The sequence below is a fragment of the Hippocampus zosterae genome, chromosome 15 (assembly GCF_025434085.1).
Source record: "Hippocampus zosterae strain Florida chromosome 15, ASM2543408v3, whole genome shotgun sequence".
Classification (NCBI taxonomy): domain Eukaryota; kingdom Metazoa; phylum Chordata; class Actinopteri; order Syngnathiformes; family Syngnathidae; genus Hippocampus; species Hippocampus zosterae.
In genome coordinates, this window is record NC_067465.1 from 15,704,100 (window position 1) to 15,835,636 (window position 131,537).

Genomic DNA, 131,537 nt, shown 5'->3' on the forward strand with positions numbered 1-131,537 from the left:
CAGCCTCTCAAAGGGTGCATCTTGTAACTCTGAATTACAGAGACAGAATGCAGAGCCCCTGTTTCGAGCAATCTCTTGATTAGGAATTGAAATTTTAACATCAGAATTCGTGACTTATTTGCTGAGGAAAAACAGTAAAAAAGGGGAAAAAATTAAATATTTGCAATGTTGGTCAAAACTGATATAACAGCTGTCACGGTAACCTGCCAACATGTAATAAATTGGCTCTGAGGAACGTTTGCAGTAGACTACAGGGAATGCCATGAAAGATTGATCAATTTTACAGTACGATTAGTATTAGGGAAAACATGGCATCACAGTACAGAAGGCTCAGGTAAAGACCAATCATGACTCGAACCCAGAAAACAGCTGAGCCGTTTTGCTTTCATTTTCACTAGAAAGCAAATGGCAAAATGGCTGCCCTCTGAGTTGGACAAATGCGTCTGGATTTTACTCCTTAACTCATATTCCACATATGTTATATTAACTAGAATTCCGTGTTTAGACTCGTGGAGGCATATAGAACATTCTTGTCAAGAAATATTTGACTTGACTTGCACTTTTGGCACATTGTTGTGAGACAAAAATTGAAAGCAGCTACAGTTTGACACTGAGAATTAAAAAGGAACAAAAGTTCCTTTTTTTTCCTTTTTTTTTTTACAAGGCAAGCCCAACCCGCATGAAATCCTTTTCAATGTTGGTTTCAGACTTGGAACATTTAGCAGACCCATTCAATATTTCTGTTGGAATTTTGTCGTGAATCAGTTGTAATTTTCAATGAATCATATCATGAAGTAGTTGAGGCAAACCGGAGTGCAATACTTGACTGCATCGAGCACAGACGCTGTTTAGCCAGTCCCCTCCATTGTCGTTGAAAGAAATATGGTGTCAGCCCATGGGAAGTAGGGCGACATTCACAGACAGTCGCCATCGCGTTTAAAAAAATGAAAAAAAGAATCATGCAATGATATAGTAATTCCAGATTCAAGTGCAATTTATTCAAACATTTAGGTTTGCAATTGCTACATCTATTTGTTTTACCAGCTAAACCACTTGATTCAGCAGGTTTGACCATGAACCAGTCAAAAATGAGAAATAAACTCTTTTTTTTTTTCATTCATTCATCTTCCGAACCGCTTGATCCTCACTAGGGTAGCGGGGGGTGCTGGAGCCTATCCCAGCTGTCTCCGGGGAGTAGGCGGGGGACACCCTGAATCGGTTGCCAGCCAATCGCAGGGCACACAGAGACGAACAACCATCCATGCTCACACTCACGCCTAGGGACAATTTAGAGTGTTCATTCAGCCTGCCACGCATGTTTTTGGAATGTTGGAGGAAACCGGAGTACCCGGAGAAAACCCACGCAGGCCCGGGGAGAACATGCAAACTCCACACAGGGAGGCCGGAGCTGGAATTGAACCCGGCACCTCTGCGCTGCGAAGCCGACGTGCTAACCACTGGGCTACCGGGCCGCCGAAATAAACTCATTTCAAATACTAATCTTGTGAGCAATGCAAAATAAATTTGCCTCCAGTGTATAGTATTATAATATTGATGATCCAAATGTAGAAATATGGATGGACCCTGTAAAATTGATTTTTGTGATTAAATAGTGATATGATTATGTGTTATGTAATGCATGGCTGAACTGGAATGAAAAATAAAATTGGCCTGTGGCATTTTTGGCTTGGACCAGTTCCCTCATCATTAGCGAAGCACAACTGACTGACTAATGCTTGGAGAAGTTCCATCTCATTTAATTGGGTTTTATTAATTCAGCTCTGCTTACTACATAAGTTTACATATTTATTTGTTGATGCGAATCAGAAAAGGAACATAGTCATGCATAAAAACAACCATAAAGAAAGGGCTGGAGTTGGCTTCAAGCATGATTATGACAAAATGCATAATAACAGCATTTCATGTCAAATAACCATTGTAGAAAGCAAATAAGTGAATTAAATCGACGCGCGGAGCACGCAAAGCTCTGGTGGAGTCCATGCGTAGGATTGACATATGCAAAGTACATTTAAGGAACACTCTCTCTGCCACAAGAGACTCGGATTTTTTTGCATCCTTAATTCGCAGTTGAACATGATTTGGGGATGGCGTATTGCTGTTTTGATATTAGAGGCAACAGTTTGTGACAGTGATACAAACTGGCCCTAACCACGAGTCAAGAGATGAGTTAAGACAGCCGCCATTATTCAAATTAAAGATAATAATAGGGGGCGGGGGGGAGCAATCCAAGGAATTGATGTCCATGTATTTTTGGTATGCAAAGGTTTATTTTGAAGTTCGCCTTCTCTCTGTCATGGTTCTGTTTGCGACCACTGTGGGGCTCCGCCTGCAGCTGCACACATGTTGGTCATTGTGTCATTAGTTGTTTATAATAATAATAATAATATATTTTATTTATAAGCGCCTTTCACAAGACACCCAAGGACACTATACAATAACACAAAACAATACAATACGGGTTGAGCAGTGGCAGCCAAAATGCGCCAGCGTTCACTCAACCCGGAAGTCAGAAAGAAACCACAAGGGAGGGAGAGGGGGAGAAAAAAAACCACGCTTGAACTACCCTCATTTTGAGGATAATTTGAGTTAGTCAAAAAACTCCTGCACAAGCATATGACAGTTACAACAGGTCACAAGACATAAACAATGAAGTCGGTGAAACAAGGGAATGTATGAAGCAGGGGGTGATGGTGGGGGACTAGCTTCCGTGCATACTTTCATCAGGGGAAGGTTGAGATAGCAGATGTTTGAAAGGACTCCCTGCACGACCACCTAGTGCCGGGTCATTGTTTCTGTCAATGTTAGTTTTTTGTTTCAGCCATGGTTTTTGTTTGTTACTTTGGATTCTTTCTGTTTCCATGACTTTGTTTGGATTTATTTTCCTCAGTATTTTGTTCATACAATTTGTCAACTTCACCCTGGTCATCCTTCCTGCCTGATTTTTGGTGTCCTCCACCACCACGCATCGTGACACTCTCAGCGTGTTACCGTCATGCATCGTCCTCCCGACCGCTCCCAACCACTGGTGTCTTTGCTGTTTTCCCATCGAGAATGGCTTTACTGTTCAGAATGGAGCCCCTCTAGTGGCTAGGGGCCCCCAATGCAGTTTAGTCTGCTCATAGGCTGGGCCGGCTCTGCTGGTGTTGATCTTGACAACCTTTCCACTTTCTCAAGAGAAAATTCACTGCCCAAAATGTCTGTACTTGGACTGCCTTGTGTCAAGTTTTCAAATCTTGTTGCACTTCACTCATGTAGATTGTGGTAAATGTGGAGCGAAAGTTGAGTCGCCGCTAGGAATTGAAGCGGATTTACATGGGACAGGAGATGTGAGCCAATCTTTTTTCGCCAATGGACGCTGCAGCTTCTTATTTAGTTTCAAATTTAGCTTGTAGCAGAGGTGCACATTTTCAGCATGACATCACTGATTCATTGGTGAAAGGACATTTTGATTCTCTCCTCTTTCATCTATAACTGCTTCAAACACGAAAGTGTATGCAGAAATAGTGCTTAACATTGCATGACTGTCTGTGTCTTATGCGTTGTGTAATATTATTTTGTTATTTTATGTTCACTGTTCTGTTGATGGCGGCGCGGGTACATGCAGCGGCTCCTCTCTCTCCTGTGGTTGCACTGTGGTTGAGAGAAAAGAAATTTCATCTGTGCTGTATGGTGCACATAGAGCATATTGGACAATAAAGTTGCCTTGACTTGATAATACTTTGCACTTACTGTGAAGCTTGCAAGCTAAAACTTTGCAACAGATAAATGTAAGTACTCAAACACAGAGTGCAATAACCCTTTGAAACCAGCAGCAGTTGGACAAAAGTGAAGTCGCATTTTGCCGGCATGAACCTTCAAAGCTCCACTTTGAACTAATCCACGCATTAGTAACCAAGAGCAAACTGGATTTGATCACATTCAAAACATTGCTAGTCAGCCCATTTCTCTCTCTCTCTTTCACGGAACAACAGAGGGTGCTGTGCTAATGCATACTTTTATATCTGCCATAATAATTACTTCAAGTCATCTTTCTGATCTTCCTTAAATCATGCAGAATTCATCAGCTCGTCTGTTGACAAGGCCTGGAAAGGCAAGAGTACATTAAACCAATTTTACAGGTTGTGCATCAGCACTCTGTGTGTTTCAGGATTGATTTGTAAAGATCTAAGGCATTCATCTAGAAAACCCTTTTTGGTCCTGGCTTATCTGCTTTTATCATATCAACACTAGGGGACCCTAAGGTGCTTCAGGACCAAACAGAAACAAACAAACAACAAAATAACACAGCGAGGTCAAGTCTATGAACCTTGCCTGAAGAGCAGCCTCACTAAGGAGCTCAGAGCCATAGAAGCCCTTGAAAGGAGGCTCAAGTCCCACCTTTTCATTTTAGCTTTTAAATGATTACGACTTATGTTGATATTCTCATTTATATATTTATTTTCACACAATATACATGACACGTGAAAACCCATTTTGCTGTATGTATTCTTTTATTAACTTTAGTCCCACCCTGCCTTCTTATCCATTAGTTTTTCCATACTTTGCTTTTCCTTTTCATTCCTTTTTTTAAACACATGTTCCAATGTATCGTCACTGGCTGGACGTCGGCAGAGGTAGCTGTGATCGGCTCTGACCACGGAGGTCGCAGCTATGGACATGGTCCAGTTTCTGGCGAACAGGGGACTCTTGAGCTCAGTCTTCTGTTTGTGGTCCAGACTCCTCTAGATGCCAAAACATAACATTATCCATTTTATGTATTTGACTCATCGTTCTGCAACTGCTTTCATACAGCGGTGATAAATTGCGATGCAAGGGAGATGGGGGTCGGGGGGGGGGGGGGGCAGAGTAATTTCATAGGAATGTGTTCATTAACATGTAAACACTTGCAAAGATTCATATAAATCAAGTGCTGCTGACAATATTTATCAGTTTCCTGTCATGATAAATCATTGATCAATTTTTGTGAGAAATCATGATCAGGTTCTTCACAGAGATGATCACCATTAAGTATTCACAATGACGTATAATTCAAGACGATTTAACCCTTTCCTGCGCCCTGTAACCTGATAACTGAACAGCTGTGCACTGTAGTAACCGCTGCCCCTTAAAGGGTTAAGCACAATTGTTTCCTAAATGTGTATCAAACTGGGAGCCATTGACTTTCGCGAGTACCAGAGAGCCCAGTTTCTGATTAGAAGGATATGGTAAAAGGAAGAACCTTTTTTCCAATCTTTTGTAAAAAATCTGTAACTCTTCTTTCTCTTTAATGGTAGATAGATAGCTAGAGAGATGATTGCAACGACAAAGTACAACAAAGGTCACTGGTAACTAAGAACCAGGATAAAATGTGTTGAACACAAAACGCTTCCAAACAGTCTGGAGAATAACCAACGCAAAATCGCTTGTCATAAAAACACAAGGTAATCCAATTACGAGAAAACAAAATGAGCAAGATAAACAAAGTAAAATAAATAATACTTGCATCAGTAAAGTCATTATGGGAACAGGAGCACGAGCAAGAATGTCTTGCTATCAAACACTTGGTACGAGAATTGTGAGTAAGGATGAATAATCCAACAAATGGTTGTCGAAGAAGTCCTTCTGGAGTCCATTCATTGTCAGGCATGGCAGGTGCGACGCTGGAGGGACCGCCCTCCACTCCAGCAGGAAACTAAAATCGAAAACAGAACAAAATCAAAACCGTGACACGAATAGGTTTCATTGAATTTTCATAGGTCTGTGTTTTTTCGGGTGGCTGTTCCAGAGATGCATATGAATAAAACAACATGATCGACATTGACGATCCCTCAACCGCTTGCACGTGAGTAGAGCATGCGGCAACGTGCTCTCAGTCAATAAATCAAAGCAGTTACTGGGAGAATGTTATTGCCCATTTAGCTCATTTGCTACAGCAGGCAAGCATGTCATCAGTGCCAGCTGCTTAAATGTTGCATTAGGATGTCACATCCACCGACCATGCCGTATGCAACATGAAGAAATATGACACCTTTAATGGAGGTGCCTTTTTGCCGAATGACTACTAAAGTACGGCGGCTACATACGGATGGTAAAGTGCCATGCTGCGAGATAATGAATAATATCGCAAGCCTTGTCCGCAGTGTGTGTCATCCCGGACCGAAAACCTATTTTGAAGTAGCCTTTACTTGCAAATGTGAAATCCCATAATGTGATAACTATAACGTTTCACACACGTTTTACATGCTTTGGGGTGATCTTGATTCCAGGGGTGGTCCCAGCTTACCCAAGACCCTCATGGGGATATGATATTGAAAATGGATAGATAGCTGTAATACATTTAACTCTTCATTTCAAGGTAGCGAAGCATGGCCAACTCGTATTTATTCGAAGAGGAATTAAAATAGTGACAAAGGGTAAATCAGTCATTCAGTGTCAGCTGCCATTTGAACGACATTCACCAATGAGAGATGCAAAACGATTGATGTGTCTGATGAGCAATCTGACCATTTTCTTTGCCGCTACTCTCATCAATGCCTCCTTGTGGCAGCAACGTCTTGGAAAACCACAGCCCAGCCTCCACATTCCCATTATGGAAAGGTTATTCCTGGGGTGAGGAGACAGGGGAAGAGTATGATAGCTGTCATAAACACAAAGCCAGCGCAGTGACACGAGACCATCCATTCTCTTGTTGATTTTCCACACAGAAGATTGTCCACCCCCCCCTGACAGACCCCCCGCAGCATTTCCACGGGTAACTCAGAATGTAGCAGATTATCACGGTGCATCAAAAGCGTACAAAAAAAACAAAATCTATCGCGATTTATTCAATGGTGAACTTGGCCCCTGGCTTTCAAGTTCTTGCCAAAGTGCACAAAGTTATCAAACGGGACTAAATTCACTCATTATTATTGACAAAACCTCCAAACTCAATCATAGTACAATGCCGAAGAGGAAAGCGCCCGCGTTTTATGACACATCTCAGATTTTCAGTGAAGCATTGAAACCCACTTATAGGTTTGTTCTGGAGCAATTTTTGACACGTGAAATGAATTCATATTGTGTAAAAAGAACAGACGAACAGGGAGTAGGCCTTTCGCTCCTGCAAAATCCATCATTGTCTGCCATCTGTCAGTGAGCAGTTTAATTGAGCGCTGTGGTCGCAGGCAACTCTTGCCTGGCACTATTGAGTCATCACTTCCGGTCTGTAGCTGATAATGATTTCGTAGAATATGGTACCCCACTTATGTTGATTCATTATTTTGTGAAATTATTTTTTCATGAATGCAATATTACCGTATTTTCAGGACTATAAGTTGCATTTTTTTTCATAGTTTGGCCGTGGGTGTCATTTATACTCTGGAGTGATTTATGTGTAAAATTATTCAGACATTATGATTTCATTTCACGTTATTTTGACATTAAACCGCCAGATGGCGCTCTAGACCTGCGATGAGAAGTCAGGGATGAGTCTGACATAACAGGCGTCGACGAGGAAGCACCACATTTTCTTCCTCGGGAGTTGGCGGAGATGTTTAAAACTGACACCGACAATGTAGATTTTATTGGGCTGAGTGATTTGGGAGTGACAGCGATGGTTTGGTAAACTTGTTCTCATGTTCTTTATGATATAGTTATCTGAATAACTCTTAATATGTTGCGTGACTATACCAGGTACGTTCTCAATTCGTTTTTATGTGCCATGTAACGTGAGCATATTGGGCCGGGTCGCAGGTGCCGCAGCTTTAGCAGGGCAGCTGGGTGACATAGTCTCTCCAGAGTGTCCTGGGTCGTCCGCCGGGTCTCCTACCAGCGGGACATGCCTGGAATACCTCACCAGGGAGGCATCCAGGAGGCATCCGAATCAGATGCCCGAGCCATCTCATCTGGCTCCTCTCGATGTGGAGGAGAAGCGGCTCTACTCTGAGCCCGTCCCAGATGACCGAACTACTCACCGTATCTCTAAGGGAGACACCCAGCGGAGAAAATTCATTTCGGCTGCTTGTATCCGGGATCTCGTTCTTTCGGTCACGACCCATAGCTTGTGACCATAGATGACGGTTGGGACGTAGATCAACCGGTAAATTGAGAGCTTCGCCCTTTCGCTCAGCTCCTTCTTTATCACGATAGACCGATACAACGTCTGCATTACAGCAGACGCTGCACCGATCCGCCTGTCGATCTCTCGCTCCCTTCTGCCGTCACTCGTGAACAAGACCCCAAGACACTTAAACTCCTCCACTTGGGGCAAGATCTCCTCCGCGACTCGGAGAGGGCACTCCACCCTTTTCTGACTGAGGACCATGGTTTCAGATTTGGAGGTGCTGGTCTTCATCCCAACCGCTCCACACTCGGCTGTGAAATGCTCCAGTGAGAGTTGGAGAGCCCTGCTTGAAGGAGCCAACAGTACCATATCATCCGCAAAAAGCAGAGATGCAATACTGAGGCCACCAAAACGGACACCCTCAACGTTTCGGCTGCGCCGAGAAATTAGGTAAAGGCTATGAAAAGAATCGGTGACAAAGGGCAGCCTTAGCGGGGTCCTACCCTCACTGGAAACGATTCCGACTTACTGCCGGCAATGCGAACCAAACTCTGACATCGCTGGTATAGTGACCGACCCGAATCAGGGGGTTCGGTACACCATAGCCACGAAGAACCCCCCACAGAACTCCCCGAGGGACGCGGTCAAACGCCTTCTCCAAGTCCACAAAACACATGTAGACTGATTGGACGAATTCCCACATACCCTCGAGGACCCTGCTAAGAGTGTAGAGCTAGTCCACTGTTCCACGGCCGGGCCGAAAACTATACTCAATCTGAGGCTCGACCTCCTGACGGACCCTCCTCTCCAGCACCCCTGAATAGACCTTACCAGGGAGGCTGAGGAGTGTGATCCTTCTGGAGTTGGAACACACCCTACAGTCCCCCTTTTTAGAAAGAGGGACCACCACCCCGGTCTGCCAACCAGAGGAAATCCGGATCTCATCCACACCTGGGGCCTTGCCACCCAGGAGCTTTTTAACCACATCGGTGACTTCATTTCTCTCGTGTGAAGCTTTCCCACATTTGAAAGTAAAGAACAGAGCGAAACACGGTGGCAGTGCGTGTGTAGAAATTGGCGACGTGAAGAGGGGGCTGGACGAAACGCTAGCTGGTTAGCACGGAAGCTAACCGCGGACGTTAGCGCGGAAGCTAACTGCGAAAAGTCGCTACGCAGCTGGAACCCACGACCAGAGACCAACCAACCAAACGCCAGCGAGCGTGAGGAAGCCGGTAAACCCACTTGCCTCGTTAGAAACACCCAGCAGCAAGCCTACTGGACACGTCACAAACTAGCATACAACCGGCTAGCAACGAGACCCGACAAAATGCCACCCAAACAGAAGCAAGACACAAAGCAGGAAGAGGATTCCCTGACCCTCACTCAAGTAAATGAATTACTCCAGCAACAAAAAGAACTTTTTACGGCGCTCTTGCAACAACAACAGGAAAATTTCAAAGGATTTGTCAAGATGATAATAGACTCAACAAACTCACGACTTGACACTTTTACCAGGGAAGTCCAAGAAATAAAAACCAGCATCAACTTTACCCAAAAAGAGGTAGACGACATTAAAAAAAATCTAATCTGTCAAACTGGCCATTCCAAAGACATGCAAACGGAATTCTACAAAGTATGTGACGGCATGCTTGTATTAACGGACAAGGTGGACTACTTGGAAGGACAGTCAAGAAGAAACAACTTAGTAATTGATGGAATTGAGGAAAAACCGGGAGAAACGTGGACTGAAACAGAGGAAAAAGTTCAAAAAATCCTTAAGGAGAAACTGCTGATACAGGGGCAAATTGAGGTGGAGAGAGCTCACCGCACAGGAAGACAAGACCCTGGAAGACCTCGACCAAGGCCAGTTGTGGTGAAATTTCTAAGATACAAGGACAGATCAAGGATCCTACAAAATGCAAAATATTTAAAAGGTTCCAACATCTACATTAACGAAGACTTTACAGATGCCGTACGACAAAAAAGAAAAGAGCTCCTCCCAAAATTAAAAGCTGCACGTGACAGAGGGGAAACTGCCTACTTAAGACATAACAAACTTATTGTCCACCCCCGCACCAGTACTCCAACACAACAGGCTCGAGTTCAACACCATCAAGCAGCATACTGAGAATTTTTCACCACCCGACAATAAAAACTCTGACCCTACTGAAGCAGGAAATTCACATACCAAAAAACATGGACTTCGAATCCTTTGATGACCCTTCCAACCCTTTGATGACCTCCAACCCTACTGACCACAAGACGTTTGACCCTGAGAACAACTTGGACCCGGACAATAACTTTTTCAAGACCGACCGACCGCGAGGCAGCCAGCGACGACCGACCGTGAGGGAGCCAGTGATGACCGCGAGGAAGCCAGCGACGATTGCAGGGAAGCCAGCGACCGTGAGGAAGCCTGGAGACAACCAGCCTGCGACCACCGTGAGAGAGCCAACGACGACCGCAAGGGAGCGAGAGACGACCGAGAGGAAACCAGCGACGACTGCAGGGGAGCCAGTGACCGCGAGGGAGCCGGGAGACGGCGAGCCTGAGGCAGCCGGGAGACAACCAGCCAGCGCGCGTGAGAGAGCCGGGAGGCAGCCTGCCGGCGAGCGTGAGGGAGTCGGCGACGACCGCGAGGGAGCCAGTGACCACGAGGGACCCAGTGATGACGGTGAGAGAGCGAGCGACGACAGCGAGGGAACCAACGACGGCCGTGAGGGAGCCATCGACGACCGTGTGGGAGCGGGAAATTCACATCCCAAAAACATGAACTTCCAACCCTTTGAAGATATTGACTATAAGCCATTCGATCCCGAGAACAATTTGGACCCAGACAATAACTTCTTCAACAACAAACAAAGGGTAACAAACTCTGACTATTACCTGGATGAACAATTCAACACTAATATAAAATTGGAAAATGCACTTTCGGTAATACACTTAAACAGTAGAAGTCTCTATAAAAACTTCACAAAAATTAAAGAATACCTGACTAAATTCAATAAATTTAAAATAATTGCCATATCAGAAACTTGGCTTGATGAAGATAAAACAACTGAAATGGAAATAGAAGGTTATGAAATGTTTGCAACTAATAGAGAAAACAAAAAAGGAGGGGGGGTTGCAATATATGTAGACAAAGCACTTAAATGCAGTAAAATCGAGAGATTGACAAACACAATAGAAAACCTAATGGAATGTCTAACCATTGAAATACACAATAAAAAGGCATCAAATATCATCATAAGTTGCATCTATAGGACACCAGGAACATGTATTGACACATTCAATAAAAAACTAACAGATATGCTCAGTTACTACAACGATAAGAAAACACGAATAATATGTGGTGACTTTAACATTGACTTATTAAACCCAAATAGACACAAAAAAACAACTGACTTCATAAATACTATGTACAGCAACAGCTTTTTCCCAGTAATCCTGAAACCTAGCAGAATAACAGTTGACACGGCCACATTAATAGATAACATATTTATAAATAAGATTGATCATAAAATGGAAAGTGGACTTCTCATTAATGACATAAGTGACCACCTGCCTGTTTTTGCAGTTTTTCATAATTATTTCGATAGAAAAGCTAAATCAACAACTTGTATAACAGAAATAAGACTAAGAACCCAACGTTCCATCGATGCCTTTAAGCAAGACCTAGAAAAACAAAACTGGACCGAGGTCTACTCAAACGAAGACCCAAATACAGCGTTTGAAGTATTTCAGTCTACCATAATCTTCTTATATGATAAACATTTTCCATTAACTAAAGTTTCCAAAAAGTATAAAGACCCAAGTAAGCCATGGATAACGAAAGGCATAGAAAACGCATGTAAAAAGAAAAACAATTTATATAAATTGTTTTTAAAATTCAGAACTGAAGAAGCAGAAAAAAATATAAGACCTATAAAAATAAATTAGTAAATATTATAAGAACCAGTAAAAGAGATCATTATCATGCACTATTAGAGCAGAATAAAGGTAACACACAAGAAATATGGAAAATACTTAACCAAGTAATCAGAAATAGTCCTAAAAAAATGGATTATCCAGAGTATTTTATCAAAGGCAAAAATACTATTTTGGAAAAAACTGCAGAAATAGCAACTGAATTTAATGAGTATTTTGTCAACATCGGCAGTAACCTAGCAAAACAAATTCCTGATCCAACAGACCTGTTTGAAGTGGATAGATACGTAGAAAAAAACTCCTCCACGATGTTCCTTACTGCAGTAAAACAAGAAGAAGTATCAAATATTATAAAAACTTTTAAAAATAAAAAGTCAACTGATTGCTTTAATATTGATATGACAATAATCAAGCAGATTATAGAATATGTAGTGCGACCTTTCACACACATATGCAACCTGTCATTCAAAGCTGGTATCTTTCCATCAAAAATGAAAATTGCTAAAGTTATTCCAATCTATAAAAGTGGAGAAAAACATCTGTTTACAAATTATAGACCAATATCACTACTACCACAATTTTCAAAAATATTAGAAAAACTATTTTCTCGCAGACTTGATAGTTTTATACAAAAGCATGCGCTGTTAAGTGAGAATCAATATGGCTTCAGGGAAAAACGGACCACCTCAATGGCAGTTATGGAGTTTGTGGAAGCAATAGCCACTAATATAGACAACAAAGAATTTACTGTTGGGGTTTTCCTAGATCTAAAAAAAGCTTTTGACACAATAGATCACAGTATATTATTGAAAAAACTAGAAAGATATGGCATTAGAGGTGTAGCTTATAAATGGATAAAAAGTTATTTAGAAAACAGATCTCAGTACGTGCAACTCAACAATAAAAAAATGAATCAACTGAAAATCACTCACGGAGTACCTCAGGGGTCAGTGCTTGGTCCAAAACTATTCATCTTATATATAAATGATATCTGCAAGGTCTCAAAACTATTTAAATGTGTCCTATTTGCTGATGATACAACTTTCTACTGTTCTGGAATAAATCTGAAACAGCTCCTGACAACCGTAGAAAACGAATTAAACAAATTAAAAAAACTGGTTCGACAGAAATAAATTGTCACTTAACCTGAAAAAATCGAAGTCAATTGTTTTTGGCACAAGACCAATCAAACACCAAGCTAAAATTATGGTAAACTCAATTGAAATAGAAAGAGCGTATGAAACCAAGTTTCTCGGATTAGTAATAGACTCAAAACTATGTTGGAAACCACATATCGATAACGTAAAAAGAAAAATAGCCAAGACCGTAGGGATCCTCTGCAAAACCAAGGAAGTGCTAAATAAGAGATCCTTGTACACATTATACACTTCATTATTATTACCATACATGACCTACTGTGTGGAAATATGGGGAAATGCCTGCAAAACAAACACACTCCCTATTCTCAAACTACAAAAAAAAGCAATTCGAATTATGAATAGATCAAAATATACGGAACCCACAAATTCACTATTTATTAAATTAAATACGATGAAATTTTATGACCTGGTTGACTTTAAAATCGCCCAATTAATGTACAAAGCACACAATAACCTGCTCTGCCAAAACATTCAGAAGTTTTTTGAAATTCGAGAAAGCAACTATGAATTAAGAGGTACCAACTTATTCAAAAAACTCAAAACAAGAACAAACATCAAGCAAAGAAGTGTATCTAGCAAAGGTGTTAATCTGTGGAACAATCTCGAAACGAACCTAAAAATGAGTAAATCGCTTGCTGAGTTCAAAAACAAATTCAAAAAAATAGTACAAACAACCTACACCAATCAGAGTTAAAATGATAAATACTAAACATTAAATATAATGATAAATCAGAACTAAGTTGATAAATAGAGAAAGGTATTGCAATATCCATTATGAATACAAGAGAAAATTGACACAAGAGTGCCAGGGTGAGGATGTATATAATCTCGATACAAACCAAAAGTTGTGAAAATATCACGGTTAAGGGTAAAGTATGAGCCTTAATGGAGACTTCTTATTACTTTTTCTTTTCTGATTGATATAAAAATGATTTAGTAGATATAAACACATAACGGGGTAGGACTAGATAAGTTTTTTTACTTCATCCTACTCCCTTGAACATAATAACTGTGTTGAATGAAGACTGATTTCTTTCTTTTACTTTTTTATCTACCTTATTTTCTGTCAAATTATTACTGTATATGTTTTATGTTCAATAAACAAACCAAACCAAAAAAAACCAAACCAAACTTCGACCACAGAGATGGGAGGGCCCACCTCAGATTCCCAGACTGCTTCCCCCAAGTAAGGCGTGCTGGTGGAGTTGAGGAGGTCTTCGAAGTACTCTACCCACCGGCTCACAACGTCACGAGTCGAGGTCAACAGCACCCCATCCCCACAGTATTAGTGGTGCACTGTTTCCCCCTCCTGAGATGTCGGAAGTCAGCTTCTATGGCTTCACCGAACTCTTCCCACGCCGGAGATTTTGCCTCGGCGACCATCGAAGCTGCATTCCGCTTGGACAGTCGATTCCCATCATCTGCCTCTGGGGTCCCACAGGCTGCGTTGGTGTGGCTGGATGGGTGGCTGTTGAAGTTGAGGATGAGGAGAGAGGAGCATTGGCGCAGATGTCTCTGATCCACTGGTTAAAGGACACCCATATTCTCTCCTCTTTCATGTCAAACTGCTTCAAACAACAAAGCATGTGACGGAAAAGTGGTTATGACTGCACGACTGTCCGTGTCTTATGTTATGTGTTGTGTTTATTTATTTTACTTTATGTTAACTGTTTTGTTAAGCGCTTTGTTACAGCTGCCGCTGTTGTGAAAGCGCTATATAAATCAGCATGTATTGTATTGTATTGTATTGTATTGTATTGTATTGTATTGTATTGTATTGTATTGTATTGTATTGTATTGTATTGTATCAGGCATCCCTTACTGCTGGTGTCCGCCAGCGAGTATGGGGGTTGTCGCCACGACAGGCACCAACCACCTTACGGCCACAACTCAGATTGGCCACTTCAACAATAGAGGCACGGAACATGGTCCACTCAGACTCATTGTCCCCCGCCTCCACATGGAAATGGAAAAAGTTCTGTCTGAGGTGGGAGTTGAAACTCCTTCTGACAGCGGATTCCGCCAGACGCTTCCAACAAACCCTCAGAATACGTTTGGGTCTGCCAGGTTGAACCGGCATCTTCCCCCACCATCGCAGCTTACTCACCAACAGATGGTGATCAGTTGACAGCTCCGCCCTTCTCTTCACCCGAATGTCCAAAACATGCGGCCACAAATCCGATGATACAACCACAAAGTCAATCATCGAACTGCGGCCAAGGATGTCCTGGTGCCAAGTGCACATATGGACACCCTTATGTTTTAACAAGGTGTTCATTATGGACAATCCATGACAAGCACAGAGGTCCAATAATGAAACATCACTCGAGTTCTGATCAGGGGGCCCGTTCCTTCCAATCACGCCCCCCCAGGTCTCACTGTCGTTGCCCATGTGAGCATTGTAGTCCCCCAGCAGAACAAGGGAGTCCCCAGCAAGAGTACTCTCCAGCACACCCTCCAATGACTCCAAAACGGGTGGGTAAGCTGAACTGCTGTTGGGTGCGTACGCACAAACAACAGTCAGGATCTGTCCCCCCACCCAAATGCGGAGGGAGGCAACCCTCTCGTCTACCGGTCTGAACCCCAATGTACAGGCACTGAGCCGGGGGGCAATGAGTATGCCCACACCTACTGTGCGCTTCTCACCGTGGGCAACTCCAGAGTGGAAGAGAGTCCAACGACTCTCGAGAGAACTGGTACCAGAACCCAGGCTGTGTGTGGAGGTAAGTCTGACTACATAGGGTGTGAACTTTTCTACCTCGCACACCAGCTCGGGCTTCTTCCCTGCGAGAGAGGTGACATTCAATGTCCCTAGAGCTAGCTTCTGCAGCCGAGGATCAGACCGCCAGGAGCCCCGCCTTTGGCTGCCGCCCAGCTCACACTGCACCCGACCTCTTTGGCCCCTCCCATGAGTGGTGAGCCCATGAGAAGGGAGACCCACGTTGCCTCTTCGGGCGGAGCCCGGCCGGGCCCCATTGGTTTAAGCCTGGCCACCAGGCGCTCGCCAACGAGCCCTTCCCCCAGGCCAGGCTGCAGAGGGGCACCCCGGTGTCCCACGTCCGGGCAAGGGAAACTGGGTTCCATTTATTTTGTTCGTCATAAGGGGTTTGTGAGCCGTGCTTTGTCTGGTCCCTCACCTAGGACCTGTTTGCCATGGGTGACTCTACCATGGCCATAAAGCCCCAGGCAACTTAGCTCCTAGGATCATTGGGACACACAAACCCCTCCACCACGGTAATGGTGACGGCTCATGGAGGGGTGTTTAGTTATTCAATTCTTTTCTATCGTGGGAAGTATTTGCAAGTGATTGTTCTTGTTGTTGAATTTTATTAAATACCGTAAATCTCCCCCAAAAATGTGATTTATATTCCAGTGCAATTTATATACAGTATGTGTTTTTCTTCTCTGTTATGCATTCTATATGGCTGGTGCAACCTATCCTCCGAAGCTAATTACAATCCAGAAAATACAGTAATCTCAATCCAGAATACCTTAAAAAAAATGTAGTAGGGCGTTGGAATTTTTTTCCCCCTTTCCAATTCACTTCCATGTAGATTTTCGCTATTCGTGGGCCCCAGACCCCTGCACCGTGTTTTGACTCGTGCTGCCTGGCACCTTACAATTTATTCTTGCTTTAGTGTTCCAAAATACTTTCCTTCAGTCCTGTCATTTCAAAGTGTTACAGTGGTACGTCTACTTACGAACGTCTCTTCATATGAAAGTTCAAGTTACGAAATGCCTCAACAGGAAAATATTGTCTTTTGTTACGAAAAAGATTTCAAAATACGAAAGGTAAAAAAAACAGTATGGACTGCTACTCGAAGCTCCGAGTTTCCTGAATGCAACATACTTAGAGTTCTGCCATTGTAACATGTATGTGTTACATATTCTGATGCATTTTCATGCTATAGGAAATATTTATGTCTGAATTTCGGGGGAGGATGGGGCTTGGAGCGAATTAAGGCATTTAAATGGAAAATGCGTCTCTACTTACAAATTTTCCAGTTACGAAATTTCTTTCAGAACCAATTAATTTCGTAAGTAGAAGTACCATTGTAAGTTGATATGACTAAGCTCTCACTGAATGCGAAGAAAAAGAAAGGCCATAAACCCAAAAGCAACTGAAACCTATCCACCGTTTGCCATCACCACTTGGCAATTAGAGTGCTTGCATCGCAGTGAGGGTGCCACTGATTGATCAAAGCCCACAAATCAAACCTTACATTACTACTGACGTTTAAAAAAAAGTGTGGATGATGAACACCACAGTATATCTTTTACTGAGTCTCCTTGGTGTGGCTGGCTGGAAGTGGTCAATGAAGCTGCTGCTATTGGAGAGGTCTTCTGTCGGGTGAACAAAGTAACAGTGTTGTTTCCTCAAGACCAAAGGAGGGCAGTGTGGCTCAGGTGATGGCTCAGACAAAGACCCCCTTCAATTGCGCAACCAATTAAATTACACCATCTAGCTACAGTGGCTTTTCGCAGCTAAGGAGCCTGCTGCTGCTGGGGATAACTCTTAGGACAAATCACATTTTCACATAAATTATCCATTCATTCATTCATCTTCCGTACCGCTTGATCCTCACTAAGGTCGCGGGGGGTGCTGGAGCCCATCCCAGCCGTCTCCGGGCAGTAGGCAGAGGACACCCTGAATCGGTTGCCAGCCAATCGCAGGGCACACATAGACGAACAACCATCCACGCTCACACTCACACCTAGGGACAATTTAGAGTGTTCAATCAGCCTGCCATGCATATTTTTGGAATGTGGGAGGAAACCGGAGCACCCGGAGAAAACCCACGCAGGCCCGGGGAGAACATGCAAACTCCACACAGGGAGGCCTGAGCTGGAATCGAACCCGGTACCTCTGCACTGTGAAGCCGACGTGCTAACCACTGGACTACCGGGCCGCCTTCACATAAATTAGATATTCTAAAATCCGCCAAAAATCAAAGAAATAATTTGATTTTGTCAAAACCAAAAGAACTTCCTGTTCAGTTTTTAACATGGCTCCTTGAGACTTTCTCATCCAATTTATTATGTCCACCTCTTTTTGTTTAAGGGCTCCTGTTTAGGAACCAAAATATACATACACTAGCATACACAAGCTTGACTTTTGAAACATTTTAAGTTGACAAGAATAATAAATAAAGGCAATGATTCCAAGAAGACCTGGTGCTTGGGACCTAATGGTGTTATTGTGACTTACTGTAATTCATAAATAATTCACGATATGGATTTTCTACAAAAAATAAAGATATCACAGCTTTGCATGAAATTGCACATGGCAAATGGTCATAAGCAATCAGGATAATTTACCATTGAATAATTCAAAGGGGAAAGATGAGTGCATGCTCAAATTGAAAATAAGCAATTTGTCACAAGTGCCTTCTGAATGATTAAAGTCACTTTTAAGTAGCAAACACAACCACAGACAATGCAGATGCATGCTAAGACACACTGCCCTCCATAATTATTGGCACCCCTTGTTAAGATATGTTCTTTGGCTTCTAATACATTTGTTGTTTTAGTCTAAATTATCCCCACCTTTAACTCTTTCATGCACCCTGTCACCTGATAACATGATAAGCTTTCCACTGTAGTAGCCGCTGTCCCTGAAAGGGTGAATTCAAGCGCAATTGTTCGGGAAGAAAAAAAGGCCACAATACGAAATAATTGTTTGACATCAAATGATGTGCTCCACAATTATGACCCCCCCCAACCCCCACGTCCTACTTTTGCCAACAAAACAGCAGTTCATCTTCTTCCATGATGTTTCACAAGATGCATAATCTCTCCAAATGAAGGGCCGCCAACCTTTTTGAAGCCGAGTGCTGCTTCCTTGGGCCTGATTGATTGTGAAGGGCTACTAGTTGCATACACACCTCTGAATCCAAACTTACATTCATTTATGATACAAAAACAGGACGTACATTTAAAATTGTCAGTGCAGAAAATGCACAAATTTGTACAGTACCGTGAAACTCTTCTACAACTAAATCATGTTTGCAGCAAGAAAATCTTCAAAACGGGACTTTTCACCGTAGCAAATTTTATCTCAGATGTAAACACGAACACAGAAAAAAAACATGTACTTTTTATTTTTATTACAATAGTGCATGACCATACACTTATTTGACAATTCATATAGCCAGCGTAGAAAGAAACAAGGTGAAAGAAATTGTGAAATTTACGCTCAGCATTTATTTTCCCTTACATCAATTTCTTGCATAATGTCTTATTTTGCTTCTTCCATCTTTCATTTTTATTACCTTTATCCTGTCTTCAAGCATTAAAGCTTTTCTATTCTTAACTCCTTGGTAAGCAGAGGTGCGTTTTGTCGCCATTTTAGCAATGCAACGTTCATGCTGCATCTGAAACAAATACTTCCTGTACTACTGCGCATGTGTAAACCAGTGTGGTGGTTGCTGTTTCCGTTTCCGAACGAAGCAGTAGAGGTCGCTGTGGCATGCTGAGGTTGGATTTTCTTTTGCGGAAGGCTTGTTTTCATTGTAGTGAATCTAGGTGCAGGCTGCAGGCTGCAAAGTACAAGCCGCAGGTGATCACATTTTGTACCGTATTTTCACGACCATTCGCCACACCATATGGTTGGGCGCAGTCTCATTAATGGGTGCTATTTCTGTATTTTACACATAGACAAAACGCACTGTTTTATTGGCCGTAAAAGTGGTAAAACATAGGCCAGCATAACCCATGGGTACTTCAAATGAAAAAAACGCTAAGTTACGCATTTTACAATTTCTGTGATGATGTATTTTGTGTTGTACAAACATTCTTTTTTTTTTCAAACACTCAAAATGTTCAGAGGCATCTGTGCTATCCATACATATATAGTTTTTATTAGTTCGTTGGGATTTTTTATTCTTTATTTTTTGCAAAAGGAAAAAAAAATTGTGTCTCGGTCCCAACGAAGCCCTACTAACAATCCCGACCGGACGTGTTCATGTAAAATGCATTGGTTTGAAGCCTCCTGCAAAAAGGCAAATTCATTTGCGATCCTCTGGCGCCACCTAAAAGTTGCACAATTGGAATGACCTCAACCCAACAATGTGCAACAATGTACGTCTGTCCAAGCGAAAACAAAGCGATTGACGTAAAAATCGCGTGAAATGCATGTTTACACATTAGGTTTACGATGCATTCAAAAATATGAATTATAATGGGTCTCTACGGTGCAAAATATGTAAATTGTGAAGATTACGGAATCAAAACCTTTTTATTATTGCTGCAATGCCTGAGAATTATCAGCCGGTGACGTCATGAAATTTAGGCCATTTTAGAACTCACCCATACGTTTCAGCTCTCTCGTATTTTTCCGAATGCCTTTGCCTTTGATTCAAAGACATAATTTTACATTTATCGCAAGCGGTGGACTACGAGGGTTAAACATACGGCATGCATCCGCGCACGCTAAAAACACGTTAGCTTGAAGCATACGGTGACATGCCAAGACATACAGATACAAGCTAAAAACACGTTTTTAAAAAGGCAACGGAAGCAAAACTGAGTTCCGTTGTATTTTATTTAGCCATCGTACAATGTACTCACGTTTTTCGATCAATCATCACCCAGATATTCCAAAGTCCTCATCCTCTGTATAAGAATCGAACAATCGTGCAAGTACCAGTAATCCATCAAAAACGCCGTGTTCCCTCTCATTGTCAGAGTCACTCTCATTGCCATGTGGCTCCACAGAAATGTGCCGGCTTTGCCAAAAATTCGAACAACAGTACAAGCAGACACGTTCGTCCAAGCAGCCACAATCCATTCGCAAATTGTGGAGTAACTCGCCCAGCGCTGCCTCTCACTCTTTGTAAAGTTGTGTTTGCCATCGATTATCCATTGTTCCCATGCCATTCGCAACTTTACTTTGAACGCCCGGTTGATGCCGATGTCCAGCGAGCGGTTGGAGTTCTTTAGTCAAGCCTCCGGAAATAACAACAAGCTCAGAGTTCATTTGTTGACTTGGTTTTTCACCGCTGCTGTGAGATGGGCACGCATGCCAAAAGCATAACCGATGGCTTGAAGTTTGAACTGAGCTTCGTAGGCGTGTCTCTTTGTCGAATTTATTTTCGGGGGTTCTTAGAAACCAAAACCCACTCCATGGATGACGGATGGTCCGATCACAGGCTGGTACCCTCAAGACTTAGGCTAAAGATCGCGCCTGCGAAAAGAAGGAAGAATATCCCCAAGAGGATACGTTTCAATGTTGGGCTGCTGAGGAATCCCGAAGTCCTCGAACAGTACCAGACGTCCCTCGCGGACAAACTGGACACTCAACCTCTGACCCTTCCTGCCACTGTCCACTCAGACTGGGAGCACTTGAAAACTGCTCTCACCAAATCCGCGGAAGAGGTCCTCGGTATCCAGAAGAGGAGAAATCCCGATTGGTTTGCCGAAAACCTGGATGAAATTGAGCCACTGATTTCAAGAAAGAGAGAGGCTCGCATTTCATGGCAGAACTGTGTTTCGTCCAAGAGACTTGAAGAAGTCTACCGGACGGCCAAGAGTGAAGCACAGAGAGAGATCCGGAGGATCCAAAATCAATGGTTGGTCAACATGCGCAGCAGACGGCTTCCTCGATCCTGTCCCCCAGCTCCCTGTGCAACACTGGATGACGGAGCTGCCGACTCTCCGGGAGATCTCCGGAGCCCTGAGGAGGATGAAGAAGAACAAAGCTGCTGGAGTTGACGACATCCCCGTAGAACTTTTACAAGCTTGGGGTGCACCTCTCCTCACCCGCCTCCACACCTTCATCCTTCAATGCTGGGTCGAGGAGACGGTGCCTGGAGAACTGAAGGACTCCGTCATCGTCACGATATTCAAGAAGGGCGACAAAGTTGACTGTGGAAACTATCGTGGAATTTCCCGGCTGTCAACTGCTGGAAAACTCATCTGTCGTATACTGGCCGACCGACTCACCTGTCTCGCTGAGCGGGTTCTTCCGGAGTCCCAGGCGGGCTTCCGTCCAGGCAGGGGAACCGCGGACATGGTGTTCTGCGCCAGGCAGCTCCTGGAGAAGTGCCGGGATCAGCGGAGGGAGTTCCACGCCATCTTTTATGATCTGGCCAAAGCGTTTGATTCTGTGCCCCGTACAGCACTCAGGAAAGTGCTGGAACCTCAAGGCTGCCCCCCCAAATTCATATCCCTCATCCGGATGTTTCACGACGGCATGAAGGGTTGCGTCCTGACTCAGGGCGAAATGACTCCCCCATTCCCGGTTCGGACCGGTGTCAAACAGGGCTGCACGGTAGCGCAGACGTTGTTCTGCCTCTACATCGCCGCGCTCATCCACCACGTCACCCCTGTCCAGGAGCACGGAATCACTCTATGCTACCAAACTGAAGGGTCACTCTTCAACCTCAGCCGCTTGAGGAGCAAGCGGGGGACCATGGTCACGACCGTCAGCGAACTCCAGTACGCTGATGACAATGCTGCGGTCTCAAACTCCTCCGGGGGCCTCCAGCTCATCGCGGACGGCTTCGCCGCGGCGTACAGGACCTTTGGCCTCTCCGTCAACACCAAATAGACAAAGACCCTCCATCTGAACCATCATCCACCCCAAATCACCATAGACGACGAACCCATCGAGCAGGTCTCGGCGTTCCCTTACCTGGGTAGCATTATCCAGCAGGACGCCGGCCTCACGGAGGACCTCACTCACCGTATCCAGGCAGCCCACGCAGCCTTTGGACGCCTTGGTCGTCGGGTCTTCAGGAATCACGCCATTTCCACCAACACGAAGATCATGGTGTATAAGTCTGTCGTCCTCCCGACCCTTCTCTATGGCGCCAAATGTTGGACCCTCTATCGGAGCAGCATCAAGAGGCTCGAGAGGTTCCACCAAGGACGACTCCGATCTCTCCTCAACGTTTCCTGGGAGGAGAGATTGACTAATAATGAGATCCTCACCCGGGCTGGCCTCACGAGTATCGAGGCCATGATCACCTTGGCCCAACTGCGGTGGGCCGGCCACGTGCAGCGGATGAGCGACAATCGTCTCCCGAAGCAGCTCCTCTACGCGGAGTTGCTGGAGGGCACCCGTCCCCGCGGAGCCCCGAAAAGACGATTCAAAGACCAGCTAAAGGGTCATCTTCAGCGGTGCCGGATTCCCCCGCCACAGTGGGCTGACCTGGCCGCGGATCGGATGGCCTGGTGTGGGGCTGTGCGGGGCGGGGTCCGGGTCTTCGAGACTTGACGCGTCGCTGCGGAGGAGGACCGGCGAGCGCGGAGGAAGGAGAGGGCCCTGCAACCGCCCGGCCCCCCAACCCACTTCTGTCAATCCTGCGGGCGGGGTTTTCGGGGAAGACTGGGCCTCCACAGTCATCGGAGACACAAGCACAAGGAGCCGTCGCCCTGTCCTGGGGGCCGCATTCCTCGATAACGAGGGCCTTCACCGACCGAGAAACCAAAACCGAAGTTGTTTTGCAACAATGCACATTGCCACACTCTATACAGGTGTTGGTACCTGCTTGGGGAGACCCTTTAGCGTCCACTTACACGCCCACCCTTCACCCATTGGCGGACTGTTCCTCCGCATGCCTTTCCTCTCTCACATCTGCCTTCTCTCTCTCTCTCTCTCTCTCTCTCTCACTCTCTCTCTCTCTCTCTCTCTCTCTCTCTCTTTCTATCCATATATGTATATATACACAACCACCCTTCCCTGATTGGCCGAGTTCTTTGCTGCATGCCTGTCCACAGTCACTTCCGCCTTTTCTCTATATAAACAGCGTGTCGGCTGTCAGTCAGATTTTGGAACTCAGCGCATACACAAGACGCTCCGCATCATAAGGCGTCTGTCCATTTTGGAGAAAATTTAAGACTTTTAATGGCGCCTTATAGTCGTGAAAATACTGTAATAATAATAATAATACATATTATTTATAAGCGCCTTTCAAGACACCCAAGGACACTTTACAATTTTCCACGGATGCAGTTTTCAAACTAATGATCCCAAAACATTTTTTGTTGTGTGTGGCCCTGTACCTATGAACAAATTGTGTCTTATCAGCGTGACATGTAAGACTTTGAGTGGCACATTTCAAAAGGTGCTCAGGGAATTGCATAACAGCGACTACAGAGGACGCAGCTGCTTCCAAGGTCGCACAAACAATCGCCTTTGTTGCTGCCCAGAGGAGGCTTTCCACACGACGTGCCAGTCGCACAACGGTGCCCGCTCCAGAATAGCAGTGTCTTGGATGTTCTGAAAGCTTGAAGGGATGCAGTCGCTCATGTGGCCAACTGCCGGTGTGTCCATGACAAGCACCTGGTGGTCAGCGCAGGATGCTTGCACTGTGGCATATGTTGTCTACAAGTTGACTTGTAGACAACATATGCACAGTGCCAGCGTGACGTCCACACTCTCAGTAGCTATTTGAAAATAATGTTGAACCACAAAAGCTACTCAGGACAGGAGCGGCCTCCGCCAAGGCATCATTTTCATCCGGACCAAAGTATAAACGCACATCTCCACCATATAAAGTTTTTTTGTTTGTTTTTTTAATGAACTAATATATCGAGTGAATTCTCAATCGAAAACTCAAACATGATTATTTTTACAGTTTTGGTCATTATGAGCAAACATTGATTGACCAGGACAAATTATTTATTATATTTCATTTAGATTGTATTTATTTAGTTATTTATTTCGTTTAATTTAATTTATTTATTTCATCCATCCATCCATTTTCTGATCTGCTTTATCCTTGCAAGGGTCGCAGGGCTGGAGACGATCCCAGCTGTCTTTGGGCAGTAGGCGGGGGACACCGTGAACTGATTGCCAGCCAAGGTAGACATAGACAAAACAACCATTCGTGCTCACACTCACACCAAAGGACAATTTGGAATGGTCAATCAGCCTGCCATGCATGTTTTTTTGGAATGTTGGAGGAAACCCGAGTACCTGGAGAAAACCCACGCAGGCACTGGGAGAACATGCAAACTCCACACAGGAAGGCTGGAGCTGGAATCGAATCCGGTACCTCTGCACTGTGAGGTCGACGCGCTTACCAGTCGACCACCGGGTGCATATTTATTTATGTATTATTTATTCAATTGGGGTAGTGCACATTCATCAACAAAAGAATAAACAGTGCAAATGCGCCGGATTTAGCATGGATGCTAGTTTTCAGACATAATTCCAAGGCAGGTTTCTAAAATAGCACAGTGAGACACATATACTTTAAGACAGGGGTGCCCATTAGGTAGATCCTGATCTACCGGTAGATCTAAGACAGGTCCCAAGTAGATCCGAGGAGTGTCGAGGAGAAAAAAAACAAACAACCATTTGTGTGTCTTTGTACATGTTAGTAATATATTTTTTGTGTTAATATACACTGCACAAAAATCATCTTGTCAGTCTCATTTTCACAAAAAAACATTTAAAAAATAAAATAAAGCAGGTAAATCTTAAATTTGTGTGGGTGTGTGCGTGCGCGCGCCGGTAAGGGTAGATCCCGTGAGGTTAGTTGATTGAAAAGTAGATCTTCGATCCAAAAAGTTTGGGCACCCCTGCTAAGACCACAATGACAGTCGTGATCATGTTCTGTTAGCGCCCAGCAGGTGGCAGAAGCGTTCCCAGTTTTCTTGCTGCGCACCTGCCTGGCTTCACAATTGTTGAAACTATTTAAGGACCTCATGGACCACGTCAAGCTGTCGGATAATTTCGCCTTGCTCAAGTCATTGTTCATGTGCATTTCATCGAGACGCTAGACCAGGGGTGTCCAAAGTCGGTCCTCAAGGGCCGCTGTCTTGCCTGTTTTCCAGCTCTCCCAGAAGTAACGCACCTGATTCAAATAATCTGGATTGTTCTAGTGCTGTCTCAGAGCTGGCTGATGATCTGATCATTTGAATCAGGTGTGTTGCAGAAGGCAGAGATGGAAAACAGGCAGGACGGTGGCCCTCCAGGCCTGGAGCTGGACATGCCCGCTCTAGACTTAGAGAGCATCTAGACCAGGGGTCTAGATGCAACAAACATATCTGGAGCCACAAAAAAATACAATTCTTCCATCTCAGAAATGTTTATGTTATTCATTCATTTGTTGTGTGTTCACAAACGCCCCCGTAGAATTGATTGAATAATTTCCTTGCTTGATTTTTTTTTTTTGTGCTGGTGTATTATTTTCACTTTTCTTAGTGTCAGTGAAGTGATCATTAATTTCCGTTTTTCTGAGGCTGTATTTGAACGCCTCTCGAGTCGAACGAGAAGAGAGATGTCACGGAGCCTGACGCAGACATGTCTGTTTGTCGAAACTGTTAAAATCGTCAATAAAGTGTACGTTTTAAAAACCAACACCACAGCTCTCCTTTTTCGGAGCTGCAACATGTATCTATATTGATTTGAGCTATATTAGCCTACTATCAAAATCTTTTTCCACGTTCAAACACTTTTTATAAAGCTCCAGGACGCCTCATTATTTGTAATTCACTGGCTTTGCACCTATTTTTGTAAATAAATGTTGTTGTTAGATCAAGTGTCCTGAGTCTGTTTGTAGAATCTGATTCCGTCCGGAACTTTCCGGACGCCCGACAATTTATTTACTCAACTGACCAGGACTTATCCTCAGCTCAATGTGAGGAAATTGTATCATCACCTCTTATGTTACTAAAATAGGTTCCTTATTTTCTGAAGGGGTTCCAAAGAGAAGATTGTTTATATATAATGAAGAAAAAATGTTCGTGTTAGAGTTCATTATTTTATTTTTTAAAGAAATATTTTAAAATGTTTTTTTAGGTATTCATTTTATCCGTATATTCATGCCATATAACATTTTGTGTATTTTCATGTATATACTATTCATTTTTGTGAAGATTTTAGTTTATTGATATGTTTTTTAGAATGGCTAGGATATTTCTTTTAATTGTATTTGATTTTGTATTTTGTCCACTCATCTGTTTGCGATTTTCTCAAAGGATGTGGCACAAAAAAAGTCTGCATGTTGGACTTATAGGTAATACTTTGAGGTATTTTGTAATGCCATTTCTGAATTTATATATATATTAGCTCAAACAAATTACCTGATACTGGGTTTTGGTGGGACATCTCTTGGGTTACCATGTAGGGTTCGTTTCCTTCTATTTAATATTTTGGGGTGGGGTATTTTTTAATTGGTTATGATTTGGTGTCACTGGCCACTCAAAACTTGTCCTAAATAGAATCTCAAAGCCATGTCCTTTTATAGAGCTCCCACTGTTGTTGGCAGCATCATCAGGCATGTAAGGGGTGGAGATAGCACCTGGGTCCAGCAGTTAAAGAGGCCTAACAGGCCATCGAGAGTCACTTGTAGCTGGAACGAGCCGCCTCATCACGTCTTGATAGCCTCCCGCCATGGCCCCAAAGAAGAAAGACGAGCCCGCACCTGTGGCTGCCCCCAAACCGCCACCAGAACCAGAGCGTCCCAAGACCCCCGTGTTCAACCCCTCATCTATTACGGTAAAAAAAAATCAAAACAAAACAAACATATAAGAGATTAATCTTTAGGATGTGTTACAATTGTGGGCATACAAGCACTTTTGTATGCATTGAAATGCATGAGAAGGTGAGCTTGCTGACGGATGCAGCCCTTTAATGCCACAACGCTCGTCTGGAAACTCACAAACGTGTCTCATTGAAGAGTGGCAAATGCGGCAAGGAAATGAACCAATTATAACAACATGGGTGTGGATGCGGAGCAATGATTTCACCGGGCCCAAAATAGCAATTAAAAAAAAATAAAAAATCAACGGAGGGCAATAAATGGTAGTCGGTACATTACAGCTTATTGTGGTAAAAACACAAGTCAATCAAACACGCCTTACTCAGCGATACCGCCAGTATAGGACTGAAATTTCAACTCAATTTCATCTGTTACTTCAGATTGACAGATAGAGTATGCGTTTTCACTTTTAAAAGCATCATATCATGTCATAGCATGCATTATTTAAGGTTAAGGAAAGTTGTCGACGCAAAGTATTGCTATGTGAAGTTGAAAGCAATTTCGGAGAAATAAACATATCCAAAATGCAACATGCCTGTGGATAGGTAAAATAGTGGAGGCCAAGCTCAACTGTAACATTTTTGACATTGGTGTCTCTAACTTTGAGCTCTTTGGACCTTGGGTGTTCAAACTGCTAAGCAAACTCGCTTCAAGTATCCATTAATCAATGGCCTGGAAAATGCCTGTGCAACACAAATCTGAAATTCAAGAAGAGAAATGCTACAAATCACCTCATGGTCTGGCTCACTTTAAAAATGGCAATGATAAGCACTGCAGATTACAGAAAGGGTTCTCTTCAAAACATTTCAACACAATTGCCACGGTTCTGTAGGGTGTAGATAGAACCTACACTAACTACATTAACATGAGACTAATATTACAAAAGTACAAATAGTGCCACGTGGACTCAAAACTCATCTTCTGCTATACTTCCAGTGTCAGCTTATCAGGTGCATATGACTGTCACTTATGCTATTTATTTCCTCGTCATTTTTGTTGACAGCAGTTTCTGATGACTTTTGTTAAGCGTCGAGCAGCTGGTGGGCTAAAGTTCTGCAAAGTTAGTTTTTCTTCAGTACAGATATAGTTTTTGAGTGGCTTAATAGTTGGAGCAGATGTGTGTTCGATAGAACACTAGCTTGGTTGTGTTGATGAAGCTAAACCTGGATGCCGGTTAGTCTACTTATAAAAGTACAAACACTCAAATGTGTCTGGACGGTATGGCTTATTGTACTCCCCCCCCCCCCGCCCCCCCAAAAAAAGCACTTGAATAATTGCATTTAAGTCAATTTAGCTTGTGGCAAATTGTATAATTCAACAAACGTACCCCAAGCAAGATTGAAAATGAAAAAAAAAAGTAATAATAACTGGAAGCTGGACCAGTCGTGTCAGGTATAGCATAGCATGAGATTGAAATGTATTCAACAGAATGTCCCTGCCAACTTTATTTCATGTGTATGAAATAAAGCAACAATAATAATAACTAGTAGACGTATTTTGAGGGCATCTTGGGACTGGGACATCTTATTGCAACATCACCATTGCTCGACCCTTCTTGATCTTTAGCTGCTACTTATTTGGTTGCCAAGCACTTGTGAAATGCGGGGAGGAATGATGACGACGAATAACAACCATGGGGAAACAAAAGATACGTAAGCATCTATCCAATTTGACTTTTGGAAAGAGCAATAGAGACACCTTGCGATGGTGCCGAGACGGTGCAAGCTTCGTGGCACGTTGACATTGGCCGTCACATGCAATACCCATTACAGGTACTCAGGATTGATGCGAGCGATGTCTGAGAACAGCAGACCAGCCACACAATATTCACCATATTTTGCGTCAAAGAGCTGCTTTTCGAGGCAAAAAAAAGCCACAACCTAAGCTGACTGGAGAATATGAACAAGATTAAGCAAGCCTTTATTCGTTTCACAATGGAGACGTTCCCAATTATCAGCTTCGAGGTTATGAAAGGAAGAAGTAGGGAACAAAAAGTATCCGAGCGGCTGTAAAGAGGTGAATTGTTCCCCCTTCATATTTCCATTTTAGTTAATTTAAGATGAAATACCACTTAATTTGTGCCGTATGTTGCACATAGAGAACATTTGACAATAAAGTTGAACTTGAACTTGAACTTGACCAAAGACCTGTTTTGGATCAAGGAAGCACAGTGACATCTCGACTGAGAGACAAGCTTTATCCAAGTTAATGAGGAGCATAGTTGAACGTGGGTTGTGAGTGGAAGATTATTTTCTTTTTTTTCATGTTTTATAAAACTACAGTATTTATGATCATTTAGATTTGAGCAGGAGGCGGAGTACATTCTGAATTGGTTGCCAGCCAATCGCAGGGCACAGAGACAAACAACCATTTCCACGCAGGCATGGGGAAAAGATGCAAGCACCACACAAAAAGGCCGCGGCCCGAAAGCGAACCATGGACCTCTGAACTACGGAGCGGTCCTGCTAACTAGTCCCGCACTGTGTCGCCCTCTACACTAATATACTAATATAAAAAAGAAAAGATGTAAAAGATAAAAATAGTTTTTGTCAATTTTGGTGATGCCCTGCGATGTTTTGATTTCAAGTCAAGTCAGCTTTTATTTTCAAATATGCTCTGTGCTGTACGTATGTATGTACATACAGCACAGATCTTTTGATACTGTGTCCTTGGCGCTTTTGGAGGATGTAGTTTGCCAGACGAAGCCATCTGGCTCCCCTTGCGACTCTCTTCCCCCACGCTTCTTTCAGGAGGTTCTCCCGAGTGTTGGTGCATCGGTCTTGGATATCATCAACAGCAGCCTTTCTTCTGGTGTAGTTCCCCAACAGTTTAAACATGCTGTGGTCCAACCCTTGATCAAGAAACCTGGTCTTGATCCAGATGAGCTGTCAAGTTACAGACCCATTTCCAAACTGCCTTTCATTTCCAAAATTCTGGAAAAAGTGGTGCACATGCAGTTGAAACTTTTCTTGGATGAACATAACATCTTGGAGGTCTTCCAGTCAGGTTTCAAGACGATGCATAGCACGGAGTCAGCCCTGTTACGCGTTTCTAATGACATCCTCCTGGCAAATGACTCTGGAGACCACGTGTGTCTGGTTTTATTGGACTTAACTGCAGCATTTGATACAGTGGATCACAGTATTCTGCTGACTCGTTTGCAGCACTTGGTGGGCATTGGCGGGAGTGTTCTTGATTGGTTTAGGTCCTATCTAGCTGACAGGACCTTTTGTGTCAGCCTTGGCTGCTCTGAATCACGCACTGCTCCCCTGTCATGTGGTGTTCCACAGGGCTCAATTCTGGGGCCTCTGCTGTTCTCGCTGTATCTGCTCCCATTGGGTTCCATCTTAAGGAAACATGGTATTCCTTTCCACTGCTATGCAGATGACTGCCAGATCTATGTCCCACTGAGCAAGAAAGACACCTTCTCATTAAGGCCACTCCTATCCTGTCTGGAAGAAATCAAAACCTGGATGGCACAAAATTTCTTGAAGTTCAACGAAAAGAAGACAGAGGTGATATTGTTTGGCCCCAGTGGACCTTGTACATTCCATCCTGTAGACTTGGGCCCCCTATCTCCTTATCTGAAATCAACGGTCTCAAACTTGGGACTTAAACTGGACAGTGATTTCAAACTCGATCGGCAAATTGGTGCCGTTGTTAAATCCAGCTTCTTTCACCTTAGACAGCTGGCCAAAATAAAACCTTTCCTCTCACATGAACACTTTGAGACAGTAATTCATGCCTTTGTCACATCCCGGCTCGATTACTGCAACGCCCTGTACTTTGGAGTCAGCCAGTCCTCCATCAAGCGCCTTCAGCTGGTACAGAATGCCGCTGCTCGCCTCTTGACTGGTACTCGTAAGAGGGAGCATATAACTCCTACTTTGGCATCCCTTCACTGGCTCCCCATTCATTTTAGAATTATTTTTAAGATCCTCCTCTTTGTTTTCAAATCTCTGAATAATCTCGCGCCACCTTACCTCTCTGAGCTCATACGCCCCTACACCCCTGCCCGGCGCCTCAGGTCTGTGGACCAGTCTTTGCTAGACGTACCAAGAACTAAACTGAGGCTCAGAGGGGATCGAGCCTTTTCTGTTGCTGGTCCATCTCTCTGGAATGACCTCCCACTGAACATTCGGCAAGCCTCCTCGCTGCCCATCTTTAAATCCCTCCTCAAAACTCACTTGTATTCTTTGGCGTTTGACTCAGCATGACTTAGATTTGCTATTGTTTTTACTGCTTGGTGCTTTCTACCGCCTTATTACTTATTACTTATTACTGATTCGTCTTACTGTTTATTGTATATGTTAAATCGCTCCATGTACAGCACTTTGTATGCAGCGATGGCTGTTTGAAAGTGCTCTATAAATACTGTTGACTTGACTTGACAGATGAAATGACTTTCCTCTCTCAACCACAGTGCAAACATGTAGTGCATTGAACCCACACAGCTAAAATTTACATACATTTACATAAGTCATAAATACATAAGTATGTTAAATACAAATAAAATAATAAAAAACAAGAAAGATGCAATGATGCATTAAATATCATAGCAGCACGCATGAGCTCATGGTCCTCATGGGAACCTGCATGGCCTAAAATTAAATAGACAGTAGCTGACAGAGGAGCCAAGGTCAGCGACAATGTACAGCAATGACGCGAGACTGCAACTCGATCTGATAGGAGCACTGTTGTTGTATCTTGTCTTTCAACCTTTTTAATCTGATACACGTGGCCTTTTTTTTTTGTCTCTCCAGCTGGAATTCACCCCTGAGCAAATCGAAGGTATGCTTTTAAGGCCTTCATCTTGCATGCTATTTGTAGGAGGGCCAAGCCATGAATTGACTGATCTCATTACTAATGTGTGGAAAAACATTGAGACAACAGCTGATCATCACTGCTGGAATTCAACATGCCAATGAAGTGAATGGAGGAAGATCTTTATATAATGAGATATGGATCGAATCGCCTTTTAGTGAAGAGATGCGCACCCCTACTAGTCAGCTATTTTTACACCCTGAAAATGCATCTTCCCTTTGGATCACATGTGTCAAAGTCAAGGCCCGGGAGCCAGATCTGGCCTGCCACATCATTTTATGTGCCCCCTGAAAGCAAATCATCTTCATGATCAACTTTCATGATCCTTGCTTAAATCTGTACTGCAATCTCAAATTGTCATGCGTAATAAATACCTGTGACATTTTCCAATAATTTTGTTACCTCATTTATACTCACTTGAGTAATAATTGAACAAATACTTAACTGATTTCAACACTAGCGAGCCATCTTTTTTTGTGTGTGTGTGTACAAGTCATAATACGATGTGATGGTGAAACATGTACCGGTATTCGGTTTCACTCTTAACGATCCGCCAAGTGGCCCAAAGTGGCCTGCGACCAAAATGAGTTTGACACCCCTGTAGTAGTAGTCTGCCAATGTAGTAGCTATAGTGTGCCTCATGGTCGGCTGTGAGTATGTGCACTTCACAGAGAGAAGGATGAAAAGCAACGAGGGTACAAATTATTTTAAAAAGTCATGCTCAACAGCCAGTATGTGGACCAGGGCTCGGCAGTGCCATGGCTACTTTAGAGTGCCTCGTTGTCCAGGGGAAGAATTTTGGCTTTTTTTTTTTTGAATGTCTGACTTGACAGCCAGTGTGTGCAATGTGAGTTCAAACTGGTGTGGCTGTTCCAGATCCGGTGATGTGGTAGATATTTGACACAATTAAAGATTGTTGTTGTTTTTTGCTCTAACAGATTTCAAAGATGCATTCCAGCTGTTTGATAGAACTCCCAACAGTGAAATGAAGATCACCTATGGCCAGTGTGGTGATCTCATCCGAGCCTTGGGACAGAATCCCACAAATGCCGAGATCATGTACGTGCTTGGAAAGCCCAAAGCAGAAGGTGTGTCAAGTTTTTGGCGCAAATTTGGATGGATGTGCTATTGATTGATTTTTTTTATTTTTATTTTTTAAAGATTACTACATGGTCAACATCAAATACAACAAAACGAATTCTAGTTTAAAATGGATTTGAATAATAATTTTTTTTGGTCATTTTCAGAGTGAGTGAGTGAGTGAGTGAGTGAGTGAGTGTGTGTGTGTGTGTGTGTGTGTGTGTGTGTGCGTGTGTTCTTGTACTCACTACATTGTGAGGACCGGCGTGAGTTTTTAACCAACGGAGTGAGGACATTTTGACGAAGTGAGGACATTTTGGCCGGTCCTCACTTTGACACCCTCTAAATCAACTCCAAAGTGTCCAAAACGGGTACCCCGTGCTTTTCCCCAAAGGTCCCCAGAATGGGTCCATGTTGAGAATTTTTCGCCGGGAATTCACACCCTTTTTGCTCTCTACTGCAGCTTCTGTCGAAATTCAGTACTGCACCAACTTCACACTTTTTGCTCTCTACTGCAGCTCGTGTCAAAATTTGGTACTGCAACAATTTCACACTTTTTGCTCTCTACTTCAACTAGTGTCGAAATTTGGTACTGGACCAAAATTATAAATGACAAATCCCCTTGCTGCTCTTTGAAGAGCCACCTTGAGAAATAGTTATTTAAGATAAGATATCCTTTATTCGTCCCACAATGGGGAAATTTACAGCCTCCAGCAGCAAGAATGTATGTAGAAAGAAGAAAGGAGAAAGAAAAAAAAACAAACATCTTTCAATTAAATACAATATGAACACAAATGGATAAAAATTATTATTTTTATCCATTTTATCCACAAATGGATAAAAATTATTATTTTGTGTTCATATTGCATTTAATTGAAAGATGCTTGTTGTTTTTTTCTCTTTCTTCTTTCTACATACATTCTTGCTGCTGGAGGCTGTAAATTTCCCCAGTGTGGGACGAATAAAGGATATCTTATCTTATCTTAAATGGATAAATCGCAGTACTATTTACAATTTTCCTTCACATCATTTAATTATTATTATTATTATTATTATTATGATTGTTATTTTTTATTCATCAGCCTGACAGCAGTCGGTAGGAACGAGCGTCGGTATCTCTCCTTCTTGCAGCGCGGGTGTAACAGTCTCTGGCTGAAGGAGCTACCAAGTGCTGTCAGGGCGGGCTGGAGGGGGTGGGAGGGACTGGCCATCATAGCTTTTTTTGTTTGTTTTTCAAAGACCTTTACAAGTTATGTGAATTCAATTTTTTTGTGAGGAATGTATTTTATTGAATGTGTTTGTTCTGAGTTTGTGTTGGACTCCTATTATTTCCATGTGATTTGGTTAAATGTATCCGATTAAAATTGGAAATGCAATTAATAACAGTACCCAAATTAAGTAAAGCCTCAGTCCTACCCAAAATCCACCATCATTTTTGCAAAACTTTAATTGTATTCAATAGAACGCAATGAAGGGACATAGAATTTTTTTCTTGTCTACATTACATTTTACATTGTCTAGATCCAAAAGTACTGTACTTAAACAAGTAGAAAAATGTATTACATCACAAAAGAGAGGTTCGAGGCTCGTTAAAGCCACTTTTCATCAGTTGTTTTTGTTGAGGCACAAATAAACGTTGCATTTAGCATAATTTTAAACTGTCTGACCATTACAATTGGACAAAGAAAATAGCACTTTAAAACGATCTGACATATCTCTTCAATGTGTACACATACAGTGAACAACTGTGACATCAGCTCAATGAAATGTAGAGTGAAACTGAAATGAACAGATTTAAACACTAACCTCGTGTACATAAATACAACACAAATCATCTGGTACTAAACAAAGACATAAATGCAGCTCGAAGTGTGAAAAACAACGATAAACAAGGCGTTTTCGCGATTCTTTCAAATGCTAATTAGCTCGCTAGCACCGACCTAGCATCGTCGCTATGTTGTTAGCATTCATTTAGCATCATCGCTATGTCGTTAGCAGTACTGTACTCTGAGCTAGCGAGTTTCAATGACAACAATTGAAGAAAAACGATCTCCGAAACACATTTCTAAATAATTCTAAGCACAAGCAGACTTACAGCCATTGCTTTCGAAGGTGAAACGAAAGGAATATAACTCAGGAGGACCAGTTGCAACGACCACAATCGGGCTTTCTGGAACGATTAGTCTGCTACCAGCACGGCGTCTGCTACCCACAATGCACCGCGATAACTAAATGAATATTCTAAACACGATTTCTATTAATGAAATGGCCCGAAACTTTTACTGTGGGCAGAACACTTACATACAGGAGTTTATGAATAAAATGTGTGCGAGAATTGAAAGCCGTTGAGAGACGGCATCGTGTTTGCACATGGTGGCCAACTCCTGCTGAGTGCATCAAGCCGAATTAATCAAATATCTTATCATAAAATAACTTATCATGGGGATTGACAATAGGATGGCACATATTTTTATTTTATTGGATGGATTCTGGAGTTGGTGTGAATTCACAAATACTGCGAGAATTCAGCTTGCAGGCATGGTTTTCCTTAGAAGAGGCTGTGAATCAGTCGCCAAATGTCCGTATGACCAATGTTCCCTCTAAATTGTGCTCGTGAGCAATTTTGCGTAGCTCTCGTGCTCCCAGCCGCACACGGTGATGCTGGCGCGCACAACGCGCAGCTGCAGGCAACATTGAAGGGGTGTTCACACGGCACACATTTGCTCCGGCCCTGCACCGATGTATTTTGTTGCGATATATTTTGCACCACAGCAAAATGTGTGGAGCGTTCACACGAACAAAGCCGCTGAGCATGTCAGCTCCGGCACAGCGTCGTGCAGCCCCACTTGCGTTCAAACGGCAGTTTCTGCAGCGGAGCAAAACGACAGAAAACAAATGAGCTGTCGTGTTGTTGTTTTTTTTAAACGTATACACAACTCAAGGACTACTGGACAGGCACGTCCTTCTCCTTCTCGGTCTCCGTGCCTTCTGCTCGAGAGTGACCGCCCCCGAAAAACGCAAATCAACGATGACTTCAATGACACTCAGAAAAGCAAACACGTAATGCGCCAAACAGAAAATCAGAGAGGAAATCACAAAATAAATTATATGGGGGTGGGGGGTTGTGAGCACACAACAAAGGAACAAACTACACAAACAACTCCGAGACAGTCCAGTCTCCTACAAAAGGAAAGATGTTACCAGCTAAGTCTTGTGTCGTTATTAAACAAACACATGCAGTCCGACAGAGCGTGAAAGCAACGCATTCTCGCCGTACGTAAACTCTTCACAAGCATTTGCTCTGGAGCAAATTTAACCCAGTTGCGTTCACACGTGCAAATTTACATCGGTGCTGCTGCGCAAACGAGCTTTTGCTCCGGAGCAAATTTTTAAACCACCTCCCTGTGGTGGATCAAATTTGGTCCGGTGTAAGCTGTTTTCCGGGGCTACGCCGGAGCTAATTTGCACGCGTGAACGCTCTACTGGGGCAGCCCCGGTGTATCACCGGACCAAATTTTGCCGTGTGAACACCCCTTGAGACCGCTTAATTCACGAAAACCATATGTGGACATAGTTTACGAGCCCCTTAAATGAGCCTCTTTGTTTGTTTAAACCTCTTTCACATTTTTCGGTGGACAGGAGACTAGAAATGTTTGTGTTTAACTAAATGACATGCTTTCCATGATTAATGAGTAGGCAGTGTGGGACCATATTGCTACAGGTTGTATTGAGACTTGATTATTCTTGAAAAGACCCATGCTAAAATAAAAGTAACGAATGAGGGCTGGTATATATGTTACAACTCTCTATTCAGTGGTTTGATTTTTGCTTGTTTTGTAACATATCTGCTTCATGTAACTTGTGATCTCAGGTTTTAGACAGGTGTAACGCTTGTTTGATTTTGCTCACCGTGGTCCAAGTAATACTCAGGCAGTTTGTGTGAATGCTATTACAAATGGAAAATTAGAAGAAATATTGCTCATGACCTTGCTGCATGTCCACACGAATGACTCAAACTTAAATACTGTGGAATATTGCATGTTTCAAGTATGCCGACTCTAATCTGAATTTGAAAATGCTAGCTTAAAGCTCTTCTCATGGTCTCACCACCCGTGGGAGGGGTCAAAGGGGTCGGGTGCAATGCGAGCTGGGCGGCAGCCAAAGGCGGGGACCCTGGCGGTCCGATCCTCGGCTGCAGAAGCTAGCTCTTGGGACATGGAATGTCACCTCTCTGGCAGGGAAGGAGCCCGAACTGGTGTGTGAGGCAGAGAAGTTCCGACTGGATATAGTCGGACTTGCCTCCACACACAGCCTAGGTTCTGGACAGCTGAGCAACGCTATCTTGGGTGGTGATCGAGGGGAGGTCAAGTTCGAGATAGTGAGTGATTGGAAAGAAAAGCCACCAGCTGTTATAGGTCTCATTTTGGAGCAAAGAGCCCTCATTTTGTGACTACTCTTGTTATAATGTATTTTGTTCATATACCTGTACTGTATACTGCCGTTTTTGTGTTATTTGTGTTGTTGGGGCATATATTTTTGCATTTTACTGCATGTGTTCTTACACATGTATTTTGTTAACATACTTGCATGTTCATAAAGGACGTGTACCATAGTCATGTCCCACATAAGGAAATTCTGTTATCAAGACTGATTGAGCAACGCAACCATGATTTCTACTAAAGAATACTTACTGTTGTTACTTATTGGATGCAAATCATAATGATCCAGTTGAAATGTCCAAATCAGAATGAAACAAATTGGATATGCTGGGAACACTTCTGCAATACAGTACCTAACTCATTTTTTCTTGCAAAGTGTTGTGGCTGGCTTCTGCGCAGCTCTGCTAATTGAAATGTAAACAAACTCATGTCTCGGGGGAGGGGTGCTGCAAAAACTTCGTTTTGGAGCAGGTAACAGCCGCTCCTCTTCATGGCCAATGACTAAGTCAATTATCAAAATTGCCACAGCCTTTTTGAACTTTGAGGTCTGCTGTGAAGGCGAGCATGATCAATTTTGAGCAACATCTACATACAGTATTTGAGTAACTAGGCTCACCAATGTCACATACTCCGCGCACACACAGTATATTTAAACTGACTTACAATTTTACAATTGTTTTTAAAGCAACATAATTCCAAACTCTAATATGGAATTTAGATGAAACAATTATTTACTTATTGAATGCAAGTCATATTTTCCAGTTTCAATGTCCAAAGCTGAATGAAATAAATTGGATATGCTGGGGACACTTCTGCAATACAGTACCTAACTCATTTTTTTCTTGCAAAGCGTTGTGGCTGGCTTCTGCGCAGCTCTGCTAATTGAAATGTAAACAAACTCATGTCTGGGGGGAGGGGTGCTGCAAAAACTTCGTTTTGGAGAAGGTAACAGCAGCTCCTCTTCATGGCCAATGACAAAGTCAATTATCAAAATTGCCACAGCCTTTTTGAACTTTGAGGTCTGATGTGAAGGAGAGCATGATCAATTTTGAACATTTACATACAGTATTTGAGTAACGAGGATCACCAATGTCACATACTCCTAAAATAATTACAGCAAATAAAATTATATATATGTTCACAAACACAACCGCACACACAGTATATTTAAACTGACTTAAAAATTTACAATTGTTTTTAAAGCAACATAATTCCAAACTCTAATATGGAATTTAATCGTTTCTTGGTTTCTTGGAATTGGAATTCTTTACTTAGTGAATGCAAGTCATATTTTCCAGTTTCAATGTCCAAAGCACAATAAAATGAATTGGATTTTCTGGGGCCCTCCGTGAGTCGTCACCTTACCGTGGTGGAGGGGTTTGTGTGTCCCAATGATCCTAGAAGCTAAGTTGTCTGGGGCTTTATGCCCCTGGCAGGGTCACCCATGGCAAACAGGTTCTAGGTGAGGGGCCAGACAAAGCACGGCTCAAAGACCCCAATGATGAATACAATAAATGGATCTAGGTTTCCCTTGCCCGGACGCGGGTCACCGGGGCCCCCCTCTGGAGCCAAGCCTGGAGGTGGGGCTCGTTGGCAGGCGCCTGGTGGCCAGGCCTACACCCATGGGGCCCGGCCGGGCACAGCCCGAAGAGGCAACGTGGGTCCCCCTTCCCATGGGCTCACCACCCATGAGAGGGGCCAAAGGGGTCGGGTGCAATGTGAGCTGGGCGGCAGCCAAAGGCGGGGACCCTGGCGGTCCGATCCTCGGCTGCAGAAGCTAGCTCTTGGGACATGGAATGTCACCTCTCTGGCAGGGAAGGAGCCCGAGCTGGTGTGTGAGGCAGAGAATTTCCGACTGGATATAGTCGGACTTGCCTCCACACACAGCCTGGGTTCTGGTACCAGTTCTCTCGAGAGGGGTTGGACTCTCTTTCACTCTGGAGTTGCTCACGGTGAGAGGCGCAGAGCAGGTGTGGGCATGCTCATTGACCCCCGGCTCAGTGCCTGTAAATTGGGGTTCACACCGGTGGACGAGAGGGTTGCATCCCTTCGCCTGCGGGTGGGGGGACGGGTCCTGAATGTTGTTTGTGCATATGCACCAAACAGCAGCTCAGCATACCCACCCTTTTTGGAGTCCTTGGAGGGTGTGCTGGAGAGTACTCCTGCTGGGGACTCCCTTGTTCTACTGGGGGACTTCAATGCTCACGTGGGCAATGACAGTGAGACCTGGAGGGGCGTGATTGGGAGGAACGGCCCCCCCGATCAGAACTCGAGTGGTGTTTTGTTATTGGACTTCTGTGCTCGTCACGGACTGTCCATAACGAACACCTTGTTCAAACATAAGGGTGTCCACATGTGCACTTGGCACCAGGACACCCTAGGCCGTAGTTCCATGATCGACCTTGTGGTCGTGTCATCGGATTTGCGGCCGCATGTTCTGGACACTCGGGCGAAGAGAGGGGCGGAGCTGTCAACTGATCACCACCTGGTGGTGAGTAGGCTCCGATGGTGGGGGAAGATGCCGGTCCGTCCTGGCAGACCCAAACGTATTGTGAGGGTTTGTGAGGAGCGTCTGGCGGAATCCCCTGTCAGAAGGAGTTTCAACTCCCACCTCCGACAGAGCTTTTCCCATGTTCCGGGGGAGACGGGGGATATTGAGTCCGAGTGGACCATGTTCCGTGCCTCTATTGTTGAGGCGGCCAATCTGAGTTGTGGCCGTAAGGTGGTTGGTGCCTGTCGTGGCGGCAACCCTCGTACTCTCTGGTGGACACCAGCAGTAAGGGATGCCGTCAAGCTGAAGAAGGAGTCTTATCGAGCCTTTATGGCCTGTGGGACCCCAGAGGCAGCTGACGGGTACCGACTGGCCAAGCGGAAGGCAGCTTTGGTGGTCGCCGAGGCAAAAACCCGAGCGTGGGAAGAGTTTGGTGAGGCCATGGAAGCCGACTTCCGGACGGCTTCGAGGAAATTCTGGTCCACCATCCGGCGTCTCAGGAGGGGGAAGCAGTGCACCACTAACACTGTGTACAGTGGGGATGGGGTGCTGCTGACTTCGACTCGGGACGTTGTGAACCGGTGGGCAGAGTACTTCGAAGACCTCCTCAACTCCACCAACACGCCTTCCTTGGAGGAAGCAGAGCCTGAGGACTCTGAGGTGGGCTCTCCTATCTCTGTGGTTGAAGTCACCGATGTGGTTAAAAAGCTCCTCAGTGACAAGGCCCGGAGTTCCTCAAGGCTCTGGATGTTGTGGGGCTGTCCTGGTTGACACGCCTCTGCAACATCGCGTGGTCAACAGGGAGAGTGCCTCTGGATTGGCAGACCGGGGTGGTAGTCCCTCTTTTTAAAAAGGGGGACCGGAGGGTGTGTTCCAACTACAGAGGGATCACACTCCTCAGCCTCCCTGGTAAGGTCTATTCAGGGGTGCTGGAGAGGAGGGTCCGTCAGGAAGTCGAGCCTCAGATTGAGGAGGAGCAGTGTGGTTTTCGTCCCGGCCGTGGAACAGAGGCCCAGCTCTACACCCTTAGCAGGGTTCTCGAGGGTATGTGGGAATTCGCCCAACCAGTCTACATGTGTTTTGTGGACTTGGAGAAGGCGTTTGACCATGTCCCTCGGGGAGTTCTGTGGGGGGTGCTTCGTGGGTATGGAGTACCGAACCCCCTGTCTCGGAGTTGTTTGTTCCTTTGTTGTTTGTTCACAACCCCCCGCCCCCCATAGAATTTATTTTGTGATTTCCTCTCTTGATTTTCAGTTTGGCGCATTAGTGTTTGCTTTTATGAGTGTCACTGAAGTCATCGTTCATTTACGTTTTCTTGGGTGGTCACTCTCGAGCAGAAGGCATGGAAACCGAGAAGGAGAAGGACGTGCCGGTCCAGTAGTCGCTTGAGTTGTGTTTAAACAGTACGTTTTAAAAAGAACCAACACGACAGCTCGTTTGTTTTCTGTCGTTTTGCTCCGCTGCAGAAACTGCCGTGTGAAGCGGCTTTTTACGTGTGAACGCTCCACACAATTTGCTGCGGTGCAAAATATATCGCAACAAAATATATCGGTGCAGCGCCGGCGCAAATGTGTGCCGTGGGAACGGCACTTTAGTCAATCAGTTCCTACAACAGCAAATCGCAACCGGCCCCTTGCTAGGTTCTGATAACCTTCAATCTTGGCTCCGACCTCCCTGTATGGAGTTTGCATGTTCTCCTGTGTGGGTTTTCTCCAGGTACTCCGGTTTCCTCCCACACTCCAAAAACATGCATGAAAGAATAATGGAACACTCTAAATTGTCCCTAGGTGTGAGTGTCAGTATGGATGGTTGTTCATCCATGCGTGTCCTTTTAGAACAGCTTTTCACATGGCTACACTGTAAAAATGAACTTTTGGTTTGAAAAAAAAAGATGTCTACATTAGAGATTGTGCAGGACAGCTGCGTCTTTGTCAGTGGCTAAGTACCCACTCGTTGATGAGTACCTAAGAATGCAATGGACAGTATTAGGGTGTGACACATATTTGGTTTCTGGGGGGGGGGGGGGGGTGGAGACTCGCTTCGTTGACGCAAAGTTTCACATCAAGGTGAGGGGCCTGAAATTAGCGTCTTGTAGCCCGCGAGTGTGAGACGCCTGTATTAAATTAAGAAACATTTCACATCTTTTTGGAAAGGCAGGTTGGAAATATAGGTTGTTATTTCAGTATTATTGGATGACTACATTGATAAACTACAACTTGAGCCCTTCTGACAGTTTCGTGGTATATTGGTTTCAATGGCAGCACTGTTAAATGCTGGATGCGGAAGGGAGCCGGTCACCTTGTTGAAGTGAAGTTGTAGTCTTGGAAGTAGGAAAAATGGACAAACATAAATATGGAACAGCTTTGACAATATCCCAAACTGTAATAACCGAAGCAGAGCATTGCATACACAGTGTAGGCGTTTTATTTGTTTTAATTTCTTTGATTGATAAATTAATAACTAAAGTGTTTTGAAATGTTGTTACAATACTTTATGTAGTTTAGTAATTTTTGTGAATTTCTGATTATGTTATATGAAACGTTAAAGTGAGAAGACCATGAAAGGGTTAATCATGTTTAAGTAGAGTTTTCGCTCCGAAGTTGCTGCTCTGCCCATCCCCCCGCTCTCCCCCTCGCATCAATTAAGAAGCGGTTGGCTTCAAAGGCTGGAGGAGCGTTGTCTTCACGCGATACTTTTCGGCGCACTCAAGCCATTTATATTTCTATACCGGGACAACCAACACCATTTGGCTTTTTGACAACATGGAGAAAACACGGAGAAGACTGTTGTTACAATACTTTATGTAGTTTAAGAATTTGTGTGAATTTCTGATTATGTTATATGAAACGTTAAAGTGAGAAGACAATGAAAGGGTTAATCATGTTTAAGTAGAGTTTACGCTCCGAAGTTGCTGCTCTGCCCATCCCCCCGCTCTCCGACCCTCGCATCAATTAAGAAGCGGCTGGCTTCAAAGGCTGGAGGAGCGTTGTCTTCACGCGATACTTTTCGGCGCACTCAAGCCATTTATATTTCTATACCGGGACAACCAACACCATTTGGCTTTTTGACGACATGGAGAAAACACGGAGAAGACTCGCCCCTAACCGGGAGCACCACCGTCAGAATGAGAATGCTCAGGTAAGTAATCACCCTTTCTTTGTCGAGAGACGGGTACCCGCGAATACGAGTGTCGTCGTAACAATCTGCGTACTGAGCACCGAAGGGCTTGTTACTCGCGGCATACTGTAAACTCTAGGCCGATTTTAATTTAAAGCTGCTTTATGTAGTTTTTTTTCTACACGAAGAAACAATGGCAAACTACGAACACAGCAATTTAGGAACAACGCACATGGCTTGCGCTCAGGCGGTTACGGCAAGGCCGCGTCGCGTTGAATTTATGTGGTTTATATTTCGGCAAAAATGAGACAGAAATTGTTAGTTTCTGTACTCATACCGAATTGAAATAAGTAGACAAATGACCCAGTGCTCTGGCTCGCTGTATTATATTAAACTAGACATGTTTAGTCTAGCCAGAAACCATTTTTCTCGAGAAAAATTTATTTTTTAAATTAAATACCGAATGAATGAGGCGGATTGCAGGCCAACGCGAGCTGCTTTACTGTGTTTTTAAATGCCAGTTGCTTAATTTCACAGAGCATCCGAAGCGTGTATCCAACATGAGTTTTATCATCACAGGTTCAAATACTACTCTGTACCATTTTATTTATTACTATCATATTTTGAGTTAATTTACATAATCATATTCATTTTACTCTTTTTTTCTGCCTGTCAACTAAAATGTCCATAGATTTTTGCCCAGTTTTTAATTTAATAAATTATTTGTCTCTTTTCCATGAGACTAGAAAATGCATGCTGATTAACTCATACTTTGTTTTATTAATGGCGGTTTTAGTTCCATCTGGTCTACTTTCCATCCTGTGAAAATGTGTGACGACAAAACATTGTCGTATTTTCATGAATGCAAGTTGGAAGACAAGTGTTGAAAACATTGGCAAAGACAGATAAACTTTGTACAGAATTGCCGAGATCTAGCATAAAACTCTTTTTCACCATCTCAGTTGTCTACAAAATTAACAATTTTCCCTGTTTTTCCCTCTTCTGCCCTGATGTGTAGGCTCAAATGCGTAAAGCCCAACCATCAGGGCAACATACACCTCTTCTCAAAGAGAGGCCTGGTACTGAGACTCATTCCGGAGCCTTCTCCACAAGGTCAACACCATCATCATCATCAGAGGAGTCTGTGTCATCCGCCCAAAGTGGAGATGACCACAAACCAGCATTCAGTGAATGGAGGGGGTCCCGGTCGTCCAACAGCAGTGGATCAGAAAAGGACCACATTGATTTGCATGAAGCTAAGGCCCTCAAGGCAAAATGTAAATCAAAACAAAAAGGTATGAAATCGAAAGGAACAGAGAAGTTAAATGATGGCCAAAAAAGGAACAACCACCAATCTTCGTGGATGTGACTGCCTCAGAAAATGCGCACAAGAGAGCAAGGCCAAAAACCCAGAACTGTTGAGGTCAACAAAATTAAGGAAGCATGTTGCTACCTTATGTCAGCTTCTCGACCTGAATAATCAGGAACTCGAGCAAGTTGCTCGTTTTATGGGACACGACATTGGAGTCCATTGTGAGTTTTATCGGGAGACCGATAAAACTTTCCAAGTGGCCAAGATTGCCAAACTACTGTTTGCGATGGAACGTGGGACAGAGTCGCTGAAGGGAAAGAGTCTGCAAACCCTGGAATCTGTTATCACTGGTATGTAAATTAATATATTTTTAAAGTCATCCCCTTCCATTTATTCTTTTCTCCCTCCGTCTTTGTTTCCACGACAGTGTGCATGTCTTTATCGGCATATTTTCTTTTACCTTCATATTTTAGTGTAAAATTATGTTTTCTGATTTCTGACTGTGAATATTTCAAAAGGAAGAGCACATGCAGCCACCTCAACCAAAGGTCTGAAAAGTGGCAAAAAGACGAGACCAGATCCAGGGAGACGACAGGAAGCTCAAGATGGTATGTAATAAAAATAACATTAGTAGTCATAGCAGGAAGAGGGATGCCAATATATGCTCTAGAGTTCATGCTTGAAATTAATATAGAAACCTTGAATCATTTCAAATTAATCACATTCAAACATTAGACCTAGTGTTGACCAAATGACCTACTTCTAAGTTACAACAATTTTTAGTTAGACACCAATTGATCCCAGTTGCCTCTGCCTCTGGCACCTTTAACCAGAACCTTTTTTTCAATGATAACAATAAGCAGACAAAAGCACACACATATGTATGTCGAGTTATTTGGGGGGATGCTGCAGCAACTTGACAGGCAGCTGCCTCTCACTATCCTCACACGTGTGCTGTTCTGACACACATCTGTCTTGTGGATTAAAAGTAACGAACAATGATCAAAGACAGAACTTTTAATCAAAAAGGGAGTTAGTGATAACATGCGATCGATACCGTTCTAATACCGTTAAACTACAACTGATTAAAGCTGGTTAGCATGTCGACCTCACAGTGCAAAGGTGCAGGGTTCAATTCCGGTCCCAGTCTTCCTATGTGGCGTTTGCTTATTTTTCCCACCACATACCTGCGTGGGCTTACTCCAAGTACTTCGGTTTCCTCCCACATTCCCATAACATGCATGGCCGATTGAACACTCTAAATTGTCCCCAGGTGTGAGTTTGAGATGGTTGTCTGTGTGTGCCCTGCAATTGGCTGGCAACTTGTTCAGGGTGTCCCCCGCTGACCTCCCAAAGACAGCTGGGATAGGCTCCAGCATGCCCTGCGACTCTTGTGAAGATAAAGCGGATTGGAAAATGGATGGATGTTTAGTAATTCCTTTACCTTGACAGCTCTCATTTTCTCTGTGTCCAGACCATTTGCATAAATGAGAAAACCCTTTCATTCTCGGAGCAAGAGTGAATGTCTTCCATCCATATTTACATGGTGTAAATGTCATCTTTCACAGAATGAGAAGTGCCACATTCAGCTGTAGCAATGAGATCTGATGATGAAGATGATGGAGGCGGTAACAGTACCAACTTGGACACTGAAAACACAGGTAATGCTTTCAGTTTGACTTGGACCATCTGTCACTGCACCATTGCTATGTTTCTGAGATGTAAGGAATTTCATTTGAGTACATCATCTTGCTCCAAGGCACCTACAAAAGGCCACCGAAGATGCAGTCAATTAAAGAAAGAAATTATGCTGATGACGCTGATGACGACATGAGTGATGTTTCTGGCAGTGAATATGGCGGTAATGTTTTTTTGTCCGACTTGAATCCTCTTTTGCTGTATTATTGGCATATTTCTGAGATGCATGTGGAAAGAACTTTGATTCTATCAAAACATTATTTTATAGATGGAGGGGTGTGCCATAAGACAGTTAAGAAGACTGTCAAGAAAAAAAAGACAATGTTGGGAAGACATGGATTGGGTGAGTCTCTAACATTAGCACAAGTGACATGTTACAGACCTGGCATTAGTAAGATTTTTTTTCTTACTCTAAGTCAGGGGTGTCAAACTCATTTCACTCTGTCAAACTCAGGCCACATTGGCCTCGGTAGATGTTAAGTGGGCCGAGCCATTAAAATTATACCGTACTCTGCTATAAAGAAGCACAAGAACATTCGGAAATGTAGAAATTTAATGAACGTATCTTTTTACAAAACATTTCATGAAGCACCTTAGATTTCCTTAGACAAATGTGCGATTGACTTTTATCATTCACATATATGCATCGCAACTGATTGTACAAGGGCACTAAACAAGTAATTGGTGTTGAAAAATACAGTGATGCACTTTTAGATTAAAGGAGATTTGTGAAGAAAGGAATTTTTAAGCCTTGTGCATATAAATTATAAATTTAATCCCTGCCTATACCTTACAAACTAAAGAGAGTGCCATTAAATGTGTAAAGGACAATGAATTCAAATGTCCTTGATAGCATCTGCTTTTTTGGGTCCGTCCGTCTCAGTGACAGACTTAGACTGCTGTTGTCTTCTTCTCAAAACAATGTGTCTTTCTACTCTGATCAAAACGGTGTGTCCCCTAGCGGATACTCCATGAATTGCATGTTATTCAAAATTTTCGTTCCATGTCTTTTCTGCATTTTTTTCACTTTTAAATGATCCTGCGGGCCTGATCAAACCTGCTTGCCCGCCGGCCGTATGTTTGACATCCCCGCTCCAAGTCCTGATTGTTTTTTGTACATTCCAATATATCAGGAATTACAAATGTGTATCATCAAAGCATATTCACCCAAAGTATATTATTATTATTATTTACAGTCAATGACGCATCTTTCACACATGGCCAAGAACAACCATCAACATCAGGGAGCGCCACCAAACGAAAGAGGATTGCAACACTTACACATGACGACGATGATGTTGAAGACAGCGGTGAGTCAGTGCATCGTCAACACAACTCAAAGTTTCATTACCATTATACTAACATGCCAACTTTCTTAGATGAAGAGGACAAAAAGACTGGACACAGATCTCTTGGGAAGAAGAAGACAGCAGTTCGAAAAGAACATAGTGAAGTTGGTAAGATGAATTTCTGTTGGATAGATCCGTATAACAATTTAAGAAACTCAAACAGCACAAGTCACTGTGACTTGCAGATGGAAAGACGAGTCGTTGAAGTGGTCTACTCAGTTGTAAAATTGTCTTCAATTTCTATTGTATAGCAATTTCTCTTACAGGGTTATGATATAATTTGGTTACAGTAACACACTGATTGTAATTGAATCCAATTAAAAAAAAAATCTGACCAAAGAGAGATGCAGTCGAACCTCTCGACAACGAAATCATGTTTGCAGCCAGAAATATTCACATTCACACCATCACTGAGCAGGAACTGATCCCACACAAGTCATGCGAGTATACCACTACACCACAGGTGTCAAAGTCAAGGCCCAGGGGCCGGATTTGGCCTGCCACATCATTTTATGTGGCCTGCAAAAGCAAATGAAGCATGTCGAATTCCATGAGGCTTGCTAAAGTCTGAACCAAAATCTCAAAATGTCATATGAAGTCCACAAGAACAATCATTATTTTTTACTTCTGATTTTAAAAGTAGTTATCCATCAATATGTTATGAGTGGTGTATGTAATGTGGAGGTGATTAAATATGTATATGGTCTCCCAAATTCATAATGGCCCTCCATGGGAAACCATAACTACAATGTGGCCCGTGCCAAAAATGAGTTGGTCACTCCTGCAATACACCATCAGCAACCAGAAGTTACATATTTGGTATCTGACATTTGAATGGATTGTAAAATAATGCATTTCACTGCAAACAAGGAAAACTGGTAATGCATACCGTATTAGATAATATTCACCACATATGTTGCTCTGAAATCGGCACAGTGGTTCAGGCTTTGATTGTAGCTTCGAAACATGAATGTCAACAGTGCCGCTGGATTATCATTTATCGCGGCCTCGGTGTGTCATGGATTTTTTCAAACATATTCATAAAAAAAAAAGTGAAAATGCTGCAAAAGGTCCTCAAGAGGCAGTGAAAATAATCAAAACAACAGCGAGTCACATAGAGCAACATACAGGACTGTGTTTACTGTATTTCGTTATTTATACACTAACCTAACTTATACATGTTTAAATATATTAGTATATAGCATTAAGTGCTGTTAATTACTACAAACATGCATGTATACCAGTACATTTGGCCTTATAAATATTTATACTCATACACATGTTCATATACCTATATGGAGGGTGGGGGGGTTTTGCTACTTAGCGGATTTTCGTTTATCGCGGGTGGTTTCGGTCCCCATTAACAACGATAAACGAGGGATCACTGTACATGAAAAGACTGTTTTTTCTGTATGTTCTTCACAATAGAAGGCTTCAGAAATAGAAAACAAAAGTTTGGGGCATGCTGGAGCCTATCCTAGCTGTCATTGGGCTGTAGTCAGAGTACACCCTTTAGTGGCTGCCACCCAATTGGGGGGCCCACATAGATAAACAAGACATTAAAGGCGGAGACTTGGCAAAAAACCCCACATTAATTTTAAGGATATTGAAAAATATTAAATAATGTAAAGAGCATAACACTCATGAATCATGCCTTGAGGGAAATTGCTGCTGAGGTGTTTTTAAGTCAACAAAGTTGCTTTAAACTAGATGCCTAAAACATGTTTTGTATCAATGCATTTTTGATAGTTTTTATTCTGGTCCTGTTATCAGTCAAGGCAGCGTTCAGATTTTAATACAACTTCAAGAATGTCTGTTTATATTCAACTAAACCACTAATAACCCTCTTTTTTTCCCTCCAGAATTGGAAACTAAAAAAAGGAAGAGACCCAGACTCCAAAGGAAAGGGCAGGAATTGATCGACACCTTTCAAAATTTGTAGCATTAAAGAAAGTTCCAAGGAAAGATGACTGCGTTAAGTGTCGTAGTCAAGCATCGCCAGACCTTGAAGACCGCACATGGAGAGATATTCCACAATGAAATTATTAAAAGATATGTAATTGGGGAAAAAAGCTTGAAGATGAAAAATAGAGAGAGGAAGAGACATAGGGGGGAGATAGATGAAGGGAGAGAGGGAATGGGATGAGAGAGAGGGGAGAAAAGGAATAGAGTTTGAAAGCACAGTTATTTGGTAGGGTATATGTGGGTTCATGTGTCAGGTTGTGGCGCAGCAAGTTTTTTTAGTGTGCGTTTTGAAGGTTGAAGTTTTTCAGGTGTTCTTGTAAGTTTTGAATAAGAGTACTTTTGTTTGTCAAAAATAAATCATAAAGTCAAGTCAGCTTTTATTGTCAAATATGCTCTCTGTGTAATGTACAGCACAGATTAAAATACTTTCCTCTCAGCCACAGTGCAAACATGTGGCGTATTGAACACACAAATATCAGAACTAAATAAAACTAAATAAATGACAGTACCCTGTTAATGGTGATAAACTGTTTAAAAAATAATATATCTGATTATAAATTTACATCATTAAATGTTTAGTAAGGTGAACGGCACCTAATCTACTTCAAAATCATTAAGAACGCATGGCCAGTGCCCGGTCCTCACTTATCTAGTTAAAAACTTTTTCTTAACCTTTGGTGTTTTATTTAATCTAAAGGAATGTATTGCCTAAGGGCGCCCTCCTGTGTCTAGAAATGTGTCTTTTTCATTTCTTTTTCAAGCAGAAAGGGTGGTCCTCGCTTTGTAGGCCTTTTTACTCGGTCCTCACTGTGCAGCAAGTGCAGGAATGTGTGCGTGTGCGTGTGTGTGTGTGTGTGTGTGTGTGTGTGTGTTTTAGTGTTAGTATGTACGTGTGCACTGAATAAAATGTCCTCTGTTGCAGACATGCAGTCCAAGATGCTGGACTTTGAACAGTTCCTGCCAATCCACCAACATATCTGCAAGGCGAAAGACCGGGGCACCTTCGAGGACTTTGTGGAGGGCCTGCGGGTATTCGACAAAGAGGGCAACGGCACCGTCATGGGCGCTGAGTTGAGACACGTCCTGGCCACGCTAGGTAATCATCACCATTTCATGTACAGTCATTCCCACTCCATCGTGGGTTGCTGGTGCACGGTCTCACTGTGTAATGGATTTTTTTTTTTGGTACAGTTTATAAAACTATTTTGTTCTGTTGCCCACTTATTTTGGGTGTAATTCAATTTTTGGCTACTAGGTGGTGGCACACTCATTAAATTGACACTGGAAATTTGAAAGAAGAGAGAAACAGGATGTTTTTGCTGAAAATGATTAAATGTGAAATCTTCTTAAATCCTTGTGATTTACACCACTAGAAACCGATGATGGGTTCATTTCATCATTTCCATTTTGTGCATTATTGTTGACCTATGTTGTGAGATGAAAAATTAGTTTAGAAAAAAAAGAGATTTGTGTACTTAAATTAATTAAAATAAAAAGAGGAAATGGTACATTGTCCAATAATTTTGGCATATCCATTACTTTTGTTCCCTCTCAATGTATTTTGTGTTTAAATGTGTTTGTTTTATTTGTAAAATGTTTAAACACCTTGAATAATAAGTGTTGTAAATGCTATAAAAACATGTTGAGTGAGTATTTGTTATGGAAGATAAATTATCTTGTTATAAAGATAAACTGAGAGGTGTGGGGTCTTTTAGGTGAGAAGATGCGTGAGGATGAGGTGGAGCAGCTGATGCAGAACCAAGAGGATGCCAATGGATGCATTAATTACGAAGCTTTTGTCAAGTATCTCATGGCCTCTTGAAGGAGACATGATTTCAAAGTCCACAGTGGTGCTACCTAATTAGGTGTTATGTTGACAATTTGCATTTGTTGGTTTTCCTCCTTCAGGTCATCGGGACAACAAGAAAATATTAAGTGTGACTGTCAATCTGTCTAGTACCATTGGTGATTATTGGCTTGTCTATCGCGTAACGCAAGAAAGAGAAGAAATACAGAACATTTCAAATATATACAATAAGTTTGAGTGTGTATTTGTTTCCTAAATGAGGCTCCTACCGACAATGTGGTTTACTTATTATTTGCAATAAAATACTTAATTTGTAAATCTATACTACAATATTTATATTTCAAAATGTACAATTATTTTAGGAGTGCAATTAAAAATATGCCATTTCATTTTCAAATAATTGCGAATAATGATTTTTTTAAAACTTATGTTCAATAAACCTCTGCGCAACTTAATAGATTTGAAAAAGTATTTATTATTAATAACAATGCTTCTAATTAGGCTTGTAAATTTTGTATTGAATGGCAAGAAGATGAAAAAAAGGAAAAAAATCTAAATCCACATTACCTCAACTGTATTAAGATTATTGTCAGCCAAATAGCATGGTTACTTCACTATATTTAAAACTGAATAACATTTTGAAAATCTTTTTGGAAAAGATGAACAGCACAATAGCATTTTTTTTAACTTGACATATAACAGTATTTATAGAGCACTTTCAAACAGCCATCGTTGCATACAAAGTGTTGTACATGGAGCAATTTAACATGCACAATAAACAGTAAGACACTACTCAAGCAACCCTAGTCAGAGGGGTTACATGCAGAGAATGTGGGCTAAATGGTTACTTCGAAACCCACAGTCACAGTTCACCACGAAACAACTAGTAGCTCAGTGTTCCAACATCCACAAACGGCAACTGCTGTCACAACTTGAGATTGATGAGGTACAACGCAGGTTGAATGGTGAAGGGCCCCAGGTTGCTAGATCAGAGGAGGAGGTCATACCAGAGATTGGGAGGCCAGCCCCAATGAATGAAATGCTGAGTGAGGCAGCAACTGACCTGAAAGCTAAGATCATGGCGAGAATGAAAGCTGGGCAACCTAGAAACCGATTACAACGGCTATGTGAAGTCCATCTGAAAGTCTCATGGAAAGTGTGAATGCAGCACTGAGGGTGATCCCTACCGTAACGATCACGGAAACCAATGAGCTGATATACGCTTCAGCATCAGTGATCCTTGAGATGCTTCACTATAAGACCAACCATGGAAGCCATGAGATACGTTACCCACCATGGAAAAGACAGTTGGAGGCACAGATCAAGGCGGCTCGGAAAGATGTGAGTCAATTGACAGAGGCCAAGAGAAGTGTGATGAAAAGGCCGATACCCGAGAGGTACATCCAGATGACCATACCTGAAGCACTCGAAACTGCCAAACAAAGGCTCCAAGCCTTGTCCAGCCGCCTAAAGCGGTACATGAAAGAGAATGAGGCCAGACGAATAAACAGGCTGTTCGCAACACAACCTGCGAAAGTGTACGCTCAGTGGCAGGGTCCTAATAACAGAGCTGACCCACCAAGACTGGAAACTGAAAGGTACTGGAAAGGCATATGGGAGAAGGAGGTTGCACATAACAGCAGTGCACAATGGCTGGTGACCCTGAGAGAGGAGCACAACAACCTTCCTGAACAGAACGCAGTTACCATAACAGTGGCAGACATACAGAAAAGAGTCTCAGATATGAAGAACTGGACAGCACCAGGCCCGGACATGGTCCACATCTACTGGCTAAAGAAACTCACAGCACTCCATGAGCACCGAGCAGCATAAATGAACCAGCTGCTGAGGGATGGGACTCACCCAGGATGGCTGACAGAAGGGCGAACGATCCTGATCATGAAGGATCCCTCAGGCCAATGGCAAACTCGAACTGGCAACAAGGAAACCGGCTACGGCCAAATACCTCCAGCGAGTGAGGCAAGTCCTAAGAAGCCAGCTCAATGGCAAGAATAAGACCGTGGCAATAAACAGCTATGCCCTGCCAGTGATCAGATACCCTGCAGGAATAATGAGGTGGCCAAAGGAAGAGATTCAGACGACGGACGTTAAGACCCGAAAGCTCCTAACCATGCATGGAGGGTTCCATCCCAAATCCAGCACCCTGAGAATGTACGCAAGCCGAAAGGAAGGAGGCCGGGGACTAGTGAGTGTGAGAGCCACTGTCCAGGATGAAACATCCAAGCTCCATGAATACATCGAGGAGAAGGCTCCAACGGATGACGTACTCAGAGAATGTCTCAGACAATGGGGAACAGTAGATGAGGCGCTGGAAGAGGGACCAACATGGGAGGACAAGCCCCTACACGGGATGTACCACCGGACCATAACTGAAGAGGCTGATCTCAAGAAGTCCTATCAGTGGCTAGAGAGGGCTGGCCTGAAGGACAGCACAGAGGCACTCATCCTGGCTGCTCAGGAGCAGGCCCTAAGCACCAGAGCCATTGAGGCCCAGATATACCACAACAGACAAGACCCAAGGTGTCGGTTGTGCAAAGAGACACCTGAGACGATCCAACACATAACTGCAGGATGTAAGATGCTGGCAGGGAAAGCCTACATGGAACGCCAAAACCAGGTGGCTCGCATAGTCTACCGAAACATCTGTGCGGAGTATGGACTGGAAACCCCAAGGTCAAAATGGGGACCACCTCCAAAGGTGGTGGAAAATGACAGCGCGAAGATCCTGTGGGACTACCAGATCCAGACTGACAAGATGGTAATGGAAAACCAACCAGATATCGTAATCATAGATAAAGGGCAGGGGAAAGCCGTTGTAGTGGATGTAGCGATCCCAAGTGATGGAAACATCAGAAAGAAGGAACACGAGAAACTCAAGAAATAGGAGGAGCTGGTGAGAGCCTGGAAGGTAAAGGTGACAGACGTGCCTGTGGTGGTCGGAGCACTCGGGGCAGTGACCCCCAAACTAGATCAGTGGTTGCAACAGATCCCGGGAACAACATCGGACATCTCAGTCCAGAAATGTGCAGTGCTGGGAACAGCAAGGATACTGCACAGAACCCTCAAGCTTCCGGCCTCTGGTAGAGGACCCAAGCTGAATGAGGGACGGACACCACCCGAGGTGGGGTGAGACGAGGAATTTTATTTATATATACTGTATATATATATAATATACAGTATGTGTGTGTGTGTGTGTGTGTGTGTGTGTGTGTGTGTGTGTGTGTGTAAAAAAACACACACACGCACACACACAGACATATACATATATTTGTTATATTGACTAACAATACCAACCAAATTTGTATAATAATTAAAAAAAGTCAATCATGACCCATGTTTCCCCAATAATATAATCATCATCAAAATCAACATCATCATCATCGTCATCATCAACATCATCATCATTTTGGGGAATGTTGTTGACTGACCTATGAGATTAAAAAAAAAAAAAAAGGGTTTTGATCTTTTAATGATCCCCAAGGGGGAGTTCATTTTACAATTTGTTCTGTACTGTTCTGGTTCTATTTCTGTCACGATTCTGTTCTGTTTAGTTTCCAGCGGGTGGCAGGGGCGTAGCTTCCTTTCAGCTGCGCACCTGTTACCCTGTGATCACGGACTATGAAAGAACTCTCCCTCAAACCATTCGGTGTCGGATAATTAGCTTGTTCAAGGAGCCATTATTCAAGCCCTGTTTTCGAGACGTACCGTGTTTTCAAGCCATAGTTCTCGTGCCTCATTTTGTATCTTCCATTGCCAGCAGTTTCCTTGGTTTTTATTGAATAGATATTGTTGGATTGTATTTGTTGCGAATTCGTCCTTTGTCCTTTTATGACAAGCTGTTTCCTTGCTGTTTGCAAGTGCATTTTATTCTTGTTGTTATCCTGATTATTTATCTGTGTGCTTCTTTGTACTTTGGAGGCCTTTTTCTGTTATTTTATTTTTTTTACATCTATCAAAGTCTGCGTTGATAGAGCCCGATTCTGTCCAGAAACCTTGGCAGAACAAAGCATTATTATTGGCCTTCAGAGGTGTTCAGCTAATTGTTTGGTGAAGGGGTTGTAGTGGTTGAATGCACTGGGTCTTGGGGGTGTTCATGTGAGATCGCTTAGTTTCTGCTCCACGTCACCAGGAAATGTTGGACCTATGTAAAGCAGTCTTACGGAGGAAGTCTACGAGAGGCTACATTTTCAATCTTAAGACTAAAACATTGCATGCTAATCAGTTACTTGGACCTGTAATTTTCATTCTGAAACATCTCGTGTCTCAGCAGATATGCAAAGTTGCTAAAGTCTAGAAAAACTGGTAGAATGCTAACAGTTGGTGTACTAAAATATAGCAAGATGACATGACATAAAAAAAAGAAACGGTGTAAAACCGCAAGGTAGCTCAAGTTACATCATTTGGAGTCTGGCACTGTTTCACGTAACAATTGATACCATACCGACATGCCAGCAATTAGCATGATTGTAATATGTTGAAGTGACACTCAACAAATACTGTACTCATGTAATAATTTTAAATAAATACTGAATGAACACAAAGCAAAATGACAGGCGGAGAACAAAAAGCAGTTCTCTGAAGATTTTTTTATCCTGTAGCTCGGTAGTTTGATGTATGATAATACTAAATGAGAAGTGAAAAAAGAGGCTAACATAACACACGAGGATTGCCATGTTATCATGCAGCAAGACAACATATACAAAGAGTTCTCAGATGGCTCAATATCGATTTGACATCTTAACCTGTACTTGGGTATGCTTTCTTGCCAAAATCGAACAAATACTAACAGTTGGTATGCTAAGTTAAGGCAAGATTCCTTCTTCCTACTCCCTTGAACATAATAACTGTGTTGAATGAAGACTGATTTCTTTCTTTTTACTATTTTATCTACCTTATTTTCCGTCAAATTATTACTGTACATGATTTATGCTCAATAAACAAACCAAATCAAACCAAAATACCACTAGGTAAATCAAAGGCCAGAGCACAAAGGTATTACTGTACAAGTTCTTTTTAATTGAAAGACTAGACAGCATTTGATAAGAAATGTTCAAGTGACTTTCAGTTAACGAACACAAGGATGTCATTTAGACACATCTGTCTCTGTCTCTCTCACCCTCTCTAGAGAGTAAAAATACATACCGTATTTTTCCGCACGATTGGGCACACCAAAAAGTCTTCCATTTTCTTAAAAGCTCACCGAGCTCCTCAAAATCCGGTGCGTCTTTTGTATGGTCATGACGGTAATAAGTCGACTCCAAGATGGCTCCTTCCTGTAGACATGCTTCCAATGTTATAACTTGCTGTTGGTTCAGTGAACTGTGTCACTGCTTTATTAAATAAGTATGTGTTGCAGCTCTGAAAAAAAGGAGAGCTGTGGTGTTAATGTTTTAAAACATGGTTTTCACACTCTCAGCAAGTATAGCTACGGTACTGTACTCTCCGTGCTTTCTTCCGTTCCACTTGAGAGGCCTTCATCGCCGCCTACGAAAAATGTAAATTAATTCTTACTTCAATGCAACCACGAAGAAATCAAGCGAGCAAATCACTAAATACATTTTGTAGGGGGGATATAGAACTTATTTTGTGATTTCCTCGCTTGATTTTCTGTTTTTATGCATTAGTTTCAATTTTCGTAGTTTCATTTAAGCACAGTAATAGTTAATTTACATTTTTCAGAGGCGGTCATGAACGCCTCTCAAGTTGAACGGATGCCTCTCAAGTTGAATGGTAGGCGAGTAGCACCATCTAGTGGATGCATTGTAGATTGCGCCTTTTAGTGCGAAGCGTCTAATATATGTAAACAATTAACAAAATAACCATTCATTGAATCTGCGCCGCATAATCCAGTGCGTCTTTTCGTGCGGAAAATATGGTACATTTCTTTTTTGACTTAGTCGATATTTGCTTTTCGTAAAATGGTGCGTTGTAGTTCTTTGGTGAGTTTGGAACAAATGTCACTCTTTCAAATGTTGTATTGTGCCATTACGGCATGTGTATATATATATATGAGAGAGACTGCCAGAGAGAGATGATATCTGCATATTTATAACAGTTCCCATACAGGAATGGTCTCCAGCGCAATGCCCTGGCAGGAAGTACAGTATCAAACTTATGCAAAACACTAATATGATCAAATGTCCATTTTACAAATGTACATGAAGAGGAATTGTGGAAATGTACACGGGAAAAGTGACACAAACAGTGAACTACTTTGTGATAAATGTAATTCATTTACAGTTGAAATCTGAAAATGTCTAACTCTTTAGCTGCCTTTACTGAAAATGTACATCTATTTTTTTATTTACCAATTAGCGGCTCGGATAGTGGATGGGATGGATGATATTTCAACATTCTTCATCTAATTCAGCGGTGCCCATTACGTCGATCCTGATCTACCGGTAGATCTAAGACAGGTCCCAAGTAAGGATGTGGAAAATAATCGATATTAATCGATACATCGATGCGCACGTGCGCGATGCGAGTGCATCGGCTCATTCACTGGGTACAACGCGATTGACGGGTGAAATCGAGATTCATCACGATGCATTGGTGGGTATCGGTAAAATCCGATTCAAGCGCCGTTTTATTCATGTTAAACGTCACCTATCTGCCCTTTCCTAGGCGCAATGAATGCACCATCATTGTTTTGCGTTTTGTGTTGAATACGGACGGTAGCCGTGCATCTAGCGAAACACTATGGAAGTTCGCGCAAGCAGCAGCGAGGAAACTACTGTATTTAATGCTTCCGCAACATTCAGATCTTATGTTTGGAAATACTACGGCTTTGAAAAGAAAGACGGAAAGATTGATAAAAGCTCCGTAATTTGCAAAGAATGTCGCACTACGAAGCCATACAACAGCAGCACCACAAATATGCAGACCACTTAAAACGATGGCACCACATCCCCGACAAGTTTCCCGCCCCCTCCCCCGCCTCCCCGTCCAGTTCCTCGTTGGACACCGGAGAAACTCTTGGCAACCAGTTGTGTGTCTTTGTACATGTTAGTAATATAGTTTTTTGTGTTAATGTACGCTGCACACTAATCATCCTATCAGTCTCATTTTCACAATTTTTTTTTTTAAATCAAATAAAGCAGGTAAATCTTGAATTTATGATGGCGCGTGATTACGTCACCGGACGTTGTTAGCGCCAGTAATGGTGGATCCCGGGAGGTTAGTTGATCGAAAAGTAGATCTTGGGTCCAAAAAGTGCGGGCACCCCTGATCTGATTCATTTGAATTTGTTGGCACCTTTATGCGTTTATGTTGGCACGTGTATTATCTTTGCTACTTTAGAGATACATGTTATATTTACCACTGTGTGTGTAAATACACGAAATGTAAAATATACATTATTTAACTATATATACAGATATATATATTCATTCATTCATTCATCTCCCTAACCGCTTGATCCTCACTAGGGTCGCGGGGGGTGCTGGAGCCTATCCCAGCTGTCTCCGGGCAGTAGGCGGGGGACACCCTGAATCGGTTGCCAGCCAATCGCAGGGCACACAGAGACGAACAACCATCCACGCTCACACTCACACCTAGGGAGAATTTAGAATGTTCAATCAGCCTGCAACGCATGTTTTAGGAACGTGGGAGGAAACCGCAGCACCCGGAGAAAACCCACGCAGGTCCGGGGAGAACATGCAAACTCCACACAAGGAGGCCGGAGCTGGAATCGAACCCGGTACCTCTGCACTGTGAAGCCGACGTGCTAACCACTGGACTACCTACCGGGCCGCGTATGTGTGTATATATATATATATATATATATATATATATATATATATATATATGTATATATATATATATATGTGTGCCATCAAATATCTTTAAATGTAAAATTTTCAACAATTTTTCAATCAAAAGCCCTTTCACAGTTTTGTTTGGTTTATTTTGTAATTTCTTGGTGTCACATAAGACAAAATTAGTAGCATCAACGTCACCATTCACTTTGACATGTTTCGTTTCATGTTACAGTATGTGCTTGGTGAAACCGACCCATGTTCTACCGCTGAATACTAAAGAACTTAAAAAGCCAGACACAAACTTTTTCTCAACTGAAAGAAGAGAGTCTACTGGTACTCTTTCTTCTGGTGGGTCTGGTTCCTGTATATTATCACAGAACACAGGATCACGCGAGTCATGAAAGATCAGTCAAAATGCTCCAAAATGGCTGGCAACGCGGGGAAGTCTGCTTTGAAAACGGCTGGCAGTAAATGAATTAATGACCACAACTACCACGTGCTTCACACTACGACGTGCTTCACGTCGGCCAAGACCCGGAAACCCTGGTCAGCGGTCCCAGCTCTTCACATAATAACTTTTGGATAGCAGTTTGCCATTACAGCCAATGACCACATGAGTGTGTCAATGTGCGGCTGTTGGTCCCCATCTCGCGCTTTAGCGAGAGTGTGCGCGAACGTGTGTGTGCGAGTGTTCACACAGCGGTGGTCTGCTTAATGCTGTGGAAGCTGACCCGCGTCGGGGACGTGGGGATGGACATGGCCCGCGCCACTCGCACCCGCAGGGCGTGATTGTCTTGCCAGCGGTGCCAGCGTTTCCTCACTGCAGAGCGAACCTGCAGCGACAAAGTAAAAAACAAACAGGTGTTCGTCTATTTAATAGAGTAACTTCAAAGCCAAATGTTGGATGACATCAAATCACTTTTTTTGAACTCCAGTACAGTACTTATAAGCTTCTTGTCCCTTTAAATTATTTTCAGTACAACAGAATTTGATTTTTTTTTGTTAATTGTTGTTGTTAATAGCTCAAAAGAAGTAAAAAAAAATGTAAATGCAAAAATCTGTTTTCAGTACACAGTCGTATATGTCGAGTAAATTGTTTATATAAAAACTCAATTTTTATTGCCTCAATAAAAATGAGTGAAACTAACTTAATATGACAGAGTTCAAAATGATCCAGCAAATGCAGTTTTTTTTCTCATCTCCCAATCAATGCAAATGACATGATTCTCAAGTCCTCAAGTTTCAGAGTACAATTTGAATGTTTTTGAACAAATTCCCCAATGATAACTTACAACATAGAACCATATGAAATGAATGAAAACGTTGAATTTGTATCAATTTAAAACATTTAAAGTAAAAAATAAAAACAACATGATTATTTTATGATCAAAATAGATGCCAGACAACGATGATGCTATATCATGATCCTGTCTTGATCGTGTTTCAGCTGCAGCTGGAGTGAAGGGCCTTTCCCTCCAACAGGAACACCTGTCTCTCATTCCCTAATCAAGCCTTGCCATGTATTTAAGGACTGCCGAGATACCTCGTGATTGTCGGATTATTTAGCCTTGCTCACGACTCTGTATCCAAGCTTCATTTTCTTGACGTTCTTGACATGTTTTCCCTCATAGCCTTGCCTCGTTCATTGTATTCTTGTTCTTGTAAGTATTTTGCCTTATGTATTCTTGGTATATGTCTATGTCTTGGATTCTCTTGCCCTTTGAGTTGAGAAGCAATTGATGTTTTTCTTGCTCCTTGCCTTTTGCAAGCGTTTTTGGTTTGTTCACGCATTTCTCTTGTTCTTTGTTACCACCGTCCTCAGTTGTACTTTGTCGGTCTTGCTTTTCTGGAAATAAATGTTTTGGTTCTAAGCCTCTCGTTTCTGTCTACGCTTGTGGAATCCTTGCTCTGTCAAGTCAAGTCAAGTCAACAGTATTTATAGAGCACTTTCAAACAGCCATCGCTGCATACAAAGTGATGTACATGGAGCGATTTAACATACACAATAAACAGTAAGACGAATCGGTAATAAAGGCGGTAGAAAGCACCAAGCAGTAAAATCAAGAACAAATCTAAGTCATGCTGAGTCGAACGCCAAAGAATACAAGTGAGTTTTGAGGAGGGCTTTAAAGATGTTCAGTGGGAGGTCATTCCAGAGAGAATCCTTCCGGACATGTGACATTATACAAATATATTTTACATATTTTAAGAAGCACTTAGGCGAGATTCATTTTTGTACTTGCAAAAACACCAAATGTAAACACAACAATGGCAGCCAATGTTGGAGGTGTATCAAAACAGGCACACAGGAGTTGATCGTTCAGCTCTCCGCACTGATTAGCGAGCAGTCACAGAGTATTTGATTAACGGCAGCAAGCTTGTAAATGCACCCAGGACAGCACGAGAGGCGAGAAAGACACGCGACTCAATTAGCGTTTGATCGCATGAAACAACCTCATGAAAATGCATCAGGCGATATTAGCACCAATTGTGTTTTTCTTCATGAAAGCCACGTCACTTTGGATAAATAAAGAAATAGAGCAGGGATTTGAGACTGTTAGTAAATATTTGATTTCAGCTGGATCTGTTTTGACAAAAGAATGAATGAATGAATGAATGAATGAATGAATGAATGAATGAATGGATGGATGGATGGATGGATGGATGGATGGATGGATGGATGGATGAATATGCTCTACTCACCTCCCCGTTAAGGAAGCAGTAGAAGACAGACACAAAGAAACCCTGCGGAAGAGCACACATCAGCGCCATACGGTGTAATCACGGCACAATTATATCACACGAACGACATAATGACACATCATTGCTCTCGGAAGAATGAAAGACATTCACATGCAGTAAATGGCGTGAACCCCGTGACACTTGAGTGTTCATTAGGCTTACAGTATAGCTTCCAAGAACTCCACCATTTCTTCACACCTGTGTTCTTCCATTATTCATGTCTAGCTGTTCCTTTGAAATATCTGTGCAGAAATGGCTAACATTTTTGGATCTAAGTTTTATCCTATACCGGTTTTGTTGTGTATACCATTTTTAGTGAGTGTTAATATCACAAGTCGCTGGTGGTGTAGTGGTACACTTCCCTGACTTGTGCGCGGGCAGCGTGGGATCGGTTTCCACTCAGTGGCAGTGTGGATGCGGGAGTGAATGGTCGTTTGTCTCTATATATGCTTTGCGATTGTTCAGAATGTGGTCTGCCTTCCACCCGAAGTCAGCTGTGATAGGCTCCAGCAACTCCACAGTCAGGATAAGTGTGTTGAAAATGTAAGGATGGATGTTTATATTGCACCCATTTGTGTTCACTTCACACCTGTGATTACTTTTAGATATGTTCTATATACTGTACTATTTTTTTGTGTGTGTATAGTTTTAGGTGTGCATTTAAATCACAAATGTGTGGATACCATTTTGGAGTGAGCATTTACATCAGGGGTGCCCATTACATCGATTGTGATCGACCAGTAGGTCGCGGACTGGTCCCAAGTCGATCGCGAGGGGCATAGAGGAGAAAAACAAACAAACAACCATTTGTGTGTCTTTGTGCATGTTAGTAATAAATTTTGTCTTCATGTACACTGCACCCTAATCATCCTATCAGTCTCATTTTCACAAAAATGAGACTGAAAAAATAAAATAAAGCAGGTAAATCTTTAACCTACGGTGGCGCATGACCTGCGTCATCGGAAGTTGTTAGCGCTCCGCAGTCTGCAATTGCAGCTTGTGATCAGCGCTGTTGCGCTATATCTTTTATTGTTATCATTATTTGTTAGAGGAATCTAAATTGTAAAAAAAATGCAAAATTGTATCATGTTTAAAGTGTCATTTAATCTGGGCACATCTAAACGCGTATCCAGCACCCCCAAATGCCTGTGCACAAAGGCACAGGCATTTGTGCACAGGAGAGCTGTTGAAGTCCACAATTAGCACGTCAATACAGGTGGGCGATCACAGGGGAGAGGGTGAAACTCGGTCACAAAAGGGGAATGAATAATTCGGGAACAGCAGTTGAACAACAAAAGATGAGTGAGAACACCCGTCGCAGCCAGGCGACATTGGCCTTCCGCAAAGTCTGCAACATGCTCATTCGATGTAGACCAGACAGAAAAGGCGCCAACGTACTGGTGGCTCAATGTTTAAAAACAGGTAACCAATCACTACCGAGGGGCCAGACCGGGGCTGCGGTATGCAAATATCGGGGGCAGTGTTATCCTTGTATGTTGCAATAAGTCTGAATTGGCGGGAAGGGAGCTCGAGAGTGTGTGATCATCAGAGCAACTAAACCGTCGTTCGCTCTCAGAGATCCGCTCCCGCCGATATTGAAGACAATTTTCCTGTGAGCCGAGTCATTTCCAGAATAAATCCAGAAAATTATGCTTATCAAAAGTAGCATGATTAACAACTACAATAACTTGATTTTTTCTGATTATGTTGATTGGTGTGATTGTGATTCAATAAAAATCATGGGCCGAACAGCCTCCTAGAAAAATTCCAACGATTGTATTCCTAAAATAAGTGCATTATTTGAGGACAGCCGGTGGAGAAATAGCCCCAGGAGAGCAATCATGCCCACACGGCCGACTTATTTGTGACAGCGTGGGGATGTCTACCGTCCTCTCATCTTCCTCCCCCGCCGAAAAGACCGGCCGGAGGAAAAAAGTTTCAACAAGAGATATAAAGGCAGTCGGTGTGAGTCCCGCATTGCCTGCATCGTCCGTGTCATCCGCTTACCTGGAACGACTGCAGGAAGGAGTTGAAATAGACAAAGACGATTTGTGAGATGTCGTCCCCGCCCGGGTTGACGAAGAAGAGCATGTAGGTGATGCCCAGCAGAGGAAGCAAAACCAACGTGGCCTTCACCGCCTTTCTGTAGAGGGAGCAGCAAGGCCAAGAAGAAATATGAAATTTCGATATAGAATACATTAAGCTGTTGAGTCAAACTTTGTAATTTGCGTGGGTGGTCTGGATAAATAAAGGATTACTAGAGACCTGTTTTCGATTTTTGCATTTACTTTGCATGCTCGAGTGTTTTTGGTGTGGGCATGCATGTGCACGTGTAGGTAGTAAGGGTGTGGAAAATAATCGATATTAATCGATACATCGATGCGCACGTGCGCGATCTGAGTGCATCGGCTCATTCACTGGGTACGACGCGATTGACGGGTGAAATCGCGATTCATCACGATGCATTGATGGGTATCGGTAAAATCCGATTCAAGCGCCGTTTTATTCATGTCAAACGTCACCTATCTGCCCTTTCCTAGGCGCAATGAATGCACCATCATTGCTTTGCGTTTTGTGTTGAATACGGACGGTACCCGTGCGTCACATACAGTCCAGTACACAACTAGCGAAACATTATGGAAGTTAGCGCAAGGGGGGGCGAGGAATATTTAATGCAGCCGCAACATTCAAATCTTATGTTTGGAAATACTACGGCTTCGAAAAGAAAGACGGACAGCTTGATAAAACCTCCGTAATTTGCACGGAATGTCGCACTAAGAAGCCATACAACGGCAGCACCACAAATATGCAGACCCACTTAAAACGATGGCATCAGATCACCGACAAGTTTCCCTCCCGCTCCCCCGCTTCCACGCCCAGTTCCTCGTCGGACACCGGAGAAACTCTTGGTATACCAGGTCAGGATCAGAAAAAAAATTGCCTCTTATTTTGGGAGTCCCCTTGCAACTCACTGTGACCGCGCAATGGCTATAACTAAGGCCACTGCTTATTTCATATGCAAAGACCCCCAGCGTTAGCCTGGTGGACAACGAGGGTTTCAGACAGCTCGTGCACGTTTTGGAACCCAGGTATAAAATACCAGACAGGTCTGTGTTCACTTACATATTCCCGATGTGTACAACAAAGTAAGAAGTGAGATTACTGTGTCGCTGAAGAGTGCACAAAGAGTTGCACTTACAGTGGATGGGTGGACATCTTGCGCTAGAGATTCATATATATATATATATATATATATATTATTATTATATTTCATATAAGACACTCAGTGAGAATAGTCTGTTTGTGTTTACACTATAGCAACAGCTGTGAGTCTCAGGTGCCAAATTGTTTACATTTTCTTTGCACAAAACGCTATTGTGAAAGGGCTTAAATAAGTTGTTTTACAAGTTCTACTGTTTATAAGGAATAAAGTGGTATCCTTTTTGTAATACCATACTGAATTCCATCTTTTTAAAAGCTTTTTTTCTTTGCTTAATTGCATCATGTTTAATTGCACAATATCGCAACAAATTGCATTGTATCGTATCGGACCGCATTGATTTGAACTTAATGTGTATCGAATCGTATCACATCGTGACGACGGTGAAACGTATCGCATCGTATCGCCAGAAAATTCCATGTATCGTTTAAGTATCGCATCGCTGGCAGTGGATCGAGATGTGTATCGAATCGTCCTCAGTGCTGAGATTCACATCCCTAGTAGGTAGGTACCTTACATTTGTGTGTAAACCTTTTCAGTGGACTGTATATGCCTGATACTGGATAGGCGAGAGTAGACCAGGGGTGTCAAATTCATTTTTGTCGTGGGCCACATTGTAGTTCCGTTTTCCCTTGGAGGGCAGTTATGAATTTTGGAAAACCATATGAACGTTTAATCCCCAATACATATTACATATACAGCACACAGAAAATTGATGAATAACTAGTTTTAAATTCAGAAGTCAAGAATAATAACTGTTATTGTGGATTACATATGACAATATTAAATGTTGGTTTTGACTTTAGAAAGCATCACAGAACTCGACATTTTTGATTTGCTTTCGTGGGCCACATAAAATGATGCAGCAGGCCAGATCTGGCCCCTGGGCCTCGACTTTGACATCTGGGCTAGAGGGTAAACGTTTCAAAGTAGGGTCACAATTTGTAATTGTTGCCATCTTTATTTTGAAATACAATGCCTTTTTTGGAAAGTGAATCCTGGAAGTTTCGTGTTAACAAATCTCCGTACGCTTTGCGCAGAAACACTTGCGGTCGCGGCATTTCCCCTGCGTGTTGCTTACCTTTTCCTAGTTTTTCCAAAGCCGACTGAATATACAAATTTAATGTAATAAGTTAATTGAAGCATGACATTTTTGACGAGAAGACTTATTTCTGGGAAAAGACTGCCGTTGGTTGAAAATAGGCCAAAGTGGTCAGTACTACTTCGTATTGTCTAACGTGATTAGCGTTGACGCTAAGTAAAGCTATCTTTATTGTAAATGTAATGTTTTGGGAGTTTTTTTATGTTGAATATCTGAACTTTTAGTTCTCCGGCGTGTTATGGTGCAAAAAATATCCGTAAAAGGAACTGGAGTCTTGAATCCAGTCAATGGACGGCATACAATTTTGGACAGAATGATGGATCTGACTTATGATGGATGTAACTTTCAGAATGTGTGACCTCAGGTTTCTAAATAGGGTTTCAAATGAGGGTTAGGGTTTCCAAGAATGGTTTCAAACTAGTGTTAGGGTGTCCAAGTAGGGTTTCAAACCAGTTTTGTGGTTTTCAAAGTAGTGTTTCCAGGGAAGGGTTAGTGTTTCCCAGTGGGGTTTCCAGCTAGGGTTAGGGTTTCCATCTGGGATTAGGGTTTCCAAGCAGTGTTACAAATGATAGGGTTGGGTTTTCCAAGGAGGATTTTGAACTAGGGTGCGGGTTTCAAGTAAGGCTTCAAACTAGGAAGTTGGTTATGAATTAGGGTTACAAAGTGAAGTTGCTGTTTTATATGAGGGTTTTAAATTAGGTTTAGAGTTCTAGAGTAGGGTTTCAAACTTGGAGTATGCTTCGAAATTATGGTTTCAAACTGTTGCTTCAGTTTCTGATTAAGATTTCAAAATAATGTTTGGGTTTCAAAGTTTGCTTTCAAACTAGGGGTAGGGTTTCAAATTGGTGTTTGGGTGTCAAAAGAGGGTCTGGATATGATGAAGTTTTTTAAAAATGTGAAAAAAGTAACAAGAAAAGCACACAGAATTAGAATAATTCTTTCATAATAATAATAATAATAATAATATAATAACCAATTTTAATAAAACCACACAACACATTTACATAAATACATGTAAAAAATGATAAAAGTAAAAGTACTTGTTTTTATTCAATGGAATTAATTACCCATAAATGTATTGCAACAAAAGCCAGTAAAAAATAGCAAAGAACGTTTTTATGTGATGTTGTTTATTTCTTACTTTGTTACTGCTTTGAGGTGTGGCATCTGATGTCAATATCTGAGTCATCCTTCCCTTCTGCAAGTGAGTGCGGGCACATACGCAAATGTGTGTGTGTGTGTGTGTGGGTGCGTGTGTGGTGTGTGTGTGTGTGTGTGTGTGTATACATGGGTGAAGGCAAATTGTGGTCAACAACAAATCAGTGATCTGACAACAAGGCACTCAGACAGATTGACACATGATCACATTAACACAGCCAGCACCGATGCAACATCAAGTGTGACATTTTCCTTTCTAAAAATAGTCCATTGCTGACGTGTCTTTAAATGAAAACTAATGTACTTCCAGATGGCGAGCAGCTCAACTCCCCCTCGTGAGATGAGCTCGCCTAATGAAGCACGATTAATATCAATAATGCATCCCGGAGCTACATGCAACAAGAGATCTGGTGAAAATAAACACACCGTCTAATCTGCGCATTAAAGGATACATTTGTTGAGACTGAAAAGGTCTTATGAAAAAAAAAAACAGATATTGAAATGACATTCAATTGTTTTTAATTGAATCTCATTGACTGCACCGAAAGGAAGCGCTTAAACGTGAAAGCAGCGAATTCGAAGCACCAGTGAATGTGTGCCGCCACCATCCAGGATTGTGGTACTTTACAAAAGAAGCCGAAGAAAAAGCCTGCTCACCTGTACTGGATGGTTTCTGAGGTCGTCGATGCCCTCAGTTTGGTCATCAGGATTCGGACGATATTAAAGAGGAAAACAAAGTTTATCTGCAACAGAAAGATAGCAAATCAAAATGCGAAATGATGGGTTGGAGGCTTTGCTCCACCCACAAAAAACAAAAAACAAACAAAAAAAAAACACTTTGTAAATTAGCATCAGCTACATTACTTTCGTGAAATAACCAAACACAACAAATCTACAGTGAAGAGTCATGCAGTGATGCTGACCAGTAACACAAGAATGACAGGCCCTTGGTAAATATAGTCGATGTATTTGCCAGGGTCCTTCCCGAACCAGCATCTGTTGAGGGGAAGCACGCAGTAAACGACAAGGCACTTCAATGACTGAGCTTGAGTGCATTATTGACTTGAAGAAATTTGGATTTACTGTCACAATATCAATAGAAAATACAGATGTTGAATTTTTCAGATTTTTTTCCCATTTTCGTTTAATTATGTGCTAAAAGCTAAAGTAATTATGTTCACTCATTCAACCACCTACTTTTCATTTTCATAATACAGCTTCCCAATGCTCCAGGCTATTATGATGGGACACGGTATACCTGAAAAGGAAGGAGGATTTCAAGTGACTGAATTCAAGATCACAAATAATCATATCATAAAAAAACATTTCACAAGGTCAACTTGCCACCAACGTAAAATGTTTTAGCGACACGGGCAATGTTTTCGGTAACATTTGAATATTCTTATTTCCCATTGTAAAACAATTGCGAGAGCAGAGTAAAAAAGACAAGCATGTGCAATGAATGTCCTACAACAACAACAACAACGATAAACCTCAGTCGGCAAATACAAAACATGCCCACATGTTCAAAAGGCAAATGAGCACCTTACAGAAGGATGAAATGACCATAAAGCAAAAATTACCAAAAGATAAAAAAAAAACATTTGTCCCCAAAACTCTTAAACTTTAAAATCGAACGACAGAAATACAATTCTAATTGACTTTGGTCAATTAGAATTTGGTGTACAATTTTATGCACCTGTACTAGTTAGATATGAAAGAATGCTTGTGGGTATAAGCCTCATCAAGCGAGAAAGGCGTGTTCCATGTGTTCCCTTTTTGATCTGACAGCCCTGCGAATTTGACTAATACACGAAGAAAAAAAAAACTAAAAACTCATTACCTTCAATTTGCATCAATCGCTGTGACATTAGCTCTACCATGAAGAGCAACAAACAAACAAAAAAAAACCCCAAGCAAATACAAAACACTTCATAGTTAAAGTCCTCATTTGAGACCATTTGTTTAAAAACAGAGACAAAGATATTATGGGGTTTTTTTGTACACCCTTTTGTTTATTAAACAGTGAAGAACAAGTTGTTGCCCAGTCGTTTTGTGTTCAGGACTCATCGTTGCTCTGTCCTCAAAGGCGTTTTGTCTTTGTGAAGCAACACCAACATGAATTTCATTGTAAATATAATATTAAAGAATATTGTTTGATATTTTACTTTACTTAGTGTTGCTCATTGTATCAGTTATTTTATTTTGTCATTCAAATTATGAAAATGCTTTGAATTTATTCAAATAAATGAACAGAAATTAACAATGATAAAGTACATATCTTCTGTCTATATGTTTTAATGAGTCAAGTGTGTCAGATAAAATTATGTCTTTTGTAAAACTAAAGTGTTTTTATTAATAGGAACAAAATATCCAAAGAAAATTATTGCATCTGTAATGATCCCCTCTAAAAATAGCTGATAATCTCTGCCTTACGGTAAATAAAATGCCCCGAGCCACTGGGTCCCCCCCCCCCCCCTTTCTTTAAAATTCATTTTGAGTATTTCTATCATGAATAATAATTTAAAAAACTGAGTGAGTGACTTACATAAATTGCAAAAATGCTCTGGAGCTGTTTTTGTAATGACGAGCTGACCTTCCATCAAACCGTGTTATGTTTTTACCTAATTGCCTTGGTCATTAGCATTTTTATAGCAAGTATTGGTGAAGTGCGCAAAAAAAAAAAAAAACGTTTCCAAAGCGAGGATCCACATGCACAATTAGAGCATGACTGGAAGTTGTTTTTTCCAAAAACTATACTTCTGATCACTACTAAAAGTAATAACAGTGCTGGATGCTATGACAAAGGAGGAATTGAAATTTAACGAGGTCCCTCCCTCGCCTGAACATAAATGTAGGTCACTTCTTCATTGAACTCAGCTATTCGTTTCTTGGGGCACAATCTCATCGAGTTGATTCTCAGCGCCGATGAGCTAGCATCTGTCTCATCTGCACCGCCACATTTACCCCGCCCCTCCCGCTCCCCACTCCGACTCATTCTATAGCCAGCGAGAATACGCATAACTAGCCGTGACATAAACAGAAAGAATGTCAGACTTCTTTTCAAGGACGCGCCCGACAATGTTTACGTGTGCATTTCGTATGCCTGGAGGGAATACGCGCCGAGATGCTGGTGCTCCCGGAAAAAACAATGCGACGCGAGTGCAAACCGTAGTGACATTTTCCGCGTGGTTCTCGGATTAAATACAGACCTGGAGGATGAAATGACATAAGTACTCAAAGTACAGTTGAAGCTCCAAAGCCTGACACCTTCAAACAATGTGATGAAGGACCATAGAGCAGGAAAATGGAAACACCCCTACGGCAGTTACATGGAAATCACGCAAAGCTATCTCGTCGCGACCGTAACACTGTCTGTCATGGATATTAAAAACTAAACAAAAAATAATCATGGATCTCATTCCTCAAATAGGTTGCAAACCAGGAAAAAGAAATAAATACTTGGTAGCTAATTGCGATTGACTGACCGTATCTGACAACACTGCAGACGTGGCGTTATTCTGCTGCACACTAATTGGCAGGTGAAGCTAGCGGAGTCGTACATTAGCCGAAAGCTACTTGAGGCTAACTACAATCACTACTAGTCTAAATAGATTCAATTTATTGCTGTGGAACTAAGAGGCATAAAGTGAAGTTTCATTGCCAGGTTAACCGTCTATTCATTATCCGAGCCGCTGATCCTCACGGCGGTCGTGATCCACCACTTAACTGCTGCTCTATAAGATCAATATGTAACAGAAATATTAAAAACATTAGCCCGACGAGATGGAAAATGATCTTGCATATTAAAAGTTTCAGCGGCACCGTGCAGGATTGGTCAGCACGTAGGTTCACAATGCCGAGGTCCAAGGTTCGATTCCGGGCCCTGGCCTTCCTGTGTGGAGTTTGTATGTTCTCCCCGTGCCTTTGTGGGTTTTCTCCAGGTACTGCGGTTTCGTCCCACATTCCAAAAACATGTGTGATAGGTTGATTGAAGGCTCTAAATTGCCTCTAGAGGAGTGATTGTGAGCGTGATTGGTCGTTTGTGTGGCCTGCGATAGGCTGGCAACCAGTTGAGGGTGTGTTGCGCCTACTGCCCAGAAGACAGCTGGGATAGGCTTCAGCATGCCACTGACCATCGTGAAGACAAGCAGCTCGGATAACGAATGGATGGATTAAAGAGAGTCTTTTATATTTGATGTTATTAAACACCTGGGAAATATGATTAGTTGTGAAAAAAATCACATCAAAACTGTGCATCATTCACTTTGTATTTATCAGTTGTCAACATTGCAATCCGCAAAGGGATGGCCATTAATCGCCATGGCAACCCAGTAAACGCCATCTGCATATGAGCAGCGGCACGTCCTCACAATGTAGAGCAAAAGGTCATGAATTATCATTTTTTTCGTATGAGAAAATAACACACACCAGTAATTTGGCATTGTTCTACACAACCTTTTCAAGCAAAAAGCAGAGATACACGTCCGGGAATAACGTGTGGGATATGCACTTACACCAGCCAATGCAGAGGAAGACCCACTTGCGAAGCTTATCGGTGGAGTAGGTCATCACGATGGCCGTGTGCAGGTAGCAGCCCTCCACGAACATCCAGAAGAAGTTGGTGACCACAAAGTAGTTGTATATGGTGGTCATCAGGCGGCACCAAGGCTGCCACAAGGTAAAGACATCACGAGCGCATCGATTCAGTCAAACACAGCGCAGCCACCGAGCGACGCTTACCTCGTTGCTCTCGTGGATGTTGTGGTCAATGAGCTGCAGCAGGAACCACATGACATTTCTCAGGATGAAGGTGGTAATTAAGTTCCAGTGTATGATGTTGCGCAAACACCGAATGCTCCTAAGGAGGAAAGATGGTGGATGAGTTATGTATCCTGGCTGGTCTGCGATTGCCCCGGAAAAGCTTGACGAAGCGGCTGGGGAGATGGAAGTGTGGGCTTCCCAGCTAAATTTGCTGCTCCCGCAACAGGAGTGGAAGTGGAAGAAAAAAGATGGGTTGGATGGATAGATGCAAAAAATGTAATAGTTTCCAACCTTCTGGTAACTGTCATGAATGATTCTTTGATGCCATAGTGACAAGACAGAAACAAGAATGCGGTCGTCAACACTTGTGACTCAATGCCAATTGGCGAACGACTCATTATCCCGGTGTTGCACAAGATCACGCCTGTATTCTGTTGTTAAATCATTTGCAACGTGTGCTTGTTTTTTTTCCTTCCGGGCTTTCATTTGCCACAGTTTTGTTTCTTGAGCACCATGTATATTACTGGCGAACCTGAACAATAATACTCGAGATGGGATATTTAATTTGTGCATTTTGGGCCCACATCCAAGCAGATTTCACACCAGTACAAGCAGCTGCCATCTTTTGATATCCCAACCTCATATTGATTATTTTAGCCTTTAATCGCAGTCAGCTGCTCGCTACGAACAGTGCAGCTGAGGCCCACTCTGTCCTAGCAGGTGTAGGTGTATGTTTCAAGTTGGACATGCAAAGAATCAAAGGCTCCGGTGAAGGGGAGAAGAGGGAAAACATTCATCATAAACGGCACATATGCATACGGTGCAGAGCTGCCGCAATCTATTCAGTTGACATGAACAACCTTATGACAACGAATCGAGGAAATAGGAGAAGAACGTTCCAGAACCTCTGCTGCTCTGAGATGGCATGCATCACACATAGGAATGTTTGCGCACTATTTCTGTACTTGCCTTAAGCACAGGAAGAGGATGAAGGCTACTAATAGCGCCCCCACAGAGATGCAGTGGCCCAGGTAGTTGATGATCAGCGCTATCTTGTAATGCACTGGATACATTCTCTGAAAGACAACATGAAAAACACCCACAAACACATGGATTATATTCAGATTATATATCACCATTTCCTTTTGATAAAATGAAATAGAATAAAACACTCTTGCCACATTTCAACAGTGTAGCTCTGCATCCGGCTAGCAGACATTCTGGCTCGCAATATGCTTTTGGCAGGATGTCAGACTCGCTAACACATTTGAAACAGGATCACGCGAACATAAATACCAATGTAGAATAAATCCATCCATTCATTATGGGAACCGATTATCCTCACTAGGGTCTTTTGCGTGCTGGAGCCTGTCCCAGCCGTCTACGGGCATTAGGCGGGGTACACCCTCAAATGGTTGCCGGCCAATGTATATAATAAAATGAACTAAAATAAAATAATATGAAATAAACATAAGCAAAGGGAAAGCGTGTGTATTTGCATCACACTCTGGCTAGGGGATATCTTGGCTAGCCATATGCTATTGAAACGATGTCAAACCCATTTGAAACGGCATCATGTGAACATAAATGCCAGTGTAGAGTAAATAAACATAACTAAAATAAAAGAACGGGTCAAATAAACATAAGCAAAGAGAAGCACGTGTATTTGTATCACACTCTGGCTCGTGGGTATCTTGGCTAGCCATATGCTATCAAGCTATTGAAACGATGTCAAACACATTTGAAACAGCATCATGTGAACATAAACGGCAGTGTAGGATAAAAAACAGAACTAAAATAAAAGAACAGGTTAAATAAAACATAGTGAATGCGTGCGTAGTTGCATCACACTGGCTCATGAGCACCAAGGCTAGCAATGTGCTACTGGCGGGACATCAAACTTGAAACACATTTGAATCTCAGTGTATAGTAAACAGAACTAAAGAACATGAAATTAAATAAACATATAAGCAAAGGTAAAACATGTGCATTCGCATCATTTTACTCCATATTCAAATACAATAACGTCTTGCCTTGCAATATTGCATTTGGCACAGCATCAAATAACGCAACTTGCTAACTTATTTGAAATGGCATCACACTGTTGTAAATGTCAACAGATAATAAAGTAAAATGACATTTTAAAAATATATTAGGTGATGGACACCCACACATTCACTCTGTAAATATAAAACACTTTAGCCTTGAGATAAGATACAAGCCTTCTTCTTTTTTTGTTGTGTTTTTTTTTGCTTTGGCTTGCAAGCAGGATGACTGGTTCAGTTCTGTTTGTGCTGTTTGACAAGAAGCACCGAGTAAAGATGTCAACTGCTATGCCTGCTTCTCTTGCCAGCTCATCCCATCGGCTATCTGCTGTCATTGGGTTAGTCGTGATACTATAGTTAAAAATGTTATTGTTAAATAAAAAATAAATTGTCAGAGAACAAGGAAAACCAACAAATTCAATAAAAGGATCCGGCTGCCTTGATGCAACTTTTGCCAATTACCATGACCTAAATGTCTGAGCAATTAGCATAATTAGCAATTATGCTGGTGTTTTCTGTTTGATATGAGAGAATAAGTTAAAAATGATTTGGCCAATTATGCGATTAAGCTAACAATATGTGTGCCACTCCTCGTGGTTGTACTCGTGTGGTTTTTTTTTTCACACTCCAGAAAATACGTCACTAAGCCTCTACATCCAAGCTTGTTATCCAGGAAATTTTAGTACAAGGAGGGAAAGCAAATGCCATTGACACACTTCAAATGTCTTAGGATGTCTAAATTTGTGTGAGGAAAAATGGAGCAAGAGCCAAAAATATACTTGAATAGGGAGAGGCGACGAGCAATTGGGCCACAAGTTTACAGTCAGTCTTCTGCTTTGCCTGCAGGCTTCAACTCATCCAGGCACTGATATTGCACTTGCAGATGGGTGTAGGCGTCCAGAAACAAAACGTCTCAAGGGTTTAATTGAGCGACACCAAATACAAATGCAGTTCCTTTTGGCGGCATTTCACAAATCTAAAAAAGAAAAGAAAACAACACTCACCTTTTCCTCTAACATGGGCACGCAGTTTGAATAATTGCTTTTTAGTGCCCATGTGCCGTTTTCGGTGCATTCCCTGTATGCACTCCCTGAAAAAAGACAACAATAGAATGACTTCAGACAAATAAGACATCAAACTGTGCGCTTCATCTACCTGCTATTTGCATTCAGATGGCCAAATTTCTTTTGTCAGAGTCACTTAGGCGAGTCGTTACTTGTTCGAAGGAGATGCCATTTACATCAACGAAGTGGCATGAAAGCTCAGCGCCATGGTCAAAGTTTAGCACGACATTCTGCCTGATTCTACACGGAATAGCAATTCCACAATGTTTTTGTATTTCCCATTTGCCAGTAAGACATGCAAATCCTCTCTCTGAGACACAGCATATCTTTTAAACCCATGCAAGTCTTCACGGGCATTTGGCTCTTTAGCTCTTAAACCCGTGGCGGGGGCCATTTGATCTGCCAAGCCATGCAAATCAAAAAACAAAAATTAAAGTTACGAGCTGCGATAATTGGGTCTTTGCATCAATTTTTAATGATAAATACTCAAATTGGTGGTCAAAATTTGATGCCATGCATCACATTTTTTTCAGACCGATACCAGTATGAGTCCTCGCTGATACTGATAGCAAGTAACCATTTATTCATTTTCATTCATTTTCCGAACCACTTTATCCTCACAAGGGTCAACGGGGATGCTGGAACCTATACCAGCTGTCTTTGGGCAGTAGGCGGGGGACACCCAGTTGAACCGGTTGCCAGACAATCGCAGGGTACACACAGACGAATAACCATCCGCGCTCACTCGCTCACTCATTAAAGCCCGACACGGCCCGAGCCGGACCAATTAACTTGATTTGCAGTCCTGAGCCCAAAACAATCCAGAAATTTCATATTTTATTTGTGAGGACTCGGGAAGAGGAGGGGTGATTTATGATGACAAATTAAAGCCTGTCTTTTGTAACGAAATCAAAGTTAAACAAAACTGTACAAACATTTTCATCTTTTATATTTCTGTTTCTGCAGAGGGTACATTAACTGACAATTTTCCATCATTGACGGATTTTTTTAAGAGTTGACGGAAAAAATTTAAGGCCGTCCGTCATTTTGACGGGTTGAAATTCGGGCCATAAACCACAGCAGCAGTACATCCTTAAGAATCTAGCCCAGCACAAGAGAGAGAAGCAGAGAGACAAAGACGAACAATGATGGGTGGATAATAGACAGAGACAGGAAGGAGTTCTTTGAATTGTCATTTCAAGAGTTTAGTGCAGTACGTGTTGTGATGAGGCGACTTCTGTTTTTTTGCGAACCACAGTCTCTCTTGGCCAAAACTTTTCACGGCCTCGAAACTAAAAAAAACAAAAACAAAAAGTCAGCGAGGGAGAAGTCGAACCCGAAGCAATGATTTGACATCTTATGCCCGGCCTTAAGATCTTACCTCTTATTGTCAACAAGTAGCAAATACAACAAAACCTTTTGATACATTAAATTTCTTGTAAACCACTGACAGATAATTTTCAAGAAAAACCTTTCGTTGTTTCTCACAAAAGGCAGAACAGTCACTCTGTAAGAGAGCATTTAACACAAGTGCAAAATAAAACTGACAATTAGTCGAGTTTTAGCTTATGTACAGCATCAATTGAAGTGCAAAATAATCTAAGTTCAACTGTTAACTGTTAATCATAACACTATAAAGTTGGAAAATACGGCAGAAAAAAAAGTCAACTGGTATTAGTGATGGGCCCAGCGACATTGTTGCGTTGACGCAATACAGTACTTGGAATCAAATGTTTTCATAAACAACAGCCAGTTATTAATGGATTATCACACCTACCTTTTTTTCAAATCCAGTTGAGAAAACATATGTCTTCAAAGTGCCTGGAACAATGATTGCTCATCGACACCGACGTGAAAATCGTTCCCTTGGCGAGAATGAATGTATCGTCCAATTTTCTGGTCCATTTACCAGCCCTATATTCGTTTTTTTTGGCCACCCAACAACTGTTTGCCTGAATGTGAAGAGTGCATCGCCACACAGCGACGAGGCATAACTCGATAACAATCGCAAAGAGCAGTTAACAGGTCAATCAACAATGCATTACAATGCCTGACTGGCGACTTGTCCTTCTGTAAATGACGTTACTCACTGGAGATTGCTGCACAAAAGCATTTTTGTTGTTAAGCGCGTTGCAATGGGTCGAAGTGATGGGTCCAGCGACACCGATGCGTTGATGCATGCGCCGGGCTAACAGAGAAAACCAGGTGTCGGTGCATGTGCTGCTTCATTACGCCACGTGATTGACACGTGAATTGCACCGGCGCAGTTTAGACTGCATCGGCTGCGTTGACACAGTCCAGGCTGCTAATTGACACGTGAACTGCACCGGTGCAGGTTAGACTGCAGCGGCTGCTTGGCACAGTCCCGGCTGCGCCACTTAGTCCAGGGGGCGTCGACTAAGTGCAGAGGGCGTTGACGCTGCAAAAGCCTGCCGCACAGTGTTTATAAGGAAGTGCGTCTGGCGACACTATGCCACCTGCCGAAACAAGCCAGACCTCACTCACGCTCGCTTGTCGAAGTTCGTGGTACAGACTTCGTGTCACTGCAGACTTCGTGTCCGTGCCTTACTTGCCAATTATGGAGCAGAGACGCAAATCATACACCGTGTGGGACTATTTTGATGTCCTGCAGAATAAGGTATTATTTATTTATTTATTCAAATCGCCTTCTGTCGCCGAGTGCCTCTCAGCGAGTGCCTCTCAGATTATTGACATGTGTTGTACCATTCTAATTCAAATTCATTTCAAGGCAACTCTTGGTTACTTCTTATTCACATTTCATTGCAGGTGAAATGTCAAATTTGCCGGGTCGAATTGTCATACACCAATAGAAGCACCTCCACCATGCTGAGGCATTATCTGGCCAAGCATGAGAATGAAGTTCGCGATACACCCAGGATTACGCCAGGTATACAAACGTTCACTCACCTTTTCACGGTTGCTATGTTGATGATTAATTGGCAATCAGTAACTATTATTGCTTGACTCTCCACTCCATGTTTGACAATAAAGCTTCCAGGAAGCAGCTGCTCGATCAGGCACTGCTGAACTTCATTATGAAGGACTGCCAGCCCCTCAGCATTGTGGAGAGTTGAGGGTTCAAGGACCTGATTCAGGCTCATAAGGTCTCATCAGGTCAAAAGGGGCGTGATGGAGGACTGGGCAATAACCAACAAAGTAAAGTGTCTTGTGACTGACGCAGCACCGAACATGATCACATCCACTAGACACCTCCAAATACGCCACTCAATTTGCATTGCACATAGTCTTAATTTATTAGTTAGAAAATCATGCGATCAGGTCCCTGCACTTACAGACATTAGGAACAAAGCACGGCACATTGTTACATTTCCGTTCAAGCACTACAGCCAAGGAGAAGCTTACTCAGGTGCAGCAACAGATGGGACGTCCAACCCTGAAACTTATTAATGAGGTGCCAACACGCTGGAACAGTACCTATGAAATGCTGTCAAGGCTGCATGGTGAGTGGTAACCAGTGTTGGTATCTCTGGCCTCCCTAAAGACAGATTTGGCTCCACTGACAGCTGATGAGTTCACCATCATAGGAGAAGCACTACGTGTGCTTTCTGTGCTTACACACAGCCAGTCATACAACTCCACGAACACCTCAAGCGTCGAGTCACAGACACTGCTTCCAGTTTGGAGTCTATGAGTGTGTTAACCTTAGCAACACTTCTAGACCCCAGATTCAAATCACTTGCATTCCGCAGTTCCTCCAGGTGCACGGAGGCCATTTCCAGACTGCGGTCTGAGTGCATGCGTGTCATCGGGTGCACAATAGAGGCCCAGCCTGGACCATCATCGCAGCCCTCTGCAACTACATCAGGCATGTTACTCATCATTATTAGTGTATTGGAAACTGTTCTAAATGCCAATTTGTTTGGTTTTGTTTTTTAGGTGGCCTGTGGAGTCATCTGAATGATGAGGTGGGGAGACTGGGAAGAGGTGGTGCAAAAGCAAATGCAATATCTGAGGTCCAGCGGTACCTGGCACGGGGGAATATTGCACATGACCGGGACCCGCTGTTGTACTGGAAGGACCAATGCACTTCTTTCCCAAACCTCTCCGACCTCGCAAATAAGCTCCTTTGTACGCCATCCGTCCCTTGTGAGCGTGTGTTCTCCACAGCAGGGGAAATTGTTTGTAAAAGACGCAACAGGCTGAAATTTAAAACATTGAAGCATCTTATTTTTTCAATAAAAATGTGTGAAGACAAAGACCACAAGCATCTTCATCAAATGATTTTCATATGATTGGAACACATTGAATATTGCAATATGAATGCATGGATGTGAATGATATTGTATACACTTCATCATCAAATCAAAACGATGAATGACCTTTTGAAAATTTCTTGGAACAGTAATAGATGCAAAACCATGCTGGAAGCCACATATAGATAATGTTAAAAGAAAAATACCCCAAACCATAGGGATCCTCCAAAAAACTAAGGATGTGCTGAATAAGAGATCCGCATTATACTTTTATTACTTCCATATTTGACCTATTGTGTCGAAATATGGGGAAATGCCAGTAAAACACACAGTTTTAAAACTACAAAACATCCAGAAGCTTTTTGAAATTCGAGAAAGTTGTCATAATTTAAGGGGTACTAACCTATACAAAAAAAATCCAAAACACGAACAAACATCAAGCAAAGGAGTGTATCTGTAATAGGTGTAAATCTGTGGAATAATTCTGAAACGGACCTGAAAATGAGTAACTCTCTTGCTGAGTTCAAAAATGAATTCAAGAGTAGTACAAGAAAACTACACAAATCAGAATTAAGCTGATAAATTCGATACACTCATGAAATATAGCAATACATCAGAAATACATTGATGAGATTATTTAATATATTAATGAAATGCAGCATCTATTATGAATATGAGAAAATCGACATATAAATGTGCTCCAATGAGTATGTACTGTATATACAAACCAAAAGTTGTAAAAATAGATAAGTACAGCATACATAAGGGTAAAAGCATTTGTACCATTGTAGACTTTCTTTTCTATTTTGAAAAATGATCAATTCATATATAAGAAGAGGTAGGACTCGATAGGTTTTTTACTTCTTTCTACTCCTTTAAACACATAATAGTGATGATGACTATTTTCTTTTCCTTTTTTAGATTTTACCTTCACTTTTTGCCCATTTATTACCGAATTGTATATTTTATATGTTCAATAAACAAACAAATTTATCAGTCAGTTCAGTCTGTTAAGTGGGTTGGCTGCAGAGATCTTGAAGGTCCAGCAAGTGGCAGTGGTCAGCGACACACTATCAGCACAGTATCAACTCAGTGTGTCAGTGTGTCGACACGCCTCATGAGGCCTCATGGACCCATCACTAACTCTATATGTCAACCGGGTGTTGCTGGAAAAAAACGAGCGGTCTTTCGATGGATGTGCATTTCAGTCCATTTAGCTTGGTAGTTAATTGAAAATCGTTTCTACGCTTTTTATCTGGGATGTAGAATTCGAAAGCTGTCGTATCTGTCTTGATTGCGTTCCAGTTACAGCTGGGGTGAAGGGCATTTCCCCCCAGCAGGTGCACCTGTGCCTTGTTACCCCATCCAGTTTAGCTGGGTATTGAAGGACTCTTATTTCTGCTATTCCTTGCGGATTATTGACCTTGCTTGCTGTTACCTTGCTGTTATTTTCTAGCCTTCACGATACAATTCATTGTTGCTCTTGCTTTTTCATAGATTCTCATTTGTAAGTATTTTATTTTACGATTTCTCTTGATTGTTTTTGTGTTATTGGATTTTTTTACATTTTGTTTTGTGTGTAGTCTGTGTTCTATTTAATCTTGCCTTTGCAAGCGCTTTTGGTTTCATGCATTGTTTATTCCTGGCTCTTTGTGACCAGCGATTTTAGTTCATACTTAGTCGATGCGATTTTCTTTAATAAACATTTTTGTAATCGTACATTATTCGGTTCAATGTGAACCTAACAAAAATCATAGATGAAATGAAACTTTTTGACCTCTGATAACCTTTGATTCACTAACGTGCCGACGATTTTTCTTATTTAAATTTTTTATCAGCTAAGGACATTCAAAGAACTTCTTTTCATAGGCAGAAGAAGGTGAAAACGAACGATCTTTTCTTAATAGCCACCTGGAATAAAAAGACTGGATTGAATGGTATGGTATGCGTTAAATTCGCTAACCCGGGGGAACCTCATTCCATTCACTTACTCATCAGTCTGCAGCAGCTGTTTCCAAATTGACCTATACCAAATTTTGCTGTCTGTGCTTCCCCCCTTAGTGGTTACTTCCAGTAAACACACGACGAAAGGAAATTCTGCCTTTCCTCATAGACAGGCTGGGACATGTATTAATTCAGGGGTGCCCACACTTTTTGGAGCGAAGATCTACTTTTCGATCAACTAACCTCCCGGGATCTACCATTACTGGCGCTAACAACGTCCGGTGACGTAATCACGCGCCGTCGTAAATTCAAGATTTACCTGCTTTATTTTGTTTTTAAAACATTTTTTTGTGAAAGTGAGACTGATAGGATGATTAGAGTGCAGAGTACATTAACACAAAAAACTATATTACTAACATGTACAAAGAAATGCAACTGGTTGTTTTGTTAATTTTTCTCCTCGACACTCCTCATATCTACTTGGGACCTGTCTTAGATCTACCGGTAGATCAGGATCGACGTAATGGGCACCCCTGTATTAATTCAACTGCAGATTGGAGGTGGCGTTTATAAAGTGAGAGTCCTTTAATTGGACAAATGCAGTTCTTAGAACAACGACATCCTCAGCTCAACAGTCGGCTCTGCGGGAGCTTGATGACAATCCTCATCACTCGGGTGTTTTGCAGCAGGGAGAGATGGAAAGCAGATGTCGAGGACCGAAGTTTGAGAGCCCTGCAGTCATGCATATACCCAGCGCTTCGAAGCCAATTTTTTTTTTTACTCTAGTTTATATTCAGCACCTGGAAAATTGGAAAATTATCCGCTTCCGGGGATCTAAATACATTTTGTGGAAGGACAGACTACAGCGAATGTACTTATTTTTGAAAACAGAAGAAAAGCTGCCCCATTTGTGCAGCGGGATATTGGAAGGCAGTTTAAAGTCAGTGGTGCGTACCTCTCAGCGCAGTCCACGGGCGGAAATTAGAAGCAGGACCACTGAGGCGCTCGACTGAGTGGAACATGTCGCCTGTGGCGTAGAGCGCACGCATGAGAGAAAAGGCATTGTTGTCAAACGTACAGGACGATCTCATCGTGTGTGGCTTCCTTGACGCGATCCCAACGCATCCCATGTTTCCATGTTTTCCCTTTCCACCCCCCCCCCAACCCCCTCATGTGTAACGCTGAGATTCTGGATTGATACAAAAAAATGCCCTGAGAATGACGCAGAGAAGTACTACGGTGAGATCCAAGAAGCATGAGGTTGACACAATGTTTTCCTTTCTTGCATGGAGCACAACGCGGAAAGTCCGCATGCTATAGCAAAAAAAAATCAAATAAAAAATAATCCAAACCGGTTCAGCTTCTGGCGAGCGGACGCCATGCACAGCAAAATGTCGAAGTTGATCACTCTTTTGAAATGTGAGCATCGGTGCAAAACAACTAGCCTACCCACCCAATTCAAATGCAGCATCCGGTGGCATTTAAAACATCCTCTCTTGGAATCATCAGAGGCAGCCTCACAAATAAATGCCAATTCATGTTTTTATTACGTAATAAACTGCGTTGTTTAAACTGCTGGTGATATCCTCTGCCGCCTCGTTTATTTCTTTAAGACACACGTCACGATTACAACTACTGATGTTGTACTTCAGAAGCTTTCCTTAACAAGAGAGTTTACCGCGACTGGTTTGGCATTTTTATGTTTCATTCAATTTGTTCCCCTTTATAGAAAAGAGAGGCTGATTTATCTTTTGCATTTGCGTTCCCTTAGTGCAGCAGTGTCAGTCTTGTTTTCATCTTGGGGCGACAGGTGAAACCAGTCGACGACTCTTAATGTCAAGTTGAAGTCGAATCAGTCATTGACGTTAATAGCATTTTTTTTTTCATTTTGTAGTCTGCGGTGCCCACTCTTTTTAGTGCAACGGTGCAGCTTTATGCAAAGACATGCGAATAAGCAAATAAATGAAATGGATCAAATTGACTCATTCCCCCCTTATGATGAATGTATGAATGGACAGCATAGCTTTTTGTAAGATCAAACTTAGTGCCCCTACCCCCCAAAAAATGGAAGCATTTCTCTGCTTGACTGTTTCTAATTGATATGTGCTTTTACTGCATTTGAGGAGAGACAAGCAAGTGGTCTCCTTTTTGGTCAAATATTTCCACGTTAGGAGCATATGGCCCAAGCCATGCTGCGAGTGTTATTATGAAACTGCCAGTGTCGAAGGCGGTGGTGGTTGCACGATAAATTAAGTTCTCATTAGCCCAATTGTTGTCTGCGAATTGTTGGACGAGGACGGCGCTTTATTTCACACCACAACCAATCTGGTATTTCTGACCATGGCCTTGTTTGACTTTTCTAAGGCTAGCGGCGATCTGACCAGCGGAAGCTAGTGACCCGAGCTCAAGATCACAACAAGTGTATTTTTAGTACTCTCATACTCACGCAGTCATTTGAAAATTGTGTCTGTTCCACAGAGCGTTATAAACCGGTGATGGCAGCAGAGAGACCAATCGAAACGTGTCTGTAAATTGGCCGAGTGGAATATGAGGTATAGATTAGTCACCGTCAAGTTCTCAACGTCGACTAATCAACAATGAAGTTAGTGTAATGTATGGCTCACGCGGGGGCTCCGCGACAATGGAGAAACCACAAAAAACTATGTAATTGCTAGGGGGTGTGACATTACGCAAACTGGTCTCAGGGAAAGGCACCAGCCTGCCCCAAAGCGCTGGCATTTTGTTTTCAGATTACACAAATAACTGTTTTCATCTACTCGTGTATGGCCAGTAAATATACCAATTTTTTAAAAATGATTCCTAAATCCTTGCAAACAAGCATTAACCCGAAAGGAAGAAGGTTCCTCAACGCACGTGAGATCAGGGGGTTGCGTGAATGAGCATTGTGACTAGCTAATGTGTGAAAAGAGCATATTGGGGCTATCATAAGACAAACCTTCAACTTGTTTTGTGGCAAAAAAAAAGAATGGCATGAAATTGTCAGGAGGAGCAGCTGCATAGTATAGTATTAGAGAGAAAATCGGTATAAATGTGACATTCGAGATTAAATAAAAATGGTAATTTATCATATTATATGAAGCATATACAGGGCCAGTGCCAGCTGTGGCAGGGCCACCACGACATTGTTAATGGTTGCCACGCCAAATGGCTTCATGTAGGACGCCACCCCAACCAGTCAGCGTTAAACTGCACATTGCAATACAACAAGCTACACACGTCTGACATGGTGACATGAAAACGAACACCAAAGTGAGCCTTGAAGTTGTCGGGAGCTAATTTTAGAGTCGGGCTGCGCTTCCCGGAGTCGTGGGCTTCTGCAGGCGACTATCACACCACGTTTGTGAAAGCAAGCAGAGATGGTGTTGAAACACAAGTGAGGGGGGGAGTGCGAGCGCTTCCACTGACGCACGGCTAATTCCATGGCACTGGTGCGATGAAAATGCCTTTCTAACCATCTGCGCACCACGCATGAAAAAGCACTACTACAGCTCTATTATTCTTTTGGCAACACTTTTCACAAGTCATTCCTAGTGCAGCGCGGGATGCTCAGGTGTCTGTCCTACACTGGCATCGATGTGAAGCGCCGTCGCCAGCTCTTTCATGAGCTGCGAACATATCGCGCCTCCTCCGCTTTTCGTCCTTTCGCACCGCCGCAGGACGCGCACTCATGCAAACGCAACTTGTTATCCATGCATATTTATCGTGAAAGGCAGGAAGCAAATTGTTTCTCGTGTGAAAACATATTTAGACATTCTGTTATCCAATATTACAAAACCCGCAAAACTATATTTACCCATAAGACACTCCTGAGCATTGTGGTGGTTAGAACACAAAATGACGTACGAGTGGACGGAATATCTTTAGAAATTGCACATGAAGGATGAACTAAAATGCTGTGGAATTGATTGAATAGATCAAATGTCGACGACTTTGCAAATGTGTCATCTGTCATCAATGGTATCATGCCCAAAGGCATGGCAGTATTTTAAAAAAGTGAAGTACGCTCAGAAACCTTCTATTTCCGTACAATGTGATTTTTCTTTTCCAAGTTGATTCTCTGCTTCATGATGCTGCGTTACAAGCTTCAGATAGACCACCACCGTAAAGCAAAGCATAAAGAAAAGCCCCGAAGCAATTAAGGTACTGTAATGTGCTCGCGTGTGAGCAAGCACAGCCACGGTCACCGATGCACTTGCAGCCATTTATTGAATGGGACAAACAGTCAAACACATAGGCACTAAACGAGATAAGGACAAGGAATTAAAGAAATGAGGACAAGGTTGCGGGGCGCAAACGCTTGCACAGAAGTCCGCAGCTAACTCGATTGACTCCTGAAATCATTAATGACAAGGCCGTTGCCTTTGAAAGGACACGATAAGAGAATAGTGCAGTGTATGTGACTTTTGACTCGATTAAACATTGTAAAAACAGTTTGTTTCTCCTTTGCTACTCTATGTTTTTACACATCACAGTGCTTTTTTTCTTCAATTTAAAGAGTGGAACAAGAGTTTTCTGGAGGGTGGGGGGCTGGAGCAGATGAATGACATTTCTTTTTATTTTAATTGGAATACAATGTTGCCTTGAGACACACGTTTAATTCCGTCCATCCATTTTCCAATCCGCTTTATCCTCACAAAGGTCATGGAGGGTGCTGGAGTCTATCCCGGGTGTCTTCAGGCAGTAGGCAGGGGGACACCCTGAACCATTTGCCAGCCAATAGCAGGGCACACAGAGAAGAGAAACCATTCCTGCTCACACTCACACCTCGGGACAATTTAGAGTGTTCAATCAGCCTGCCATGCATGTTTTTGCATGTGTCCTTGAAACCGGAGTACTCAGAGAAAACCCACACAGGAACGGGGAGAACATGCAAACTCCACACAGGAAGGCCGGAATCGAACCCGCCACCTCTGCACTGTAAGGTCGACGCACTAACCACTGGACCACCGAGCTGCCTGCGTTTAATTAATATTAATTAATAATTATAAATCAGCATGTATTGTATTGTATTGTATTGTAATAATTAATAAATCCAATAATTAATTAATTAATCCAATACAGTCAAACTCCTCTCCAAAGAAATCTACATGGACGAAAATTCCCCTTAGTTTGAAAAAATGTAATCTTAACACCATTCCGACTCTCCTGCCCCCATACAACGAAAAAACCCTGTTGCGTTACATGGAATTTTTTTCTCTGGTCTTGCCTCGTGAGGCGATTCACTAGAACAAAGTCTAATCCAACAGCGACCTCGACTGTTTTGTTCGGAAATGCCAACAGTAACCACCACACTGGCTTACACATGCGCAGTAATACAGAAAGTATTTGTTATTGTTAGTTTCAGACACAGCAAGAACATTGCATTGCTAAAATGGGTACAAAGCGGACCTTTGAATGTCAAGCAGCTAAAACAAGAAGAGCTCTGACGCTGGAAGAGAGGGTAAAAGTGATCAAAATGAAAGACGGAGGAAGCAAAATAAAAGACACAATCTTTGATTTTGCTTCCAAGAAATTGATGTAAGTGAAAGTGAATGCTGATCATAAATTTTGCAATTTCTTTCCCTTTTTTCTATACTGACTATATGAAGTGTCAAATAGGTGTATACTCATATTCATGCACTATTGGAATAAAAATAAAGAGTACACATTAGGGATGTGAATTTCAGCACTGAGGACGATTCGATACACATCTCGATGCACTACCAGCGATGCGATACTTAAACGATACATGGAATTTTCTGGCGACACGATGCGATACGTTTCACCATCTTCACGATGTGATACGACGCGATACACATTTAGTTCAAATCAATGCGATCCGATACGATACAGTGCAATTTGTTGTGATATTGTGCAATTAAACATGATGCAAATACGCAAAGAAAAAAAGTAAAAAAAAAGATGGAATTCAGTATGGTATTGAAAAAGTATACCACTTTATTCCTTATAAACAGTAGAACATGTAAAACAACTTATTTAAGCCCTTTCACAATTGGGTTTTGTGCAAAGAAAATGTAAACAATTTGGCACCTGAGACTCACAGCTGTTGCTGTAGTGTAAACACAAACAGACTACTCACTGAGTGTCTTATATGAAATATCCTTCTCCATAGGACAGAAAAAAATACAATTGAAACAATGTGGCAGTCACAGCCTCAAAGCTGCTGTGTGTATTGTAGCGTACAAAGACCACTCTCACTGAGTGTCAAAATGAAATGTCCAAAAGAGTCATCCATATATAGTTTTTCTTTGCGCGGTCACAGTGACTGCAAGGGGACCCCCAAAATAAGAGGCGATTTTTTTTTTATCCTGACCTGGTTTGCCAAGAGTTTCTCCGGTGTCCAACGAGGAACTGGACGGGGAGGTGGCGGGAAACTTGTCGGTGATGTGGTGCCATCGTTTTAAGTTGTCTGCATATTTGTGGTGCTGCCATTGTATGGCTTCGTAGTGCGACATTCTTTGCAAATTACGGAGCTTTTATCAATTTTTCCGTGTTTCTTTTCGAAGCCGTAGTATTTCCAAAAATAAGTTCTGAATGTTGCGGAAGCATTAAATACAGTAGTTTCCTCGCTGCTGCTTGCGCGAACTTCCATAGTGTTTCGCTAGTTGTGTATCTGATGCCTTTCAAAACGCAAAACAATAATGGTGCATTCATTGCGCCGAGGAAAGGGCAGATAGGTGACATTTAACATGAATAAAACGGCGCTTGAATCGGAATCTACCGATACCCACCAATGCATCGTGATGAATCTCGATTTCACCCGTGAATCGCGTCGTACCCAGTGAATGAGCCGATGCACTCGCATCGCGCACATGCGCATCGATGTATCGATTTATATCGATTATTTTCCACACCCTTAGTACACATACGTGTGTGTGTGTGTGTGTGTGTGTGTGTTTGTGTATTCACATCTGAGATCAAATTTGCTACAGTGAAAGCCCCCCGTTGTGAAAAATTTCTTGCTGAGAACATGATTTTGTTGTCGAGGAGTTTCACTGTAATCCCAAAAATACTCATCACATTATGGTCATCTCTCCATGACAATGGTTTATGAAGGGGCTTCAAACAAAACGAAGGGGGATCCGTTTCAGACAAAAGGGCAATTAGGCCAACAAACATCGGATGTACTGGATATCACCAGTGAATGCTAAAATCGCCGCCTGTTTGCAGTTCTCAATCTACTTGCATAATTTGAATGCAGGCTCACTTCAGTCCTCCACATCATTGTGTTTCTGCCCAAACGGCCCCAGCTCACTAACGCGCGCCACACCAAAGCAGCTACATTGCTAGCATGACTTGCTTACGATGGACTACTGCCAAAAATGAAATGTTACTGGTTTGATGTTGTATTTTTTTATGTATTTAATAATAATCAATTAAAACATAACAGAGGTGATCAACTTACCTGATGATCCAAATGGGAACGGTCACCAACACTCAAAGATGCTTTACAATGGATCCGTGAAATCATGCAATCATACATTTAGACTGTTGTCGGTAAACTATGTCGTGTAGCCACTGCTGTAACGCTGGAGGCAAGGCAGGGGAAAGTTCTGCCCTAAAACCTGACGACACATGGCTTGGACAGACTGGCATCCAAACTGCTGACCGTTTCCCTATTGGACAACGACCCACTCAACCTCTGCAAGATGTATCCCTCGGTCATGCCTTCTGTCTGTACGGTCTTTGATTGGCTGGTTTTATTCACGTGGTGAAATTTTTGAAAATAACATTAGATCAATAAACTATTCAAATTGAGGCATAAGATCATATGATTTAACATTTTGACCCCCCAAATTTGTTTTTTAATCACTAAAAACCATCTTTAAATATGTTTCACAGGGGCTACAACAGAAGAATGCAGCACGGATTCACTTAAAACAAAACAACATCATAAAAGATCTGAAACACTCTCAGTTTCAGGCTGCTCTGTGTGTGGTGTTGACATTTCATGTTGTGCGTTACATGCCAGACCTCAGAATGTGTCTCCTCTTGGAGCTGGTTGGTGCAGCAGTTTGACAGCCAAACCGCCTTCTCACTTGACAGTCACAGGAGGTGAGTGTGACTCAGAGAATGTTGTCACACCGACTCAATCAAACAGCAAACGTCTACATCATAGGTGTCAAACTCAGGTCCTGGAGGGCCGCTGTCCTGCATGTTTTCCAAGTCTCCCTGTTGCAACACACCTGATTCAAATGAACAGGTTCAATGTCAGGCTTCCGCAGAGCTTGCTAATGATCTGATCATTTGAATTAGGTGTGTTGCAACAAGGAGACTTGGAAAACATGCAGGACAGCGGCTCTCTGGGACCTGAGTTTGACACCTATGGTCTTCATGAACATAAAAGCAGTTGTCCACATAATCAGACACATACCAAAAATGCTGTGTTGAAGTTACTCGTTTTGGCTCAGCGAGGCCCGGAATCCAACCCACTAGCTCTGTACTGTGAGGCAGACATGCAAACCAGTCACTCACAATGCCACCCGATGCATCTAATAAGATTCAATACAAGGACTACCTGAACAATTGTGCCTTTATGAAGATATGGAAAATGATGTTCAGCTTTCTGCAGGCAGCGGCTGTTTATTTACTCAACTGCAGCTACGAGGAGGAATCTATTTGTGCAAAAGTGGCTCAAATGTTGGTAGAATACGTTTTCAAATTATTCTTTTTTATTTCAAATGATAAAACATCAACAGCTGATGCTGGATGGTCTTGACTCTTTTATGACAGGTGGTCTAGTAAATTTGTAAAGCAGGCAAAAAGCAATCTCAGGTGTCTCTTGTTGGAAACACTTCATGCAAGTCGTGTTTCATAGGCAATTAGGGACAATCAAATGATCGGATATGGTTCAATGAACCTTGCTAGTCACCCCATGTGAATTGATGATCACAGCCAGAAACCTTGCCAAACTTGGTGTTGATTAACAGTAAAATGCGGCAAGATTTTTGTTCTTTTGGCAAATGTTTTTGGCTGATATTGATGGGAGAAAAATGCTTGCATCTATTTTACTGATCATGAAACTTCTTGAAAGCTATTTTTTTTTCGGTCCGCATTCTGAACAGTACCATTTCAGACTACCCGCCCATTGGCTATTATTGACATTGGGCATCACCAGCATGATTGGCTGCGGGCTTCCACAAAGCTTCTGCTGCCCCAAACCAAACAGGATGCAACCCCACCCTCCACCCCCCACGCCCCAGATGCGGCCAGCTGGGGCTCACTGCTTTGTGCAAATGGCCTCAAGCCCTCTAACGCCCCAAGTGAGTGTTCAAATCACAGGTCGCCAGACGATGAAAAGGCCTCGCTTCATCATCGTTGAAGAACCAAAACGGTTCATACGAGAAGACTGGTGAAATCTAATTTAGTGTCAAAGACACAGAATAAACTTGGCCACAATGCTGCAGTTTGATCGAGTGATTCGCTTAGGCAGCAGCAACTGGAGCAAGGCCAGTGTGGTACACATGTCAGAAAACAGGTGGACACACACACATGCACGCACGGTTGACTTAATGAATTCATTTGCTTTTGTGTGAACTATTACAGGGGAGCTTAATTTTCTTAATTTCATTTTATCCATCCATCCATTCATCCATTATCCAAGCCGCTTCATCTCAAGAGGATAGCGGGCATGCTGCAGCCTATCTCAACTATCTTCTGGCAGTAGGCGGGGGATACCTCTCACTGGCTGCCAGCCTATTGGAGGTCACACACGGACGAACAACTGTCCGCGCTCCCACTCACACCTAAGGTCAATTTAGAGTGTTCCATTAACCTGAGATGCATGTTTTTGGAATGTGGGAGGAAACTGGAGTACCCGGAGAAACCCCACGCAGTCCCGGGGAGAACATGCAAACTCCAAACAGTTGTTTTTTTCTTTCACACAGGAAGGCCGGCGCAGGAATCGAACTCCAGACCTCCGCACAGTGAGTCGTACGTGCCAACCAGTCAAACACCGTGGCGCCCAATATCATTTTAATAATACATTCATGAGAATGAACCAGGTTACAACACGATGAATCAAAAGCTAAAGTGAGTTGACGTTGAGACTACTGAGAAAGGGTATGGATGAGGGCCATGGCCAGTCGCCATATTGATTTTTACACTCCCAGCAACAGGTGATTTTTCCTCAAGCAGAGGTTGACTTTTTCATTCTTTCTACTAAGCCCTTACAAACCCCTTTACATGGTGTCGTTCCAGGCATGGTGCGGTTAGCATGTTGTCCAGCCCTTGTCCTCGCGGGTGAGCTGCAACCAAGCCAGCTGACTGATGTTCCCCAGCCCTTCTGTTCCTTACTGGAAGGCGACAGTTCAGAAAAGCTCTCGGTGTTGTGTTATAGATGAAATCAGTCTATGCAGTGAACAGTCAGAAAGGTACAGAAACTAAAGGTGTTATTCCCGGGGGAGTGACAAAGAAATGACTCCTCTGCCACGGCATTTTGGAAAAGAGGTCTCATATTTGGATCTGCCGCTATTTCGATGTTGCGCTGAATTAATTTGGACCAGGGAAATTACAGGGGAAAACTGAGCACGCATTTCAACTCATGTTTTTGCCATTTCCGAAAAAAAAAGTTTATGAGAAGACAGAAAATCCAATCACATTCTAAAATTCCAAGCCCGTGGTGAAGCAAAACTCCTCCGGACGTGCTCAAGTGATCATCATCACGTGTTAGACTCTGATAACCCGAACCTGTCAGCACTCACTTGTCGGCCGGGCTGCGCTGGAGTCTCCACTCTTCACTCTTCTCTCTGAGCCTTTGAGATCCGCCAAGTAGGCAGCTGAAGTGCTGCCACGTCTGAGTCACGTTCAATTCCTCACACACGTGTGCACAAGATGATACTTCCATTGACCCGACCCTGTGTTCCATTTGTTTTGTTTGTTAGCTGGGTATTGCAAATAACACTTTTCAGGGATATCTGTGCGGTGGCCAAGGAATACAATATCTCATTGCATTTTAGAACAAAACTGTGTCTTCATTCTCCTTAAGCGCATTTTGCACCACCTTTTACTTTCATTTTCCATTGAATATTTCAAGATAAGATAATTCCATGAAGCTTAAGGAAGAGATTCATGCATAAGCGGGAGGCACGTATCTATCAAGGCGGACAATTTAGCGCCTATCCAAATGAGTGCTCAGCTTTGGCGGAGGTCCTTGGTTTACATACAAATATTGACTGTAGTTAGGTGTTTCATACTGCTACTAGTCATAAACTACAATTACTTGGGGTCACATCATCACCGTAGGAGCGGAACTCAAGGGTGCCGTGTAGTGAAGTAATCTCCCGCTGAGCCATGTCGGTTGCTGTTGCTGTTCTCTTGAAGGCCTGCACTTCCGACTAATCGCATTTGAGTCCGTTGCGGCTACGTACGGCGTTGTATGCATGTCACTTGCGATCAACAGGGCGGCATATGATTCACTCTATTCGAAAGCGTATCTTTAGAATGTCACTTGTGCCCAGCACCAGTTTGGAAGGCACAATCTATGTGCACATGTTGTATTTGAACCCTTTCAGGCACAGCGGTTACTACAGTGGACAGCTTATCGTGTCATCGGGTTACAAGGTGCCTGAAAGGGACAAATCTCACTTTTATTGTTGTTTTTTGTGAGAGTGACAGCATATTCAATTGAGATGTCAAACTGCTGCAACAACCAGCATGAAGACTAGATATATTCAGACAACACAATATACACGGTACCACAGTAGTGGTGTGGTCCATAGTCTCCCTTAAGTTAGCTAACAGTTGTGGGGCGGGGTGGAGGTGCATTCCACCGAATTGGCTTGGTTAATTGTAAAAAAATGAGTTATTGCTTTTGTTATGAAATATTTTGGCCTATTTGAGTGATCAACATTGTTTTGATCAATTCCGAACAACCTGTTAATCAATTGTTACGCACATGCCTGTAGTTCAGGCATGTCCAGCCTGGAGGGCCACCGTACCTGCCTATTTTCCATCTCTCCGGGCTGCAACACACCTGCTTCAGATGAACAGCCAGCTCTGAAGCAGGATTCAAATCATCCTGATGATTTGAATCAGGTGTGTTGCTCCTGGGAGAGCTGGAAAACAAGCAGGACAGCGGCCCCGGAGGAATGACTTTGGACACCCCTGCTCAAGTTAAATGTCCACTTTACACACAATATGTTCATTTTCAATCCCATTTTGGCTACATTGTTCCGCCAGTCTTAAAATGGATAGGTGAAAGTTGACCGAGGTCATAATTTGAGTGATACCTTTCACATTACGTAGGTTTTTGCGTTGCCGCAAAATTTAAAAAATTCCTTTTTTAAATGAACCACGTCTTCCAAATCAAGACACGTGTATCTTGAAGGATGCGGCCAAATTAGTGCCCGATTCATGGGTTCTGGGCAAAGTCAGCAAAGGCCCGATTGTTGCCTGATTACTATTCTGTTTCTTACGCTGACCACTAACGACTGTGGTGTAGGCTACGTTAAGTGGGATTTTTCTCCCCGGAAATTGGTTGGAGCAGACAATTGTAATTTTTGAACCCGTTCAATACAGTATTCACGCTCATAAAGCCTGACGGGTGTGTTCAACAACCAAGCTGCTTGGATGGACTTGCAATCGTGAATGTGTTTTGTGTGCTGCGCTTTGTTAGTCATCGAGGTCACAGCACACTATGGGAGCGATAAAAACACACTCCCTTTTCTTTTTTTTTTTTACTTCATCATGTGAGGTCTATCGCATTTTAAGAATTGACGAAGATGAAAAGAAAAGGGGTTTAAGTAAACCTGGTTGAAAATGCATCACTGTCCATCCCTCATGAGGACAGCTTTCCACCAAAGGCACTTCACACTGATCTGCTTTGTGTCTATACACAATATCCAATCAAGGCAGGGGGTCGCGTGTCAGATCGGCACTTTTTCATTGTAATCAGTGCTCTCGCATGCAGTTTTAAAACCAACCAGTAACTCCAAATCGGTATTCACTTTTCACAGAATGCGAACAGTTGTCTGCAGCTAGTTCGACATTCCAGAGAATACACCAACCTGCTCTCCTTGTTGTTTTTCAGCACAACTTTTTTTTTAAAGGGTATTGCGCTTTCAATGAACTGCATTTTCCATGTCATAAGCCGCAAGCAGCACCACATGAAACCAACCACATGAAACCAACTGTCTTCCAAAATCAATTTTACCCACCCGCTAATGTGGGCCATGCGCTTTTTCCTCAGAAGCCTATGCAGCAAATCATTTGAGCAAAATCGGGATATACACACAGAGCAAAGTGTTGTGGAAATCCTACCAACCATGACCAGGTTTAGCTGTTTAGGATGCGAGCCCAAATTGAAGAGGCGGTGACAAAAGGTCATCCACAGCCTAATTGGATGCTGGGTGCAATCTGCATTGCAATTTGGTGCAGGTTAGAGAGGATAATCAAAGCAATGAGAGGGAAGGGAAGAACCATGATTGGCAATGAGATGGTGCATGGAGTTGTGAGCAAGTTCAACAAATACTTTGGATGTATGTACACAATTTGCAATTACACTAAAGTGTGGTAAAAATATAGAAGTTTGGGAGTTTGACGACTAAACCAGCACCAGCGGCTAAAGATGAACTTTGATCAATTCCCGTTCCTGTTGGTTGGACAGGACTCGGCTTTCGCTATCCTTTTGTGAACAAGGAACACAGAGCAACCCCTGCGTCAGTGCGTGTACTGCTTCATGACGATCACGTGACCAAGACATGAACTGCAAAAGTCCGCCAAACTGTGTTCATAAGGAAGTCCGTCGAGCGACACGATGCGGCCTGTCGAAACAAGCTAGACCTCACCCTCGCTCAAATAAAAATATATATTTGGGCAAAAAGGAAAACACACAGATTATCAGAAAAACATGTCCGTCTGACTTCGAGCATCGTGTCGGCTAGGCTAGCTTAGCTGTTGTCGTAATTCAAAGCTTCTTTGATATGTAACGTGGGTTGCATCTGCCCCGTCAGTATGTGCTCGCGCGCCCACACCAGAGAGCAGCGGACTATCGACTGCTGAGGCTTCACTCAAGTGGCGTTGCTACAGTATGTGCATATTATGGAGCAGCTCCCGGAGAAAAGCAAATTGTCCACCATGTCGAGCCATTTTGATCTCCTTTTGGAGAACAAGGTATTTATTCAAATCTCCTTGTCTCACCAAATGCCTCTCGGATTTTTGACATGTCTTATTCCATTCTAAAATCTACTTTTCACATGTTTTATTGCAGGTGAAATGTAAAATTTGCCAGACAGAAATATCACATGCCAACAAAAGCACCTCTGCAACTACATCTGGCATGTTACTCATATTTATTAGTTTGTTTTTTGTAAACCGTTCTAAATGTCATATTTGTTTGGTTTGGTATTTTAGTTGACCTGTGGCAACATTTGGATGATGAGGTAGGGATACTGGGAAGAAGTGCAACAGCAGATGCTATACCTGAGGTCCAGCGATACCTGGCAAAGGGGAAAATTGCATGCAGTCAAGTCCCGCTGTTATAATCGAAGGACCAACACACTACTTTTCCAAACCTCTCCAACCTCACAAAGCAGTTTCTCTGTACGCCGGCATCACCAATGCCATGCGAGTGTGTGTTCTCCACAGCGATGGAAATAGCATGCAAGAAACGCAACAGACTGAAATTCAAAACACTGGAGCAACTTACTTTTCTGAATAACGATTTGTGAAGACAATACAATACAATACAATACATGCTGATTTATAGAGCGCTTTCACAACAGCGGCAGCTGTAGCCCACAAGCATCCTCATTTACATAGTTTTCACATTATTCAAACATATTGAATAATACAAAATGAATGCATAGATGTGAATGATAGTGGATACACTTCGTCATCAAATAAGTCAGTTCAGTCTGCCAAGTGGGTTGCCTGCAGGGATATTGAAAGTCCAGCAGGTGTCAGTGGTCAGTGACACAGTATCAACACAGTGTGTCATTGTGTCAACACGCCGCATGAGGCTTCATGGACCCATGTACATTTTACAGTACAGTACTCATATGGATAAAGTGGCCAAATTTGAGCATTAGCCTTCCCTTTGCATCAAAATCAGCAAATGCCAAACTATCAGATGTGTTACGCAGCTATTAGGTGCCTAACAAAAAAGAGATGGAAATTACTCTCGGCCCCCAAGTGTCATGTTTTATCTTGATTGTATTCCAGCTCCAGCTGGAGTGAATGGAGTTTCCTTCCAGCAGGTACACCTGTGCCTCATTTTCCCATCAAGCTTGCCTGTGGATTTAAGGACTTCTGCTACACCTTGTTGGATTATGGACTTTGTTTGCTATTGTTCTTCAAGTGTGATTTTCTAGACCTCTCGATACCATTTATCGTTGCTCTTATTTTGTTCATAGATCCTTGTTTGTAAGTATTTTGTTTCTGTGTTATTCTGGATATTTCATGAGAATAAGAATAAGAAAACTGTCTCACAATGGAGAAATTCCCATATTACAGCAGCATTTGTGTTTTCTCGGTGTTCGATTGAATCTTGCCTTCGCAAGCGCTTTTGGTGTCATGCATTGTTTTGCCTGGCACCTTGTGGCCAGCGATTTCAGTTTATACTTTGGTGATGCTATGCTCTCACCGTTTTCATAAACCAAACCTTATATTTCATCCAATATTCATTCTTTGCGCAACTATTTCAGTGCCATATATTTTTGTGAAATTCTGATTGGAGTTTGGCTGGGTACAAGACTGCTCTCAATGCAACCCTCTGTCACCTCTTTCTATTCTCTTTCAAATACTTTGATTGCAATTCCACTTTTCCCAAACTTTGAGCCAGGCATGTTCAATCTAAGAATACTGCTTTGGCCCCACCTTCTGGCATCTTTGTGTCAATGAACTATGTTGAATTGAGGTGAGGCGCTTCATTTAGCCAGCCCATAGCTCGAGGAGCTTGAGGCAAAGGAATGCCCTGGGGCCACATCCAGGCCGCTCAGACTCTGATCACACCCCCAAAGTGACCCTTACGTCAAAGTAAAACATAAAATCTGAGGTTCTTTTATTTTGAAAGTTGTGCTTATAATGTGCACAAGTCTGGCCCCCAATACAAACAAGATATTGAATAAGACCTCGAATAAGAGCGATAACTTGTATTTGCAGGGTTGCTAAATTGGCAACATTTTCGCTATACAGTGGTACCTCTCTACTCAGGAAATTTTCAAGTTACAAAACACCTCAACAGGAAAATATTGCCTCGTTACGAAAGAAATTTCAAGATACCAAAGGTAAAAATACAGTATGGGTTGCTACTCGCAGCTCAGAGATTCCTGAACACAACATACTAACACAGGTAGCTGCTCTGACATTGGCTATTACTGAGCATCTTCCTGGTGTCACGTTCCGTGCCTGCCAGCAGGTGGCGGGTTTTTCCCTCTGCCTACTGCACACCTGTTCTTAATTCGCGGGTGATTATCAGGCCTTTGTCAAGTGGCTCTGGCAGCTCATTCTCTGCCGGAGAATTCCACGCCGTGCCATATTCTCTCGTGCTCTATTTCGCTATTCGTTATTGACTCGTTGCCTTCTTGCCTTATGGCCGATACTCTTGTGATTTCGCGTTTAGACTCTAAGATTTCTACTTATCGTATTTTCGCCAATTCAGGCCCTCCTCGTGTTTTGTTTTCCGCGAGCGTTTTCAGTTGTTTTTTCCTTCTTTGTTACTCCTGGTCCTTATTTGATCAGCGTTTTTGTTACCGTTTTCCCCTGTCGGGCTCTTTGTGTTTTTTGTCATTAAAGACACTTTTTGTTTGACAAGATTTTTTCGTTGTCTGCTTTCCGGGGATCCAACCCTTTACTTCCTTGTTCTGCACGGAGCGATCCGTTATCGCTTCGGGCAGAACGTGACACCTGGCACCCCATTGGCTAAGAGGGGGACCTCTGCCATATGTGTCTGTGGTCACCTCTGGCAGATATTTTTCCAAAACAAGACGGGCAAAAATGACAACAGTGGTCCTAATGTTAGCAACATTTAAACAGTATTTCCTGCATGGCAGAATAGAGCTAAGAAGGTTTTCCCTGAATATACTTCATGCAAATCTCGAGATTCATGTATAAGTCATCACTGTATGGCTATACATCACTGTCCATAATATGACAGTGTGCTTCCCACTTATTATTGTACTCATGAGGAACGGCTAAAATGAGTTGGTCTTTTGTGTACAAAATGAATGTTATCATTTTTAAAGTGTCAAGACGTCACTTTAAGGACGGTTAATCATTTTATATTTCCTAATTATGACAATACATACTATTGCTACATGCGTAGCAATTCATTTCGACATGAATTGCTACGGCAAGTGCTCTTCAAGAGCCTTGCTTTTTTGTTCTTTTTTGCTGTTTTTGTCTTTTGTTTTGTCATATGTTGTTTGTTGTTTCATTGTGTGGACCTGATATGCACTGTTTTCAGCGCTTTTTGGCCACAACATTCGTCAAAGGAGCAGTATCTGTGCTTGGTGGTTGCGCCTTCTCGGCAGCACGCCTGTACCAGCACAGATTTTGATTGGGAGGAATGTTGGCGCCATTGACTGTCGGTGCTGGACAGACCTGGGGCGCTTGTGTTTTTTGCGCCAGTAATGGGCAGCATTTTTCCACAACCCCGATTTGTTCAGTGGCTATGTCAGCGCTGTTGGACAGTTGGCGTTGGTGCGGCTGGATGGATGGCCGCTGAAGTTGAGGATGAGGAGAGAGGAGCGTTGCCGAAGAGCGCCGATGCGTATTTGGAACCGTGAGTCGCCGCTTGGAATTGAAATGGATTTCCATGGGACAGGAGAAGTGAACCAATCTCTTTTTTCGTCAATGGATGCTACAGCTTCTTGTTGACTTTGAAACTTAGCTTGTAGCCGACGTGTGCACATTTTGAGCATGATGTCTCTGATCCACTGGTTAAAGGACACTTTGATTCTCTCCTCTTTCATCTCAAACTGCTTCAAACAACAAAGCGTGTGTGGAAAAGTGGTTAGAACTGTATGACTGTCCGTGTTTTATGTTATGTGTTGTGTTTATTATTTTACTTTATGTTAATTGTTTTGTAAAACACTTTGTTACAGCTGCCGCTGTTGTGAAAGCGCTATATAAATCAGCATGTATTGTATTGTATTGTATTGTATGCGATTTTCTTGAAAATATATTTTTGCGAATCACACTTTTGTCTGAGCCCGCATTTGTATTGTACCCCTAAAACAGTATTCGGTTTGGTCAGAGATTAACACCAAAGATGTGAGTTACAAAAATAAATAAATAAATAAATAAAATACATGGTCAGAGGAAACAAGGTAACCGGTTAAATGCAACCAAAAAATTTGGCCAAAGCCAAAAAAATGCTATTTACAATGTATCTAACAAAAAAAGTCAGAAAAATGGGTCAAAAACAAAAGGCTGTAAAGCTGACAAGCAAACAAAGGATCTACCATATTCCAAGAACGAACCACTAATTACAACGTAAGGAGGCACGAATTCTTGAAGACACTTGTTTGGAGGCCGCGAGCAAGCGGGCTGCTGCTGTCACCACCCCTTTCTATCACTCCGCGGAGGATCTTTAAACTTGCCGCCGTTAGTTGCTGGCCAATCAGGAAGGGCCACTCCTGAGGCTCTGCAGAGATCTTATTCCAAATAGGGGCACTTACTGCCATACACAGCACTAGCAACAGTAGCCACACACACATTCACACACAACAAAATTACAGACGATATGGTACATAATATGGCCAGGGGCCATAACAAGAGGTCTTCAAAAAGGTCTTACCTTTGATCCCATTCAATATGTACAAATCCTTGTCGGCCATATAGAGTTGTCTGTCTCGATTACCGTGACGCCACCTTTTGCCAACAACCACTCGCAGTCTTAACGGTGTGAGTGAACATACAAGTTTGCATGCGAGATTTTAGTCAAAGCTAGGAAACTTAGTATATCACACACAACAGAGCCACCAACAACAGCGTTTGAAATCTCTTTGAGTGAGCACGCAATTTTGTGCCGGCTCTTTGGGATCTTCCAAGACCCATTAAGAGCAGTAAGCACGCACATGCCGATTTGTCTGTGTTGTGTGTTAAATGTCTTTCATTTCTAAATTTGGTGAAGATTTTTTTTTTAAAATTAGTGTGTGTCTACAACATAGATGAGTCTGATATTAATAAGTCTGTGAGTGGGGAAAATCTTGCTGAAACTTGAAGGTTTGGGGGAAACTTTTCGTGGGACGAATTTAAGAGCCAGAAGTCGGTCGACTGGAAGTGCACGCGAGGAAGCTGAGGACAAAGGAAAGCGCAACTGAACATTGTCACCTCGTGAGATGCCATTTAAAATGTGGCTGCCATTCCAACCCAATTTATGCCTTTTATTGAGCTCTTTTATCAGACACTTCATAGGCTTGCATATTACAAGTGTGTTAATGGTCAACGGAAGAGACGGGGGGGCCAATGACTCAACTGCTACTCTCTAACTGTCCGCATTCTCTTCATGGCGTCTTGTCGCATCAGGGAATTACAATCTTCGGTCCGGCACGGCGCATGTATGCAAGCTGCACATTCGCCATCAGTCGCTTTTTACCGCAATCGGTTGGTGAGAAACGTGAGCAAGAGTCAAGACAGCCTGAGGGGAATCCAATAAGCCAAACATGGATTCGCGTGTCGGGATATTGAGAGCATATTGCACGCGCAAGATGACTGCACATGCCATCGCTATCTATGAATGTCCGATGCTCGTTGCTCTTCAGCCTTCAAAAATATTAAACAATGTAGGCATTTATTTGATAGTTTAGAATGTACTACTATATTTGTAGTTCCAAAATCTTTAACATTTACACGGTAGCTCGTTAAATAGATTTTATGCCAATATTACGCAGTGGTCTTTGCTAAGTTCAGGGGAAGCATACTCCATGTTGACTGATTAATTAGGTACGCTGGGGAAATCTCCCTTAATTTGTCCTAAAATAATTTATCGATTACAAATACGTTTCTGGTCACCTATCTATGCTTGTGACATATAGTGACGGGCAGGAAAATGAAATGATATTGAATCTGTAGGTCCAGTTAACCCGTGTATCCCCCTGTTGCTCACTTGCATGAGACAGGGCCACCCTTAAAAAAGGGCTAATTTCAGCAAGACAACAAAAAGGCTGTGTCAAATGTATTATAATGCTTGATAGTCAAGGTTTTTAACAGACGCTTATCACAGGCATGTTATCAAGACACCATTTTAAATTTGTCTCATAAAGTCATCCTCATGAGCTTTTGTGGACCCCTCCCCAAAAAAAATGTTGGTGAAATTCAGACTAGTATGACATCAACAGTGTTCAAATTTACTTCTTACCGTCATATTGCCACATTATATCTAAGATGTCTCTACTCATTTCCCAGTGCAAAATGTAGAAAGGTGCAGGGGCGCTTCTTCAAAGAAATGCATTAAAAATGGAGTACAACAGGAATGGGCTTACCTGCAGGCACATGCTCCATAGAGAAGTTTAAAAGGCAAGAAGCTCATTGAAAAGAATGATTAAAAAAATACATGTAAAGTCCCACAGAAACACGTCCAACAATGCCAGCCTATCTAGAGCAATGGCCTACAGCACCTACAGTGGAAAAAAAAAACAGTCTAGTTGGAATATAAGCAAGGATGTTTACATTTTTTATACCTGGTTTTTAATTTTTTTTTTAAATTACCATGTGGAGGATGTCTTATTTGGCACCTCAGAACTGCTGAAGTTGAACACAATCAGCTGCTCAACCTCTGAGTTGTTACAATTTCAAACAAGCAAAAGCTTTATATATATATATATATATATATATATATATATATATATATATATATCCCCATCCATCAATTTTCATTCAGTCCCTGGATAGGTAATGGTGTGCAGAGCTACTGTTGCTGTCTACATCTTTGCTCGGTACACCACACAAAGAAGATCCAAATCACTATCAATCCAAAAAAAATCCCTCTGAAAGTACAATTAGGTCAAGAGGAATCTAAACTAAAAACAGAAAGTAGAAAATGACCAAAATGAGATCAGGAACAGCTCTGAAGCTCAGTGAATAGAACCGGCACACTGGCAATGATTTTGAACTACAACAGCAGAAATACAGCAACTAATAGCTGATAGCTAGCAACTAAAAGAAGTTATAACGTAGCAGTCGACTTAGGGTTCTTGTCAAACAAATGGACTCACTGACGAACTTATTGAGTATTTGACAGGGATCCGAAAGTATCAGCAAAATATCACAGTGATGTTCCGGGGGGGGGGGGGGGGGGGGGGGGAGGTGAGCAACGATTCACTGTAGTATCTCAACAAAGCTCGAAAAACTAGGGACAAAAGTGGCATTCAAAGGACATAGCATAAACTGGAGGCAACAATAAAAAACTCAGGAAGCACAAGAAACAAACAGCATTCACTCTCTGTGACATGAAAGTCCAGTCAAGCTTGCTACGCAAAAATGTTCTGGACATGGCAAGATACAAAGACAATCCGGCAAAGTACAGCGATAGATGCGGGCTATTTATATACGGAGAAGGGGAATACAGTCGGGGGTAATCACCATAATGAGGAGATACAAGGGCAGGATAGAAAGCTTCTGAAATGAGAGGAAAGAATTAGTTTGAAATAAAATAACAAATGACAACATGAAAACCTGAGAAGTTAATAGAAACAATTTTGTGATTAAGGGGCATATTAACATCTCTCACTTGAAGTTGAACAAAATTCATCCAATCATTCTTGTGTGCCGACAGAGTCTGGGGGAAGCTCATTCCGGTGCCAGCTGACTTCTGGAAACATGAAGACGACACACTGGACTGGTTATCAGCCAATCAGAAAGCACATAATTCAATCACATTCACACCAACTTTCTGACTACCAAAAAGGAAACAGTCACAGTGCTAAACACAGAACCGACATGCTCCTTTGATGGCAAGTGGCAGACAACCTTACAGCGACTAACTAGTCAACTACCTAGCAAGGACAAAAAGCTAATGTTGCAGTTTACATCTTTATTCGGGGTCGTTCTTGCCAAAGTGAACCACCAAACTGGAAATGGAACTGAAACAATTGCTCAGGCTGGACAAAAGCCATTTGATGCCATCTCAAATGAGCTCAAGTGAGGTGCATTGAGGGGTTGACGTGACACGTAGACTTGATATCGTACTTTTCTTCCCCAAAATGTTGAGTGAACTTAAAATCGTACGCTCTTTAAGGAATTAAACAAGTTATTTTAATCATAGTCATTGAAATCAAACACAGTCACATCTGGTTTGCATTATTAGATGAAGAAACTACATAAAAATCCATGGAAGGCAAATTACTGGACACATCAAATCAGATGTTCCTGATGCAGTGCCTTACACAGACTAGCTCGGGTTTTACGGGTGGTAGATGGCAGCAAAGGAGATTGTTGTGGATGGAGGTGTCTCATGGGGAACTGGGTGTGCAATGGTGGATGAAATGTTTGTCAATCCGTTGACCCAGTCTCATAGACTGCGGGCGGATGACTTAACACAAGAGAAGCAGCCACCAGACTAAAAGGTTTTGTGTTGTGAAATGGAGAAAATTGATGCAATAGTAAATGTCAGCATACAAGCACTTGTATGGACTGTCAGCCTTTTCAGAAAATACAGACACATTTTCCAAAATGGGCTGATTGTTAGCAAAATGTGCAGTCTTTTTGCACACAACACTACTGTTACTATGACTTTTTCCAAATGTCGTCCAATGACAAACATGCATCTCCAAATGCTTTTTCTATTTCCTAAGAGGAGACAAACTATTGATTTTCCTCCCCTCTTTCCAATAAGACCCGTCACGCCAACCGAAAATTGACCCTTACTACAACCACAGCTGTTGTCCCATCCTTCCTCTATACAACACTTTCCTTCCCTTCTCTTTACTACCGCAAACCTAATCCTAAAAGGTCAGACACAGTGATCACTTTATTTCACGTACATAAGCAGCCACATGAATCTCATCGCTGATTCCAGACATTGTGTAAAGCTACATGCAGCAGCCCGCCACACACTGATATGACTCAGACTTTATTAATCCAGATAAGGGAATCAATAGCGATCCAGGCTCTTGGCGGCACTGACCACAGAGGTCCTCGGCATGACAATGAAACGAGGAGTACGGCGGTGAGGTGGTGTTCATTCGGCAGGCAATGTAATTCAGCAAATAATTAGCACCGGCTTGGCTCTGCTGCCGAGTGGAAAAAATAATAATAATAAATCGCCCAGTTGACCGAGATACATCTCGACTTTGCAAAGTGACAAACAGCACTTTGTCTCGCCTAAGGCCTGACCGACACATGATCACACGGCAGCAAAAATGAACATTTTCAAACATCTAAAAACAACACTGTCCTTACCCTGCCCACTTTACATCGACTTTAAGAACTAAAAATATACAAAAGACGCACACAGGAAGCTTTAAAAATGCATAAACCTCTAACACCACACTCCACGCACATTAATATTGATACAGGCTGCAAGACATGGAAGGGACTTTACATTCCCGAACCTGAGAGGGCACATTCAATATGTACCGTAAGTACCGTACTTGAATTTAGTTTCGGAATTTTGCCTGCATTACAACCATCTGAAAATGTGAAGCCCCAGTCAAGTCCTCAGTTATGTTGTGAGAGCAACGGTAGCCCAAACTCATACACTACCGCATGATCTGCTCATCTCAGAAACACACCAACCAAGGAAGCCAGTAAAGGAAGAGCTAGTCCAAAGCATGGTACACCAATTGCTCGCGCGATAATGAGGCCAATTTTAAGCATTTTTTTCCACTCCTACCAAGTAAGTCAACAAAGGCTTGATAACCAAATGCATCTTTAAGATGATTCTAAATCAGGGATGGGTAACTTTAGAACATTCAGTATAGCCTACGACTAAAATAGGAAAAATATTGGGGAAGAAAAAAGGAAAAAAAAAATCTGTGAATCTGCGAATCCGCGGGTGCACAACTACTCATATGCAAGCATCAACAGTTATTTTAACTTGAAATTTCACCAATCAGCACTAGATGGTAGGCATGTTCAATTGCGCATATAATGGCTCTTACACTGCCCAATACTACAACATCCATCCAAAGATTTCCTGATCCGCTTTGTCCTCACAAGGGTCGCGGTGCATGCTGAAGCCTATCCCAGCCGTCTTCGGGCAGTAGGCGAGGACACCCTGAACTGGTTGCCAGCCAATCGCAGGGCACACAGAGACGAACAACCATCCGCGCTCACTATCACACCTAGGGAAAATTAGAGTGTTCAATCAGCCTGCCGGGCATGTTTTTAGGATGTGGGAGGAAACTGGAGTACCCAGAGAAAACCCACGCAGGTACGTGGAGAACATGCAAACTCCACACAGCGATGCCGGAGCCAGACCCACAACCTCTGCACTGTGAGGTCGACATGCTAACCACTCGCCCACCAGGCCGCCACACTACAATATGAATAGGCCGAATATGTTTGGGTGAATTGGAATGCCAAAAACAGCACTACCTCATTGTTACTGAAATTATAAGTGAGCTTATATTTGTGAAAATATGTTTTTTTTTTTTTGTTTTTTGCAAGAGATCCCTTTGCACTGGAAAAAACAACTCAGTACGTATTTTGTGTTTCCTTCAAAGCCTTTATCATTGGGTTAGGACAGTGGATCTCTTATACATGCAATAAAGAAGCCTAGGATCAAAAAGGAGAAATTAAGAGCACATATTTTGCACGTATGCACGTCTTTTGTCCATATTTAAAAACAGCGTTTTTGTCATACATTTGGTTTGGTCGTGTGTGCTGGGTCCTACTTGCTCCCCGACTGGCACTGATGAAAGATTGTGCCCCCCCCCTCCCCTCCAGCATTGAAGTTGCTCATCCCTGCAAATTATCTGGCGGTGTGGGGTGCGTTAAAGAGTTATTTCTCCTTTCAGATCTGGTCAAAAACCTCTGGACGACAACTGCAAAGGTTAAATGTATTTGGTATTTCAAAATCACGAAACTTTATGTCTGTGGTTGGCAAATGTGAAGCAACCAGATTCCCGCTCTGGCTGAATACAAATATATGAAAAGTTGTTTGTGTTGAATGTCTGTTTAATATGTCTCAAACTGCAAGTCATCCACCATAGAAATGAAATGACAAGGAGCTTGCACCTGCATGGGCTGTGAAACTGCAAATTGTGTTGACTTGAATGTTTAGCAACAAAGTGGTGCTATTACGATGCCAGAGGCTTCATGATGGAAGCAGAGAGGAACATGCCATGTCCATTTGTCAAGGAAGCCATTCGATGAAAGCATATGTATCACCCCATTCAGACTTAGACAGTGTTATTTATACACTGTATAATATGCACACTGTTTTTCTTTGTGTTGAGTTTACAGATTTGCCTTTTGAGCAATGTCTGACAGGCACAATTGGGGAGAAATGAAAAATATAGTTGCCGTCATATACCGTATTCCGCACTATAAGGCGCTATGGAGTATAAGGTGCACCTTCAATGAATGGCCTTTTTTAAAACAGTTGTGATACATAGGGCCCACTGCATTATAAGCACACAGAATAGAAGCTACATTAGTGGCTGCGCTGTGTTATGCATCCACTAGATGGAGCTATGCTAAAGGAATACAATACAGCTTTATTTATATGGAGCTTTCACAGCCACCACAGCTCTAACAAAGCGCTTGACAGAACATTTAAAAGACCACGTGCAAGAAATCAGAATATTGATCCGTATGTAAAGCACATCGTATTATAAAGCGCACATACGGTTTTAGAGAAAATGTAATGCCTTTAGGTGCGCTTTATAGTGGGGAAAATACTTAGATGGTGTGTGTGTGTGTGTGTGTGTGTGTGTGTGTGTGGGTGTGTGTGTGTGTGTGTGTGTGTGTGTGCATGCGCTGTATGGGTCAACTCTCATTTGTCATCAACTCAGCCTCCTCTGCAAAACTCCAGTACCTCCTGTCGGAAGCTACTCATCGAATCATGTTATGGATGCCTCGAGATGAGCAGAGAGCTTGTACTTTGGACTTCTTGTTGTGACACATGATTGCTTCCAACATACAAAAGTAGATGGCAGCATCGAGCCAGGCCGAGGGCCTGCTAGGACTTGTCGAACCTTTTAAAAATGTGTAAGATGTTGCGCTTCCGAGAGGACTTATGTGCCGCCATTTTCCACATGTCGGCTCCACTGAAACGATAAAATGATTTCAAAGGAGGCTTTGAATGGTGCTTTCATAGCCAATTGAAATCGGGAAGTCCTCCACATCAATGACAATTCATTTTCACTCATGCCTCTTGTCGAAGTTGAATACGTCAATGTGGTGGCATCCAACGCGTGCTGCCAAGGAGAATAGCAAGTTGTTATTTGCTGAGTTGTTTTTACTTCTATCCCTAAGTTGGAGGACCGTACAAAGGACAATTAGTTCTATAAACGTTATTTCTTTGTTGTGAGATGGGGGAAAGCTGATTTCACGACATGCAAACATTTTCCGTACCGCTTATCCTCACGAGCCTCAGTGGCATTTTCATAAAAGAAAAACATAAAATATTTTGTTGATTTGCCAACTTAAAAATGTTGAATTTCATTGCCTTGAAATTTGGAGTTGAGAATTTGGCTGTGATCAGAATGAACCAATCGCATCCAAACTCAGCACACGTGCCACCGTTTAGTGTGCGTCCCATTCACCCCAAATACATTTCAGCTGTTCTATCAGGCTTTTCCTGACATTTTTTGTCATCACATCAGCAGAAGCCATTTTAATGAATGTCAAAGTTAGAGGAAGGGTTGAACAGAAATTCCACTGCATTAAATGCACCAGGAAGCACAGTGAGTGGAGAAAATATGACACAACAATGACATTAACAAGAACTGGAGTTCCCTTGTAGATTTGATGAAAAAGGCTGCAAAGAGGCTAACGGCAGCATAGTAGGAGCTGCAGGGATTTCTGGCAAGTACTGACTGCTTAGTATGTGTGACAACAATCTACCATCTTTTTCTAATGTCAAGGCTGTGGGATACTGTTGCAAGGTGAAAACAGCCCAAATACTTTAAATCCCGCCAAACGCAAACAAAAGAACTGGTGCGTTTGAGCAAGAACACATGGGCAAAAATTGCCACATCAAGACGTGACACACCGATTGAGTCAAACCTAAGCCGACTCAATGCTGGAATATAAGGCAACAACGTTGGAAGCAGTTTGAGGTTAAATTAACTTATTTATATGGAGCCGGGTCTTTGGAAAGACTAGACCGAACACAAAATAATTTTTACGTGGGCTTTATTCCCGGCTAAACAAAAAAGATTTGTGCGACATTAAGATGAAAGACTGAGATGTTAACTGATTTTTAAAACAGTTCAAAAAAGGATCTAAGAGATCAAAGAAAATTATCCAACAGATTAAAGATAATTACTGCACAATAAACAACAGCAGTGGCTTGTCGACACTTTCCGGCGTGTTGGGTGCATACAAAACACGTGGAAAAACACAAACGATCGCCCCTGCTGAACAGCTGTTCACACGACTCACTAGCAGATTTCATACTCCAAACCACGATATTTTGCTCTGAATATCGCCAGGGTTACAACGACGATCATTGGTATATCAAGTTGGGACGAGCGGCATACACAGTTGAGTGACTATCTTCCTTCACATGCATGTCATCCTCCCTTCACTTCCTGGTCTTCCTGGAGTCTATTCCAGCTGAACAACCATCCGCGCTCACACTCACACCTTGGGAAAATTTAGAGAGTTTAATCAGCCTGCAATGCATGTTTTTGGAATGTGGGAGAAAACCGAAATGCCCGGAGAAAACCCCACTTAGGCATGGGGAGAACATGCAAACTCCATACAGGAAGGCTGGAGCCCGGGATCTAACCCACGAGCTCTACACTGTGAGGTCGTCGCGCTAACCAGTCGACCACCGGTCTATCTATCGATCAATAGAGAGAGAGAGAGCGAGATCCGTTCATTCATGGATACCACACTGTGCAAACGTGTTCATAGTGCATAATCCTGAAACGTCATGTTAGGCATCTAGATCATGACTTTGGAGATGATCAGCGAGTTAGAAAAAAAAAAAGAAAAGCTCAACAATTGGAGCACAGAACGTCCCTGGACTCAATAAGATCAGTTTTGCTGTAATGTTATATTTTGACCTCATTAATTTATCATAGAATCAAGATCAACTACATGATCTACCATCCAGCCGAGAGAGTCAGCCGTGCACGTTGGATACCCTGCAGTACACTTGACTACCTGACTGATCTTCTAAATCCTCGAGGTTCCAAATGTTTGTTTACACATGCAAGTGACGGCACTTGATCCACAAAGGAGCAGGGTCAATATCAGCTATGCGCATAAAATGAAGCACGGGCCGTGTCTGCAGTGAGATAAGCAGACAAGTGGAAGTGTTAATGACATTGCACCTGAGCCTATTGTAAAGATAACAGCTGTGCAATAGCATACAGCCACTTTAGGAGAGGTTTGCATTCTCGTCCTGGGACTACATACGGTCCTGATGTGCCATATGAGTTGTTTGAGGTCACTGTTTTGCAAAGATAAGTTTTCTCCATCAAGCCTGTGTGTGTGTGTCCGCGCATAATTTAGGGGTGAACACTTTGAAAAAATTGATCTGATCGCCATTTTTTTCCCCCACCTTGACATGGCGGTTGGGATTAACATCAATTTTTTTTCAAAGTCCTCTTCCCGTGCATTGTTTCACAAATGCAAACAATGCACATTCCAAAATGTATTCTATTTTGGAATAACGCTATGGCGTAAAATGTGGGAAAAGTGCCACGCTGTGAATACTGTACATGCAGAAAAACAGAAACGCCAAGGAAAATTCACCACCCAATAATTGGAGGTAGTTGGGGTGGGGGGGCGGAATCTATGGGTGACATACATTTAACTGCATATTCACCGGACACCTGCCATCGAATTTCGGAATTAAACTCAGCAATTTTTGTTCAAACAAAACAAAATGCAGGCTTTTCACATGACTACCATAAGAGAGGGGGGGGGGGGGGAGCAGATTTTGTTCCTGCAGTTGTTTTTTTGTTGTTTGTTTTGTTTTAAATCCAGTATTCACCTGACACATGAGCCAAAACTCAAACTGCCTGCCTCTCAGAAGCCAAGAGTTGCCATCTCACCGAAAGTGGCTTGTCTTGTAGCATTACGTATGCTCAATGTGGAGCGTCTGTTCCAATAACAGGAGCTGATCTAACATCATCCCCATCATTGCACGCTTGCAACAAACAACAGCGAGTGATGCATGCTTGAGCCGAAAACAAAAATCAGGAACTTCTTTTTTTCCCCATGAGGATCAAGACAGCTTACTGTTGCTGTTGTACTTGACTCCATTAATGTACTCAGGGCAGGGTCTCTCCACAATCCTCCCGATGCTGCTCCGTGGCCAGCAGGTGCCAATCTCATCGGTGGTGGCGTTACAGTAGAAACCTGGGAGGGATTAAAAAAAAGGGGGGGGGGATACATCTTCCATTTGAGTTGCAATTTCCTTACCTCTCAGCAGTGCAGGGGGAAAAAAAGTGTTCCTTCTTACCGTCGGTGTTCAAATATGAAAGTGACTCGTTTCCCCATAAAGTGTCTTGAAAGGCGTCCAGCAAAGTGCAATTTAAGTCCGCCAGCTCCCCGAATATGATCTGATAGAGGCTCGCATCCATGGTCCCGGCTAGTGTATGTGGCCGAGAGGCGCGCGCGCACTGAGCGCAAACGAGCGGTGCGCCTGCGAGTGAGCCGCACCTTCGCTTCCCTGAGGAGCGCAGGACTCGCGCTCCTGCTCGAGCGAAGTCGCCCTGGCCAATCACAGCCCCCCCGCCCCCAAATCATCGTCATATCGACAGCTAACGTGCTTGAAATTGTTACCGCTGAGCCTTGCGTGGTGACGGCAGACAATGGCAAAGTCTAGTTGAAATGAACAGATGGTTGGTTTCCTTGGGCAGAGGAATTATTTTCATCAGGGTTCCAAATGCAGCGCCAATATACGCATGAATCGTGCTGACTTCCGGTTTCGAGTCGTTGAAGGCGTCAAAGAACGAAAGTAAAAAAAAAAAAAAGAAAAGAAAAGAAGTTAAAAATGAACCTTACTAATTGCTAAGTAACGCCTGAAAACTCAATTTAACTTTGGTTTGCAAACTGAAATGGGGCATGATTGCCACCGAAATAGTAAGTATTTCTCGCTTTCGTCATTGCATTAAAGGAAACATGTAAACACTGTTTACATATTCATAAGTGGCTTGAGAGCTGAGGAGATTGCAAATAAGGACTGATATGTGATCCTGTCTCTGTTTTGTGCGCCTTGTCTGATTAGTTTCACCTGGTCCCATCAGTCAAAGACACTCTTGGGACAACCAACCATCACCACCTCCTCCCTGCACTCGTGGTTGGCCCAGCTGTGTCCCCCAACGTAATTTGACGGACTACTTTCCGTTCAATTGTTGTTGTTCACAGTCACTGACCTTGCAATTGCATACATTCTCTTCATCACCTCGTACTTTTACTTGTTTTAATAGAACAGATGTTGGTGAAGCGTTATCATTAGCCTGTTTGCGTTGCCGAAAACTGTGTAAGTAGAACTCTATGATTCATTCATTCATTCATTCATTCATTCAAGGTTTGAATATTTGTTGTAGCTGCTCTGTATGACTATATGAAGCCTCTCAGTAAGAACTTCGTCGTCTAGGGACTCCTTTTTATTCCAAGGCGACACTACATGATCCTCACAGGAACCGTTTTGACCAATTGATATATTTTTTTAAGGAAAACAGTTGTCATGTCAAGTATAACTTTATTGTCAAATGTGCTATACAATACAATACATACAATACAATACATGCTGATTTATATAGCGCTTTCACAACAGCGGCAGCTGTAACAAAGCGCTTAACAAAACAGTTAACATAAAGTAAAATAATAAACGCAACACATAGCATAAAACACGGACTGCAGAATGCAGTTCTAACCACTTTTCCAACACATGCTTTGTTGTTTGAAGCAGTTGCTGTATGACAACAAGACAACAGGAGGAGCGACTTCGGGTGCTCGCGCCGCCATCAAAGAACAGTTAACACAAAATGACAAAATAATACAACACCACACATAAGACACAGACATTCATGCAATCTTAACCACTTTTCCTGCATACACTTTGTTGTTTGAAGCAGTTATAGATGAAAGAGGAGCGAATCAAAGTGTCCTTTTCACCAATGGATCAAAGACCCCATGGTGAAATGTGCACACGTCCGCTACAAGCTAAGTTTGAAAGCAACAAGAAGCTGTAGAGTCCATGAACGAAAAGAGATTGCCTCTCATCTCCTGTCCCATGTAAATCCGCTTCAATTCCAAGCCGCGACTCCCAGTACCACATACTGTAGTGCCTGTTTTATATTAGTATTGTGCTAATTTCATGGAATTACGTTAGCTAATCGTAGTAGGTAGAAAAACGGGCATATGGTTGTCAAACAGAGAAATAGTTACCGTATTTTCACAACTATAAGGCGCCATTAAAAGTCTTAAATTTTCTCCAAAATGGAAAGGACGCCTTATGGTGCGGAGCGTCTTTTGTATGCGCTGACTTCCAAAATCTGACTGACAGCCGACACGCTGTTTATATAGAGAAAAGGCAGAAGTGACTGTGGCCAGGCATGCGGGAAAGAAGTCGGCCAATCAGGGAAGGGTGGCGTGTATATATACATATATGGAGAGGGAGAGAGAGAGAGGACAGGCATGCTAGCAGTCCGCCGATGGGTGAAGGGTGGGCGTGTAAGTGGATGCTAAAGGGACGCCGCAAGCAGTTACCAACACCTCTATAGAGTGTGGCAATGTGCATTGTTGCAAAACAACTCCGGTTTTGGTTTCTAAGAACCCCCGAAAATAAATTCGACAAAGAGACACGCCTACGAAGCTCAGTTCAAACTTCAAGCCATCGGTTATGTTTTTGGCATGCATGCCCATCTCACAGCAGCGGTGAAAAACCAAGTCACGCAAATGAACTCTGAGTTTGCCGTTATTCCCGGAGGCTTGACTAAAGAACTTCAACCGCTGGACATCGTCATCAGCCGGGCGTTCAAAGTAAAGTTGCGAACAGCATGGGAACAATGGATGATCGATGGTAAACATAACTTTACAAAGAGTGAGAAGCAGCGCTGGGCGACTTACCACAATACGCAACAACGAGAGGGAACGCGGCGTTTTTGATGGATTACGGTACTTGCACAATTGTTCAATTCTTTCTACACACACACGGGCTGCCACCATGTTTCGCTCTGTTCTTTACTTTCAAATGTGGGAAAGCTTCACACGAGAGAAATGTTGACTTTGCTGTTGCTGCTCCTTCTTTCCGCTCGGCAATGCGTAGCAACTCACACTTTAGCATGTGATGCGTTCAATGACAACTGGAATGTGCAGTCCTCTGCTTCTGATACAAAGGATGAGGACTTTGATGGATTTCTGGGTGATGATTGATCGAAAAACGTGCGAACATTGTACGATGGCTAAATAAAATACACCCGAACTCAGTTCTGCTTTCGTTGCCTTTTTAAAAACGTGTTTTTAGCTTTATCTGTATGTCTTGGCATGCTACTGTATGCTTCAAGCTAACCTGTTAGCGTGCGCGCATGCATGCCGTATGTTTAAGCTGGCGTATGTTTTACCACTGTAAAACTGCGCCCGTTAAGACAGTGCGGTTTGTCTATGTGTAAAATACAGAAATGTCACCCATTAATGAGACTGCGCCCAACCGTACGGTGCGTCGAATAGTCGTGAAAATACGGTATGTCAAACGAATGCGTAAGAAAGAAGCAAGATTTGTTCTGATGATGCTTGTTGGCTAATAGCATGTCAAAGAATGCATGGGAAACGAACAGAATGCATAACTGATGATACTCGTTAACTAATTACATGTCAAAGAATGCATGGGAAGCGAACAAAATGCATACGGATGATGTTTGCTAGCTATTCCGCGATGGTCCTCATTAGATTGTTGTACGCGTTCAGCGGGTTGCCAAGCCAACGAAGACACAATCAAATCTAAAGATTTGCATACATTGAGTTGCCATGACCACGGAGATACGGCACCTCCTGAAACCCACATGTAATCACACAAAGGCCTGGCAGGGGCCTCTATCATATTTTAAAGATAAAACTGTTGTGATACCATTATAATCCAGAACCAAGACATGAAGTGATTTATAGATACCCTTAAAATCTAGGCCACAGCCAATCAGAATTACACAACGCATTATGGTACTAATTAAAGTTGATAAATGGTCGAAGAGACTAACCAATGAAATGAGAGGGGTTGGCACCTCATAACCCTATAAAACCTGGGGGGAGTTTTTCCGATGTGCACATCTGTACCTCTCTGAGTTTTGATTGAATAAAGGTTGTTTTTGACCATGTTTTTGGACTAAGTTTGTACTTGGATTTTGAACGATTCCGGCCTCAAGCTCAAAGAAACATCTGATGTGTCCCGTGGTCTGCGGCTCTGTTAAGGAAAGTTTTTTGTGTCGGTCCACCTGATCCCTCAGCCGACACCCGGGAAGAGGCGGAACGCCCCGGCGTACCCCTGGTCTCCCGGAGGAGGCGTGGGTCTGGCTCCGGGCCGACACATCAATACGCATCGGCGCTCTGGGCTGACACTCCTTTCTTCTCATCATCGGCTCCTCAAGCCAGCAACCACCAAGCACAGATTCTTCTGCTTTAATGAATGTCGTGGCCAAAAATGCTGAAAACAGTCTACATCAGGTCCACACGACGAAACAACAAAAAACATGTGACAAAAGACAAAAACAACACAACAAAAAACGCGCAAGGCTCTTGAAAAGTACTTGCCGACGGTTTTCAGGAAAAAGTTATCATCTATACAAGAACATTGCAATTGTATGACAATGAAGTTGCATCTGAACATACTGTAGTTTCCCAACTACAAGCTGCTACTTTTCTCCCGCGCTTTGAACCCTGTGGCTTTCATGTGACGTCATAATTGATGGATTTCACAAATGACCTTCCTGCAACATTTACCGATAATCTTCTCACATCTGACAAATGAAATTGCCCAGCGTGTCGCAGTGGACCAAAGAAACTGTTCGAGGTTATGCTCAATCTACATATGAGTCATGGTTTACGCTATGCCTTGAATTCCAATTAGGATGAAAGCGAATGACCGAACGCAATTAAAATGCTGTTTTTACATGACGTGACCTATTCCAATCGCCCATTGACATGCGCTGCTACATTCATGAGAAAAGTTATGTGACACGCACAGACTGATGGAAAGGTTGTTCAAGATGGAGTTCATTCGTCTATTTGGGACACCATATGTGATTGTTTAAACACTTTTTTTTCAAGCAACGGCACGATTAAAAAATTCTGAGTAGTTTAAAACAAGTTCCCATCACAGATGAGCTTTGGTAGGACGTTGCCGTTTTGTGCATAAACAATGACGTCACTATCCGCATTTATGTCAAGGCAGAGCATACGCAGACGGGAAGCAATCAAAGAATTTTAGGGGCAGTTGCGATGTAAATATCCATGTTCGGCATTGTTTGGAGAAAAAATAATTATCATCATTTTTTTTAATCTATCTGTGTGACCTCTTTTCGGAAATGTCCCATCTGAAGACACACGGCTGATAAAACGATGCGGCCTCTATGCATAGTTATTTATTTTTATGGCTAAATTTAGCAATTGTGGCTTTAGTCTGTAAATTACAGGAAAACAGAAATATGAACGCGGCACTTTTTTGCTCCCATTTTTCATCACCTGAACTCAAAGACATTTTCTTTGTGTCATCATAATAGTTAATATCATCAGCACACAGGTTAACTTTTGGTTGCCCACAATTAAGTGACACTAAAATGTGCAGTTTTACTGTTGGATTGTTCTCTGAAAAAAGAAATTAATTCATGTGGGAATGTGAGATTTGTTACGAAGGCATCACAATACACAGCTAAACAGGACCATTTGCTTTGTTACGTTTGTTTTATTGGTCCCCCAATAAGTAAGGACGCACCTTCTAAAAATGCTATGCCAGAATTGATTCTTGGAAATTATTGTGTGGACTCCTAATTGACAGCTCAGGGACTCCGAGGCACCCAGGAACCCCAGTTTAAGAACCCCTGACTGAAGCCAGTTTTTCACACAGCCAATTGCTCTTTCAAGGCATCATTTTGATTGTCACAACCCCTTCGACTTTCTTGCACACGTGTTCGTCGTCTAATTAAAATAAGCAGTGGGTGTCCATTTTCAATTACAATTGAATGGCTGGATGGAATCAAAAGGAAGGGACTTTTCACTACTCCAGACACCTCATGCTGCGGGGAGTTTTAAATTGCCACACTACCTTCTTTTCCCCATCAATACCACCGAAAGTGAATTAATTCCTCCTAGACACTTATGGTTGTCATCAAAAAAGCTATATTAACTATATGTGCAATGTTTTACATGCCCATTGAAACATTACTGGTTCTCATATTCAACCGTTATAAAATGAAACACTGAACTGTAAAAAAATGTGCCATTTGTTGGCGAGAATCTCTGGTCATATTTTCGTTAGCCACTAAGCATTCAAATGTATTCTATTTACATGCTTGTGTGACTAATTGCTATTTAATGAATAACTGCTCACGTTGTACTACACAGATGGGAATGCACTGTGTCGCAGGAGGTTCTATTGCTGGGTCATGTTTGCTTTTCATGCTCAATGATACCGTGGATCTCAAAGATAACGTGATACATACAACATGACATTTACTCTTACATTCTCAAACATGACGTCACTTAACTATGATTCAAATTTCAAATCGCAGCAGAACTAGTTGCTGACGGTCACGCACTCATGAGAACAAACTGCAGAACGTGGGGAACGACGTATTACTGCTACTAATGTGAGCCGTATGATGTTATGTTGCTAATATACGGTTTTCCGCCTCAAGCAAAAATCGGCCTCTTGATATTTAAAGAACATTCATCTGCATTGGAAATTAGCATCCGGTTCTGCGCTCCTGACACTTAACATTCTCTGAAGCACTGTGGGCTTGTAGAAGGTTGAGTGGTTCTCCTTCTTTCCCATCACCTGCTGCAAGAATACACATGCCGCCACCTTCACACAGTACAACATACAACAGTATACTCAGTAGACCTGATTCATATTTACTGCAAAGCCTGTCAGACAGCTTTGGATCGATCATTGACGTTTTCCAGAAATCTGACCTTTTCCTCGTCTGCCTGGACTTTTTTTGCATTTCTGTGAGCTCTAAGCGGGTCACTGAAAACACAAAAACCTTTGGATGTGGAGCGTTACAACAAGACACCTCTGCAGTGAGACACGTAACAAGCAACACACTAAATATTGTTAGGGTCAGAGCAACAGGTGAGGGAATGCATCCATCCACACATTTTTGATAGCGCTTGAACTCATTTGGGTGGCTGGTGAGCTGGAGCTTGTTCAAGCCTACTATGGAGTGAAAAGCAGGTTACACTCTGCACCAAAGCGGTATAAAGAAAAGATTGAACATTTTAAAATGACCATGCTTGTGCAAACTTCGCACAGCGAGGCTGTAAATGAGACTCAAATCCAGAACCTCAAAACTGAATGCCCCTCCTCTCTGAATCATTGTGTGTGCTGTATTGTTTTTGTGATAGAAAACCAGTTTTTTCAGGTCTCCTTTTGAAGAAGGCAGCTATTGACTAACTTTCAGTAAGAGTGGTGTGGCAAAGGTGGTAAAGTATCCGTCTCCCAATCTGAAGGTGATGCATACGTTCCTCAAACCTTGAGTGACTTTTTTTTTTAAATAAACTAATGCAATGCACATAAAATTTACTCCCAAACTCCATCCATCCACCCATCCATCCATCCAAGTTCAACACAGCTTATTCTGAACATGGTCAGTTGAATTTGGGGAAATTAACTAGTCCCTTCTACATCGGTGAACAACAGTACCCAGCTACCGAAATGCCAAAAGAAAAAAAAAAGCACAACCCCGCCCCCCGCACAAATATAGGGCCACAAGTGTTAGAATGACGAATAAGTCATGCTTGCTCCCAATGTATAGCAACCACGGCTAACATTGGTACCGCAAGCTTATTATTGGTAGCGCTGATATTTTGTTCGAGCTGGCTGTATGCCATCTGTGACTGTTTATCATGACTACACACATTCTTAATCGTTTAAGAATCACACTCATGGACGCGAGGAGTGTGGGTGTGTCCGCAGAATCAAGAGGGGATTGATTATTCAAGTGAGGCTATGTTGAAATATTGCTAGTGTAAGCTTTTGTTAAATTGTTAATTATTATCATTTTATATTTAAGCATTATATTCTTTTATGTTAGTTACCTTAATTATACTCTTTTTAATACATCCTGAAATATTCTTATGTTGCTTACATGTGATTGGGGAAGAAAAGCAGGAAGGTAGCTCGTTACCGGAAGGGGGAGTGTTCGTTCGAGGCAGCCGTTGGAAAATAAAGAGAAAAAGAAAGAAAGAGCTGTGTTCAAATGAAGTCGTCCTTTCATTTTTGCCAATTCTAAACATAGAGCAATCCATCTAAAACCTACGAACCCCTCAACTTACACTAGCATGCAGTTCTAACCCTACAAAACTCCACCCTTACAGCCACCTCTGCTTATTGTACACAGAACAATGCTAGAATTTTAAAGCGTATGCACGGTTTAAATGGATGAGTGACGAGCCGCATGCCTGACGATGCATTATAAAACTCTCGCCTGTGATGATGCTCTCAAGAAGAAATGGATTTTCGAGGGTTGGGCTGTCATGTGTCAGCCCAAGCAGCTTTGCGTGACAGCATGTTGGCTTAACAGGAGCTCCTTAGCGCCGACGGTTAAAAGCCCACTGCCGTGTGAACATCCTCACAACACGGACCTCAGTACAACATTATTGAAGTCGCGTTCAGTGGACTGCACGCCGCTCAGCTGGATTGCACGATAAGCGCCAACAACATGACTCCCGGATTCATTTGGCCAAGGATCAGAGTACTAGGGGCCAGTCTGCCCATAGTCCAATAACCAAGCCCTCTGAGTCATTGTGACCCAAAACACCAGAACAGTATGTGTAACATATCTACTGAATGGAGCAATGAAAATATCATCTCAGCGCTTAAGTGAGGTAATCCAGCACTCGCAGGTGCCCAAGCACCAGTCAGAGAGTAGTTTTACCGATCGGCACAAAATTCTCAAGGACGCACCCATTTTGGTTTTGGTTTGAAGCAGCCATTTTGATGGGCTCCTACTTGAGAACTGGCCTGAATGAGCCCCATTTGGAAGCAGATATCCTGGACAAATAAGCAATATGAAATTGAGAAAGATTTTTTTTTCAATGCTGCCTTATGTGCACAATTATTTTTTTATAATCTCTGCCATTCACATATAACACAAAGTGATGTTCAATTTTTGAGCTTCCTCATAATCTAAATAAGGTAGGCAAAAGTAGCAATCAAAACTGAACATTTTCCTCTTTGCAAAGACAAAATTTTGCGCATATTTCTTCTGTGGCCATCTCCTAAAAAGTCAGAGACCACATTTTATCATTGTTGTATTTTCCCCTTGTGAGGAACACACTCGGTGTTTGCTCTCCAAAACAGAGGCTAAGTGCATAATCTACTGCGACTCTGGGTTGTTTGAGACCCGAAGTTTCAGACTGTGCTGTGATTTTTTCCGGTGAAAATGCAAACAAACTGTTATTTCCCCTCCATAAAGAGAACAGGACAAGATCGGTGCCACCTCACATTTATTATGGCTGTCACTGTATACAACCCTATTTGCAGCCACTGTTTCTCATAAGATTGGATTGATGATTCCGAGCGTGAGTCTGTGGTCGCATAATGACAAACAAATAAACCAAGAAGCTCATAGGGTAATATCAACAGGAAGATATTTAATCTAAAAGGACCATTTGTTCCAACCAATGATTTTCTTATCATGTTGAAAAAAGTAAGATAACTCAGTGCAATGCAAAACGCCATTTACAGGATAACAGAACACGCATCAAAAATGTGGTTGTGGTTTTACACACAAATGGTGCAGCAACACATGTAAGCAAACAATGGGTAAAAGATTTCACTATGTCTGTAATATATTGCCCTCTGGTGGCCAAATGTGCAGAGTAGAAGGAGCACCATGAAATGATGCGAACATACAGTACATCGTTTTAATTTTTGCGTTCATGTTACAACTAGATCCAGCACGCGCGCGATCCTCGTGAGCAAAAAGTGGATTGGAGAATAGGTGGACTGATGTTATGACTGTTTTTGTTTTTTTTTTGTTTTTAAATCTACAGTAATGCTACTTTTCAATATTACAAAGCGTGTTACAAAAAATTAGTTTTTTAGATAGTTTTTTATTTAGAATGGATAAATGGCCTTTCCATTGATTTGCATACTGCATAGATTTGAATATAGATATTCCAAAGTTTCCGTCATTACGTGGTTTCTAAATTTTTATTGTCGCTACGTACCCATGTGTTTTTGTGACAGTTGGACTTTTTCCCTACCTGTGTTCCAAAAGCGTAGCCGCCGCGTCAATAAATAAGTGCAATTTGACATCTTATCTTGCAGTCACTTGTACTGAGGAAGGAGCGTCCAACTGAAACAGCTCTGTTGTAAGTCATGGATGACAGCGGGTGATAGCTTTTCCTTGAACTGTCAGATTCGGAGGGGCCTCCTCTTGACCCAACGTCTTTATTCAGAGAACAGAAAACCAGGGCGTGCACACAAGTCTCTGTGTTGATATTATACGTGTGCACCCCAGAAGTACTGCTCTCCAGTCCTCGGGGGTGAGGCCAAAAACGACTTCTGATTAACGAGATTTCACTGAGCCCCACTTTACGGCGCACTACAATGCACAAGCCTCAAAGTGGGTTTAATCAACAGCTATGCACTTACATGTGGTGAATTTGACCTCCTCTCCACTGTCCATGATTCACAGCCACGCACTTTGATGTACTTTCACGCAGGATGAGGCAAAGGATTTCAGGCTTTTTCATCCTTCTTGCAACAAGCAAAAAGAATGATTGTTTGAATTGTTTTCAAACCAATTGGTTTTGTCTTTTGTTCGATTCCTGGCCCTGTAAAGTAGTGAGTTGAGTTGGATATTTCTACGGAAAATGAGCAGTTATCTGATGTAATGATGAAATGTCTATGAATGAATGAATGAATACATTGAAAGAGCGTATGTAAACATTTCCTGTCATACATTCACGCATGTGTGCCCTGCAATTGGCTGGCAACCGGTTCAGGGTGTCCCCTGCCTACTGCCCGAAGTCGGGTGGGAGAGGCTCCAGCATGCTCCGCGCCCCTTGTGAGGATAAGCGGATTGGAAAATGGATGGATATTCAAGCATCAATGAGGATAAAAATACAATAAAACCTGTGGGCTAATTTGGTCCTGAAAAAGACATAAGACATAAAGCTAAAATATAACAGAGCAAAAAACAAACAAACTAAAAAAACAATTAGTTCAGTCGTGAGTCTGCAGTGTTGCCTCATTTCACTATTCCTGTTCTCTCTCCCACGTCCCCAAAACATTCATAGGGTCACCCAAGACTTTAGTCCACAGGAGTAAATTGGATTGGATTGGATTGGATAAACTTTATTGTCAAATGTACTGTATGTAAAACATACACCACAGATGAAATTTCTTCCCTCTGACCACAAAACAAGAGGAGCTGCTGCGGGTGTCCGCACCGCCATCAAAAGAAAAGTTAACAAAAAAAAATGACAAAATAATACAAAACAACACGAGACACAGACAACTGTGCACTCGTTCCTGCATACACTTTGTTGTCTGAAGCAGTTATAGATGAAAGATTAGCGAGTCAAAGTGTCCTTTTCACCAGTGGATCAAAGACGTCATGCTGAAATGTGCACATGTCTGCTACAAGCTTAGCTTGAAAGCAACAAGAAGCTGTAGCGTCCATTAACAAAAAAGAGATATCGCCTCTCTTCTCCTGTCCCATGTAAGTCCGCTTCAATTCCAAGCCGTGACTCCAAGCCGCATCGGCGCTCCGCGCTGACGCTCCCTTCTTCTCATAGTTGGCTCCTCGTCCATGCCTCCATCCAGCCGCAGACTGTCCATCAGCACCGACCTATTCGCTGAACAAAGTGGGGCTGTGAAAATGCTGCCTACTTCAGGCGCAAGACACAAGCGCCCAGCAACGACAGTTAAATGGCGCTGACATTCCTCCCAATCAAGGAATCTGTGCTGTTATGCGTGTGCTGCCGAGAAGGCGCAACCACCAGGCACAGATTCTTCTTTGACGAATGCCATGGCCAAAAATGTTGAAAACAGTCCATATATAGACTGTATATATACAGTCTATATATATATATATATATATATATATATATATATATATATATATATTAGAGCATTCAAACGATTAAAATATTTCATCAAATTAAAAATACAACTGTCATAATTAACTCAAATTCACTACAAATTTGCAGTTATTGCAGTAAAGCAGTTATTCACACATAATCTCTCATACAATATTACTGTCCATCAACAACAGTGAAAAAAATATTTTGTCACACAACAGCTGCTTTAACAGCTGTTTTTATGGAATCAAAACAGAGCAATATAACATTATAAAGTGCACATTTAAGCTAAACTAGCACTCAGCCTATAATGGATTTAAGACATGGTTGCATACTTCGTTTTTCTCAAGTTTGCTTTGAACACAGCAATCAGGCTATGTTGATTCTGTTGGTCCTTCTTGCACGCAAGTCTCTACGGTTTTGTGTAGACATCATTTCGGATGACTACACTTGGTTCGATGACAACACTGAAGATGTTTTATTTTTGCTCGGTCGCTACCACTGCACCGCTGAACTACACCGTCACTGTCAGACGAACACAGAGAAGCTCCACCCGCTCTATTTGTATGGACACGAAACACTGTAACCTTCCACACAAAATAGTTCCAAACAAGTAACAATAGCGTCAGTGGCATACATCGTATACCTGTATAACACAGGTAACTTTGGTCTTGTCAGTGGAACAATCTGGCAACTTTTTAAAAGTAAACTTTCATTCATAAACTCTTTAAGTATCAGTTTTCGGTGTCTCGCGCTGCCATGGCTGGCAAAACAAATGTGCTTGGACCTATGCAGCGCGCTTGTTGTTTTGTTTCTGGTTTATTTATAGAGCAACGTAACATCCGCTTGTGACGTGTGCCGTGTTATTCCGCGAGAAAAATTACAAAATTTCCCGTTAAAATTCATTTAAATTATTACCAATAAAAACGCGCTAAACTGACAGCTCTAATATATATAATCTATATAAATCTAAATATGAATGCTTGTTTGTCTAAACGTGCTCTGCGATTGTCTGGCGACCAGTCCAGGTTGCACACCCCCTCTTAGCCAAAGTGAGATGGGATAGGCTCCAGATCACCGAGGACAAGTACTAAAAAGAATGGATGGGTAACATTTCAGTAGTGTCTCTATTTTTTTCAATTCATTTGATTTTGACTTCTTTCCTCTTCATGATAACCTCCTCAGGGGGATAATTTTATATGCCTGTGACATCTTCCTTTCCTAAGCAAATTAACCGTTTACAATTTCTTAGCTTTGACCATCTGGCAAATGTGCCAATATACTGTACAATAGACAGTAATCCATCTATTAACTTGTTCTGAATCTTAGGCTTACGTCGGAGCGCATGAACCCAAACTTTGGTTTCAATTTATTAGGTATCTCTTCGATACTGTGTATTTGGAAATGCAGTGTTTGAAAACGCAAACGTTGCCAATCGCCTGCAATGAATCCTCTCTTAATGACAATCCGTTTATCCACGACTTTGGTCTGATGGCATCATTTATGTTGGACTCTTTCATTGAACCATTGATTCAATGCTGGTGGTTCACATCGAACCAGATGCAAAGTAGGAGCTTGGAGTGAGAATTTGAAACTGAAAGAAGTCCTTTTCAGGAAGGTCCTAATTCACTCATAAACTTCAATTGGTTAACAAATTTTGATTGCAATACACCCTGGTCACCAGCGCAGAAGGGGAGATGTACTAGACAAACACAACCGTCCGCCGGTGCATGGAAGTACAGTACAGTTCAGTGTTATTGAACTTCCAGTAAATATGCTTTTTAGGACTAAAACTATAGTCCCTGTCTTTTCATGAGTGTATTTTATGTTTCCCTTATAGTGGTACTTAGTCAGATTGTCATGATTCGGTTTAGGGACCAACAGGTGGCGCTGTAGGGCTCCCCCGGCAGCTGAACACCTGTTGGTCATAGGAAATTAGGGCTTTAAAAGGACTCCATGCCCGAACACTCAGTGTTGGGTCATTGTTTGCTCTTGGCTCTTGGATTTTTGTTTGCTACTTTGGACTTTGTTTGCTTAGGATTTAGTTTTCGGTGTTTTATCAATACACTTCTTCAAATACACCCTGCTCCTCTCTCCTGCCTGCTTTTTGGGGTCCACCACCACCTCGCAAACGTGACACAGCTCAATATTTCTGGCAGGGATCTGTTTGTGACCAACAGGTGCCAACGTAGAGCTCCTCCTACAGCTTCGCAACTGTTGGTCATTGTGTTATTAGTTTTCTGTTAAAAGGACTCCCTGTCCAACCAGTCAATGTCAGATCACTGCTTGTGTAGTGGTGTGTACATACATCACTGTCATGGATTTTTGTTTGGAGTCCTGCCGCTGCCACCCATCCCTGTTCCGCCAGCGCATGTCTTGCGCCTGCCACCTATCCATGTTGTGCAGAGCCACGTCCACGTTGAGCCGAGTCACGTCCACATCGAGCCAAGCCGAGCCACGTCCTCGTCGGGCCGAGCGATGTCAAGCCCTCGGGTGACTTTTGGGGACTCCTGGGATCCATCACATGAGGCAGGGGAACTGTCAGAATGGATCTGTTTGTGACCAATTGGGTGGCATTGTAGGGCTCCTCAACATGTCATTATAAGGTTTTCTGTTGAAAGGACTCCCTGCCCAACCACTCAGGGTCAGGTCATTGTTTCTGTCAGTGTTTGAGTTTATGTTTATGTTCACTGTCATGGGTTTTTGTTTGTTACTTTGGTTGTTTGTTTTGGATTTAGTTTTCTCAGTGTTTTATGAATACATTTTCTTAAGTCCACCTTGCTCTTCCACCCTACCTGCTTTTTAGGGTCCTCCACCGCTCACGAACCACGACAGTGTCAAAGGTTTGACACCGGATGACCACACATAGTGATGTCGATTGTGGTAGCAGGGCTGAACTATGAGACGCAACATGGTGCCAAATTGCATCAAGACTGACAAAGAAAAAGATAAAGTAACCATTAGCTTGTCTGTCTGGTAATAATTGCTGAGGTTGCAAACTCAACCAGGGTCATACATATTGACCAGGCTTTCACCTGCCCAGAATAAGCTGCACATTTTTGGCCCTTGTACTTTGGAATGTTTTGTATGGTGAGCTCATTGAATAACTTTGTACTTTGTCTCCACTTTTATTTGTTATTCATGCCGCTGGAACTTTGGCATGCCATGATGTATCAGCAGATGGAGACGGGAATCGATGTTTCCATCTGTTCTATCACAAACAAAGCAGGGAGGTGCTTGATGAACATTGTCTCAGCTGTGTATTGTCTGATCAGTCTGATATTGCTTTGTCAGAATAACGTTCTGATGATATAAGGCACTACATAGGATGTATGGTGCTGAATAATACAAAACCTCCAACTCCAAATACGCCAAGTGCCTTTCTGGAGCAGAATTTCAATTCCCTTTGATCCCTTGAAGTCTTAAAACCTTTCATATAGATGCATTATTATCATCCAACATCTACCACTCAATAAACCTATTATCATTCATCCATCCATCCATTTTCTATTCCGCTATCCTCACAAGGGTCATGGGTGTGCTGGAGCATATCCCAACTGTCTTCGGGCAGTAGACAAGTTACACCCTGAACTGGTTGCCAGCCAATCACAGGGCACACATAGACGAACAAGCATTCATGCTTACAATCGCACGAAATGGCCACTTTACCCTATTTTGCTGATCCGTCTTCCATCCTCTGTCCGTGACCTGGGTGCCCTTCCATCATAGTCCCTCCATGCTTTTTCATACATAATAATAATTGTCCTCCGTCCCCATCCGTCCCAGTCCACTGCCCCACTCCAAAAAAAAAAAAAAAAAACACCCTCCGTGCAGACACTGTCGGAAAGACGCTAACGCCATAGGCAGACCTGTCACCAGAGCCCAGCTTTAAGCAGCGGGGCATATGAAATGGGGCGGGTCAAGTCAACTTTATTGTCAAATGTGCTCTATGTGCAACATACAGCACTGATGAAATTTCTTTCCTCTCAACCACAGGAAAGAGAGAGGAGCCACTGCGGGTGCCCATGCCGCCATCAACAGAACGGTTAACATAAAATGACAAAATGATTTCTTGAGTACGTCAACGCCACAGCCTTATTGGATGTGGCAAAGTGAAGCAAGTTGTGAAGATGCTTCCTCCCTGGAGATGTATCATCAAGCAGTAACTCACGGATTACGGAATTATTGCTTTTGATTGGGTGATGCTATCGTAGCTCAATTTTACAAAATTATCTGCCGAATTTATGGCTAACGTTAACCTTTTCTGAAAATGTTACTACAGTGGGCAGTTTATGATGTTATCAGGTTGGAGTGCATGAAAGATAAGATAAGATAAGATAAGATAAAATAAGAAAACCTGTATTTGCCCAACAATGGAGAAAGGGTTTTGAAAAAAAAAACCCTAAATTGTATGTTTATACATTTCAACAGCGATAGTGGAAGCATATGCCCGGTAGTCCAGTGGTTAGCACGTCGGCTTCACAGTTCAGAGGTACCGGGTTCGATTCCAGCTCCGGCCTGTGTGGAGTTTGCATGTTCTCCCCGGGCCTGCGTGGGTTTTCGCCGGGTGCTCCGGTTTCCTCCCACATTCCAAAAACATGCATGGCAGGCTGATTGAACACTGTAAATTGTCCCTAGGTGTGAGTGTGAGCGTGGATGGTTGTTCGTCTCTGTGTGCCCTGCGATTGGCTGGCAACCGATTCAGGGTGTCCCCCGCCTACTGCCCGAAGACAGCTGGGATAGGCTCCAGCACCCCCCGCGACCCTAGTGAGGATCAAGCGGCTCGGAAGATGAATGAATGAATGAATAGTGGAAACATGTTAAGAAATAAGAAAGCATAAGGAGGACTATGCCAAACGTACCTATTGTATGCATGCACACAACGAAGAAGGCAAAGCGTTTACGCAGTGCTTCTTATGAAAAGGCCATAAATGTTGGCGTCAAATTTTCACAAGCAAAGGCAGTTGTACAAGAATCACCATGCACAAAATAAAAACTTAGACAATTGTCCAACCTATACAGTCCAGCTTTCCGGTGTTTTGCTTGAATACTCGTGACAGCTGCAGGCAGGAAGGAGCAGCGGAATCTCTCCATCGCACAGCATGGGTGTAAAAGTCTGTCACTAAAGTAGCTGTTCAGTGCTGTCAGAGTGCCCCGGAAGGGTTGAGTAGGGCTGTCCAGCATGGATTACATTTTTCACAGCATCATTTCACAATGGAGATAATTGAGACGATTCTGCCAATGCATTTTCTATGAAAGACGTCAACTGGAGATGTTTCTGAAAATGGATCTCCCCTACCAATAACTCATCAGGAGTACTCCACTTTTTTATTGATTCACTTTCGAGGTGTGATTGATGTATGGTTTTTCTTGTAAGCCAAAAGCCACTTTCTTTGACTGCCTCTTTAATTTTTGTTTTCTTCTCTCGTATCACAGAGCACCTTCAATCACAAAGCAAATGTTTCAACACATTTTTTAGCTAATTTTTCTTATTGGGAAAAAATAAAAAAGGGCACAGTCATGAAGCCGATGAAGATTTGTTTTTTCATTCAGAGACAGCTCTCAAATTGGTTAAACCATCAACAAGTGGTCCTCTCGAGCTAACACACTTTGGAAACTGAGCTATAGGATATACAAATGTTTTAATTGTTAAGTATTGTCTGTGCATTTACACAGCATCCAGTTTGACTGCGGAACAAATCAATTCCAATGACACTGTTGAGCTCTGTTTTTATTGGACGCAAATGACTGTGTACATACATCTACTGATGCCTAGTCTGGACACATCATCAGTGATGTTCCTGGATTCACTGGACGTTTCGGGTCTTTCAACTATCAGACGCCCTCCTCCAGGTGACCCAGCCGGGGTTGATCAAGTCCCGGCTTGTGTCCAGACAGCTAGCTAGCTACCATGACTCCATGGATCTCCTCTTTTGAGCCACAGCCATCTTGAGGCTCTTTCTGCCGCTTCAGTGGTATTGCGGATGGCTCTCCTTTTCCTCTCTCCATCGATGCCTAAACTACAGTAGGCTCTGGCCAAGGAACGGGCTGCAAATCCTCTGCAACCAACCTCCACAGGGAAACACCTTGCTCTCCAACCAGCCAGCTGGCAGTCGCTGACCAGTCCTGCGTACTTGGAGAGCTTCCTCTCAAAGGCTTCTTCCAAGCGATCTTCCCACGGCACTGTCAGCTCCAGCAGCACTGCTTGTTTGGTGGACTCCGATACGAGGACAATGTCAGGTCGTAGGGTGGTCACTGCAATATGGCTGGGGAACTTCAGCTTTTTTTCAAGATCCACCAACAACTGCCAGTCTCTTGCAGATGTCAGGATGCCTGCAGATGATGTTCTGCTGGCCGCGGTAGGCTTGTCCCCAGCTCTGACAAAGGCGATGGTTTTATTGGAGGGGCGGAACTGTTTAGCCCATGCCAGCCCTGCGGTAATGGCTTCCGCGATAGTCTTAAGGACTTGATCATGCCTCCACCTGTATCGTCCATCTCCAAGTGCCCTTGTGCAGCCACTGAGGATGTGTTCCAGGGTTCCTCGCTTGGAGCACAGTGGGCATGCCGGTGTCTCTGCTATGCCCCATGTGTGCAGATTTGACGGGCTTGGGAGCACATCATAAACTGCCTGGATGAGGAATTTAATGCGTTGAGGCTCTGCTTTCCAAAGCTCTGCCCAGGTCACTTTCCTCTCAACTGCGTTCTCCCATCTTGTCCAAGCACCCTGTTGTTTCATTCCCACAGCCTTGCAGGTTCTTGTGTCCTCCACTGCTGCTCTCACCTCGTCCTGGACAAGACATCGCCCCTCCTTCCCCTTGGTGTTCAGCTGGGGAGATGGAAAGGATCCTAGCCCAGCTCGACCTCGTGTGACCACTCCAGTCAAGCACCTGTGCCGGAGCCTTGCATCTGCCTCTTCAACCGCTTCCTCTGCCCTCCATTTCCTGCCAGTCCTCACTTAGATCCCAGCCTTAGCCACCTTCGGATCTCTTGAGTCCCTGTATTGAACCACTTCTCTGGCTCTGGTGACCTTAAATTCCTCCTCCAAGGATTTGAAGGGCAGTTGCAGTTTGTTGCTGTTTCCGTAGAGAGCGATGCTGCTCAGGCTCTTTGGAAGTCCTAGCCATCTCCGGAGGTGGCTGCTGACCTTCCTCTCTAAGGTCTCAACTGTCGAGATGGGGACGGAGTAGACCAGGAGGGGCCACAGGATCCTGGGAAGAATGCCGTGCTGGTATACCCAGGCTTTAAACTTCCCCGGTAGGCCTGACTTGTCCACTGATTTCAGCCAGCCATCCAACTCCGTGCATGTCGACTGGATAGATGTTGTGTCTCTCAGAGAGCAGTCGAAAACCTTCCCTAGGCTCTTGACCGGCTTCTCTGAGATTGATGGAATGGCTGCGCCTGAGATGGTGAACCGGAACTTGTTTTCCACCTTCCCTTTCCTTAGCACCATAGATCTTGATTTGGCGGGTTTGAAACGCATCCGGGCCCACGCCACCAGCTTTTCAAGACCCTTCAGAATCCACCGGCAGCCTGGGACTGATTCTGTCGTGACTGTGAGGTCATCCATGAATGCCCTGATGGGTGGTTGCCATTGTCCGGAGTTCGTGCGGGGCCCTCTGCACTCTGGCTCAGCAGATTTTGTGAGCATGTTCATGGCTAGCGAGAACAGTGTCACAGAGATAGTACACCCTGTGATGATGCCGATCTCCACCTTGTGCCAACTGGATGTCATTGCTCCTGTAGAGATCCTCATCCTGAAATTGCTGTAATAATCAGCGATGAGATCTCTGCATCTTCTGGGTACATGATGCTTTGTCAGAGTGAGCTAGACGAGCTTGTGTGGAATGGAGCCAAATGCATTTGCCAAGTCAAGCCACAGCACTGATAGGTTACCTTTGTTCTCTCTGGCCTCCCGAATAAGCTGTGTGACCACACCGGTATGTTCCAAACATCCTGAAATTCCTGAGATGCCACCTTTCTGGACAGATGTATCGATGTAGGAGTTCTTTGCCAGGTAGGTACACAGCCGCTTGGAAACAGCACTGAAGAAAACCTTTGCCTCAACACACAGCAGGGAGATGATGCGGAACTGGTCTAGCTGAGTGGAGTTTTCCTCCTTCGGGATCCATACCCCTTCAGCCATTCTCCATTGTTCAGGGATCCTTCCCCTTCTCCAGAAGACTCGCAGGATTGTCCACAGACGCAGCAGGAGTTTGGGACAGTTCTTGTACACTTTGTATGAAGTGCCACTCGGTCCTGGAGCAGAGCTCGCCCTTGCTCTGCGGACAACCTCCCTGACTTCCTTTAGCTGCAGCTCCGACATGTCGAATTGCTCTTCAGGTTCAGGGGGGTCTATGAGGATGTTGCAGTCTCCCAGCTCCTGCTCTCTTGCGGGGTCGCTGTACGTCTGCTTCAGATGTTGGTTTATGATTTCCCG

The 131,537-nt window shown here is 42.7% G+C and overlaps 2 protein-coding genes and 3 long non-coding RNA genes across 5 annotated transcripts; 4 read left to right on the top strand and 1 right to left on the bottom strand.

Moving 5' to 3' along the window:
* The first annotated feature begins 27,408 nt into the window (after positions 1–27,408).
* Positions 27,409–51,857, top strand: myl13 (myosin, light chain 13). The gene is made up of 5 exons (XM_052088590.1): positions 27,409–27,580; positions 32,387–32,414; positions 33,386–33,535; positions 50,821–50,994; positions 51,614–51,857. The coding sequence occupies exons 1-5, from the start codon at positions 27,476–27,478 to the stop codon at positions 51,718–51,720; spliced, it is 564 nt and encodes a 187-aa protein (XP_051944550.1). The 5' UTR covers positions 27,409–27,475; the 3' UTR covers positions 51,721–51,857.
* LOC127616802 (uncharacterized) lies at positions 46,486–47,122 on the top strand. The gene is made up of 3 exons (XR_007967189.1): positions 46,486–46,547; positions 46,646–46,747; positions 46,853–47,122. It is a non-coding gene; the product is annotated as an uncharacterized LOC127616802 (long non-coding RNA).
* Positions 47,474–49,824, top strand: LOC127616806 (uncharacterized). The gene is made up of 3 exons (XR_007967193.1): positions 47,474–47,894; positions 47,964–48,041; positions 49,796–49,824. It is a non-coding gene; the product is annotated as an uncharacterized LOC127616806 (long non-coding RNA).
* A 7,735-nt stretch (positions 51,858–59,592) lies between the features above and the next one.
* On the bottom strand, positions 59,593–111,535 carry LOC127616729 (corticotropin-releasing factor receptor 2). Its single transcript, XM_052088526.1, has 12 exons — positions 111,312–111,535; positions 111,089–111,208; positions 75,522–75,607; positions 73,442–73,548; positions 72,452–72,569; positions 72,226–72,379; positions 68,906–68,966; positions 68,632–68,704; positions 68,366–68,451; positions 64,236–64,371; positions 62,190–62,231; positions 59,593–60,319 (listed from the first exon to the last, which is right to left on the bottom strand). The coding sequence occupies exons 1-12, from the start codon at positions 111,430–111,432 to the stop codon at positions 60,179–60,181; spliced, it is 1,245 nt and encodes a 414-aa protein (XP_051944486.1). The 5' UTR covers positions 111,433–111,535; the 3' UTR covers positions 59,593–60,178.
* On the top strand, positions 77,575–78,698 carry LOC127616815 (uncharacterized). The gene is made up of 3 exons (XR_007967201.1): positions 77,575–77,897; positions 77,945–78,489; positions 78,594–78,698. It is a non-coding gene; the product is annotated as an uncharacterized LOC127616815 (long non-coding RNA).
* Positions 111,536–131,537: the final 20,002 nt, after the last annotated feature.

Bases quoted from the DNA above. Each gene is read 5' to 3' on its own strand.
- myl13 (XM_052088590.1), top strand. From the start codon at position 27,476: ATGGCCCCAAAGAAGAAAGACGAGCCCGCACCTGTGGCTGCCCCCAAA. The intron at 32,415-33,385 runs GTATGCTTTTAA...TTGCTCTAACAG, and splicing joins CACCCCTGAGCAAATCGAAG to ATTTCAAAGATGCATTCCAG. The intron at 33,536-50,820 runs GTGTGTCAAGTT...CCTCTGTTGCAG, and splicing joins TGGAAAGCCCAAAGCAGAAG to ACATGCAGTCCAAGATGCTG.
- LOC127616729 (XM_052088526.1), bottom strand. From the start codon at position 111,432: ATGGATGCGAGCCTCTATCAGATCATATTCGGGGAGCTGGCGGACTTA. The intron at 75,608-111,088 runs GTAAGCTGTCTT...GTCTTTTTTCAG, and splicing joins AGTCAAGTACAACAGCAACA to GGAGTGCATACAGGGAATGC. The intron at 72,570-73,441 runs GCAAGTACAGAA...TTTCCTCCTTAG, and splicing joins ATCCTCTTCCTGTGCTTAAG to GAGCATTCGGTGTTTGCGCA.